The sequence below is a fragment of the Rhamphochromis longiceps genome, linkage group LG5 (assembly GCF_057381845.1).
Source record: "Rhamphochromis longiceps isolate RC_006_pf linkage group LG5, R_longiceps_female_GT1.1, whole genome shotgun sequence".
NCBI classification, from domain to species: domain Eukaryota; kingdom Metazoa; phylum Chordata; class Actinopteri; order Cichliformes; family Cichlidae; genus Rhamphochromis; species Rhamphochromis longiceps.
This window is the reverse complement of record NC_140561.1, coordinates 12,465,490-12,606,844: the sequence shown is the minus strand read 5'-3', so window position 1 is coordinate 12,606,844 and position 141,355 is coordinate 12,465,490. Positions and strand designations below refer to the sequence as shown.

Sequence of the window (141,355 nt, the reverse complement as noted above, 5' to 3'; positions counted from 1 at the left end):
TGTTCCACAACAGACTGACGGACCTTTTAGCCTTATCTTCCTGAGCTACTCTTACAGAAAACCAAGGAGAGGAGGGAAAAGAATGCCCTGCTCTTTCTCTCCCTCCCAATTCCCATTCTCTCATTTCTCCTGTCTGCCTCTCCCTTCCTTCTTCATTTCTTCTTCTTCTTTTGTCCATTGGTCTTTACCCAGTGTTTCTTAAAAAATCCTCTTAACCCCTGAACCTCCTCCCATTGTCCCCTCCCCTCCATATCTTACCTTGATGTTTTAATGTCTTGTTTCTCTCCTCACCCACAACAACCTTATCCCTCCTCAGCTCTTTGGAGAAGCCATTGCTCCTAGAGATTGTTAAAAGGTAGGTCTGTAAGCCACTTCTAAGCAGCGATTGGCTCTTGGAATAACAGTTTGAAAAACAGATCCCTCTCTCCATCTCAGGCTCACACTGTATGCGTGACAGCTTTTCAGGAGGGGTGCCGTACAAACACGGGCCCAGCCGCTTCTGCAAGAACATCTTATTTGCATTTGTTTACATGTGCCACTCTCTGCATGTTTGGATTTGCTGCATGTCACAGTGTTTTAGTGCAGCCCCTTGCCCGTATCTTGATACATGCAGACACACGCGCGCGCAACAGTATTTTGCTTGTGATGACACTGAGTCATCCCTCTCCTCCCTCTCTGACAGAATGAAACGGATGGATAATTAGATATCAAAGGAAGGCAGGCTGGGTGTGGCGAGGCGCGCAGGCCCCTACGATGGTAAAGCACTTATTAATGAGATAGGCCTTATCTGCTCTCCTCCCAGGAATTCTGCCTTTGATCGGCCCCGACTCCGGACTTAATACATTTTTGATTGATAGGCCCAGATGACAGAGAGAGGCGGTGAGGATAGGGTAGGTGGGTGAGGGGAGTGTGCATGTGCATGCAGAGGTGGTGGTGGTGGGGTACGACCCTCAGATGTAACTGTAACGATGCCCTTCACATGATTGAATAACTTGTGACAATAATGTTTTACCTCATAGAATAGAGGCATACACAACTTAGGGGTGTTTGCATGATGAATAAATCTTAGGATCACAGTGCACGCGTGCAGCTCCACATTCCTCTGCCCACACAGACATAAATTCACGGAGACAACCCAGAAAGACGGGCCCATTCAGTCACCTTAACCCCAACTATAACTCACACACCGGGGCACCAGAAAATCTTTTCCCCAAGACAGAGCAGGCGAGGGGCAGGCCTGCGGAGGGGGACTGAGATAAGGCCCTATCCCCATATGAGGATGAGTTATGGCCCACCCAGGAGGATGTGGCTAGCAACGACCCACCCAGACACATTGCTGAGCTCGCGGGGATTGGTGTGGCTGCTCTGCTCCCGTTAGTGAGGCAGCGGGCGACCTCATCGACAGAGATAACGGCTCCGCTCTCAATAACACCTTGACCAGAGGGAGGAGAGGCAGCGGCGTCGAATCAGCGAACGCCACACGAACCAAATCCACACAAATCATACACCTCCGCCCCCGCTCTCATCTCTCTGCCCGACAAGAGGTGACTGAGCGTAACCATTACTGCGCCGTGTCACCTTGTTATGAGTCTCTGTCAGTGTGAGGCGTCGGGTAAATTAAAGAAGCCATAACTGCTGCTCCGTCACCTGCCTGTCAGCCCCCATTTATTACCATGCCAACGGGTGGAGGGATAACTCCACCCTCCCTATGTGAAATGGACAGATCGATCAGGGTGACAGGCACATTTCAGGTCTTCAAATCAATCAGACTAACAAAGGCAGCTGAAAGGGGAGATGTTTGTAAAGGGCCACAGACGCCTTACATTTCCAGATGAGTCAGGAGAACAGGCGAGAGCCACAGACTCAAGCTTTACCTAATACCGTGGGTCAGTGCACGGGTCTCTGCTCTTTTCTCCTGTTTTTCAGGTGTTGTGTCTCCATCACACAATAGCTTCGGAGTTTCATTCACTTTTGTGCGATAATTCACTGTGGAAGGTGCTGCGTCAGTGGTCGAGAAATAACTGCAGGCAGGTTTTTAAGTCACACATCAAAGTTTTTATTTTATAGTCAGACGCGGCTTTAATGTTGGACTCAGCGTGAGAGAACAGCTCCCCGAGAACAACGATGAAACAGAGGCAGCGCTCAACGGAGATGGGGTGGGAAGCGAGACAGCACGGGGAGGGGGTTAGATGATAAGAGTGGGAAGAACTGATAGAGTGGAGGGAGGGGAAAAAACGTGTAGAGAAAGAAAATGATTAAAAACAGCAATCACCCGTTGGAGACTGATAAACCAAGCAGTTGTTAATTGGAAGCGTGCAACTCGTGGGGATGTGGTTGGATTAGATTCACTTCTTCCCTACGCTCTCTGTCTCTCTTTATTCTCTGCCCTCCTCCGTCGACTCAAACGTGTGAGAGACACAGTCCATAATCAAAAGTTAAAATGATCGTAATGAATGTAATATTTCTATTCCTCCCCCCGCATTTGCCAATCAAAGGAGAGAAATTGAATGGACTCTGTTATAGAGTCCGTCTTTTTCCTTCTGTACGTCTGAAACAAACTTCCTTTACGCCATTTGTCAGAGCATAAAATGAAAAAGGGTGACAGTTGGAGATGGAGAGACAAAAGGCAGTAGGTAGTAGCCTATTTTTGAATGATCTTAGTTTTTGGGGCATATTGGAGATGGGAGATGGGCCGTGGTCCATAAACAAAGGGCTGACAGCCCACCCATCACCTCAGCAAGTCTGCCTTGTGCTGCCTAGATAAAGCAGTGCTGCTGCCTTCTGTATCAACACCATCCATCATCCATCTTTGCCTGCCTGCCCTCCCTCGCATTCGCCCTCACATCATCCACTCTCACTCCCTACACCTGCCCCTCTGCCAGCTGTGTGTACCTTTTTACCCAATGGAGAAAACTTTCAATAGAGCAACTGCAACTATTTTTTTGTTTTCAGTTAAATCAAACCTTTGTTGAACATTTGTCCATACAAGCTAACGTTTTACATGATTTCAGGGGTCCTCTCTGCTGAATTATGCATTTGAAACCCAAGTTTGGAAGGATGGAGCATTAATCACTGATACGTCCACCATCCCACCATCCTCTGAGCGCTCTCACATGCTTTTCATATTTGTCTTCCAGCACTATCGTACGATTCTGTCACATAAAAAAAATGAAAGGCTTTGTTTTCTTTCTCTTTCTTTCTTGAATATTTGACGACTGTTCACCTTCAGAGTATTTTGCTCGTCGAATCAGACAAAGCCGAGGTATGATTGAGCTTTGGCAAAGTAGTGCCTTTCCAATATTAACCTGACAAAATATTAAACTTTGATTTAGAAAATTTTAGCCCCCCGCAAAATGACCCTTCAGGCCACCATTGTTCCCTCGTCAATTTGGGTTTTGTATGAGCATCTCCGTCCTTTCTTTGTGGCCCGTGGGGAATGGAAATTATGCAAATGGAGATGGGCACTCTGAAGGAAAAATGTTGACATCTCCCATCCACGCTGCCCCCTAAATACACACACATCATGCGCATACCATTCAGTTAGCTTTCTTTTGGCCCACTTTGGTGGGTCTGTCTCTTTTGGCTGTCTCTCAAGCGTACTTTAACAATTGCGGCCGTATTGCCTGCGCTTCAGCCTTTCTTCTATCCATCCATGGCCATTTTAGTCATGTGGACAGGTGCTGAGACAGGAAGACAGAACGCTGTCAGCAGCTGTAACAAACAATACTAGGTTATCTAACTTTGGAAGAAAGACAATAGAGGAATTAAAAGTTGTCTTGTGTTTGAGGAAAGGCGTGCATTGATTACCTGCCTTCATCACTGCCACCTCTCCACATGCTCAAATTTTTAACACAGTGTAGCCTTACACAATGAATGGCTTTTTTCCCTTTTTTCTTTCTTTTTTGGCTTTAAAGACACAGACAATTTAGTAATAGTTTGCAGCGGTAGAAACTTTGCAGATGCATTTTTTATTTCTTTGGTGCTTCATTCAGTTCCACCAATCACAGGGGAATTAAGAGATAGAGTAGAGACCTGGAGACTGAGCAGAGCAGCACGGTCGGGGAAATGGCTCAACTAGCGGATGAATTAAAACGAATAAAAGCCAAGAAATGAGAAAATGGGCTATCACTTGTGCAGCATAATGAACAAAGTGCAGATATCACTGTCTTTATATGCCAGGGGGCTAGAAGCTCTATGTTCTCACACTAGAAGAACAAATGAGAGTGAACAGGGCCAGAAAGCATAATGACTGTCCATTAGGCCATTGCTAAAGTCTACTTCCTGTTGTTGATGCAGAATTTCTAAATTGTGGGAGCGCATCACGTGACCTCAGTCCACCCTCAATACCTCTGATCTGCCCTAAGGGTTCAGACATGACTGCCTGTGTATGAGAACGCGGGGTTCACTGAGAACTTTAAAGGCTCTCTGTGAGTCTCAAACTAGAGTAAATGACAAAGTGGGCTATTTTATAGAATGAAATGTAGTATAATATGACATGTTTGCAATAAAATGAGAATGAAAAAAGTTTGATTTTAAGAATGAAGATGATTGTAAACATCTAACCTGCTGATACAAGGTTTATTATTAGTCTTTCACTAGTTTTCACGCATATGTACTGTTGTATGAATACAGAATATTTTTTAAACACTAGCAGCAACCTGCTCTCGATTTCAACATGGGAGCAAATTATGGTGCCTGTTAAGTTGCATACAGGCAAAGTATATTGAAAGTGACCTGTGAAAGAAACACAAACAGAGAACAGAACATTGCATTCACAGGGGGGATGATGGAATTAACATAGTATGTACAAAAATCAAAAAAGTTGGGATTTATAATCAACGTTTTTTTTAAGACACACAGATGTTAGAAATATGTTTCTTTTTGATGATTTTCGTGCAGTTTCATTTGGATATATATCTGTGCGTGTGTACGCTGTGATCATTATATTAAGAAGATTAACATCTTATACTTAGTTGTTGCTATTTTTTGGTTTATTAAATGTGAAATATAGCGTAAGTAGTCTTTTGTAATTTGGAAAGCCCTTCTGAACCACTGTTCAAAACCCAATGATATGAAGCAGATAACAAATCTGTAGTAGAAGTCACTATGACCAGGGGATGTTTGGAATTTCTGCTTGAAAATTAACTAAAAGATTGAATTTATTAGTAGCAGGGCTGAGTCATATCATATCAGCCATGATACTGTCATAAAACATGTGTAATGTCACAGTACTGATGATATAGAGTTGCCATGACTTTACATTCCCTAGCACACGAGACAAGCCCAGACACGTCTGACAGCGAGAGCCGTGTGTCAGCCTGATGATGATTTAGTAAAAAGAGCTACTTCAACAACTTCCAACAAACAACGATTTACAAAAATATGTGAGAAAACCGCTCCTGCTAAAGGTGTAAAGGTAAAAAAAAACTCATCCTAAGATAAAATATCCGAGTTGGAAAATATTTTTCATTTTCAGTGTAGAAGCCTACATGCAGTTTAATTTGAAATGTATGCTTTTATTTTGATAGTGCAGAAAAAACAGGAAGTTGGGCGAGAGGAGAGTGGAGCCACATGGTTTTTTGACCTCGCAATCTCTCTTCATCCATTTTGAATTGAGATTTATAAGTTTTCGTAATTTGGAATTCTGTTGCTGTGTACCTGTTTGGACTTTTGAAGTAAATATTGAGAAACTATCAAGGACTGTTGTTTTGGGGTTTTTTTGGATATTGAAAGAGGGACTAAGCGGAGCGTCAAGCTAAGGCTCCATTCGAAGGAAACCTACATTAGTTTTATTAAATAGCAATATTGTGCAGGCTCCTAAGAGTTACAAAGTTACATTAGTTTATGTCCTTATCAAGATGAAGTGCTGAGCATGTATGTGATATTTTTCGTTAAAATTTCCAGAGAAAACACTACTTAGTCTACTTTTATTCTGCAATTTAACTTATGCTGTGTTACTGTTGCACCATAATGCTGCTGCTAGCAGCCTGTGGCAGTAGAATCACACTTTAAATTAGCAAGTCTATCATCAGTAGCCCATTGGAAAAAAGGAGAGACGATGGCCTTTGTTTGTTTGAACCGACATGCAGCATTTATTGGTGCAAACAATAAAAGCAACACTCAACAATAACAAAACAAAAAAAAAAACACTCAGTAGCTGTTTCGATATTGTCAAAAATACAATTATCCAAAACTTGCTTGAAATTTTGTGATATAATTCTGTGGATATGTCACACACTCCTAATTATCAAAACGATTTCTAATTAGTTTTTTGTCAGCAGCTTGAAAAGACTAGACTTTTAAAAAGCAACCTAAATGCAAAAATAAAAAGTTGGCCGTGACAACAATGGTAGGAAAACATTACTTTTGTGTGGTGTTTAAACTGTTTTAAACATTCCAATTTAGAATTATGCATTTATTTTGTTACAGAAAATCGATTTCAGAGTGACTAAAAGTTACAAAGAAAAATGTCATCGGGTGCTGGTACTGAAGTCCAGCAACTCAAACCTGATGATGAAATATTTTGTTTTTGTTTGATTAACTGAATAAGCCAGTAGCAGATGTTTTCATCTGTTTCTCTTATATATGAACAGTATCTGGGTTTAATTTGCTTAAAATACCTCCTCATTTCAATTTCAACCTATTAAGGTTACTGTACTGTGTTGCATTACATTTTTTATAATTTTGTAATTTTTTTTACATTGTGTTTGTTAATGGAGTGGATAGATGCATCATCGTAACCACCACTTTAAAAATAAAAGCAGAATTTGGTTCATAGGGCGCGGTTTATAGGAGTGCATTCTATGCGCATCATGAAGTGGTCTGAGTGCATATCACTTGTAAAGCAAAGTAATGAGATTTATTAGTGTCAAAGCACGACACTTTCATTGAGTGAATGAGTTACACACCCCATAGACATGACAAATGAGCATGATTATTGCTTCATCATGAGTTCATAGCTGCATAACTCTCAGCTCTAATGATGATGATCTTCAGTCACGCGTGCCCAAAGAAAGATCCTTAGGCTCGCTATGATCTTCATTAACCCCAATGACCCATCTGCTAACACTGCCCGCCGCCGCCTCCCTTTCATAGCTTAAACTCCATACATCACACAGCCATGGCCGACATCTCAGTCAGTCTGTGTGGCTAGACTGACATGATCGGATGTGACAGAAGCAGACAGAGAGTGGACAAGTGCAATATGTGGGAGAGAGGAGAGAGAGGGAAAGCTTTTCATGATTTTAGTGCTGAGGAATGTTATGTGTTGGAGGTCATGTGAAACACTGCTGGCACTCTGAATAACCTTCAGGAGGGCGATTGCGACACGACCCGGAAGTAGTCGGGTCACGAGTCAGGGCAGAAGGCTCGACTTTGTTGACAGCACCTTTTCCAATCTATACACAACTCTCACTCCTCGGCTTCCTGGGAACCTTACTCCCTGGTTGTTCAGTTTAAAGGGCTCTGTCCACACAGGAAAAGACGTGTTGACACGACCGATAGAAGCATAGAGAGCCATTGTTGGCATCGGGGAGATCAGGGAGACATTTTCTAGAGGTGCGATCTGAGAGGAAAACTACCCCAGGAAGTTCCGTGGCTGACCAGTCGAAACCACATCTCGATATTTTGATACAACTCGCTGATCAAACCTCCTCTAGTTCACAGTTTCAACCCAAGGGGAAGGTGCCTCTGGCTTAAGCTACATGAAGCATTAATGGGTCATTTGTGGGTTTAAGGGAGCGGGATGGAGACAGAGAGGCAACCGGTGGAGGAAGGGCTGACGTAAAAAGTCGCAGAGTTCAAGTTGCATGTTAAACAAACAGCTGAGCTTTTTGAACGGCTGGAGCCTGACGTTTGCGCAAGTTAAGTAAATTAGTGTAAATTTGCAGAAGTAACCTAATTTTGAGGGAAAACAAATGGCGGAATTTTAATTGAGTGCAATAGGCGAGTGGCACACTGGGCAAAATATGGAAAATGAAGCAAGACTGATGGAAAGACTAATGGTTTGTGTAAGCTGCAGCCACAGCAATTATCACTGGCCTCTGCTTTATCAAAGAGAGCAGAATAAGCTAATATAATGATCATGTGAATGGATAATCCAATCTCATAAAAGACCTAACGATGGCATGAATTGCTGCTATCATCGTTAGTGAACAGCAGTTGCATTGTTATCTATGCTACGCATATATGTCTGTCTTTGTTTAAAAATGGCATTGCACATACAAATACTAAATTTACTTAATATATAGTAACCATTTCTGGGATTGATCATTTAGTGCTGAACCTGTTAGCTGATAAATTGAAAACCTTGTTGATAATTGATAAATCAATTAAGAGCCCAGATTTCCTTGTTAGTATTCAGCTGAGCTTGGTGTACTTGTACTACAAAACTGAGCTGATACGACATCATTAATGCATTCGGGTGAGAGTTTAGTAATTCAATGGCCTGCTGTTAAACATTTGTGCTCAGTGTAATTTTTGTTTTGTGTACCCCATAATATGTACGAAGAACAAATCCCTTCCATGTCAGCGGCACAGCTTTTAGCAAGCTCATAACAGCGCGACTCATCTGCGCGCAGCACTAGTTGTGTGTGTGGATGTGCTCTAGTGTGCGCTTTAATGTTTTAACATATGCAACCCCTTATAAACAGTGTTTTATGCAAACAGTGGCAGAGCTCCCATCAGATAAGACTCCAGGAAAGGGAGAAGGATACAGCCTTGTGAGACAGAGAGGGGGATGGAGGAGAGACAGAGCGAGTGAGGGGTGAAAGTGGAGGCGATGGGAGAACTGAGCACGAAACATTGTGACCGAGGGAAGTTTCTCTTCTGAGCACTTTGGTTTGGTACGTTTGGTTTGGTTGAGGAAGCCCTTTACTTTTTGACCTTTCAGCATTTTAGCATGCAGCTTCTTTGGCCTACTTTCAGCATTTTTTAGCGATAAGAACCTTTAAAAGCAACAAAAATATACAGCTTCGTGTGTCTGTATACACGTATAAAGTCACGTTGACACAATTTAGCCCCAGCATTTCACACCAGGTTTTTATTTTGGCAAAATCAGACGTGTATGCGATATCAGTTGTCCACCGCAGTCCAGGGTTTATCTCTGCACTGTTTTTTGGTGAAGTCTGTGGTTGTGTATATCTGATGGTAAGACACGGCATGGCGTTGGTCACTTTATCATTGCTAATGTAATCTCTCGCTCCCCTCTACTTCCTCTACCAACACTACATAAAAGAGCGCTGCCCGATAGAGAAAAATACAACGCCCGAGCCATCTTTCGTTCTATCTTCTATCTCTCCGTCTTTCGTTTGCTCTCTCCCGCTCTCTCTCTCGCTCGCTTTTTCTTGCTAGCAGCGGAGAGAAAAATGTCTCCCATCCTCTCTGACTTTTCATTTGCCTTCCATTTTAACTTTCTCAGCATTTCTTCTTCTCTGTATTATGATTTTCTTCTGTTTTTGAAGATTGGGGAAGCACTGTGGTGTTGACTGAACTACTACTCTGCCCTAGATCAGCTAAATCTCTCATTTTGAACACCCCCCGCCAATTTCTGTCACTCCAGGAGACAAATGTGCATCGCCGAGTTCATTCCCCCCTCTCCCCGTGCCCACTGGCTCCCTGAAACTCAGTTCCTTTCTCCTTTGAAGTGCTGCGTGCAGAATGGAGATTCTTTGCATGGTAAATTCGCCCAGTTGCCCGCAGCGTATCCATTACACAAGTTTAAAGAATGCTTCGGAGCCGTTTTGGAAGGGCCCTTTTTTCTCACTTCACAACCAATTTCTCTGTGTTTTGAACTTCGGTAGTCATGAGCCATGTAATCTGTAAATTGGGCCCTTTCTTCCGAGCTCGCGCTCCACCGTCGAGCAGCGTTTGATGTGCAATTATTTTGCTCATTACATGTTAATTTTATTGTTATAGTTTGCAAATGTTTCTCGGGGTCATGATGTTAAAAGTTTCTGAAGAAGTGAGAAAGAGGGAGAATTAGCGAGTCGCGCGTACGTCACGGCGGCGCAGAGAGAGCTCATTTGAGATGCCAGGGCTGGCTATCTCTCTGCTCACTTTCAAGCCTTTTTAGAAACAACCTGCTGGGTGGTTTGAATAGCTAAGGAGAAGTTGATCTGGGATTTAGTGTGGAAAAGGGATCCAAGGCCCTTTATCTGCTGTAAAAGGTTGGGAAAATGGAGATTTGTCTTGTTTGTTAAAACCGAACCATAATCTCCTGCACAGAGAAATCTTAGGAGTATGGGAATCATACGCCGTGTTTATTTAGCCCTTTGTCCCCATTCTCTCTTCATACACGTCTTGGCAACCTGGCGTGATTATCTACGATTGCTGGCATGTTGTTGATGTAAGAGCGAGGGATGATGAAGAAGAAAATCTGTCCCTTTTTTTTTTTTTTTTTCAAAAATAGCAGATTTGAGTGGCTTGCTAATTATATTATAGAAGAGGATCAGTGCATTAATTATGTCTGGGCCGTGAACAAAGCGTTATTTAGAGCTGGTAAATGTTACTGTAGGAGCTTGGCAGCGCAAATCCCAACATTACAATAGTAAGGAATAAAACCACGCCGCTGAATCATACGCTTTTCATTTTATTTCAATAGCTGCTAAATCCACCGATGGATACGATTGCGTTTTATTGTGAGAGTTTGCTTCTGTAATGTTTCGTTTTATCAGGACCAAATTAATTTGCTGAAACACTTTATTGTTTTGCCTCTCTCGTCTTAAATAAAGACAGCTGTTTTGGTTTTAATGCTGCTTTATGTTTGATCCAGTCACCCTAACTCAAACACGGTTAGAATTAGCCTTCAGCTGTGAGGCAGAGTAACTCACACACACGTGCCCAAATTGCTTGTAGACTCTCCTTTTCATCCGAGGACGCGATAGTGCTCTGCGCTCTTGCTTTTACCCCTCTTTCATTTCTTCCTGTCTAATGGCAAAGGCAAATTCTGTTGGACTGTGTTCTTTAATACCATCAGCGCTAAATAAACTTTGTTGACAACAATAGCTGCTGGCAAAGCGCCTCCACAAACAAAGGAGAGCCAACAGGTTCAAAGGCAATGCATCACTCTGCTTCTGACTCTTCATTATTCATCCTACTGTCTTTACCTCTCATTCCCCATTATCCTCTGTGTGTGTGTGTGTTTCTTTGTGGCTCTTTGTCTGTTAAACTGCTACATGGTCTGGATACTGAGGCTTATTAGCTGTTGAGTTTAATTAAAAAAGGCCATTCATATGAAAATGGGAGTCCGATAGCGATTGCTGTCCCCAGCAGCTTCCTCCTGTTACTTTTAATTAGACACCCACTTGATTGACATCAAGCCTACTGGCAGCTCAAGCTTAGTATGTGTGTGTGAGTGTGTGCGTGAGAGACCCTGTGTGTGTGTGTCCTCTTTTACAGCACCTATGTATGTGTGTGGAGCATGTGCATGCTTTTTCCACGCAAACACATACAGAGAAGTACAGAAATACCAGCTCTAAGGTCATTAAAGCATTACAGCAGGAGACTCTACATCAAAGTTCACTTTGTCGTCATGAGGTAATTATCCCCACAGTAGCACAGAGTCCGGCTGCCCACCTTGTCACTCATGTCCACTGGGTCGTGTGGAACAATGAACAGTAACCTTGTGATTATGAACAGGGTGTGCAGTGAAACTGTGTGTGCTCGTGCCAACACCACCCGCCATGCTGATAGAAAAGGTGATGAGCTACTTTTCTCTTTTTGTTTGTCCTCTCTTTCTTTATTCTCTCTCTCTCTCTCCATCTGTCTCTGGAGAGAAGTGGCTTTCTTTATCTGTTTTCAGTGCACGCTCCAGCTCTTGCTACCTTATTATTATACTGTCAGCAGCACGTGCCTGGCTGATAGATGTTCCTCTCAACTGTTTACTACAAGCAGATGATTTAACTAAGGCTTTCTGTTCAACTTGACCTCTCCTCTTTCCTTCGTCTAAAACAAGATGACTTCATTTATTGTTTACAATGACTCCATTTTATTGGAGGAGGTTGTGAAATAAGCTGCACAAGTGATAGTTGTGTTTTAGAATGAACTGTGTGTGTGTGTGTGTGTGTGTGTGTGTGTGTGTGTGTGTGTGTGTGTGTGTGTGTGTGTGTGTGTGTGTGTCGGACTGGAAATCGAGGAGGTCCATGTCCGCCTCACATCCCTGTTTCGCCAGGATAGATTGCATGCAGCAAGGACTCCCTTTGTGCAGCTTTTATTTCTAAACACAACAGCTCGTGTGCTGTAGTAACAGTGCACCGATGCCTTCAATGTTTCCAGCTCAGCATAGCCCAGAGTAAGCAGCCTGTTTCATGTTAAGGCCTTAGTGAAGAGGCCCACCTCCGCACAGACTTCAGTCTCCAGCAGAAATGGCCCATCAGAAGTCACTGCTCTGTAAAGTTGTGTTCCTTTCCCAGTGTTTTGTTTTGATTTGCCGGACGTTTGGGAATGATTTGGGAGACGGTCCCGATGGCGGCAGGGATATCAGAACAAAACGTGCACGATGGATCTGAAATGTTGTTCCAATTACCGCCTTCATTATGAGTTTGTCATCTGCTGCTTAGACGCACTGTGGCCTGCATTTCATGGTGTGTCAGTCGAGTCTGCTTGTTGTTTTTTTCATTTATGCTTCTATATGCCCGAGGCTAGTGCTGCTCAGCGTGGCGACATCTACCAACAGGGGGCACTTTAAGTAAAAACATGAATGAAAATAACTTTGGAGGGGCCGAATTTAACGGTTTAGATAGCGATGCCGGTTTTGGCCTGTCTTCGCTATTTGCAATCGTCTGCATCGTGTTTTGAATAAAAATGTAATATGCATCAAGTTATCCTTTGATACTCATTCATCTGTGAAATAAAAACAGCTAAAAGTTGTTTCTCTTTACTTCAGAAGGCTGCCATTTAAAGGCCCACAGGCCTTTAAATGGTTTTGTTACTCTGGTACCCAGAATTCCCTCCTTCCTCTCAGACAGATTAAATCACTTGTGTTACTCGGAAATGCTCCAAGCAATAAGGCAGGATGGAGCACGTACAAAAGAGCCTAACATGGTTTGAAAGAGCAAGACAGAGAGTGAGATGGAGGGGAGCGTGTTGATGTAACGTATCATTGTGGCGAGTCTCCTGAGTTAACACCATTAGCCAACCAGCGCAAGGGTCCAGCTGTCTCCCTGAGCCGTCGAGGTGAGTTACCTGGGCTGACTTACCTGGCCTCCCAATGCCCCCCAGGATACAGTGTTTCAGCCAGGCCCCATGTCCTCCCTTCTCCACAGCACTTAGCAGTGATTAACCCCGGATTCGGCCAGCCCACCTGCCATCTGACTACCATTACAGCCCTGCTTATCTGCCTCTCCATCTCCCTACAATAGGGCCTGGGCTATGCTGAGGGATTGAGCTGGGGAAGGCAGCCTGCCCTGTTTCATAATAAATCATTAGCTAAATACTTTTGTCCATTTGTGTCATGTTACATGTACTTCAATTTTCTGCTCTGTCTCTGTCCATCACGCCCCTCCCGCGTTTTTTTCCCTTTCTTTTCTTGTCACTGCCACCGTCTGCTGCCACCATTCATCCTCGATTGCTCCCAGTGTCTGCCCACCAGACTTCTTCCTTCCTGCCTTTCTCCCCCTTTTATTTCTCTCTTTTTCTCTCTTATAGAGTCGACTATTATCTTCAGGTCCTGACTGTGGATGTAAATGATTCTTATCAAAGCTCAGGCTGGTACTCCCCTTCATCACATATGCAGCCACGTAACCCTACATATCCTGTGACCTGGTAAAAAAAAAAAGTTTATGAAAAGTTCTGTGAAACACAAAATCAATTTTCCACTTTGGTTTTAATGATTTCATTGTGTCGAATGGTAATTCAAGCAGACATGCTGCGTCATGTGCTTGCGCTTGTTTCTTAGAGAAGGCTACATTTTGAATGGCACCATCTAAATTGGCCTGTTTTGGCTGCTACTGTGTCAAAACCATCCATTCAGACATATCACTAACATTTGTGCTCCACTGTGCTCCTTTCTTTTTTTTTTTTGGTCTGGATACCACAGAAGTTAACACTCACACATATACAGCGCAGGCAATCTGGACAGCGAGGAGGAGATAAGTCTTTTTTGTTCATCTAACTTGTATAAAGTGATTATGGACATACTGAGCCCTCCATATTTAGACTTCTTGACGCCCCCACCTCACTCACCCCCTAGTATGACCGTTGTAATCTAATTTTCCACTGACAGAGGCCGTGGAGATCCTTGGGTCACGGTGCGAGTCCTTCCAGCTCTCCCCTCCTCACCCTCACGCTCTAACTAAGAAGTCGCCATGCAGCAGACAGCACGCATTAGATCTGTCTACCACTACGTCAGCTAACCCACCCGATTCATAACCCTGCACCGCCTTGGTAATCAGAGAGAGTGAGAGATTAGGGGAAAAAGACGGCAGAAAGGAATTACATTTATCCTTGTATCCACTTTTTGTTGTTCCTATCATCGCTCACCACCTTACAATACCTGTCAGTGTGAAAGATGACGTGTGAACTGCATATAATTTTAAACTGTCAGAGATCATTTCCGAGGATTAAAAAAAGCAGGGGTTGGGCACAAAGAAAGCACGGAGTCTGCTTTGGCACTGAGGCGAGTGGCCACACCTGGAGAGGTCTTGCTCCTTGTTGACCTTTGGCGTGTCACTGGGGTGAGTCTCCCAAAGCTTCACCATACATCACTCTACCTGCCAACACTCTCATATGGCCTCCACTGCCGCTGTTATCGGAAACATCTCACACACTGCTGTTATAGTTTTGTCAATGGAGGGCATTTGAGCTCCTGAACTTCCTTTGTCCATTGAGGATTCGTTCCAATCGTTTGCCTGCTGCAGTAAAACATCCATGTCAATATCTGGCCCACGCAAAAAAAAAAAAAAAACCTGCCGGCTTTTAAAATGTCATGCTGGCGTATTTAAATGAGCACTATTTCAACCCAACTTCCAGACTGATGCTGGTTCTTTTTTTATACAGTGCATTTTGCTGTATCCACCCCTCTCTCTCTTTCTTTCTCGCTCTTTGTCTCTCTCTCCCTCTCTCTCACCCTCCCTCTCTCCTCGAGGCCGTAGCATAGCTAGAAGCTGATAGGCATCTCCTCTGGAGTCTGCTGCAGTCTGCCCCGGCTTCAGACAAAGTGCCTCCATCAGACCAGTGAGGCTCCCTGGGAACATAGTAGCAGACCCCGAGGCCCCATCACTACTCTGTGTGTGTGTGTGTGTATACAGTATATGTATGTGAGTGTGTGTGTGTGGATGAATAACAAGGGCTCAGAGTAGAACCTTTGTACTCCAATCCCAGCACTGTAAATGGGTTTTGCAAACTGGGATATGTGGAGAGTCATAGCATACGGGATATTTAGGCCAAAGCATGAATGCTCGGTTTATAGCGCGTTACTGACTTCTTCTAATATAGGTTTGTGTTCATCATGCGGTTGCGTTGTAATCCATTTGAAGGAGCCAAATCAAGATTGTCCCCATTTTTTTTTTTTTTTGTAAAGCCTCGAGACAGCAAAGCACATTTGCACACTCATGAAAAAAGCTCACACAAGCACATATGCACGGCACACTCTTCAAATCTCAACTTGGCATCAGGGAACTTGGGAACGCTTCGGTTTTTGACTTTCATCAGAACTAGAAAGAGAGCGACCAAATGGACAAAAACAAAAACCAAAAGAGGAAATCAGAATAAGTGCTTTTATCAGGGGCCCATTTTGAAGGGCCTGACACACACACACACACACATACTCTTCCTGTACCTGACCCCCATGTGACCTCCCTAACTTTTCAGCATTTAAAAATGCAGTCAAGAAGGCTATTCTCCCACTGGAATTTATCCGTGTGTGTGTGTGTGTGCGCATTCCTCTTAGGCTATCACCACCATCACTTGACAAGAATTATATAATTGCAGTCTGTGATCTCATTTTCCTCAAAGAACATTTTGAAGTTTCCTCTTTTGCTCTTTTTGTTTCCTTTCCCACTTTTTTTTTTAAAGTTAAAATGACTCACATTAAATCTCTCAGTGCTCCGTGTTATGCCATGCTGCAGCACATTAGCTCTCTTTCCAACGTTCGTGGAAAGTCACAGTTTTAAAGAGTACATTTAAATAACTGAATCCAAAGTATTTTCATGGTTTAGATGTGCACTTTTATATAAAACTTAAGTCAAAGCCATTGAGGGGGTTTTTTTTACCACGGAAAGTTCAGTTACACAAAATGTGATTGTTTTTAAGAGAAATTCAGGGGCAGCTCCATTTTTAATTTATCCAAGACTATTCAGGTACTGCACAGAGTACTTATTTGTTGTGATGAAAAAATGAAGTACTTTTGGGGCTTTTTTGGAGACCGCGTGAGTTAGAGTGTTACTGTAATTAATGTATAATAAATGGTGAAATTATTGTTCATTGTTTCTGATTCTGATGTTTATTATAATATTATTTAATTGTTTAAAATGTGTCCTCAGACTTCTCCTTCTTCAAGTTAATTTCCCAGATTAATTTGTGTGCTGCTTGTCTGTCTCGTAAAGATAGCATCATTTCCCAACAACAAATCTCAATGCTGTAATCTATGCTATAAATCATAGATTTATTGAGATATTTTAGTTTTCTCTTTTTTCTAGTATTTTTCCATGGTCCCAAAATCAGCCATTTATAGGGTTTTTTTTATAGGCTGACTTTTGGATATGGTAGCCACAGAAGTCTGTACCGTCTTTGTGCAGCTGCAGTTCTTTTTGCAGTCAATAGAGGGCAGAAGTGATCTGCAGAGGTATGTCTGCATATGTAAGGAAATGGAGACATACAGAGAGTTTGTGTGCACGCACTTGTGTGTGAGTTTATACCTTTGATGAGCATCTATGTAACAATGATCCAGCTGTTTGCACTGGACACTAAAGCGTGAGAAACCCTTAATAGGACACTAATAAGTCCTAAGTTATTGTAAGTGGAAATGTGTCTCAGTATTGTGCCACAATCTGAGATTTTCAAATATCTAAAGCATCACAAGATCCCCATGAATGTATAATGTTTTCATAAAAACATTAACTTTACGTCTTTAGTTTGTGGCAGCTGCTTGTAATACTTAATTAGCCCACGTATCCAGTACAGTGACTCTCAGCAACATTGCTTTAGTTATTTTTAACAGTTTAAAGAAGAAAAAAAAATGCCATCCTCCTCTTTGCTCTCATAAATCAAATAGCACCAAATGTATGGAAGACTTAAAAACCTGCACACACACGCCCCCTCCTCTCCTGGCTTTATTGTCACACAGGCCTTATCTCCGATTGACACCTCTGGAAATGTCCCAGGAGAGGGACAGATTTGCTGCAGGATTAAACTAATTTACCAGATGATTGAATGCGAGTCCAAAGCCACTCTTTTGGAAATAAATGCAAAAAAAGGGGCTCATGGCCACCACTCCAGTGGCCATGATACACAAATGACTTGGCAGTCATGTTTACATGTGTGTCTATATATGAGTGTGTGTAAAATATCAGGGCACAGTATGCTCTCTTTAATATTATCTTAAATTTCTGTGCACACAGAATTCATAGTTTATTTAGTGTAGAGTTAGGAGCAGGTTTTTGATCGCGCTGCAAAATGCTGTTTCACTCTTAAGGTTTTGGAGATGATCATTTAAAAGCAGGCAGCCTGACACCCAAGCCAGGCTCCATCTCTGGATTTACAGCATTAGCAGCAGACGTGAATCATCATCAGGATATAGAGCAGATGGGGACGGGGAGAGATGGCTTTGGGACTGACAGTCAGGGAGAAGGAGGCTTCTCTTTAACGCTCCGCAGGGACCGAACATCTTTCTCAACACTTTAGAGGCACGTAGCAAACTCTGTATTTTCTTCACATTCTTAACTGTCTCCCAAATATGTAAAAAATACGGTTTCAGTGCGTCCAAACCGATTTGCGCCTGAGGGATGTTTCTTAATTGGAACACATTCAAGAGAACACTTACATGCTCCCGAGTGGTATACAAAATATTACATTAATTAACATGCAAAACAGCCCTGCTTGGCACATGCGCGCGCGCGCACACACACACACACACACACACATACCCACGCGTACTACATGCACGCAAAAAAGACTGCAGCGACAGCACAAAACAGACATAGGCTAAGAGGAAATAAGGGCAAAGAATAGGAAGGAAATTTGCTTGAAAATTTAGCTGTAAGCCTGCTGAAGATCTTATTACACAGGCTGGAGATAGTGATCTCAGCTGGAATAATACTTAGCACATGCTGCCCTTTTAATTAAGCAGTAATATCTGCAGAGAGGGGTGGAGAGCAAAATCTCTCCGTTTCTGTCTTCAACATCCTTGCTCACTCACTTTCATATCGCAGTCCCCCATCTTTAGCCTCTGCTCCTCTCTCTCCCCAAATAATCTCCTGTGAAAAGGATGGGCCAAGGTGTGGGATGGGGTGGGGGGGCAAGGGACACACTCTGCTGTGAAGCAAGTGTCTTCTTGAAGGTCATACATGTGTTTCTGTGTTTCTTCCTCATCGGGCTGTCTTACATGCCCTGGGGCTCTCACTTTGTGGGTGAGGGCCATCTCGAAAGCTGGTGGGTGGTTGCGGGCACCTCTCTAGCACAGCGTTAGCACTGAGGCCCGGCCCCGGCGTGCCCTCAGGCTGCCAAACCTTGTAGGATAGGAACCACTTGTCTAAACAGGGTCGTCCAGTGCGGTTGGCTCTGAAAATGAGGATCTCTCACCATGGGGCAGCCGCCGGGGGCAGAGCCTCGGCGTCAGGACCACAGGCCTCATTAAGTTGAGTCGCCAACGTGTTTACAAGTCAAACTCAACAATATTGAGTTCTTTATTTAAGCTTTATTTAACCTCTGTTTAAGTTGGAAGTGAAATAATAATAATAATAACATATCTGTTAAACGCACTGGTAGCAGTTAGTGTAGGTGAGCACGCTCTTGAATGCCTGCTTGTTACACTCTTCTTGTTTCACTGTTCTTAGGTATAAAGCCTTTTAATCCTGCGAGGATGATTTTTAATCTAGTGGTTGGGCGACGCCTATGCGCACTTTCAATTGTGACACGTAGCGCATAAAGCCTTTATTCAGATGTGTTAACCATTGCGCTTTGCTCCATACAAGTGCAAATCGAGTTAACGCTCCGTGTTCGCCTGTGTTTGCACTCCCTGCGTCATTACTCCGCTCCTACTGCCGGTGCAGCTGATTCTCTGTGCCTGCACACACGCAGACACACACACACTGCACACACAGATCCTCTGAAAGGCCACATGTTAATCAGCTGTGAGTTAAACTTGCAGCAGAGAAAAGACAACAGATCAGCTCAATTAACACAAAAAAGAAAGTGCTCCCTGCGCACACAGTCACACACGCACCGCCTTAGCCATTGCACCTGCAGCTGAAGGGGCATTGTTCCAGCAACCCCCTCCTCTCTCTCTCTCTGTCTATCTGCCCCTTGCTCTCTCTTTCTCTGTCTCTCTGGAGGGAAAGTGTTTTGTGGCTGCTCTTTTCTCTCCTCTCTGGGCCTTGGCCTTTCCACAGAGCGCCCCCCCCCTCCCATTTCCCTGGGTCGCCACTCTCTTTCGAAGATGCAGGGCGCCCCTCGCCTGCCTTACTGCAAACACAGCTGACAGAGGGCTGCTCACGTGCCGCTCCACAGGGCCCCCAAATCCTTTCAAGTGTGAGCAAGTGCCGGCGTGAAACTTTGGGGGGTTTTTTTTTGGGGGGGGGTGTTGTGTATTTTAGGAAAATCAGCGCCATTTATCCCATTGCTCTTGATGCTGCGGATGTCTGTCCATCCTCAGTTGTCTAATTAAATTGTTTCCTTAAGCAATTCAAACATCTTACAGTGTCCATAAAAGTTGAAATAAAGTGCTCAGCTAAATGTGGTTTATTTAAAAAGCTAATTTGTGTTCACTGAAAAATGAAAACTTTCTTAGATTGTGGTCTGTGAAGCACCTGTGTTACCGTGTTTTTTCTCCTAAGTGACTCAAAGCTAAATAATATAAGAACGCGGAGAAAAAGACTGAATGACAGATATCAGGAGGTTATTGTTGACCCGCTCGCACTAAGACGGTGAAATGTTTTGTCTCCACTCCTCTTGGAACATCACTCCGTCCTTGGCTCTGACGCCGTTTTGCATCGCTCTCCTCTTTGGCTCCCTGTCCCATTTGTCACCGCAGCCCGTATTGCTCATTCCCACTGATCATCCTATCACAGTGCTATTTTTCATATTTCTCATATCCGCTCCCCTTATCTCTCCTCCAGTGCCTGGGCCAGACACGCAAAGCTAATACAGGCTCCCAGTACGTGCGCAGAATTCAGTGACCAAAGATTACAGCGGTGTGAAATACATATAGATTTCATATGTTATTCTGTGTTTGCTTGTAATAGGATCAGGCTTATCCCATTTCCAATAACTCAGGAGATAACATAAAAGTACACGCCGGTGATCAATGAGGAGGTGAAAGTCCTAACAGGTCCTCAACATTCCCAAATTATGACATCAGTTAATTATTTCCAATCTTATTTATTCATTGACCAGTGAGTCAATTTGTGTATTTATTGTCTAACACACTGAAAAAGATTTGCGATTTACACAGAGCTTATATTTTGTGTGTGTGTGTGTGTCCCAGCAGTTGTGCATATGCGAGTATCTGTGTCGAGGCTGTGACGGATGAGCTGCTGTAACTGTTTGAGGGCTGCTGCTGGTATTCTAACCATGCCGACTGTGTGTTTTATTGCCCTGCTTTCATATAGAGCCTGCATGGCTGCATCTATCTCCCCAGGTTAAAACAAACAGAAACAGCTTCCACCAGCATTCTGCCCAGCCTGCTTGGCCTGCCCTCCTCCTTCCTTGGCTCCAACAGCCCCGTCCAGGGGGCAATAAACTCGTTATCTCCCCTTCTCAGATCCTAATCTGACCGCCCGCCGCCCTGCGCGCTGTCAGGTGACCTGGGGTGGGGTAGGGTGGAGGGGAGGCAGAAGCTCCCTCTTCAGCTCCCCTCTGCTTGCCTTTTAAATCTCTTCAGCTTTCCCTGCCTGTCAGCACCATCTTAACCCCCACTTTCTGAAACCCTCCCTTGCCCGGGGCTCTGAAGACCTCCTCCTCCTTCTTCTCAGTCTCCTCCTCCCCACACCCTTTCAGCAATTAATCCAGCTATTGATCACAGTAAAAGTCTAAAGGCTGGGAGGCTGTGGAAAGACTAGTCGAGGCCCATTCAGGCCTGTGGCTACACAAGGCCACACTGAGAATGACGTTAGAGCTTCATGGCTTATCTCAATTGCTAACTTTAAATAAAAAAAAAAAAAGATGGTTAAAAGATTGAATTTCACACACTGGCTTCAGTTCTCCAGAGTGTAGGGACAAGCAAACTTTGTTTTTCACGTCTGAGCTCTATTACTTGTCAGCTCTGCCATATTGTAGCAGTTGATCTGTGTGTCTGAGAGGCTGCAGGGATTTTGACTGAGTGGACGATTTTGGCAGAATTCCAGTCATTCTTCACCTCTTTTTGAGGCGTGTTTTAAGATACTGCCCCACATTTAGATTATTATTCTTTGCATGCAGGGTCAAGAAAGGCCCTCCAACATTTTACAGTAAAGTAGAACCAGAGAGATGCTGTGACACTCCTTTGGCGCACTCTACTTTTAGATTTATTCATAATGTTGACATAACCTGACTATGTTTAGTGTGGCTCAGACAGCATCTAGGGGCTTGCTCATAAGCCAGACCACCACCTGTGATAGTTGCTCAGGAACTGCGCAGATGGACGTAAGCTCTGTGTGACTGCCCCAGTCATAGCATATGGAAAAGTCCCCAAGATATCTATTGATTAAACATCTGTCTGACGGTGTTGTTATGCAGGTTTATCTTTCAGTATGTATGCACAAGATTTTCTTCCATGTAGGCGAATGTGAGTTTAATTCTTGGAATCGCAGCAATCTTCTAACTGTATCGTCAGATGTGTTTGTGAAACATCTCACGGGGTTTTCCATGATGATCACAACTGCATTTTAAACCGCTGTGCTTCTCCCTGGTGACACAGTCACTCTCTGTGCTGGAGCTGAGGGTGCAGTTTGGGTCCAGGTCTTTGATGTAAGGGGTGAGGCGGGCTGTTTGGGTGTTTGGGCAGGAGCTGGGACAGACGAGGGCAGAATGTGATGGAGTGATTACTCTCCTTGCTGCTCTCCTGTCTGCCCTGGCATGAATGCCCCTCTTCATCCATCCTAAAAGGCACATTATTGGCCCGAGGAGAGTGGGATATCCTGGCCACTGACCCCAGTGTAGGGGTCAAGGGGAACAGGGGGGCAGATGAAAGGGAGCGTAATTATGGGCAAAAGACAAAAAGAAACCTTGTCTCCAAACAACTATTTTGGTGGGAAGTGGAGGGGGAGAGGGTCGGGAGGAAGGAGGGGTACAACTGAGATCAAGACTTTTTCCCTGGCAAGTTATGTCCTTATCGCGTCCCCTGTCCCGCCGTGTAAAGATGAGGACCAGCTCTGATTGGTAGAGATGTGGTTCTTATCTGATGGGGATTGGCTGAGGCCCGCGGGCACAGGAAGTGACAGCATGGTTCCCACAGTCCCACCTCTGTGAGAAAGATTCTGATTCACTGTGGGAGTGTACTGGTTTGTGTTTACATCTGTGTTTTGGTTATCCATGTCACCATATATTCAGTTTTTTATTTATATTCATTATCATCATCATTATTACTATTATTAGTAGTAGTAGTATTAAACTCTACACATATATGCATGCTGGCTTTCGCACTGTGTTCTACATGTTTAGTGTTTTGCGCGTTGGTGATTTTATGCATAGAAAAATATATTTGCAGAATATATATTTAGTCAGTGTGGGAGGGATTTCCTGCACTCCTGCTTTGCCCTCTGACATTGTGGCAGCCTCAGGGTCTGTGTTTATTTGACCTAGCATGCTCTAATTGGCCAAATGACCACCTGACTTTGAGTTTTTCAGGCGTATATTCCAGGAAAACATTTTTTTTTTACTGTAAGAAACCTGTCAGTCCCTGAGTTTGATGGGTTTCAGATGGCTGTTCATTGCATTTAAAAGCTCATCTAAGAAGCTACTATACTTCACTCATCACCAAAAAGGGCCACTGTGGGACATGGTGGTTTAGTGCGGTTTAGTAATGTGATGGCTGCCTTTTTGAATTAGGGGAGTTCCCAGTTTTTGAAGAATGACCCACCATATTGTCATGGGAGCCATTTACTGAGATATTTTCTGCTTTTGCGGTACATATTTTAATGTTCTGTTGTTGTTGTTGCTTTTTTTCTTTCTTTTTTAGTTTTTTATAAAAGCCCATCCTTGAAAAAGAATCACAATAAACACTGTGGCACTTGTCATTCCTGAGTACTCCCAAATAAGAAGTAAATTAATGATAATTTTTAGTAAGACTTGATTTGAAGGAGTGCACATCTTGGGTAATTTTAATCGACCATTTTTGATAAATTAAAATAGAGAAATCAGGAAAATAATCAGGACAGCATTATTGTATTGATCCTCACAACTCATGTTCTCTTTTAAGATATAAAGCATGCCGCCTTCATCTTCTGCTGGAGTGGGGTTTTCATTACTCTTTCTTACAGGTTTATTCAGAGAAGATGTGACACTTTAATGGGATCTGCCTCATTTCTCACGTGATATTTGGCACCTGATGCTTGAGTGAGATGAAAGGCTGTGTTCAGAGAACACAGAGCGTATCAGGGAATTCCCTGAAATATTTTTGTGTCGGTTGCATCATTTAACATTATTAAAGCAAATCGCACTTCCTGTTTTAAAATATTTGACAAGCTGAATATTTACTGGTCATTTGAATGATGTTTGAGCAGTTTTAAAACTTACTTTTCGCTACTCGTGAATGCTAAATGGGTTTTTTCGACTGCTTATGTATGAGGAGCATCTCCTTGCTTAAACTTAGATTCAAATGTACTCATTCAAACGGTTAGGGGAACAAATAGATGGATGGATGAATCTGTTTCTGTTCCTGTTTGTCTCTTTGCATTAGAAATGGAGAATAAGTTGAGATAATACATGTATAACATCTTTCTTAGAAGGGTGTTGCTACGGCCTTAAATTAAGTTATATGTTTTGTTCATTTGTGTCATATACATACTGTTATGATTTGGATACTCATGTTAAGAAGGTTAACATAAGTACAAGTAGAGCCTAACTACCAATATGTCGGGCATTATTAGCTATTGGTTAGTTGTTGTTTTGGATATATCAGTATCTGAAAATATAGCAGTCAATAAATAAAATAGAAAAAAGTGTGTGTAAGAGGCGACTCTACAACTTGCCTGCTGGCAATGAGGCCACAAAGAGAAAAACCAGCTGAACCAGCTGAAGGAGCTCGAGCAGGGCATAAAGAAATAATCCACAACTTTTTGTGACAATACTACAAGATTATTTTTTTTCATTGTGTTATTACCTTAGTAAGAAAAAAGTTTAAAGTCTTAGATAAATCATTTATGTTTTGAAAGAAGACGACATATGACCTATATATACAGGTCACCAAATATTGGTTTTAAAAATCTTCAATTAGTCAGTATTGGTTGGGTTATATGTAAAAGTAATGGTAATAAAGGCATTTATATAGCACATTTCCTTACAGATCATCTCAATGTGCTTATATAAAAGATGGAAACATAAAAACATGCGTAGGTTTGCCGTCCCTTCAAGTACCAAAACAAGAAAGCCAAGTTTACAGAGAAATTAATTCCAAGCTAAGGCACACAAAAAGAAAACACAGTAATTAAATGTACACCTTTGAGAATAAAAAAGGTTTTAAATTCATTTCCACCTTTTCTATGTCCAGTTCTAAAGATTTTCTAGACATCTAGCAGTTGATTTCATCTGTGCAGTTACTTATTTGTGAATGGAGGTTAGATCATCAGAGAAAAATGATGGGTATAACAACTCAGACTGAAACTCTGAGTCGCTGTTGATCTGTAGGTCATTGATGACTTTAGTAAGAGTCATCTGTCCTGTGATTGGTTCTGAAACCTGATTGTTGCTTATCATAAACTCTATGAGTTGAAAGTTCATTCAGTTATTTCACATTTCTTAAAAATATTTTGTTTAAGAAACAGTAAATATAATATGGCTCTATGCTATTTTTCTTAAGTTGTTGAAATACAGATTTGCACATTTTGATTACGATGACAGCAAGAAAAAAATTGCAAGACTTTATCTGATCTTCCAGTTTGTTTGAATTACAAGTGAAAATATAGACACCGAGTTTCGTGGCAGTCATTTAATAAGAATGTGAGACTAGAATATGTGCTAGATAAATGACTACAAGAGGCCTAGATATTACCTTGAATATCAGAAACTTTACTCAGGAAATTAACAAATTTGTTGCGTTTAACGTTGGAAAGAAATCAAGTTGGTATCGTTGTGACAGGATTAAATAGTTAAGAATGGATCAGAATAAAAAAGTAGAATTACACTAATTATTAGCCTATGGCTCAGGCTTCACACTGGTCTAAACGCTCAGTTTCCCAGTGGTTTCTCTGTTCTTGAATCTGTTTGATATCAACAACAGGACATGTCTCCAGGGTTATCACCTTCTGTTTAAACCTTCAATTTGGGTTGGGCAACCAACCAGAAGACAGTTGGTTTACGGATATTTTGCTCTTCCCTCATAAGAGACAGAGGATTAGGCTGCACCAAAGCCCAGTATAAGAAAAATAAGGATTATTGTGAACTGTGAATCATTTGAAACTACTCTAACGAAGTCCAAGAATAGAAATATAGACCTGGCAACTGTAATCTCACAGGCAATCATTTCAGATTAGTGTTGTGTTGAGGATGAAACCGGTTGGTCTAGTCAGACTTAAAGTCAGGACACGGTTCAGGCTTTCAGTTCTTATAGTTTAGAGGTGGTTTTTTTTTTGCTGGAATAGAGGAAAACTAATTTGAGAACATTTTGTGCAATGCTGAAAATGTTTAAAGTCACAGTAAGAAATGATACACCAACCTTAAAGTGCTATAAAACTGTGCATATAAGCAGACATATAAAAGCAGATTTCTGCCTCTGACGGGCCTCAAAAACAATCTAGTATGGATCGAGCGTTAAGCTAGGTTGGCCGCTCTTTCACTTTGAGACAAGTTTAATAATGCTTTACTTTGTCATAACAGAGATCACATTTCTGAACACAGTGAAATCAGTAGTTTTCTATGAATGACATGATTCAGTGATTTTGGGGACATATCTCAGTCCCCTAAGGCTCAGCTGTTGAAACATGCATGGATCCTCTTACCGTAGACCAAAAAGATAGTGTTGTAAGTGCAACGGCATCACGGAGCATCCTAGAATAGAAAATTACGGCACTTTTTATGAACTGTGTGTGAGCTGCACTTGCTTTTCTTAGGTGACAGTCTTGCTGCTATCGTAATCATCTTCAAGTATTAACATTAGTCTGCCCTTGCTGTTGATATAATTAAGGATTTGTAAGTGATGAGTGAGGAGTTGAATATCTGACCACTTGACAGCATTATCTAAAAGTTGACCGATTAAATAGTTGTGGGCTGTGTGCTTAAAGCGTGTTTTGACACCTGTGGGCTGCTGGAGTGGATGTGCTCAGTTTGCACGTGTCTGCATGAAGGGCAGATGGATTTAGGATAAGTAGAAGTGAGCACTCCCCATCACTCTGATGGATGGAGGTCAGGGAGGTGCGGGGTTCTCCTGCCCACCCAAGGAAGATTTTATTGGGGATAGGAGGAGTGCTGCCACGGACTGCTTTACCAGTTCAGGACTCAGATTCCTGGCCAAGATTCATGATTGCCCTTTACAGGAATGTGGTCAGGCAACAGGAACAGTGTGTGTGTGTATGTGTCTGTCTCTCTCTGCATGTGTGTGCATACATGTTGTTAGGGGTTTTTGTGAAGTGCCCAGCACACGAGCAAACTGAAGTGTGCGCTTACGATCTGCGCCGCTACACACGCGTATGTGTTTGATCTAGACTAGACCGATACTTTTAAACCAGGATTGAGAGCTGACACTTCAGGATGACTTAGTGGGAGCAATGAAAGACAGTCAGGGCTTGTCTTGTAAAAAGTACAAATTTGCGATTAGGGAGAGAAGAACCAGCATTAGGAAGGAACACTGGCCTGAGCAGCTTTATTACTGCCGGAGATTTACGCTCGACTTTATTCCCAACTGTCACTCGTAAAACTAAAGGAGAGGAGAGGCGCAGGGAGGGAGGGGATGATAAAGTAGCACGGCGCTATATGATAATCAAACCCAAACAGGAAGTTAGGCGGAGGACTTGGCAGGGGACGAGGATGTCATTGCGAAGCTTGATGCTCTGATGGCGAATGATATTTCTGTTATTACTCAATTCACCTTCAGTCAGTGTCCCCCCCCCCCCCGAACTGTCTTTCAAATGAAACCCTTTTTTTAGTATTTCAGAGAAAGAAATTCAATAAAGAAAGCTAATAATATTTTCACTTACATAATGGCTGACTGCCTTATGCAATAGGATAATTGCCATATCCTTATTAACTCCTTTCTAACATAAACATCCTCTGTCACACAGGCACCCACATGATAGTGTGATCGTGAATGTGTGTGGAGGGGCATATCCTCGGGTGATCTTTCTAAGAAAAAAACAGGGGAAAAAAATGCTTTGACAACTTGAGGAGGAATTTGAAAAACTGTCCTGAGGAGTGTTTCTGAGAAAATAGATAAGATAAACCGATGGAGGAGTTCAATGAGGCATTCGGAGAGATCAACCCCTTTGATAAACTGGGAGATAAAGAGGGGAAGAAGGGGGGGTTAGATAGTTCAGGTATGTGTGAGGTAGTCAGATTTAGGAGATGCAGTTGGCGGGTTTTGTGTACGAGATTGTTGTTAGATTGCGGTATCTTATTTGAGAAAGCTAGATACATAGAAGTGGTAAGAATCACTTTTGAGCGCAGTGCCTGAGCATGCGGGATGGGCCGCGTGCTGTTGTTCAGCCACGCTTGGCTCTACGAGCCCCTCACTCGGACTGCATTGTAAAATCACATTGATCTGGCCTGACAAGGCGTTGAGTCTTATCCCCGCAGCGCAAGCTTAGGGGTTGACGCCACCGGCTGAGGAGGATAGCAGCGGCGGATAAGATGAGGGAGAGGCGAAGATCCTCTGCCTCATCGGCCGCATTAAGAGATGGGAGGAATCTAAAGTGTAAAATCGGCCTCTTTTGCGATCAGTTGGGATTTAGCACTGGTTTATGGCAGTCGGCACTGGCGCTGAGTTCTCCTTCCTGACAGGGTAATCGCCCAGGGGCTTAGCGCAACAGGAAGAACAATACCTCCCACTTCCTCTCATCTCATCTCACGGATGATCTGGACAAAGTACACGTCCACATCGACCATATCTGCCGGAGCGAAGCAGCCGGGGAGAGACAGGAGGATGACAGGCCGAGGCCTGAGAGAGCGCTTAGAAGACCAGCATGCTGTCAGTGAGGGGCAGGCATGAAAGAATGTTTGTGTTTGTCTGAAGTGTGTATGTGTGTGTTGTGGTTGTTGTCTATGCACCCCTCCGTGTCTCTGAATACACTGTTTATGCATTTGTGCATCACTTTGTGAGTTTGTGGGTTTTTTCTCTCTCTGTGTGGTCTGTTTGTGTGCACACAGCTTTATTAGATTACGTGTTTGCACACCTTAATCATGTATGTGTGTTTACGATATTGTTGAACGTGTGTACCTGCACTCAAATAATATGCTTATAAATGTATGTGGGGAAAAAACACGGCAACCACGATCGGGGGGGTCAGTGCTAATCTGCCTCAGGTTTTAGAATCTCGAATCCTTCCTGTTCCCACTAATAAGCACCCTAAATAAAGCTGTATCTCTGACACATGCAAATGAAGCAACGCAGCAGTTTAAAAAAAAGATCAAAAGATGAGAAAGGCTGCTATTACAGTAATCTACCTCAGCGGAGATGAGAGGCTTTTATCTGGCCTAAATTAACTGTCTGATCCGCAGTCCATCATCAGCCACGGGATCAGGAAAGCGTCAGGTACCGCTGCGCTGCACAAATGTGTTTCCAACATAAAACACTAAAAAACAGCCAGCGGTCTCCTTTTATCAGTTATGCAGAGTAAACTCATTTTAAATCTTTTCATCTCCGCCGAGCTCTTTCGGTGTGGCTCCTAAAAAAAAAAAAATGCTGCATGAGGGGGTGAGTTTGGCAAAACTGCGGAACTGCTGAAGTTGTTGAATGCAAATGGGATACACTTACGATCTGAATCAGGAGGCAGACGCTACTCTGCCAGCTTTCTCTGTTTCATCTGTGCGGGCTGAGCCGGCTGCATTGTAACTCGAGATACAACTCTCTTCCCCGTAGTCCCTCTGTCCAGGTGCTGGGCTTCACTGCCCGTCTAAATCTGTTAAGTACAGTCTCACTCCTTTCTGTCTAGCACCGTGATAAGAAGCAGAGTTTTCCCGTCTCTACCTCACACGTGCATTCTCATATAACCCGGCCATTACTTTCCATCATTGGGGTTTATTTTACACGATAAGCGCACTGAGGGTCCATTCTCTCACAGCAGATCTTAAGGAGGACCCGGTGCCCTAAAAAAGGTTTTTGCTCTCTGAGGTATGACGGCCATTTTTATGGCGCTGGCCATTGCATTTAGCGGCTTGTTGCCAGGTTCTCATGTCAGGCTTTTACACAGCAGAAAAGTACACCACTGTGTAAATAAAAACAATCAGGGGTAATTATGTTACCATAAAAGCCCGCTGCTCAAAAGCCTGAGAGTCATTAGAGTGAGACGGAGTTGTTTTTACACGCATAAATCACTGATACACACACATCGGCAAACACAAACACATCTGTGCATGCACACACAGACACGTAATGTAGCCCGAAGGCATGACCTCTGCCCTGCAAGAGCTGCTAATATGCTTAAATGACTGCCTGACAACTTAAAAAACATCAAAAGGGTGACTGCTCAGCGTAAATGACATGTGCCTTTGACCATGCAATTAGCACCGCAAGTGGCCACAAGAGGTCCCGCCTGTATGTGTCAGTGTGATACAAACTGAAGTTCATATCCATGCTTGTTTGACAAGCGTATATTCCCGTCTTTGTTTAGTGTGTTTGTGTTTGTGTGTGTGTGTGTGTGTGTGTGTGTGTGTGTGTGTGTGTGTGTGTGTGTGTGTGTGTGTGTGTGTGTGTGTGTGTGTTCGTTTGTTGTGTGTTACCTGCTTCTTTTGGCTGGAAACTGTCACTGTCTCTTTCTAATCGGATTGAGAGAACACCAGCGGCTAATGCAGCCTGCTGCCATCAAGTCGTCCATTTAAAGCAGCGCTGATCTGATTGTCAGGGTTTATTGATAAATGGAGCAAGCAGGGGCAGGGCCGAGCTCCCCCGCGTTCCCTCTGCTGTAGCTCTTTTCACTGGGAAGTGCTTCAGCTTTTACCTAGTTAGCACCCTTATCAGTCACAGTGAGTTTGGGGTCACTTTGGACAGGGACCTAGAGGGAAATGTTAAATGTAATTTCATTGACAGGAAATGGGGCTTTGGATGCGATTAGATACTTGTGGGACAGGTAGGGGAGAAGAGAAGTGCTGTGTGGAGTTTGTTTAAAAGCTGAATGTGCGGCCTGCGGTCCTTGTATCGCTCAAAGGAATCAGCCGCACTGCAAAGTCATTCAGTCACTTCACTTCAACCTCTGGCTGGGATTAACCGGCTGCTACTATGCATCCATTTGGTTTTTATTTTTCTATTATTCTTACCGACTCGGGGGTCTGAGAGAGCCATAGGTGCCCTGCTGTCACCCAGTAAAAAATGTTTGTAACACACTCAGATTCAAGAAAGCAAACTGCGAGGGTGAGCAAGGCTGCCGCTCCGGTGCAGCGGAAAGACAAAGATTTTCAGATTGAAATGTTTGTGTGAATAAATAGCTCTCCCCAGTGACTTGCGTTCAAGTATGTGAGTGTGTGTGCAAACCCTTTACTAGTCGTCTCCCTCCTTTTCTATGACTTCCTGCGACTCCCCCACCCCTCGCACCCCCACCTCCCCCCTCACGCTTGTGGCCACCACTCTCCCAGTTTCTGTCGCTCTGCGATCTTATCACACCTCTTCTGATTTCATTTGACCGTCGACGGCTAATCAGAGGCCAACATCTGGATGGTTCCCATAGCAACCGGCAGGACCAAATATTCTGGGCCTTAAAAGGTGGGTTGAGGTCTCGGTGCGGGGGTGCTGGGGAGCAATGAGAATTTCCCCGAGATTGACAGCTTTGATGGAGAGATGAACAGAGGCCTGAATGGTGCTACACTGCCACTGTGTTTTGTTTAGGGGTTTTTTTTCATGCAGTGTGTCTTTGTGTGTGTGCGTGTGTTTGGGTGGGAGTATATGTGTTACCTCATTTCCCCTGAGTCCGCTGCCCATCCCATGGACCCAGTGGGAAAGGGTGGAGCGGAGGGCTGTTTGTTTGTAAGTCTGTGTGTATGTGTGAGTGAAAAAGAGTGCAGGTTTAGCAACGGAGCTATTTTCTAACTGTACCAAAGGGCTACAAGCAGCCACAACAGTGGCCACAGCTTATAAATACATTCATACGCACAATAGTGTTTTTTTTCCAATAGTGGGAGAGAGGAAGTGCCGCCTTCATGTTGAGTCACCGAGAGCTTTACAGCATTACCAAGGCTTTAGTTAAATCATCTACTGTCATAGCTGCCGGTAGACGTCAGTAATTCTGTTAGCTTTCTTGTCTTTAGGATGCAGCTTTGTCGCCACCAGCAAGACAGATAGGTTCACATTGGATTGATCAGTGGATTGAAGGATCACTTCACCTGTTAATTACTGTCACTCTCCTTCTTTCTCCTCTCATATGAGCATCCCTCGCTGCACTGGCCTGCCTCTCTTCTTCATGTATTCATTAACCAAGGTCCATTAAAGTTGGACTCCCCGGGGCAAGTAAAAACCTCATTTAGTGCAGTCGGCTCAGCCAAGACGGGAAACGCCAGACCCCCTTAGCTCTAACTGGATTAGGAACCAGCCAACGGATGGGCCGCAGGACAGAACTCTCTGGTCCAACCACTTAAGACCATGCTACACCAAATGAGAGGTGGATAGGATGTGAGTAAACCGCTAGGCAATTTGGGGATTTCCATAAAAGAACATTAGCATTTTACTATAGTCTGTCTTTGCTTATTTTTCTTATCTTTTTATAGTTTCATTTTGTTCCTTCTTTAATGTAAGGTGTGGAGAAACGCACAGAGGATCATAAATATTTACGGACTGATAAAGGAGAGTACTTAAAGCTCCAGGAGATGGGATCTCTAGTAGTATTTCTGTTTCATTAAACTGCCGTAACTAACGTCAAGGTTAACGCTGGAAAAAGTAAGAGTTTAACACTGAGCAGTTAGTGATAATGGCTATCGGGACCCCACTGATGTGGTTTGATAATAATATCATCAAACAGTCCCATGAATTAAATGATTCGCATCTTGCTGATTCACTATTGCTGCGTATTTGATACATTTTTAGCTGAGCCTACTTCAAACCAGTGAAGCAAAATTTAAATTTAAATGAAAAACACGCCACATTTGGAGGATCTATTGCTCTTTTTTTTAATTTAGGCAATAGATTTTTTTTTTTAATCTCTTTTTTTTGTGGTGTAAAAAAAAAACTCATGTCATTGCCAGTATTTCTTTTATTTTAATTTTAAAAAACTGTCAAAGGAAAAAGAACTATGACTATTAAATAAAATTATGTTAAAAAAAAACACTTGACATATGAGGTGTGTTTTAGCAAGTAAAAAAAAAATATTTGGAGATTTCAGGTCATTCAAGAGTTTGAACGATCACTGATAAACACAGCGGTATGTAAGCACTCCTCTCATCCTTCCAGCCCTCCCTCCCTGACTGGCTTATCTGGCTCTCTCTTGTGACACATTTTAAGACTATTCTTTGATGATTTACACGTCTTTTCTAAACAGGATCACAGATCCCCCCAGCTCAAACCGTGTGCTCCGTTCTCCCCCTTTCAGATATTACTCACACGGGACATTAATATGTTTTATTACAAGAATTTTGGTTTGTTTCTAACCACAATGATTCATTTCTTATTGTTGTTAGTCATGTGTAACCATTGGGTTTCATAAGAAGAGGAATTTCTAACTATGAGACTTTGCACCTGATGTGTTTTTCCTTTTTCTGGAAGGTAAAAAATCCCAGACTTTATTATATTTGAAGAAAAAGTTTTAAAGAGGTAAAGGTGGAGTTACGAGTCAGAGACAGGGTGGGACTTTCCTCAGAGAGCGCAGCATACCAAGAGAGGACGGGAGGGAAGGAGAGAGGAAGACACGTTTTAGACCTACACTAACACAAATGTTGTTTGATCTGTCGGGGAGCTGTAATTCACAACAATAAAATTAACTGCTGTTTCATCTCCCCTCCCCTCTCTTTCCTCTCGCTTTGACACCTAAATCAATCACCTCGTTTCCTTGCGGAGCTCCGATGTTCTTTTAGAGGTCAACAGGCGATAAATTTCTGCACAGTTTACATTAAGGTCTTCGAATGCCTTTATGATGTCTCATCATTTAATTTATGTTGCTGATTATTAAACCCCCACCCACCCACCGCCTTTTTTTTCTAGCTGCTTAAAGCTCAAGATTATGTGTGATGTGATCATAATCAGATACAGTGATATTATCCAGTGTTATTAGCTCATTACCAAGTAAAAGCACAAACAAAGCCCGCAGCAAGATGACGTCTCAGTTGACAGTTGTGGGCGTTTTCTCATTATTGCCATGCACTATTGGTCAGTGTGAATCATTGCACACCAAAATACATCAACCATGCCTGCACCAGACTGGCCTTATAAACCCTACCGTTAGGAGTAATACTCCAGGGAGCACAGAGAAGCTGTGGGTGTGTGCATGTGAGCATGTGTGCCTTTTTTTTGGGGGGGGGGGGGGTAGAAAATGAGGGAAATAGAAAGTAGAGAGAAAGCCACTGAGTGTCAGGGGGATTGTATGGATCCATTATGGTGCAGCTATAATTAAGAGGGACAAACAGAATGTGTAGGAAGAGCACTGCGGCGCTAACCACGGCCCACTGGGATCAATAAGTGTCTATTTACATCAGGCTGGACAGGAGCTGTCCAGCTCCAGAGTGCTGAGCCTCACTTTGTATGACTCAAACTGAAACATCAGGGGCTTCCATTGAAATGTGAAATATTATCTACTGAGATGTACAGTGTAACACGCCGTGCAGACAGCGCACTGAAAGGATCTCATGTCTAACACCTGTTGAAGGCGGCTAAGAGTACATGGGAGTAGAATAAGAGAGGGACCTGTCGGGGAAGATAATGAAATCAAAATGACAAGACAAGAGAGACGGATAACGGGAGCCCACGTTGAGAAGATGATGACAGGCAGAGGGAGGAGCGCTGATAACCTTGCTAGCTAAAAAGCTTCCTCTGGAGCTTAATCAGGCGTCCCCATTACAAAGACGAGCTCCCAATGGCTGCCCCCTCCCACTGCCTCCTCCCTCCACCCTTTCCAGCGCCTGATGCTCCCCTCGATAAACGGCATTATTAATTAAAAGGCTCCAATTGAATCTGTGTCTGATGGACGAGCCTTGGGACGATTAGCTACAGGACCTGACAGAGCTTATTTCTACATGACGGAATCTGTCGATAAAGGGAAGGAGACAGGTTCACGCACCAGCACAATGTCAGACGCACGGAGACGGGGACAGTCACACTGAAGGAGCCTTTTAAGTGAATATTTGTTTTCTGTTTGGGATTTGGCGCTGTAATATAAAAACTAGGGGATGATTGTAAAATTCTGGGATGCTGCCAATGACCGTTTCTAATATCAGAGTTTGGCTGATAGCTGATTTTTTTTTTCTTGTCTTTCAGCTGTTTATCTGATGGTTTTCAACAGTTTCATCTTGTCAGAGATGTCTAACTGTTAATATATCCTCAGCTTCATTTAAATATATTTTGTGACATCAATCATATATTAGGACCCGGGAAACCACCTATTAGGACACATTCTCACAGGTTGTACGTCTCTGATTGAAAGTTAGGCAATAACTGCTTATTGAGGTATGTAGACATGGCTTGGCTTGGCTGGGACGCCCCATCACCTCGGCTCCTCATCCTCAGGGGAGGCTTGAGGGATCAGATAAGACCAGGTTCCCAGATCCGGGTCAGATTGACAGCTGAATGCCTGAGGAAGAGTGATTGGCTTGGGACTCAGATTGGGAGGAGGATCCCTTATACTGGAGGGCCCCCAAAGGGACCTCCGGGGCCCAGAAAACATTTGGACCATATTGGTACTGATTGCTTGATTGGAGAGAAATCGCTCTGGTGACAATTCATTACAAATAATAAAATTGGTTATTATCCAGCTAATTTTATAGGGCTGTGTGTGGTATGTTTATCTGTTTGTTTGTTTGTGTGTATCCAGTTGGCTTGTGAATAGGCAATAAAACATTTATAGCTCATGCAGTTTGAAGAGAAAAAAACCCTTGATAATTAAAGTCTCCTGGGATGCTTCGTGTCTTCCTGCTGTTGCAGGGCAGAACAAGATAGTTTAATAATGATAGCTTTAGTTGTGGTTGATTCCCACATATGCATCAACCATGGCTGCAACCACATGTTGGAGTAAAGGTCAAAGGGTAAACTCAAGGATTTTATCTAGAGAAAACTATTCAGTATAAGCAGTGAGAGTCGCCCCTCAGTGTCCAAGCGTGGCTTTAATAAGACTGTAGTGTTAGATTTTTGTTCATCAACTAAATAGACAAAGTTAGCTCTTTTATAAGTTGTAATTAATTTTAACTACATTATATAACTTGTGGCCTTGTGATTAAGAAGTTGTGTTTTGTAAATTTTCTTTTTTGTTTGAACATGCTTATTTAACATAGTAAACTAAAGAACAGATGTAGCCTTCAGCAGCTTCTGGGAAAGGGATTGTACTCTGTGTTATTCTGTGTTAAAAGGAGAAAAAATGAAAGAATATGGAGGGTTGCTAGAAAAAGAGGCAACTTGCTCTCAAGGCCATCTAGGACTCCTCCGGGGCTTCTGACTTAACCAGAGAAATAATGTTGGTGCAGACACAGACGGCATTATTGTCCTTAGCCTGCAGACAACCTTTCACATATTTTCCCTTTTTGGTTGATGGAGCTTTGAGACTTTATGTCTCTGGTAGACACACATGCAGGCGCGGGCACACACACGTTTGATTATATACACATACACATGCCCTTTATAACCGTGAACTGACCTATTAACCTACTACAGAGCGCCATTTACATCCAGTCACACACACTCACATATGATTACGCACTCGCACGTCGCGCTGCGTACGCAAGCAGACTCGTGGACGCGGGCGCTCAGCAACCGTCTCCGTGTGGCACATACACGTGCTGAAACGCACACAGTGTTGGTCGGACAGACTAACTGGCTCTCGAGCTAATTGAGTAGAGTGTGTGGCCCCGTGTGGCCCCGGCCTGACCCCTCTGTAGCAGGGGACGCCGCTGAGCCTCGGCTTTGATACATTTGATACGGTTTAAGTGAGGAATGAAGACCTGAGCTTGTTTACATTTGACCTGGATTAGCGTTGGTGATGGTGCAGTAACGACAGAGAGAAAGTAACTGACAATGAGAGTCAGAAAAAGCAGAACTTTTGGAGGGCATGAAAAGAGGAATCAGTTGCGTGTTGTCATTGTTTCATGCGCATCTTTGTCATCTCCACTTTTTTTTGTTGTTGTTAATGCTAATTGTGTGGACACAAGATGAATATGTTGACATCGCTGAAGTCGGCTCGTGCTCAGTGTTCAGCTTGCCTCTTATGAAAATAGCTCACGCATTTGCAAGGCCTGCCGGAGCAAAGGGAGCAGCGTTCTCTCTTTGCTTTACTTTGTATTATGTCTATCATTCCATTGTATATTAGTAAAATCACTACCTGGGTATTATTTTAATTGACTGACTGAAAACAAGAGATATCTGATATCTCTGTGTCTGTTTCTGTATGTGTCTGTTGTTCGATCTCTTACTCCCTTTCTCTCTCACTCTCTCCTTTTTCCTCCAGTAATGATTTGCTTTTGCTAATGGCTTCCTAAATTTTGTAGAAAGGGCAGAACTAGCAACGTCTAGAGTTTCAGGCACTGGAGGTCTGCCAGACAAGAAGGGGAAAGCATGGAGGGAGGGGGGATTCAAGGGAGGCTAGGCTGGATTGGATAGTTTAGGTAAGGAGTAAGGATATTGATTATTGAGGACCGACAGCGTGTTATCCTCATAATGGCATGCTTTCAAGTAGGGGTGGGCGATATAAACGATATACGATAGAAACGATATAAATTTGGCCAACGATAGAGATTTTGACTGTATCGCTCTATCGCGATAGCGCATGTTGATGATGTCATCATGCTGCGCTTGTTTTGGTCTGAAGCATCGCAGCGGCTAAAACCATTATCATCTGCAAATTATGCTGGGCGACAGTCATAGCAAAGAGATGAAGCACTTTTGAAATATGGGGAAAGCCAAAAACTGTGCTTCCTCCACTTCCGTAACATTGATTCATTAATGTTGAATTCTCTCGCAGCTGCTCTATTCCCATGTTGTTGCAGTATATTAATGACTAACCTTGTATTGTGGATGGATTATCTCAGTTGTTCTCCTGACTGAAGTTTGGCCCGTGTATAGCATCCTGCTATGCGATTGCATTTGTCCCTAACCACCAGAATCCCTCACGTTAACTTTTATCGAGTGGAAAAAAGTTGGCATTCATCCTCCAGCTTCACTGTGCTAATGTTATGCTAACATAGCTGTGTTGCTAGCAATCACGTAGCACAACATTATATACCAGGTAGTCCAACTTCAGTAACCCTGCAAACGCCACTGCTGTTTAGTTTTCTGTCTTCATTTATGTTGGAAGTGATAGCAGAGCTATACGTTTTAATTCGTTTCAAAACTCTCTGAGTCAGAACATGGTATGAAATGTTTAGTTGTAAACTAGCGAGCTAACTTCCTGTTACCTTCTAACGCCGTTAAATTTAATAAATTCTGTTTTCATGGATGCATGGATGTAAAACTTAATTGTTACACCCGATAAAGCAGAAACACTGATGATTTAATTAAAGATGAAAGAATTTAGACCGTTTTTAACTCTCAGTGTTTGTTTGACTTTGGGACCTGAAGTGGACGGAGTTTTGGACCCAGATTACTCCACGAAGCTCCTCACTACGGCAGCCGTTATGCTCTGACAATCCATTAAGCAGTGCGGCTTACCAAAGTTGTACTAAAACATTTTTTAACAGATTTCTGCACACCCAAATTGGTTCGAGGTCAGTAAGCACAACCAGAATTCATACTCTCGATTTTTGAGAAAATTAAAGGATTGATTTTAAGTGTGCCTTATAGTGCGGAAAATACGTTATACAGAACAAAGGAATATATCGCGATCTATATCGTTACCGCACGTGCTTCAAATTATATCGCGATATGAAATTTAGGCCATATCGCCCAGCCCTACTTTCAAGATCTTCATATTTCATGTTGTTCCAACATTCATCCTTAACAAAACTGAGAAATCCCCCCCCCCCCCCCCCCCCCCCCCAAAGTAAATCAAAGTGCATGATTCTTTTTTCCAGGAAATATTAATAGCAGTGGTGTCGTCAAAAGACGGAGCATAAAATAGCGTGGAAACTCTGATTCATAAGTAGCATTAATTGACTTGTCACATAGAAAAACAAGTAGCAAATTCTGGATTGGGCAAGGCCATAAGTGCAGTGAGTAAGTGATAACATTTTGCCTCAAGGTGTGTCTGGCCACTGCTGGGACTAACACACACGGACACACAGCCTTGGTGCTGCCAGTAGAATGGATCCTATTGTTGAGAAGCTCCACTGCCCATTCAACTTAGCCCACATGAAAGCAGTCAACGGAAGGGAGAATGACGAATGAGTGTGTTGCTGCTTGTAGTTTACATGCTTCTACATCTGCTGATGTGTGCGCGTGCGTGCCTGTGTGTGTGTATGCGTGCGCACTGCGGCGGCATGTTTGTGTGTGTTTGCTTGTTTGTCACATGATGTCCTGTGGCGATCCCTAACTAACCGTACAGGCGCCAGTAGAAGGTGGGGGGGAGTGAGGGTGGGAGACGGGCATGAGCAGACACAGAACAGGGAAGAGGAGCTATGGAGCCGTGGAGGGGGGCGCTCTGGCTGACTACTGTCACATGATGGGCATATAATGAAGCCAAACTACATTCAAACTGTTGAATAACTGCACAAATGACTCATGACCTGACTTAGCATTGTGTAAACATGTGGCTTCAGTTCAGTCTTCTTAATAAACCACCATATGAGAGGATGCACTGCTGTCAGTGCTGGACGCAGACAGCTTCACACTCTTTTAAGAAGTCTAATGAACGCTAAGAACCTGTGCCGTAGAGCTGGGACCTGCTAATGTTCTCACTGTCCTTTGATAGTATATGTGTGTGTGTGCGCACGTGTGTGTCCTAGAAACTTGGATCTTGGATCTCCTGCCAGCTTTCAGTACACGGCCTGTGAAGTATAATGTCGGTATTAAAAATACTTCACCGAGGCAGAGCATTTCATCACTTTCAAATTAAAAACGAAAGATTATGCCAAGGTGCTGTTTCAGACCACTTTTCCTCACTGGCTTGACAAGAGTCCATAGTCAATAGACAATGTATGGACACAAGCGATGCTGAAAGGAACCACAGTGGCTTTCTGGAACTCTTTATCACAGAGGCTTACTAATCCTGTCATATCTAATGCTCACACTCCATTAATCAGCCAGGCTGTGTGTGTGAGTAGGATTGCGTGTTCCATGTGGCCGAGGTGGTGGTGTTTACCCAATGCGCAAGCCTCGGTTGGCCGCAGGCCTGGTAAGCCTGGCCATGATAGGCCACTGTGAAATGTAGCTGACAGAGGCAGCCCGTTGCCCTCTTCATTGTAATTGTGTTTGCGTTTGAGTGTGTGTGTGTGTGTGTGTGTGTGTGTGTGTGTGTGTGTGTGTGTGTGTGTGTGTGTGCATGAGCATCTGTGAATCTGTCTCAATCACTGTAGACTCTGCTGACTTTACTGTGTTGTGTACACATTGTTTCCAACTTCAGTGTGTACAAGTGTTTTGTGTCAGTGTATAGGGATTATTTTTAATACTGAAAGAACAAGAAGGCGTTTAGCTAATAGCTGAATAGTTGAGGAAGGGATAGAGAGAATGTTAATAGGGTGGGAAAGGGGAAGTGAATCAATGGAAGGCCCTGGCATTTTAGCTTGGTCAGCCCGGCCCCTCTCCACTAGTCTGTCGACTATATTTTCCCCTCTTTTCGTTCTCGGGCTTGCGATCAGTTCTCTTTCCCCTCTCCACTGCATTCCACACAGTTTTGTCATCCTGCCAAGGAAACAAATCAGAGAGCCCTCTCTCAGCCGCCACACTTTTCCTTTGTCTCGTTCTGACTTTCTCTGCTTCTGTGTGCTCCGCTTTCCTGTTCGGTCCCGCACCCAGCAGTCTCACCAACACTTCGCCGTGACCGGCCGCAGCCTATGATGTCACGCAAGGAGCAAAGGCTGTTGGGTAGTGACCCGAGGTCAAACGAGCTTGTGTCCAGCAAGCATTTCTGCTGCCTGAAAGCATGTTGTAAAATGCTCATTCTTCCTTTCCAGGAGAGTGCTTCCCTTGTTTGGAGAAAGTGTCTCCTGTTTCAAGAAGTCCGTCCTGCCCTTTTAAAGAGTTTCAAAGTGGCTCCCCGATTCCTTATTTTTCTTCCTCAGCTAATTTGATGTGTCTGTACTTGCCAGTTATCATACTACAGAGCTTGTTATTTGCGCCAATAATTAAATGAAGCCATTTACTGCGCTGACTTTTTAATTAATTTTCATGGGTTGTTTTCTTTTCCTTTTTTTCCCCGAGATGATCTCCAGTGAACCATGGCAGTTGTGAAATGTTTTAATCAGACGTGTAAATGAAATAATTCTATCAGTCAATTTGGTCTTGTTTTTATTTTTTACACGGGTGATTAACCATGTTACCAATTGGCTGGGTGGATTAGCTGGATTAGATGTTCCGTGTTTGTGTGTGTGTGTGAGAGCATGTGTGATGCCAATTAATGATGGTTTGGCAAGCTAGAAGTCAATCAGGGGCATAAACATAGCAATAGGGAAATGTACTCGACTTCACCAGAGCAAGAGAAGTGATATTATACCTGCCCACATGACCGCAGGCCTCTTTAAGTGCCCCACCCAGGTGGAGAAGAAGTAGAGGATGGGACGTCTGAGATGTTATGCAGGATCTGTTTGAGAGTTTCTTGCTGGATTTCTGCAGGTGTAGATGCACCAGGAACATGTATGAAGAAGCTCCCTGTGACAGTTAAACCTCTCACCATCGTCTTAGTACCGTGAGCAGCTCGGTGGTAAACGTGTTGCTCTGCTGTCTCCCGGCTCTTATCAGTTCATATAACCCTCACATAGACATTCATACCCGCACAGTCAGATCTTCTGCTAGCCACAGCAGTAGATGGAACTGATGCAAGGCTTCTATGACGACAAGAGGACAGGGCCTTATCTGAAGTTATGGTGATGACCATGATGGAATGATGACAATCTGCTTCTTGTGTGTTTTCTTATGGGTAGTACTGCGCAGATGTACACCTGTGCAGGCCTACAAGCACAAGCACGGTCCGCGATCAGGTGCTTTACAGTGTACGAATGCAAATAGCGACGTTTAACGTGGTGCATCCGTTGCATTCGAGACGAACATCCACTCGGCCAAGGAGTCCATGCAAACAAGCAAATGATCATGGTCATGCAGAAACCACAGGGAAGTGAGTTTATGTCACTGGCCCGTTTTTTTTGACTCATCGTGCTTTCACCGCTGTGTCTTTCTTTCCGACAAATATGACAGATGCATATCAAGCTGTGCAGTCTGCTCAGGGGAGATAAGGACCAGTTAGGTGCTGGGGTTGCAACATCCCACTGAGCCAATGAGTGAGCACAACACCTTTCTCATACCGATCGTCAACAGATAGGCCTGCAGTGCATGTGTGAGTGTGCGCACATATGATGCCTCTGATAATTCCTGTCTCCACTGAATTCTGGCATCGGCAGTGTTATGGTTCCAGGTCTGCGCACATCTCCTGTTCTGAAACTTGTTTGAAGTGAAACAGAAGTTGTGTAAGCAGATTTGTCTGTCCAGTACACAAAAGTTAAGGTTTCTTGTTGTAAAGAAGTTCAAGGCTGTAGTCTTACTGACCTTACTTATTTGCTGCTTTTGTTTTGGTTTTATTTTTTGTTTTCTTAGTGCCAATTCACAATGACAGTCTTCTCAATGTGCTTTATAAAGTAAGGTAGATTCCCTTGAATATTAAAGAGAGAACTGCTGCTTGGTGACGTGGCAGTGGTGAAGAGAAAGAACTCCAGCAGACACCAGGTTCAACGAGGGCAGCCATCTCTCACAGCTACATAGAAGATGAAGGGAAAGCAAAAAGAAAAGTGCAAAGCATAGAGTAAAAACATGCTATGGAAGAGACAAGACAAGAGTAAGTCATGGATAAATATAGTGACTGCAAAAACGGGTTTGTGATATCTAAATGTTCAAATCTGTCTAGAAACCAAAAGGTTTTCTTCTTTTATCTCTGGTTTGGATCTAAGAGCAGTCGTCATGCAGTTTTTCCTATTAAAAATAACACTCTGACCTCTCTCATTGATCACATTGTGCCTTTTTTAAAAATTAGTTTTTGCTGAATAAAAATGTCCTGTATATGTTACCGTGTCTTCTTATCTGTATTAACAAAGTCAGAGACACAACAAGATCTTTTCCTGGAGATAAACAGATAAATGTTGTCTAGGAATGCGCACACCCGATGTAGTGTTTTCCGCATGAGCGACTGGACTCGCAAGACCGAAATGAGATCTGGATCCTGTGAAATTTAGCAGCAAGGTTTCTCTGGTGTACCAGCGCATTTATGCAAACTTGATTCGTGCTTTCAGTGGAAGCAGGTAATCTGGGAGAACCTGAATACCTCAGTGCATTAGGGGTAGCCATGCTTTGTTGCAAGGACAAGTTGGTCCATGAGAATTAAGGAGGCTTGAAATTAAATTCAGGGCAGCCACAGAGCAGCTCTGTCACTTAATCCACCTCACAAGCAACTATCGTTGGTCTACAATAGCGACTTGAACAGCTTGGGAGTCTGAGCTTGGCACATCAGGTCTCTGTGGGCTTCTACTGTCCTCCTGTTCTCTGTCTGGTCATCATTTTCCAGTGGGAGTGTCCAGAGGATCCATCCAGGGGTAGGCACCTGGGTCCTATCCGTTCACTCCTGGCTTTGTTCCAGGATGCCCTCAACTCCCCCACTCGAAGCTTTCTCCAGTTACCTGTGAATGAAAGCGAGAGGAGCGGGACCGGGGCTGGGAATGGTGTGGGACATTATATGGGTGCGGAAGAGGATGGCAGGTCCAGACGCCCACTCCCCTGAGCCCTCCGAGGTATTTGTACTGTACTTGCCCACCAGTTTGTCAATGGGAGCCTGCAGATGAATGGGCTCATTTGTCCTCAGACAGTGGGGATGAATTTTGCCTGTTGGAGCAGGTGAGCAGGAGGGCCTTAGTGCAGCATAACACAGCATGAATGAGAACGTGAACACTACCTGTCCCAGGTGAACATCCTGAATGCTCCCTGTCCCAGGTGTGAGGAGGCTGACCTCGTTTTTCAGGGTGAGCTGAGGGAAGGGTGCTCTGCATGTCCACACCCTGCTTCCGACATGGACTTCTCAGCAGGTTACAGACAAATTACAAACAAAGGATGAACGCATCGGTGCAAAAGAGTTCAGCAGTTGGATGACTGATGCTAATTTATTAAGGTCTCAGGCTGAATCGCAACAAACTTCCTGTGGTTAGGAGAGCTGGAAGGTGTAGGAATTTTGTATCCGCTGTGTTTTAGCATGGAAGCGACTCCCCCAGAGTAGGACAAATAATCATTGTGGAGTACGATGTGGGAAGCGGAAAAGAACTATAACTGAATGCATAATTCAGAAACGTCTTTCAGTATTAGAGCACCACTCCCAGAAACCTTTTCGTTAACCACAAACTATGACAGTAAGGTGGGTTTTATTTCCCTCTTTCACTTTTCAAGTTTCATATTAACAAGCTATCCAAATTTACTGATGCTGACCAAATAAATCACGAAATAGTCTCCTGGGGTTAAAACATTTTACCTTTTTATTTACACACTTGTTTTTTCTTTAACTCTTATACTGTAAGGCCTATTTGAGGTGATTCAAATGATGTAACATGATCTTGGGTAATCAAGAAATATATATTACATATAGAAGAGTTGTGTGGTTGGCTCTCATGCCCTGATATAGTTTGTGGGACAAAATCGTCCCGACCTCAAAAAATTCAGCAAATAGTGAACATTTTTCTAAAGTCAGTGGCAGAGTGATTTTTAGCATTAGGTACTCATACCACAAACGCTGCCCTGAAGCATGAAACTTTGCACAGAATTACTCTTAAATACTGTACAACCACGCATCCCTTGTAATCAATCTCTTTTTTCGCTGTCTCTGTCAGACCTCTGTGGTCTTAATTGGTCTTAATAGTACAACAGAAGTATTTCCTGTTTGAACTTCTCACTTCCTGTTTTTCTTTTTTTTCAGTGCTTTGAAAAAGCTGTGTCCTCAGTCAAGCTTGGTATGCAGCTGTCACTAGCTGGTGGCCTTTCAGTGCTCAGCGCGAAGGGGAAGAAAATAAAGTGTCAAGGGCCGTGAAGGTCATAAAAAAGTGAAAGATTACCCAAGATCAAAACACTTCTTCTGAATAATTTTCGACACGTGGAGAGATCATTGGTGAGATTTGGTGTTCTAGCGGGTCAGGATGCGGTAGTTTCCTGTCAGCAGAGGTCATCGCAGATAATCTCCTGTCAGCTCTGGATCGCTCTCTGAGTGACAGCTATGACTGTCAGAGCCCCGCTCATCACATCATTGCTACGTGCTATACTTGATTAATCTTAGAAGAGTTGCTCGAGTGACAAATGGTGTGTATCAGTAGAGGTTTCCATGAATAGTGTTCACCAGGTGCTTTACTGAACATACACACCTTTTTCCTGTCAGGCTCAGTCAGACGGGTATTTCTATGAATTTCTCTTGATCCGTGAAAAGAGGAAGTTCACGTGTCGGCCTCTTTATATAGCTCAAACGCTAACTTGGTAACCATTACAGTTCAAACAGCTAAAAGCTCAGTTAATGCTTCATCATAGCATGACTTAAGTTCTGTTTTTGACTCCACAAATGAACTACTTGGGGAACTTTATAGCGACCCAAGGCATGAATAAATGCCCTGTGTTTGTATTATCTAAATACTGTCCTGACTAGCAGTCTTAATATCCTTATAGGGGTCTGAGGAAGGAGGGATGCTTTTTTAGCTAGGCCCAGGCAAAGGTCAACCCCCATTGCAACACACACACATTGGGAGACCTGCATTTGAACTGCACTGCACTTCCTTTCATCTTCTACGTCTCTCTCTCCCTAACTCAACTTTGCGAGGGGATGGTCAGGATACCTTTTGATTCCGCTAATTCAATTTGATGGAAAAACAAATACGCTGGAGGAGTGGGAGACAAGAAGAAAGTGGGAGTAGTAGGGGGATGGAGTGGGGGGAAAATGAAGAGATGGTTAGTTATATGCGAGCGCAGGGGGGGAATGAGTGGTGGTGGGGATGGTGGCGAGGGAGGTTGAGTACAAGCGGAAGAGCGGAGGGGAGAAGGAGAAGGAGGCAGGGAGTCGAGATGAGTTGAAACATCCAGTTCCAGGTTGAAGTCGTAAACCTCTCGGTGCTCTGATCTAGGTGGCCACCATGTTCAACCCCGCCAACGCATCTGAGATCTCTCCTCTTCATCTCCTCTATGGAATGCCACTCTGATAGGGAAGATAAGTAACATCCTATTTTACAGCTTTTTTTTTTTCTTTTTTGTGTCACATAACTCAGGATGTGAGTTAGAAGGAGATGTCTTCTTCAATGTAGCTGTTGGTTTGGTGAGACCTAGTGAGTAAAAAGGATACAAAACCCTCTTGTTGCAGAAACTGAATCAATTTAATGGGGTAGAAAACTGAGCAGGAGTGGCACACGCAGACACCGAAATACTTCACCCACTACCTAATGCTACCTAACCCTTGTGAGGCATGTGAGTTAAAATGTAGGCCTGCTTCCTACAAATATGCACACCAGGTTTATGATGCTTGGTCACACACCACACCAACCTTGTATGCATGTGCACTTGCATGTTCATGTCTGCATATGTGCTTGCGAGCTGCTGGCCTGGCAGACTCTGGTATTATTTTTGGGAGAGCTTCTCCTTCCCTCTGGAGGGCCTCATTGAGGAGAGCTGGCTCTCTCCGTCTCCCTCTCTCAGTCCGGGAGTCTGGCCAAGCCCGGCCGAGCAGGCTCGCTGACTATAGCGGTGCACAACTCGCTGGACTCGTGGCCCGTGCGAGGCCCAGCTCCAAAAACACTGTGCTACACACAGATGCTAGGCTGCTTGCTGGCAGTGGAGCGTTACGTTTTCACTTACGTTCAGCAAGTGGATCAAGATGATCCCACCCCCTCAGTGAAAACAGACATTCACATGCAGTCCTTCAGTGCTGTGTTCATGCATGTCGAGCCAGTCAGTGTTGGGAGTTTGCTACAATGTAGCATAAGCTAACCACAGAGCCTTCCAGCTTCACTGGATAGCAACATGCCCTCTATATGTAAAGCCTGGATAAATATTATTTTCAATGTGAACGGATCAAGACTCTGGGAAACCCCAGCAGATCAACCTCTGCAGCAGTCCAGCAGATGTGAGGAGGGTGGAGGGTTCAGGGAGGGGTAGTTGTCTGATTTCACCGTAGACCGTTTAATCGGATGGTTTGTGCTGTGGGTGTGTGAGGGCATGCTGAACTCAGCGATGATGACCTCAAATTGGCCCTAATCGAGCAGACTCATTAGCGGCTGGCTCTGTTCAAAGTTTCTCCAGCCCCGTTATTTTACTGTAATCGTCCAAATGGGAGGGAAGAAGCAGAACGACAAGCGCGGAGGGAAGAATAGAAGACAAACAGAAAATAATGAGAGAGCACGAAGAGGGAGAGTGAAAAAAAGATAAACAAAAGAGAAAGAAAAAGAGGAGGAGATGAGGGAGAAACAGAGCTGACGCCTGCTTCCTGGCAGCCTCAGCTGCGAGCACATCTGTGTGCGAAGGGTTCAAGCAGACCCCCATGTGTTTGCTCAGGTCGCCTGATTGCCTTTCCTTCCTCTTCTCTCTCCCACTAAAGACCCACTGTCCTTCCTCTCACTCCAATCACCCTGGCCGAGGCAGAGAGAGAGAGGGCTACTCCGACAGACGCGGGGAGCAAGAGCAGCTCCTGCTGAACTGAACTCATGACTCAGTATTTTTCACATGCAAATTCATCAAGAATTTGGCTGTTAGAGATTTTTTTTTAAAAGTAAAGAAGAAGGAGACCTTGCATGTATTACTTGGTTAAATTAGGTGTGAATTAGGGTTTGCATTTGTGTGAGAGCATGTGGGTCTGTGCATATGTATGACTGTATGACTTGGGAGCCCTTGGTTGGAGCCTGCTGTCTGGGTACAATGGTCCAGCCCGGGGCTTTAACTCCACAAAGAGGCCTTTTCTTAACAACGAGCCATCACAGATAGAGGAGGAGCCTGACCAAAGCATTACCACGCTTAAGGGATCACAGAGCTTCCCTTGATACATCTGATATCACTTATGATATATAAGTAGTCTTCATTAAAAGGACCGTTCAGGCCATAATGTCTGTCTGTGTGCACATTACTGTGAAAACACTTCAGACACATGATGTGTTCTATCAAAGAGGTACATTATCAAACCTTAAACAAACAGAATCACAATGAGAAATCCACCAACATAGCAGGAGTAGTTTAAAAACAAACTGGGCTCAGGTATAGAAGTTGGGTTTTTTTAAAGGCAAGGAGTGGTCACGCTGTTTTTCTTCTCTTTACTGCCCTTTGTCAGTTGGAATGTGTGCAGCGTATAAGGATAGAGACAGATCTTACCTCAGTATTAAACTTTATTTCCTTTTCTGTGTGAGATGGAAAAATGATAAAAACGTACAGCTCAGGGACTTTTTCATCTAAGACAGGTCAGTGTTTTCTTTACATAATAACCACAAAATTAAAATCAGACGTTTTCCTTGTGTTGGACAAAAGCTTAAAGAGTGAAAATAAATTATCGTAGCAATAATTATAACAATATAACAACAATAATAGCAATTAAGCATTTATAAACACTCTATTTACTGCGTTTTTTTTGTTTGTTTGTTTGCTTTGTTTTCATAAAACTCTGTTATCAAAAACAGGTGGTGTGTACAATCCAGCATGTTAGAGGGGCACTGGTTTTGGGGTGTACTGTTGGTTGGATCTGACTGGTCAGGAACAGGGGCGCATGACTTCTGCGGCAGTCTGTTTAGCCAGTCTGAAGACTTCCAGCACTGAGGAGCAGTCGTGAACGACAGCCTGGGGATGGACAGGGCGCGTGTGTCTCAGTATATAATGAGATGGTCGTGAGGTGAAAACAGCGGTTCTTTTTAAGCCCTCTCATGAGTTTCCTGTTGCAGGATCAAGGAGAGGTGGGTACCAAAGTGACTTAGTAAAAAATAAGCAAAAAAAGAATGACAAACATCTCCAATCCTGCTATCCCCTGTCACCCAAGGACTAACGAACCCCTCCTCACATTAGCTCTTTACAGAGTCCACTTAAGTCTCGCTCTCCGCAGCGGCTCATCAGTGAAGTCAGCCGTGACGCAGCCATAAGTCATCAAGTCCGACTGAAAGTCTTTTCCCTACAACCACTGTACACGAAACAAGGCTGCTCAGCTGTCGTGACTCGGGAGGCCATTTAGTGTTTATGGCGATGTGATGACTCCTACAGGCGAGGGGGGCTCTGGGTCTGAAAAGGCCTCAGTGAGGCTCAGCCCAGACCGGCGAGCGATTGGAGTGGTGGGGGTGACCGAATGAAGGGTGAATGGGCGTGGGCGTTGGCAGCATGTGTCCCGAGTGGCTGAAGGGGGGCAGGTGACCCATGTGGGTCATGTGACTGGCGAGGCCAGGCGCACCACCAAAGGGAGAGGCCTTGTCCTGCATGCATTTGGAGAGCTCGTCAAAGCCGTCCCCTGATCGTTTGTTCCTCTTGGACTTGCTGGACATCTTGCGGTTGCGTGTCTGGATGCCTTCTTTCTTCATGGTCAGAGGTCTGTTGACCTGTGAAGAGCAGAAGAGCAGCACATTAGCTCAGGCGTGGCGAACAAAAGCACCACTGACAGTGTGAATACAGCATTGTAGACATTTAGGTTTAGGTTACTGTCACAGCTCCTTTACAGCCTCTTTATTTTAAATCTTAGCAGAAATATGTCACATGTTGCATGTTTACTGTTTTTTTACTATCCCAATAGCCTTTTATGAATAACCTCAGCGTTATTCATAAAAGGCTATAAATAATGAGCAGCTGTTTTGCATATATAGCTCCATTATAAAGCGAGTCAGGGGCGTGTGGGTTTTTTTAAATCTTTTGTTTAATTGTCCAAACCAAACAGAACCACAGTGCTCATTAATGAATACACCGGGATGAGGACCAGGCTGGGCTCTGAAAGGAGCAGCCAGCAGACAAATCCTCATCAGTGTAACCGACGCCGTTACACTGAATGACAGTCCCACCCGGCAGCCTCTCTGGGGAGTAACGCCCCCCATTGAAACAACGATGGTTTAATAAAAAAGCCGCCCGGTGGGTTCTGCTCGACAGTGTGAGCAGGCTTTGCCTCCCCACTCTCACTTTCTGTGCTCCTAAATCGATACGAGCTGTCCGCCCACTTAACCAGTTAAGGACCAGCAGCCCTCCCCTCCTCCTTCCATTCCAAACCCCACACTCATTTTTCTCCCCCCCCTCCCGAAGCTACTTACATTGTGCAGTTTAAAGTAAAGGCCGCAGGCGTTGCACACCGGATCTCCGTTCCCGTTGCGCCTCCAAAGGGTGGTGGTGGTGGTCTGGCAGTTTGCACAGCAGGTGCCTGCACGTCTAGCAGCGGACTGAAGGAAGCAGGAAAAATGCATCATAAATACTAAACTCGGTCACTTGTGGAAGGGAGGTCAGCGCAGGCGCATCACAGTAGATTTCGTCTGAACCATTAGCAGCAGCAGAAGCATCATTTAGATTAAAATAAAGCCGTAACACTGATACCTTATCCCAGAAAATGTGCGACACGACGGGAAAGTTAACGGGAGGTTTTTCTTAAACTTCTTAAACGGCGGCACGTGAGGTCCCATCTCTGACCGCACAAATATGTGCAGACAAACATCAAAAGAAGCGACACACAGACTGGAGAAATTACTTAACTTCTCTATTGAATCAATTACATGTATGTCGCCCGCTACAACTATGATCAAATTTTGTAATTTGTGCAATAAGACATGGAGCCATTTTTTTCTTTCTCCCCCCCCTGCAGACGTCTCTCACGCTACTCTACAGACCCGCTAGTAATTTTATTTAATGATAAGTATCCTATTAATGGAGGTCCTGCGTAAACTCTGCATTTTATTACGATCCAAGAAAAAAAATGGGCTGCGAGTCGTGTGAGACACGGTGTCCTGTCTGACAATATGCCGCCGTGCCCATTACGGATCGATTTTCCACACATAATGAAAAGCATTAGCTTCACATGCAAGGAGCCTCCGGTTCCGTGCCGTGCGTGCAGCATCCAGGTTAGTCTTTTAATTCATTTCAGGTGCAGTCGTTGCTGTTTACCTGGCGAGTAGCAGCAGCAACAACAACCCAGGTCATTTTCATATGAGGTAAAATATAAATGCATCATAATTTAAATTTAAAAAATGCAAAGCGACTGTGCGTTAAGCCTAGCACTGCCCACCGATAATGACAAACGAGAGAACAACATAAATCCATTTATTTTCCAGTCCCCGCCCCTCGCGGTCTGTCTCTTCACACATAAGCGGCTCCTCCAGTGTTGTGATAATCTCTTTATAGTATATGTCAGTCTAGCCATAGAGAATGCAGAGCGCTGGTTGAAGGCGGAAACAGCCGGGAGCCTGACTTCCTTATCTGGGCCGGCCAGATATCCGGATAGGAAACAACTGGATGCCCCTTTGAACACAACTCTGAAAAACACTTGAGCTGAAAATGCAAAAGCTACAGCCACATGGGCCGACCCAGTGGAAAATGTAATGGACTTTTTTTCTCTTTTACGAATAGGAACGACGTGGAAATCGTCAAGAAACAACACGAAAAACGATCATTTCAAAAACGAGTTTTAGTATTTCAGGAAAAAAAAATGCGGTGTAATTTTTCGAATTTAGCAGAAAGTGTTAATGAAGACCATCAGAGCCATCATAATGAGGTTGTGTGAACGAAGTCAAAGGTTACGCAGCTCAAAACAATTTATTAGTTTAGACCTTATTTTTTTAATACCTTAATTAATATAAATCGGCACATTATTATTATTATTATTAGTATTATTATTATTAGTATTATTATTATTATTATTATTATGCAATTTGATTACAAATTATATCTATAAAATATTTTAACAAAATATATATAAAGCATACTAGATAGATAGATAGATAGATAGATAGATAGATAGATAGATAGATAGATAGATAGATAGATAGCCCCGTTTTTAGCAGGTTTATTGTGAATAAAGACTGAGCAGCTCTGCAACATGGCACAGCCACCACAGGATTCCTCTCTGTCATTGCTGCCTTTCATTTACTCAAGCATGGTGTTAACTAAAGCAGCATGGGCATTGGTATCAGTAACAGTATCAGAAGTACCAGCAATAATGATAGCAGGAACAATGGCAATAGTAGCAGTATTGTAACAGGCCATGAAGGCGGATCATCGGGGGGTGAGAGGGACAAACAATTCCAGGAAGATCATAGGGAAAATATAACTTTCCTGGAATTGTGCTGCCGGCATCTGCTTTGTGCTCATATTTGGGTGCCTTCTCTCAGAGTGAGGGGATGGAGCGAGATGTAGGACTCACCAGTCTCCGTTTGGGCTTGATAAGTGGTCGGTTCTGGCCGTTCATCTTGTGGTACAGTCCGCAGGCGTTGCACAGGTAGTGGCCGGTACCGTCCCGCCGCCACAGCGGGGTGGACGTAGCACCACAGTTTACACATTCACGGCCCTCTGCATATAGTTCAAGAGGAGGAGACAAAAGGAAATTTTATATAATTAAAAAGTTCCCCCCTCTTTGTGGAGCAGCATATAGCAGCTGTGTAGCACAACCTGGTCAGGTAGTTATAGTAGAGTGGTGCATGACCTCAGATGGCCTTGTAATATGAAGTCAAAAATTGGGGTAGTGACAAACATCCATATCAGTGTGCAGGTGTACCAAGTGTGCACGGCTGCCCAGGACACAGACACCTCTATGTAAATTGATCTGGAGTGGGGAGGCCACAGACAGCCAGAACATGTCCAGAGGTGTCCAACAAGAAGAGTAAGACACACCATCAAATTAAGCCTACATTATTGATCAGCTTAGTGGGCACCCACGAGAGGAAAGTAAGTGTGTGTAGGTGGTATTAAATGTGTCGGAAAGTGTTTGATGAGAAGCTTGCGTGCTGGTTGGTGTCAGAAACAGCAGTGAGACAGCATTGTATCAGCACAAGTTGTAATATAGTTTCTATCATTCTTGGTGACTGGATCAATAGTCAGTGTCCTGTGTGTGCGCATTCTCTTCTGTACAAGCTGCTTAAAGAAAAACTATTCCCACAAGTTTTTCTTCCCCCGTTCAGGTTTGACTTCAAACAGCCTGTTGCTGAACCAAAGCTCATTTAATTCAGGTGTTCCCCTCTCCCTAGAGCATCACCTCATTATTTCTGTTATAATGCCAGCGACACCCAAAGTCCCACCCTTGCACCACAATAGGACCTGACCTGAGCAAAAAGGAAAAAAAAAAGGCTAGGTTCCTTTTGAAATGCATTTCTTGTGTTTTCGTACCTCCCTTCTCTTCCCCTTAAAGAATTTCACAAGTCAAGCGACCACACACAAGCAGTCTCATTAATATGTTTTACATATTCGCCCACAATGACTTACAACTTTTTGCCTTGCACAATGCTCAGTGTTGAAATACGAAAAACAAATGGGAAGGCGAAACAGCTCCGTGCATAAGGTGAGCTGCACGAGGGGAAGGAGCTGTGGGTTTGAGGGCCAGTTCAACAGGAAGCCGTACCGTGAGGTATTCGTGCTGACAGAGAAAATGTCATTGTGGCATTTTGTCCAACAATCAATCACAATTACTGGCACTGGACATTGACTTTGATAGATAAGAGCCTTTTTTTTCTTTTTCTAACGTCGTGGCAGATATGTTTGTGTTGCTGATTCAGGCACAGTCTGGTCAGGCTCTTTTAAATGTCACAGTATAACATTTCTCCACCACAACAGCTCATATTCGCTCAGTATTATCAGGCACCGAGCATTCCCCAGGTGTGTTAAAAAGCACGGCGACAAAGGATGACAATGCAGATAATTGCAAAGCTACATTTGGAACAATTTGTTAATACACTGCATTTTTTGTTATTTCACGTCCATTCTTTCTTTTGTCCAGTAACTCAGTGCACCACAGCTGGAACAATGTAGGGAAATTACACACTCATTAAGCAGGCTGAGTTGTTTTTTCAAATGTCTGCCCATTAGTGTCAGGCATAAAGTCTAAGTATCCCCCCTTAAATTTGACTCCCAGCACATGCAGCATATTGAATCAAAATCCTGTCCAGACAGTCAGAAAATATGCTGCTTTATTATGAACATTTTAATGTCTTTAAAATTAAGGGGAAATGGGAAACTGCTTGAGTCCTTTTTTAAAAATCCATGGTTGCTCATTGCACCAGAATGCACTCTCATCTTCACGGAGAATCAGATCTGCTGTGAACTTGCTCGCCCCTCCACTTCATGTCAGCACAGCGGGCCAAGGCCGTGCTTAAAAACACAAACAGCAGGGCTCTGTCGCCTGTGCTTTGTTAGTGCTGGGGAGAGCGGTGGGCGGGGTGGAGGTCGTGATTTGTTCACTTGGAGGTATACAGGATATGGCAGGAGCCAGGGCGTCGTGACTCCCTCGTTTTTTAAGCGCAATAAAGGCCACGTTTAAAAGAAAACAAGCCTGTGGCACGAACATGTACCTGCCTGAGCACCGTTGATGGTGTGGCGTCTGAATGTAAAGTTAGTGTGTAAAAAAAATGTCAGTGTTGGACTTTTTTCTCTCTGCTCAAAAAGCGGCTAAATTATTTCACTTATTTTTAAAAACATATACTTAACCAGTTTATATGCATCGTTTAGTTGTTATTTATATATAAAAACATATACATATGAATAACCAGTCAGTCCCAAAATTTATATAATCCCACTTTCGTTCTCTATTTTTTGCCTATTCGCCTCGATTACACTGAGATTTTAAGAGAATGAATCACACAAGTATGAAAAAAAGTGTAATGGGTGAAATAAGACTTGACAGTGTCCGATGTGGAAATTATCGCTCTTTTTTCCGTATAAGCAACTCACTGGAGCAACAAGTCTGAGCCACGAAGTTTACATAATACAAGCATTAAGAAATTGATAAATGTAATTACACCTGTGAATAAATGAAAGAGAAAATAAAAGAATAAAATGATGCTCGCACCATAGTGGAAATACTAATATCACCTTTACGTGGAGACCAATGAAATATTCATCAACCGATGATTGGTTGTGTAAACTAACCTATATTGCGCAACGCTTCACCGCTCAGCTGAATAAACCATAACCATTTAATTAGGCCTTATCGATTTGATCTGCCATCTGATGAGAAAAAGGGGGGAGGGGGGCTCAAAACACACGTGAGACTCACCTGAGCTCGATCTGGCTTTGCTTTTGCATTTGGGCGTAAAGCTGGACGAGGACCCGCCGAGCAGGCTGCCGGGATGGAAGAGACTGCCGCCGTATTCGTGGGGTGTAGAGAGAGAGTAGGCCGGGTAGGTTGGGATAGGGTGATGCGTGGCTGGGGCCTGGCTGTTCATCGAGGCCAGGCCGCTGCGGAGCGGACTGCAGCTCTCCATTTTCATGCCGTCCGTCAGCGGCACTTGGTACTTTATCGACTCTTTCTCATCCATCCTGGTTGAGGTGGAGGTCGGAGAGGTAGGGCCGGGGTCCGGGGACACGTCTTTTGGAGGGGTAGGGGGGAAACTGTACAAGTGCGGGCTGGAATGCGACGCTGGAGTGAGCGAAGACACCGGAGCGGTGCCGGTGCTGCTACTACAGGGGTAGCCGGAGCCGGCGGGGTGAAGGCCGGGTTTGCTGAAGTGGCTGACCGCCCATGCGTTGTGGTGGTGTGCAGCAGACAGAGCTGCTTTACCGGGGTCCAGCCAGGGAATACCGGGGCTGTGGATGAGGTGTGGCCGGCAGACCTGGTTCCCAGTGAGGCGAGCTGAAAACCATAACAGTCTATTTAATATGGCTGTATTCTGCTTTAATTTCTCAGTAATTCACAAGTCTTATCATTAGTTTACAACTCAGTTAAAAAAAATCTTACCTGTTAAATTCCCTGAATTTCTCAAATCCGACATTTAGCTCCAGATGTAGATAAAATATTCGTAGTTGATTTTAAATAATAGATTTATTTTTTTTAAATCGAAATTAAGTAACCTCTCTACAAATAGTTTCCATTAAATGAAAGCAGCCGATATAGCATTATGAAAGCCTACAAAAGTGTTAAATAAACAGCGCTCCTTGTCTGGGCATTATCTTTTCGTCCGCAGCAGCTCTCGGACTAAAGGTTGTTATTAGTAAATTTGCGCTTTTTATTTTATATCCGGGAAGTGCCTCTCTCCCTCCAGAAACTCCTGCCCCAACAGAGAGGGGTTAAGTGACATACTTCCCTTTCCTCTTGCTGTCATTTGTTAGAAATTCCTTTTATGTTGGTGAATTGACCCAGGAAAGTCAAGAAGGACTTTTTCTAACTAATTGCTGCAGAGGCTTTTGTTGTTAGGCTGGCAATAAGCTTTTTTACACACAAAAATCATTAGCCTTTAATATCACACACACACATTAAAATTATGGTATTATACGACTCTTTTAAAACATGGATCTATAAATGGATTTTTTTAAATACAATTGTATTTATATTGTATTTTCAGACATCTTATCTTATCTGGCCTCACACTTGGTGATCGTAAACTTGAGCGCATCTTACCGTGTGCTTGGCTGTAGGTGACCCTTGCTCGGGAGTTGGTGTAGTAGGGGTTCCCTTGAGAGTCCAAGTGGTTCAGAAACATATCAACCTCGTCCTGCGGCAGTAAAGGCGCCATGGGCTCCATGTAGTTGTGGCTCAGGCTGTGGTGGTGAGAGTCCGGGTGCTGACCGTTCAGCACAGCATGATGGTGCGCCATCCACCGAGACTGATCTGCCGCTGCGACCTCCATGTCTGAGCTGACAGTCTCTATTTTTTCCCCTCTCCCCTTGAATGCCTCTCTGTTTAGGCTTTATTTGCCTCCAAGTGGAAGTCGATTCCTCCTTAAAATATAGTTCCTGAACTGTGATTTACAGCAGAAATAGAATCCTTAAATAACTCGCTCTCCCTTCTTCTCCTCTGGGATACCTGCAAAGAGACGAAAGCAACATATTAGTTTAACGACACGTCTCTCCTTCCATGCAAAATCGAAGCACCCTTCGTTTTTTTATCTAATTATAGCGGGTGACACGTAAAGTAAACTTTGCACAATTTAGGGTTCCTGCCATTACAAGTCGGAAAAAACAAGACATCGCTGTCTCCAAGTCGAAGCAACGCATCCTGTATCCGCATAAAGAAAACACTTAAATGTCTCCTCTGGATACCTGTTGCAGTTGTGATCAGCTGATGGTATACAGAGCCCTGGATGTGTAAACCTCTTGATCCTTGCAGTGCTCAGGCGCATTAATGAGATGTGGGGCAGACTGATGCGGCTGGCGCCAGTAAATTCCCATATCAAGCCATGGGGGGCGGGGCGTCGGTCTGGACCAATCATAGCGGGCACTGCCGCAATTGGCTAAATGCGTCCCTGCTCTCCTTCTTTCAATTTTCATTTTCCTGCACCGAAAAACTAAAAGACTTATCAATCAGCAGTGTAATTTCTCGGGGATCTTTTTTTTCGCTCATGAAGCTCAAACGAAATGAGCAATCGACCTCTGATAATCTGCCTTTTTAGCGACGGGCTGAAGACAGAGCCTAACAATGTGTGAAATTTACGCCCAGTGTTAGCTTTTTACAACGTACCCATGCAGGCGTAGCTCCCCTTGGTCTCTATAAACCCATTTACAAAATATTGTTAAACCTTTCGTTTTTTTTAATACTCGTGGGTGATATTTAAAATTCGCACCCACTTGCGAATGTCTTTTGGTTTTATGCCACAGTTGACCGGTTAAAGCTGCATATCAATCCTTATTACTAGCAATAAGCGTAAGTATTTTGATTGTTGTCTTCCCCATGTAAATACAAAAAGCAATTTCAGCACCTCTTAAACCAACAGAGGAGGAGTCGATTTATGACCCCGAATTGCCCCCCTCCCATTGTTGGGAGCGCCTAATTGTCTTTAATTAGTAGCACGACATTCCTTTTGTGAAAACAGTGGTTTTTGTCTCGGGGGCAGAGCAATCAAAACATAGTTTGCATTTCTAATGACGCCCGTTGATAATTTGGCCAGACAAAAGGGGATAGGCGCAAGGCCTCACGTTGCACGTAGGGTACGAAAAGTCAGTGGGTGACAGTCAGAGCGTCTCCCGATGCGCTCATTCACAAACTGCCCACAAAAATGAAACCTGGCGGGGTATTTAATCTTTAGACAAAAAGGGAAAAAATGCGTTTCTGTCCAATTATATTTTTTCTTGTATTTATTTCTTTGTTTATTGAAAGCGTGCGTAAAATGAGCAGCACATGCGCTGTTATTTGTGCGCAAGTAGATCTACGTGCACTGCCGCTGCGTTTGTGTGATTGACAAGAAGTAATTGGAAGGTGCCCTGAACAGACTGGCCGCCACGCCGACGCCGGGATCCAACGTCACAAAATCTAACTAGGAGCTGAGCAGTGTGGGTGGGGGCCTGCGGGGGGTTGCCGTGATGACACGGCACAGGTCATTTAGGCGATAATCACGTTTGATGTCATACCTGCGGTATAACTGCGCGCCTGTGTGTGTGTGTCAGTCATCAGTCATTAAATCTCGGGCATGTTGCCAGAGGCAGCGAGTTGATGAGCTCAGCCCTTTGAGCTTGTCAACTCCTAAAATCAACAAATTACAACATGTGTGGCAGCAGAGGGCCAGCGACTCCAATAACTGACATTCCAGTGGAAAAGAAGCCACAGTTGGCAGGTGGAGTGAAGTCTACCTTAATATGCTTATTAATTGTCAGTGACAAATATTGTGTTGTAATTTACACTGCATCAATCAACAATACTGCACCAATTACCCACAATTTAATGCCGCACAGTAATTGCTGTCACATGCTTGAACCCTAAGCAACAAGGACTCCCTCTGTTTGAGCGTCAGTGAGTATGCAGCAATGCTCTTGATCCTGTAGCCATCAGTGAAAGGACACTGCACACTGTGGCTCAGACTTGCCGGTCTGTGTTGCATTCTGGCTGTGTTAACCACTGGGAGAGTGAGTCAGGCTCAGGATAGCTGCTGTAGTATTCCCATTGTTGTTTGCATGTTTGCCAAATGGATTACTCAGCAGGATTTACCCCCTCTGTAATTTATACCTTCATTAATCCCATTTGTATCTTTGCTGGAACAAAAAGATGGGAGAGGGTGATGGAGGGTTAGTGGGAGAGGACGGGGGGTGGGGGAGTTGCTGTTGCCTTTTTCCCTCTGTCTTTCTCAAGGACACAGCAGTATTGTTTCACCCGGCGATGCCATCCAAAGAGCGGAGAACGCGTCCCCTCGCACAACGCCTCCTGAGCTGGGCGAGAACTGTGTGCAACAACTGTATCACCGTGCAGCCACAGTGGCTAATGAACAACAAGATTATCATTCCGATCCATGCTGTTATTAAATGGGATTGGCTTTATCTACCTGTTTGTTCCCATTGGGCACGGTCATCCATCATTATCCAGTGTAGGTGTGTGACTGTGTGCCCAACTGTGTGTGTGTGTGTGTGTGTGTGTGTGTGTGTGTGTGTGTGTGTGTGTGTGTGTGTGTGTGTGTTTTGGGGGGATGGGGGTGTGAAGAGCCACTGTGGGGCTTGTGAAGATAAGCAGAGCCAGAGAGAAGAGAATGACAGAAACCAGCTGAAGCATTATTGTCCCCTTTACTCACGGCTAATTAGATCGAGCCAGGGCACTGGGTGGGTGGGGGGCTTTATAGACACAAGCACCCACCATATAACTGCTGAGAGAGGGAGCCTAAGAGCAGCACAGTCTCCCATTTAAGTCATTTTTGAATCAAAAATAATGACATTTCAGAAAAAACGGGTAGGACATTAACATGGACTGCACACACTCAACAAAAAGTGATTACGGACCGCAAGGTGAACCTAGTTTTACAGTCAAAACCACTTATTGGAGCTATAAATACAAAAACAAAAAAAACACATTTGGACCTCTTACCATGTTTACTCACAACTCCATCTTCATGCCACTGTTCTTTGCTGTAATCATTTCAATTCAATTCACAGCTTTATTTAGACAGCCCCAAATCTTAACAACAGTTGCCTTTATATTGTAAGGGAGAGACCCCGTGGTAACGCAGAGCCTCCATGAGCAAACACTTGGTGACAGTGGGAAGGAAAAAAACCCTTTGTATAGTCACACACAATCACGCCATGCCTCTTAAATCATGCACACATAAAGCAGACCCAGCAGCACAGGTAAGAGAGGGTGGAAGAAAAAGAAAGGCACTCCTGCGTGCCTGCGGAGACGCACCAGCCCTCCCCCTGTCTCAGCTCCACCAGTGTAGTGATGTGATTGTTCCTTCTACTGATCAAAGAGGGTTACTCGAGTCATTATGCGTTTTAAAGCGTGACAATTGAATACCTTTGTCGTCACTAATATCTCGCTGATGATACACTAAACAATTTAGTTTCTTTTTTCTTTTCCTTTTTCGGGGCCAGAACACCCTTCCCACGGCAACACGAAAAGTGAGCCACGTTAAAAAGGATTTATTTATTTATTTTAAGAAGCTATGGCACACATACATCCGTTTTGTTAACCCGGACTTAATCTTGAACTTTTTTGGTCGATCATTCGGGAAAAACAAGCGGTGCTGTAGAAATTAAAAGAAAAACAGCGCGCTTGCAGTGAATATGAATAATAATGACGAATAATAATATGAGTAATGAATGATAAAATACATTACAACGTATGACTGCATCAAACATATAATATCACTGTACCGCTTTAGAGATGTTGCGGAGGGTTATATTTGGCCTAATATCCAAATATCTGTGACAGTGGGGATGTATAATTATAAATAAAGAGTTCATAAAGAGTGCACGTGCGATCAGTGTACTTTATTCCTCGGTAGCCATGAAAATAATGCACAAGCAACCGTTTTTCTTTTTTTATGCTGAGCCTGTAGCAATTATTATTACCAGTACCTTACTTTGAATAGCCTCATATATAATTACAAAATATCAAATAAAAATAAAATAAAATCATAAATAATATTTTAAAGTTCAGATAGTTTAAAAACGCAGTAATTGGCTTACCTCCACCAGTCTTGAACAGCAGACAAAGTCAAACCGGAGAAAGTGGAACCATCTGATTCACTGCGCAGCTTCGCGTCTTCTCTGCCCTCCCCTCCTTCTCCTCCTCCTCCAAAAATAAATGATAACAATAATAATAACGGTGCAAAATGAACGACCAAACCGAAGAGGTGTCCAGATCTGCCCCGTTTTTATGATGCTGTCGAGACTAAATGGAAAACCCGGTGGCCTGATGGTCGCTGCTCTGTGTGCTGTGTCGTCACGGAGCGGAGAGCGGTGAGTGTCTGCAGTATCCCCCCTCTATTCTCGCTCTGTCCAAACCTCTGTGAATATGAGCATTAAAAAAAAATGAAGAAGAAAAAAAAAACTTGTGTGCCTGTGTGAGAGGCTGCGGGCACACAGCAGCGTAATGGCACGTCAGCCAGCAGCCTGTCTTCCGGGTCCTGGTTAAATACAAAAAACTGGCAGCGGTACCTGTCCCCGAGAGGTTCTCAACATACTTTAGGATAGCTTGTGTCTCACGTGCTTTTCAGCATTTCATCCTTTTGTTTTTAAAATGTATATCAACGTTCCTCGAGGTCACTGTGAGCTCTGCCCTGACAGACTGATGTGCTGCTTACCTGAGCCTGTGGATTTAATATATGGTCTACATACATGCAGGGAAATAAAGAACTTCGCTAGATGTTGGAGCCACCAAGGGAGCGAGCAGAGTCCCCGAACCCAACTTGTCCCAGCTGCATAATGCGCAGTCATTATGATTAATTTGGGGCTGAACCTGAGGCTTGTGACCGGGGGAGTGAACTTAGAAATTGCATAGCTGGGAAATGCACGGTGCTCTTTCTAAAGCTTTCCTTGCTCAATAATTAAAGTCTAAAAGCTACTTTTTAGTGATAATAAATGCTCTATCTTCTTTTCTTGTTGTTTTCTTTTCGCTTTTTGTAACAACTCGGATAGACCGAGAGCCTCGGTCCTAATTGACTTACTGAGATATTTGATTTGAGAGAACCCCCCCCCCCCCCCCCCCCCACCTCCCGCCCAAAACACTGAGTTAAACATGTTTAAAAAAGAAAGAAAAATACCCATCCCTCCCCCTCCACCCCGTTTTTTTTTTTATGTCTGTGTGTGTTTGGGGGGGCTTTATATCCCACACAGCAACAACAACTTTGTAAAACATGCAAAGCCTCTAAAATCTCTTGCACGCGACCTGGGCTCGTGCGTTGCGCCGAAGCCAGGCAGGTGCAAGGGGCGCGAGGACCTCTGCAACTCGGGGCCCGTGCTCCCCAGAGTGCGCGCACACACACATACACACATGGAACAAAAAGGGAAGAGAAAAGAAAAGAAAATGTGAAGTCTGACTGAATTGCTGAATTGGTAAACATTTGTTTTAATGTTTGGACTCGTCAGAGCAAAAAGCTTGGAGGCACGAATAATAGACGCCAATAGGCTAACATAAGCACTTTTTATACTTTCTCAGTATTATTTGGACTCTTAACAGTCTAAAAGTATAAGGTTTTGCGGTTTTGAAATAAAGCATTCTTTTTTGTTTTATTTGTTTTTAATATTTTAAATCTGAAAACTGTTGGCTTATTTTAGGTTATTTTAGCGAGTTGTTGTGGACTAAACAACGTTGTGTATTTTTATTAAGTTGATAATGCAAACCCAATAAATGTGAGTTCACATATGTGTCTTTTAACAACAGTTACAATTTATTCGGTAGTTGTTTTTTTATGTCTCTCAAATACATCATTATTATTACTTTTCCAATAAGTTGAATGTTTCAAATTCACTAAAACTTAATATTATAATAAATATTTAGCAATATTTAATAAATAGTATTTGTTTTGTTAATGCGTTTTCTGTGCGTTCTGCACATACTCCGTGTGTATGTGTGGGTGCGCGAGTGTGTGTGTGTGTGTGTGTGTGTGTGTGCACGGCTTTCGTCAGGGAGATATTATATGCACACTGCATTAGATGCCAGGGTCCTTCTCCTTCTGATTATTACCAGGGGTAATATTTCATCGGCACCGCGCAATCTTTGTTCTCTGTGAAGATAATAAATGGCCTAATCGTTATCAGCAAACTGCTGGGGGTGTCAGCACCGACCGAGGCTGGAAGCGGGGTCCAAAGTGCTGCTGAATAAATTGGTGTTCCTTATCTCTCACTCCCAGATTATCGCCGCCTTTTCAAACTTGCACAACAAATACATTCAATGCATCTAATGCATCATTTGTGGGGGGGGGATCCCGCAGGTTGATAGAGACAGAGCGCAGGGAATGAGACGTATTTACACGTTTTCCGCTGCAACTAATATAAGCTCTATTTGACATTAGAAGGAGTTTATTGGCCGGACCACTGGTGCACGCACTTTACATATCACCGCACGCCGTGATGCTATCTCTCTGATTAGCCTCATCCTTTTCTATGTGTTAGATTAATCTGTCTCTCCTCTTTCTTCTTCTTCTTCTTTTTTAAAATGCATCCCATCTTTTGGGAATTTATGATACAGCTTATTTTGGGATTTTACTAAATGAGGCAATATTGTCACACATTTCCAAACTAAATTTCAGTAGTTTTTTTTTTAGTAGGTTGGGAATCAGGCTATCTACAGTAGCCTACAGATAAGGTGATAAAGCTCAATTTCCAGCTATAATTGCACTTGTGAAAATGATTCCGTCCTAATAAACACATCGGAACACGATAGCATTATCTTCATTTCCACAATGGGATAAGCCGCTTAACATGCACCGTTAGTTTTCTCTGATTTGTCCGGTCAGCAGGCCTGCTCCTCCACAACAGGGCCTCGCTTTAAAGGCCCGTGTTATCACTTAAACAAACTGCTGTGGCATTTGGTTGAATGAATGCGCCTCGTCCGCCACAATTCAGTTCAGCTTCGTCTAAATTTTACAATTGATGTCACTAAAGTGCATTTTAATCTGTCCAATCCACTGTTCTGGGGACTGACCTTTCTCTAAAATGGAACTTGTAACTTCACCACTAAAAAACAGGCTTCGTTGTAAATGTGGTAAGAAAATAGTTGTGTGTTCTTAATCGAGCACGAGATGCAGCATTCAAGAATGACACTTATAGAAAAAACAGAAAAAAAGAAAACAGTCTCCAGTTGACACACACACACTAGCACGCACCCCCCCCCCCCTTTTAATACCACGGCATCTCCACCGGCCCGGTGCTCTGATGGTCTCCTAGACAACCGAGATAACGGTGCAGCAGTTTTCCATATCGGTCCCGGAGTCTATTATGGCTCGGGATTAGCTCTCTTTCCGAAAAGGTCATATACAAAGTCACCAATCCTGCTCTTTTCGCTGCCATATGGCCCCACGCGTGAGGGCACATTCATAAACATGCGTGTGTCATTTGATTTATTGCCATTAGACTAATGGCACTGTCCCGTTTTACTGCGCTTCAAAAACTAGTCATGTAAACTGGAGCCTTGTGAGGAGACAGCGAGACCACGGTTATCCCCAGGACTGAGACTGCGAGTTTCTGCAGGAGAGACAGCTGGCCAGGAGACCATGTGCTGTTATATAGCGACCCCTGGCGAGAAAGGGATGTACTGTAGGACAAACGTACAGTACTTGGATTCAGAAAGCAAATCTCCCTCACTTTAACACTTCTGTTGCAGTCCTGCTCTACAATCAGCAGTTCAAAACGTCATATGGATTTAGTTTTTAAATTAAAAGTGTTCCATCATGTTTTCAGCAGCAGATCATTGGGTCATAGAATCTGCAGGCCTGGATTAGTGCACTTTATCACACTGCTCTTGGCTATCGTCTCTCTCTCTCCAAGTGATAGCGAATGTACCCACATCCACCCACCTGAAATAACATTTTTTTGCTAATATTTATCCCCTCTCTACACTGCACTCATAACTCATTCACATTTATGGTTTCACACTCTTCCACACCTCTACCACAGCTAATTTGAAGTTCGCTTTTGCTGCAGTTGCTGGAGCTACACGGTGCACCCAGATTCAAATAAATACACACTTTGACACTGCTTTGTGGTCTTCAGTGATGGCGAGGACGTGCGGCTAACATTGCTCTGTCATTGCATTAATATGTTTGTTTTTTGTTTCCCACCTTTTGAATTGCCTGTCTGCTGCACCAGACGTTGTGGGTGGAGCTGGTTCAAATACTGAGGTCTAACAAGCTGACTAAACCATCTGCAGTGAAAGCATAGGCTCCATTTTTATCCCTGTAGTTTCCCCACTTTGTTTCCATAATCATTTGCTCTGCTAGTATATAGAATTATTCATCTTTATATATATTTGTATACTCCTCATTGATCAGCCTGTTTTGTGCGCTCTTACTTTCATTGGCCTTACTCTTACTTTCATATTTTTTAAAACCTTTGGGTAAAACATTCCAAGGCTACACCTGTGTGTATTTGTCCTTGGACTCTATCAGGCGGGATAGGAAGCTGTGCTATGAAAGCTGAACTGTCGCACCAGTCTCTGATCACCTTTTCAGGGTCTTCGGTGTAATTGGCTGCATTCATTCTTCACTCAGTTCAGTCCAGTCTCCCTTTTCCTGCTGCTGAGAAGTTCCCCTCTAGTCGCGATGCGTCACCGTCCTTCTCTGTAGGTGGCTTTAGTAGTCAAAGTGATGAACACGGGGTGTGCCAGACGCTGTGCTTCGAGCTATACCCAGATAGTTCAGCTTTTATCTCATCAGACCAGGGAATGTCCTTTAATGTTGTATTTTACTAAATATGTGGATGTGGCAACATTATATAGTTACGGTGGCTGTTCTAAGGGTAAATGTCTGACTTGATGGAGGGCAGCTGAGAAGGATCAGTCTCTCTGTTACTATTTCACTGTTGTTGTTTAACAGGCTTCTTGAGAATATCCAAGACTTTTTAAATTATTTCATACCTGTGAAATGTGCTTTTCCAAATTTCCAACAGAAGTCTACAGAGAGTTCCCTTGAGTTTGTGGTTTAAAGTGAATTGTGAGCTTTACATATAACGGGTACATTACTCTCGTACCTTACTCTGTTCAGTTTGGCAAATGTCTCTGTCTTTTTCTTTAAAACATTAAAAATAAATAAATTAACTTATAAAATGTTTTCTCTCTGTCATTATGACACTTACGTTGATATACAAAACAAATGTGTTCGCGTTCCCATGTATCACATAAAGCAGGCTAAATTGTGCAAAGAAAGTGAAAGGCTGCAAATACTTTCCGAGTCTCTGAAGACTGGGTAACAAAGAAACGGTGATATTCAAGCAGTACAGCAAGGGAGGGAGACTAGTGCACAGCTGGAATGTTCCAGCTGGGATTCCCGGTGGCTGGACAGGAAGTTTGAGGAGTTCTGACAGGAAGTGTGTTCTCAGAGAGGGTGGAGAGAGAGAGAGAAGGGGGAGATGTTTCCTGTTGGTTCTCCCCACATGTTTTGACGCCTTGCTCATTCTGGGTCCTCTTCACACCCACCATGCACACGTACCAGTATGCAAATGCTGCTGGTCACATCCACCCGTGCTAATAGCAGACTGCTATTAGAGGATAGTGGTAAGCTGAGAGAGTAAATCATGTACGTAGGGCAGGATTGTGTCACAGGATGCAGATGTCACCACATGAAGTGAAACTTCCTGCCCATCAAAGCAGTCAGTACCAGTTTAATGGACTCACAATGTGGAGCCCGTGTAAATTAGGCTTCCAAAATTCAGGAGGGAGAAATGATGGAGGAAAGGAGGAGAGAAGGAAAAAAATAAAGTGTGTGTTTGCAGGGGGGTGGGGGCGGGGGGCTGTATTGTAGGAAGAGATCTGATGGAGTGATATGTGGATTGCGAGAGGAAAACTCTCTTTGTCTCTTCTGAGCTCAGTGGACAATCAAAGTTTCCTATCAGCTCTGGAGTAGGGGAAATTGGCTGCCCTGGGAAGGAGAGGGCCACTCTCACAGCCAATGGGAAGTGCCCCTGTCACTCTAATCAGGTCTGATAGAGAAAGTAGGAAACGTGTGTGTGCCCGTGCACATGCTCCGACGAGAGTGGCTTTTAACAGAGAGCAGCTTTGTTTCACTTGTCTTCGTATGATCCAAGATGATACAAAGTAGCGTCAGGCCTTCATCTGCAGCTTATCCCCTGCACTGAGGGACAGACATGAGCTGCACGGGCACGTTTTTTTTGCCAAAAACTTGCCCTGAGAGGCATGACCATCGGTGCTTTGATGGAGCGCCATGTGGCAGAGATCAGTGGGTCTTAGTGGGAGCTGTGGACAGTTGCACATAAGGACGGCAAGGGAAGAGGATTACTGTCTCATCAATACAAATCCATACAGGGAAGGAGGCTGACATCAATATGCACAGAGATATAGGCAGGGGCTTTGAGTGAGCGTGCACGGTGTAAACATCTGCACAAGAGGACCACAATGGTGAACTCTGGATTCATGGGGGGAGGGGGGGTTGTTGTTGTTTTTTGTGCCATCCATCGTTCTCACTGCCCCTCCATCCCCACCTTCTCCATACCAGACAAGAATGCCCCCCCACCCAACCCCCAATCCTCTGTTTGAAGTCCCATCTCCATCTCTGCGCTCCTACACTGTCCTTCCCTTCCTCTGCCTGTCTGAATGTCATATCTGTCAGCCTCGCTCCTCCCCGCCTCCTGCAGCTGCAACCGGGGCTACAGACGCCTTCATTGTCCTCCTCTTCCTCACTCTGACGCTTCTGCACCCGGCCACATCACACCTGCCACCTGCACAGGAGGCAGAGCCCTGGGACCTGAGCCGCGGGGGCTTTCATCCACTCCTCACCTCGCCCTTCAAGAGCCTCTCATCCCCTCATCCCGGCGCCCTGTCACTGAGGAATGGCCGGTGCAGAGGGCCGTGGCAGAGTGGGACACAGAGCTCCTGTTGTAAAAAAAAAAAATGTTTTAAGCGGAGCCAGAGGGAATCAGTGCAGGTGAGGCGTGTGTTTGAGGGCGAGTTTTGCGGTTAGATTTGACTCATATTTCTTCTTTTTGATGATATTCCTTTATGGCTGAGTATGAGGAGTGGATGAACTGAATGAATGTATGTCATGAGGAGCGTGGACCTGAGAGTGTGCGCATAATAACATGCTGACAGTGAGGGTGGTGGCTCTGTCTCAGTGATTTATGAGAGTGTGCTGTGAAGGGTCCTCTGAGCAGGATATTGTTCCCTGACTGGTGACTTCTGCCTCTCTCTCTCTTTGTGTGTGTGTGTAGTTGTGTGTGTGTGTGTGTGTGTGTGTGTATTTGAGAGCAAGAAAGATTAAGAGGGAGAGTACTGCAGGTGAGCCCTCAATGTAATCAATCACCACCACGTCACCAAGCCTAGGGACTTGTGGATTACCTCTTCAACTGATATCTAGTTTGACTCCAAATCTTTTTTTCCCCTTCTTTTTTTTTGCATATTCATTATTTCTGGCAGATAAAGAATGAACACACTCTGCATCATTACTATACTTCAGGAAAGGAAGATAATAATCGACTCCATGCCTGAGGGGGGACCGTGACAGCTCAACCGCATGGCCCAACCAGTCCAACACCCTGCACAAACCCCACCATCCACCTCAAACACACACACACACACACACACGGTTTGCCACATCAGGATACAGTGCTGCACACGAATTCCGGTTCAAACAGTATTTTGCTCGGTTTACACCAACAGATAAACCGCAGCTCTTCTGTGACCGGTAATCATATCCTGGCCCAGAACTGAAAAGACTGAAAGGCCTCCAATGAGCCACAACAAGACAAACAGCCGTGTAGGGAAGCGAATGCATCAACAGACTCATGTTTGACACGAGCATTAAGGTGCAGCCACGTTCGATGGCATCTCCGTCGGAGTAAAATACCAGAGACAATACAAGTAGAGTTTACGTACAACTGTAAGAGCGTTCCAATTTCTAGCTTTGATACCTTCTGGTCCTTTTGTAGGTTATTCTGGGGGAAAAAGACACAGCCTGCAGTAGTGTGCAAAAGTCTGGAGCCACTCTTTATTTCTTAATATCTTCTGTAGGCCAGACTTTCTTTTCATTTTTAAAGTGAAGGTCTGCTGAAGGTCTTTTTAAGTTTTTATTTGGACATTGACTTTTGAATAATTTTAAATTGCATCTTTAGGCTGTTCCCATTTCTTTATTTGAATCTATAGAAATGCCAAAGAAAACCGTTTGGTGGGTATAAACTTGTATTGGAACAACAAAATGATTCCCAAAGAGCTATAAACTGGTAATTTGGCCTATTTCAGTGAACATTTTGTTCAGTATGTGTTTGCTGATATACGATACACAACTTCGTCCCTGTCATGATTGCAGGCATTAAGGCAGAAACTTGCTTCAATTTAAAATAAACATTTAAAGTTTCGTAACTCCACGAAAGATTAACTAAATAAGTTCATGTTTAACTTGCAACTTGATAAATTATGTTGGTGTCATTCATTTTAAAAGATGTGTTGCATATATATTAGTCTCCATCACAAGGTTACCTCTGTATGATGAAGTGCTGCTCTGAAGTTAGAGAGAAAGTAAGCTCACTGGCCACTTCATTAGTTACACCTCTCTAGCAGATCCAGTAAGGTGTTCAGAAAATTTTGTGTCGTCCAGCAGATTTGCCCAATTTCCTGTTCACCCGCGTCCCAAAGGTGCTCCATTAGATTCATGTCACGTTCAAGGAATCAGTTTGAGAAGATTTGAGCCCTCTGACAAGGCATTTTCACCCAGAGAACCGCCGCTCCCAGTAGATCAGCAGTTTCAGCCCACCTGGCACTAACATCCATGTCACTTAAATCACCTTTCTTCCCCATTCTGATGCTCGGTTTGAACTTCAGTAAGTTTTCTTCACTACATGTTGCTAGATTGGCTCATGAGGCATCTGCTATAACGAGCAGTTGAACAGGAATACCTAATTAAGTGGCTGATCGATGTATTTGTCAGTGTTCTGTCTTTAAGGTCTCAATGTCATTTAACACTTGCGCATAAAAAAACCCGTCTCTGGTGCTGAGGTGGACGTGAGCCCGCTGCTGTGAGAATGAGTCTGTGTGGCTCTCTGGACTCGCGCCGCTCCAAATCTCCACTCGAGTAAAAACATACAAACAAAATCACCATTGTGTGGTCTTTCACCAGCAACCAAGCATCAGTGCTAACAGACATTGTCTTTGCTCTCTCCCTGCTGCGTATTTACTGAATGATTATTGTATGGCACATACAATATGCGCACACTGTCATTGTGAGGGGAACTGGGCTGTTATTATGGAGCAGGAAATGACCTGCCAGGACCCCTGGTGACCTCTGAGGGAAAGTGATGACCTCAGACTGACCCTTCTGTTTGTCCTGAGCTCATACTGTGCTTGAGGCAGGTCAGCTCCTCTGCTGACTGGGTAGGAGAAGGCCATAGGTGGGGTTACTTTCAAGCAAGGAATGCAACAATGAGCAGGAAATTCCCTTTGAAGTGCCAGTTTTAAATGAACTAGTCAGTGTGGAAAAGTCGCTTTTTCTTGTTTTGATGATGTCAGGATGGCACAGCGTAAATTTTAGTTATCTCGGTATTCGAAGGTACAAGTGGGATCAAAATGCAGTTTAATACGGTTTGACTTTTTTTCTTCAGCATGGTAACACGTTAGTTATTGACACAAGCACACCCCCTTATGATGAACCAGGGGTACTGCATGCCAAAATCACAACTTCCAACAAGAATGAGTGTCTCAAAACTTTATTTCAAATTTGACAGTTTTCCACATTACTGCCCATTTCACAAACGTGTTTTCCAGCTTCAATGTCTTTTCTCACATACAAGATAATCTCTTTTATTGTTTAATCTCACAGTCAAAAAAACATTTATACCAAGAAAAATGTAGAACATAAGACTGAGGGACATCTAAAACAAGCATTTTGGGATGGCAGAATCAGAGCTTTGGATTTTTTCAAATACACACGTCGGGCAGGGGAGAGCAAAAACAAAATGCAAGTGCAAAAAAGATAAACAGATGGCAAAAAAAAAAAGCAAGTCATCTTCGAACTTAAAAGTTAGAGATGATTCAGTTTTAAAGTACAGCATACGAGTAAAGACAGGAGACTGAAAACACTCGGGCCGTTCAGCTATTCGTTTCAAAAAACAGTCCCTTAACCCTTAACTTCAGAGTGGAAAAAAAAGAGAGATTTGAACATGGAACGGAAGAACAAATCTGTGACAAAGTTTTAGCTCCACTGAAAAACCAACAAGAAGAAAAACAAACAAAAAAAGCCAAACAGTTGTGATGAAGCTGCTCTAGAGCTTAGTGACTTCAAGTTTATCGCAAGGCACGAGTGTTTGGATAAACCCGTCACTACCGTAAGAGCCGGTGTTCATAGTCCATGTCTGGATAGTAAAATACTAAAACAAGAAAAGTGTGAGCATGAGTCACTTCATCAGATTCTCATACAAACAGTTGGTTTATGTTACGGCAAGGGTGCCTGTCAGCGTGTCGCAGTTTAAAGGGCATCCAGCAGACTGTCGATGCGGCCGACGAGCTCTTGCCTCTTGCTGGTCAGATTCTTCTCGCTCTCGATGTAGGCCTCCTTCTTGACTTTCCCCGCCACCAGCCTCTCCGCTTCCTGGCAGGAGCGGCACACCAGCTCCTTCACCTGGCCGTCCAGCTTCTGCACCTCTCCGACCTGATGGGACAGAGAGGTAAGGCACTACTGCTGCGCGTCCCATTAATAAAAATCTAATTTTCCTCACAATCTCCCAAAATCACTCACCTTGTCGGCCAGGTCAGAGCCCTCTGCCTTGAGGCGGGCCTGCAGCGAGCTGATTTCATTGGTGAGAGTGCGGTGGTCAGCCTCCAGAGTCTTCCGGCCGCTGTTGAGCCCCCCCGTGTCGCGGGACTGCTTGTAGCGGTTGACCACCTCGTCCATGTGGCGGTACAGGCCCAGACGTTTGTTGACCAGAGTGAGCACCTGCTCTGTGATGGATGCGACCTTCATGCGAACCTCAGCAGCTGGATCCTGAGTAAAGACAAGAAAACAAAGTGAAATGAACAGAATGAACACCATAAATCTACTTTTGTGCAGGGTAGCTGCTTAATGAGGGGAGATCAGGTAAAATGCGGTCAACATCAACTAGAAAGGTGTTTTCATACCTTTGTGATGGCGAAGTCCAGACGTACATAGATGATGACGGTGAAGAAGAGTATGTAGAAGGCACCTACAACCAAGAGAGGCTCCTGCAGCATCAGGATCTTATTGAAGTTATAGTGAACCTGGTGATCAGGAGAGAGGGGGCACAAAGAATCACATGGAAACAGTTTAAATGTCAGCGCTGTCATCATTATATAGCCAATGTGTTGTGCAATCAATAATTACATCATGATGATTAATTGCGGGAACCCCCCCCCCCCCGATTACTGCCATTTTTATACAGCTCTCAATTTTACTGCTCAGCACATTCACACAACTCTTCTGCCAGTCTAATCAGGCTGCAGTATTTCCCCCAACACTATCGAGCATGAAGCTTTTTTTTTTCTTTCCCTTTCTTTTTTTCCATTTTGTTGCAAAAATAACATAAAATGTGTGGAGAAAAGCAGTAAGGATCTCTGGCTGTACTTGAGCCAAAGCCACTGTGATCCAGTCAGTGTGTCAGCCTATAAGTTACAATTTTTCCCTAAACTCAAAATAATTAACAAGTACTCAGGAAAGTTAACAAAAAGATTTGCCAAGAAAGTTTCTTCAGCGTGAAGTGTTAACCCCCTTTTTTAGACAGACAGAAAGAGATTACAATTGTAAAAAAGAAATGCTATGACTCGATATAACCTCTATGCAGATGATATTAAATACCAAGCTCACTGACCTAATGCTACGGCAAGAAGAAAGATGATCAAATTATCAAATAATTAAATCAGTGTGTAAAATGTTGCTGTTGTGAAGTATTCAGTGCAGACAGGTGTCTGCCAAGATCTGTTGAAGCCAAGAAAAAACAAACTGTACAGCTTCAACATACTTGGACACGTGGTTCATAAACTTGTGGTAACAACTCAAAAACCTGCTTCTAAATATTAAGTGTTCGTGTATACGCATAAAACACGTCTCTACCATGTTAGCATCAGCACAGATGGTCGTTAGTGGAGACCTATTTTTGAACTATGAGCTCAAAGATGATGCAGCTAAGAGCCTCCAAGCCTAATTTTACTGTGGCATTATACCCTCACCCTGATGATACTCCATATTGATAAAGAGTGACAGGTTCTAACAGCTTCCTTAGTTACAAAGAGAAAACCACTTCTGATCTGAATAACCTCAAACCTGAGACACCATGAATGGATTTTTGGCTTCTTCTACGGTGCATCTTACCACGAAATCCTGAATGTGCTGCTCCACCAGGTTGTTCTTGGTGGCCACCAGCACTGGCCGCCCAAAAGTGTCCAGGTATGTATAGTGCAGCTGGTTCGGCATGCGGCTGATTTTGTAAGGTGTATCCACATGAATGTTTCTGAGAAGACAAGACAAAGATATAGAAGGGAAAATAAATACCAAGCCCTGTAAACACTCCTCAAAGGAGATACTTTAGGTGTGTTTGCACTGACCTGGCTCCCTCTGGCAGGATGATTTTCACAGTCATTTCATCAATCACCTGGTCATCATACACATGGTCAACAAGTCTCATCTTCAATGCATACTGATCACCTGGGATATACAATGGCATGACATATAAGCTAAGGCATCCAGAGATTAATTAACAAAACTGGTGATCAGAAATCGACTCACCCAGCATGTAAAGGTACTCATAACTAGGCAGATTGTAGCCAATTATGTAGTGAGTCTTCCAGCCTCCAAACAAAGGAAAACGAGGCCTGACCTCTACCTCCACTGAGTCATCCAGAACCTGCAAGTGGGAGGTGGAGATGTTTCCAATCTCATCCCGATAGTAAACGTCTTGGGCCGAGGCAGGGAGGATAGTCTGGTGAGGAGAATCTATATAATTATCAGAGAAACTGTGAAAGCTCAAATGACACTGGTTGGGTGTCTAGAAGAAACAAACCTTGAAGGACTTGATAGATGAGATGCCGCTGTCTGACTGACGCTGGTAATCATAACGTGAAAAGGGGCCCTTCAGAATGGCTCCGGTGTGCCTCAGGTCGATGGTTTCTTCCACTGCAATGTTGCCCCAGTGAGACACCTCAATGGTACGAGTGATGCTGCTGATGGTGAGGAAGGGTGTGTTGTTTTCATAATGGATCTTCATTGCGTCCTGGACAGAGGAGAACACAAGCAAACAGCAGATCAGTTTAGCAGCTGTTTTGTAGCTTCGCTATAAGCTAATCAAACCTGGTCAGAGCTGTACCTTGCTAAACGGAGCAATGTCGCGGAAGGGTCCATACTCAATAATCTCATCGGTTTTGCTTGGGTTGCCCAGCTTTGTGTAGCTCTCCGCGGTCTTGGACGCAAGGCGGACGCGTGTGGTCTGGGTGCGGGTTGGATACGGGGAGTAGAAGTAGTGGTCCCCCTGGAAAATCACCAGCTGACGCTCAGCCTGGGTGATGTGTGTGGGGAAGGGCTTCAGGACGTGGCTGAACGTCATCTCCACCTTGGTCTTCAGCTGAGCACCTGCAGCCAAGCTGGAGGGCAGCTGCACTTTATAAAACTCCCCACTGTTGCAGAAGAGATGACAGAGAGGAGCACAGGTAAGACATATTTGATGGATCACATCAGATTCTCGGGACATGCACGTCTTGGACGTGCACGTCCAAGTTAAGAAATCCTGTTTTGGATATTGATCAAAAATAATCATGACTGTGATTTTCGCCAGAAACCAGCAACCCTACCATCTTCCAGAAAATAAAATGGTGCTTCAAATGCACCAGTTCTGCAGTCTGTTTTCATCATGTAAGGTCTTTATAATCTGCTTAGTAGACAGTGTCTGATCTCTCACCTTTGACCCTGAATTGTTGTCTGCTGTAGTTCAAGTGTGCCATCCTCCTCTTCATCACCCTTCACCTGTGAAAGCAGGCAGTCGGAGAATATTTGTGTAATGTATGCAGTTACTTGCACGATAAGTCTCTTCTTGAATAAATGGTAAGCGTTTCAAGTAATTTCTTCATTACTTTATGAAATGTAACAAATATTTTATAGAGTTAGGTTTGCTGTTAGCCAATTTAGGTTAGTGTCGTTGGTTTGCTAGTGACAGCTTTTTTTTAATAGCATTAGCTAACTTCTTGGCTAATGCTAACTTCATTGGTCAGTAGCAATGTTGTTACTCGACTAACATTGTTATGATGATGCAGGAGTGCCACAAACACAGGCATATAGGATCGTGCTTCAACACTATAGGACTTTGAGGGAATCGTTTGTAACGTATCTGTTATTGTGTCATTATTCTGTCAAACAGGAGCATTGTTACGGTTTCATTCATAGTGGAAGGGGGCAGGCCTGTGCGCAGTCACACACGGAAGTAAGCTGCCCAGCGCATACGTGTCATTCAGCCACTGACAGAGCGTGGAGCCCTGCGGAAGTCATTGTCTTGTTACCCACATCCATAGCACTTTAAAATAAATATGGCTCTTCTGGGCATAAATAACTACATTTCCCGAACTGGGGTGAATGCACTGCACATACCGAGCTCGTAATACTTGCTACTGTTAGCTAACTGTGTCTATGTGACTCCCCACTTGCAGAGCTCACTGCCAACAGAATCACACTGTTGAATCACACATAGCCAGTAGCTTTGCTTCCATGCATTCAATGAACAAGCCGTGACCTTTTACTACGGGAGGGCACTGACTTCTGCAGGTTTGCTGTTGGCACCTCACAAAAATAAAAAACTGCAAGCTGTAAAGACAGTGCACAGCACTGCATGTGTAGTTTGCAACAGAACAGCTAACAAGCTAAAGCTAGCTAGCCGGCTACAGGCGGAGGTGTTAGCGCAGTTTCATTCACTGATGTTTAGCTCACCGAAGCTCCGATGTATGCCAGATGCGGAGCCAGGCCCTCCTCCACTGCGAGTATGAAACTGTGCACGGCCGAGTTCCCCTGGTTGGACAGCACGATTTCGGCAGTGATCTTGGCCAGATGCGTGCTCAGGTCCACTGTCCTCTTCACATCCTCGTTTACCAAACCGTCCGCTGAAACCTGCGGACCCAGAGCAGCCAGGAGCAGCAGGTAGGCGGTGAAAAGCGGGGAGGTTTGGGTCATGGTTAAAATAAGATAGGAGCTGAAATGCTGTAGTTACTGGGTTAAGAGAGGAAGAATTGTAGAGCAGCAAAGAAAGGCCGCCGTGCCGCTCTACATCGAAAAGGATGACGCCTCATTCAGTACGACGTGATGACGTCACTACGCGCACTTTTTCAACGTGCAGTACGTCGGAACCGGTTGCGAAACAGAAAAGCCGTCAATTAACGTGGCTTTCAAAAACTGTTTTGCAAAATAAAGGAATCATACAGTTTGTCGTTTTTTTCTACAGCGCAAAAGTCAAACATAATGATGGTGGTCGTCTCAATTTATCACTGGAATAACAACAAGCTTATTGTGTTACTACCATTTCTGGCTGTGATGACGTAGATCAGCATGTTTGTACACGGTACAGCGAGCCGAAATAGCTCAGTTGGGAGAGCGTTAGACTGAAGATCTAAAGGTCCCTGGTTCGATCCCGGGTTTCGGCAGCATTGGGGAAACATTTTAAAGATACACCTCGCCGTTTTTCCGCCGTTAAGTTTTTCTCTTACCACATTGGTTTTTGGTTTTACAGCACACTGAGCGTACTATCACAGTATGTACATCATATCTGGTATTACATTTGGTAAACGATTTTAAAAATGTTAAAAGATGAAGGGGGGAATCAACTACAAAAATAATTACAACACTCAACTAGCTTTTCTTCTTTTTTTTGCTTTTTCATATATTTGTGTTGCTACTACAGACTGTTGAATGGTTGCATAGTGCTTTGTTTGTCCGAGATTCTGAGATAAGCTTTTAATACAGAAAAAGGTAGTATACGTCTACTCCATTGACTGTTTTTCAGTTTAAAATGAGTAGTCTTGAAAGTACAGTCATTAACTCTTTGGGTTCTTTAATAGAAAAAACAAACAATGATTACTCATGAATCTGCATTGATTATTGTGTAATGCATCTTCCGACAAACTGATGCATTCTCATACACTTAGAATACATTAAATCAACAATCAATTAATTCAGTAAATATACAGAGCTGTGGATGTTTTTTTGGAAGCCACCATGTTTTCGCACCATCATCAATATACCATTCTGTCTTAATCCCATTACAAAAGGCAGAAGAGAAGAGAATTGGTACACACTCATGTACGTGGACTGGTCATGCAACATAGAGCACCTGTATAAAAAAAGCCCAAAGCCGACTGTACTTCCTTAGGAGGCTGAGGTCTTTTAACATCTGCAGGAAGCTCCTGAGGATGTTTTACCAGTCGGTGGTTGCTGGAGTACTCTTCTATGCTGTGGTGTGCTGGGGGAGCAGCACAGCAAAGAAGGACTCATCCAGGCTGGATAAACTGATCAGGAAGGCTGGCTCTGTGGTCGGCATGAAGCTGGACACTCTGGTGACAATGCAGAAAAAAAGACACTAAAGAAACTGCTGGACATTATGGACAGTGCTGGGCATCCTCTGCACACGGCCATAAACAACCAGAGGAGTCTGTTCAGTGACAGGTTGCTTCTCCCAAAGTCAAGAACCAACAGACTTAAAAACTCCTTTGTCCCACACACCATCAAACTGTTTAACTCCTCTCTGTAGGGGAGAGGGAGGGGAAACAGGAGGGGGACAACTAAGCTGTAGTGCCTCTTCACTGTGCAATACTTTTCGTTAATATCCAACAGTGCAATAGACTTCAATATGTGAAATGTGCAATTCCCTTGTATGCTTATTCCTATTTATTCTATTTATCCCTTTTGTATACTCTGTATTTATATATGTGTATATATGGTATATTTCTGCTCACATTCTGTAACTTCTATCGGTGCTGTGCTAGTGGAAACAGAATTTCCCGGAGGAACCCACCCGAAGGATTAATAAAGTTTTATCTAATTTAATCTAATCTAATCTATGTTCCTTGGAGGCAATTTTAAATTAATGTGTGAACCTTCAAGGATCATACCTATATTTTATCATCTGAGAAGGAGCCACCTTCACAAAGAAGTGAAACATGAAGGAAAGAAACAACATGACCAGCTTCTGGTAAAAGGTCCTCATCTTTCTCCTGACCCCAAGCCGCATCTTCTGAATTATATAATACACATTGGACTAAACATACTCCTTTCTTCCAGATATTGACACAATTACTTATTGTGTTTAGCTAGCTCTTGTCAGACAGCTGATGAGAGCTAGCTAAACAGCTCGTTATAAGCTGATATTATGCCAGGTAACATCCGGCTCAAGTGACCTAAACATTTTGATTACATTTTCACATCGTTTTCATTAACGCTGGCAACCGACAGAAAACAGCAGCATTTATCATTTAATTTATCTTGAATGACTTTACAATTACTGTGATTACTTTCACAAACTTTTACAGCCTCTAGAATAAATAGATGTGGACATATATTGACAGCTGAGGTAAGCAGCAGACTAACAGCTTACACTCACAAGAGAGACACAGTGGCCACCGTAGAAAGAATTGTGCAGGGATTAATTTATAAAGAGATATAATTTATAAAGCTGGGGTCAATGACTGATTCTCAGTGTCAAGCAATCTTAAACGTTTTAGTTATATTATAGGCTAGCGAGCTATATGTTTGTCTTTTTATGTGACTCAAGAGGCCGAAATAGCTCAGTTGGGATAGCGTTAGACTGAAGATCTGAAGGTCCCTGGTTCGATCCCGGGTTTCGGCAGAATTTGGGATGGCTTTTAGACTGTATTTAGTTTGTGTCACAGTAATTGCAGAAGTACGGAGGTATGCGGCCTTGAACCTGTAATTCATATTGTATGAGATCAAAATGCTAACCATTGTGTGCATCACTTGATCAACTCACATTTCTGCATCAAGGCAGTATCGCTTAAATCATCCTTCACCTCTATGATCTTTTTTCTTCATGTGCTTCATGTGCATATGATCAGTCCTGTGCTGTTTTACCATTTCATTCTTTGAGGTTCTCCCATCATCCCTCAAAGACCAGCAGATTTTTGTCTTTCTGGGGAACCCACAGTCACAATTCTCAGGACAGGGTTATGGTCATTCTCGAATTTTGTTACTACTGTGCTATATACGAAAAAAGCACCCTTGTTCAATCCTGGGTTTTGGCAGCTAATACAGCAAATTCTAAACATGGGTCAGATAAATAATGTATCAAATCCCTCAGGAGAAAAGAGGAAGAATCAGAAAATAGCAGCAAGCGAGTTGTAGAAACACAAACTAATGAGTGATTTAAACTTCGCGGTAGGTAAGTGGCTAATGTCGTTGGTGTATTTATGCTTGTGCTGGTGCATAACATACTAAATACCCTGTGGTCATGGCCTGGTGTTTTATATGCAGTACAAGCCAATAGAAACTAACACAATACTTATTTCTTTCCCGTGTCCCATTATTTGTTGTGGTGAGGGGTTTTTTGTACCCCAAGTTTTTTCACAAGCTTTGTACATTGTCTAACACTCACGCATACACTGCAATGGATGCATCAGAGCAGTGGCGGTCCTAGCCTGTTTGGCGCCCTGGGCGAGCACTCCCTCTGACGCCTTCCCCCCCCCCACAAACTGGGATTTCACACAACCCAGGATTCAAATCATGAATACATAATGGGCTTGGATTTACATCATTATGAATGAAATGTGCTCTATTTGGAAGCAGCCGGCCTCCCCTTTCGACGGGTTGTGTGTGAGACTTTAAATCATCAAACTGTAAATTATAAATTTCAAATTGTTATTGATCCCTTTACCCCGAGTCCTAAAGTGTATATTTATTTTCTTACTCTTCTTATATTTATTGTTTGTTTACTTGCACTGCTGTAACTGGAGCCTCGTCTCTCTACTGTACTGTATGTAGTGGAGATGACAATAAAGTTTACTTTGACTTCAGCGCGTATAGAATTTCGGAAAAACATCGGTGCATTATAAGTCCCCCACCGCCCCACCCTGGCATGACGTCGGGGCAGCATGAGTACGAGATTTTTTTATTTATTTTTGCCGATGCCCGTGATGCCGCCCCGGGCAACCGCCCGTGTGGCCCGTATCAAAAACCGCTACTGCATCAGAGGCAGCTCTGTGTTCAATATCTTACCTCAGGACACTTTGAAATACAGATTACAAGAGCCAGGAATTGGGGAACCAACCTACCAATTGGTAGATAAAGTATGTTTAATTCTGCCCCAGCTAGGGTCAATGACTGATCCTGAATTTCAAATAAACAATCTGAAATGCTACAGTTCTACCATTTGGCCAGTCGCCAGTGTGTATTTCTTTTCCCAGCCCATATATATCGCCGAAATAGCTCAGTTGGGAGAGCGTTAGACTGAAGATCTAAAGGTCCCTGGTTCGATCCCGGGTTTCGGCAGCAGATCAGGAGTGACTTTTGACTTATTGCGAATGGAGTATCACCTCAAGTTAAAACCTTCCTGCCAAGTTTCCCTATTTGTCAAGTACGTTGGATAAACTGACAATGGTTATGAAGTTTCAGCTTTTAACAAAAAATCTTAAGTAAAAAACAAACAAACAATAATCATAACAATAATAATCTGATGAACTGATGGAAGATCTTTAAAAATGAGGTGACATTGGACAAAAACAACTTCAATTCTTATAAGTTATAGATTTCAACAAAATATACGACATGGTTGGATGGGTAATTTTAACTTCATAGTTATAGAAACTCCGTAACGAAATAAAATAGTGGAATTTCATAATAAGAATAAGTTTCCTTACTTTCATCATTGAAGGGTAGTCAAGGTTGTTTATTTTACTCCATATAGCTCTGTTCTAGGATGCCCTCTGGACCCAGTGGAGGTGGTGAGTGACAGGAGAACGGCGGCTAAGCTGTCATCCCTGATGGACAACATCTCCCACCCCATGCAGCAGACTGTGACAGCACTGAGCAGCTCCTTCAGTGGGAGACTGCGGCACCCACGGTGTGGGACGGAGAGATTTCGCAGGTCTTTCCTCCCCACTGCTGTCAGACTCCATAATAAAGACTTTAACTGATCAAGCACACACATCCATACATATGCAATAATACTAAGTGCAATAATCCTTTCTGTCATCGTTGTATTTTTACTCAGTTGTATATAGTATTTGTATTTGTATTCTATTTTTATCTTATTGTATATTTATTTTATTTTATTCTACTGTATATAGTATTTTATTCTATTCTGTACAGTTGTGTACTGTATTTATTCTTATTGTATTCTAATTTTTGCCTCATAACTTTTGCACTGTCCACTTCCTGCTGTGACAAAACAAATTTCCCACGTGTGGGACTAATAAAGGTTATCTTATCTTATCTTATCTTATATAAAGGTCAAAGTCCTTCCATAATGTTATATATACAGTATGGGCAAACATTAGCAGCTGTGTGTCACGGTAGCGCGTGACGTCAGCGCTCATGACGGTTCTTGTTTTGGAGGAAGTGAACATAGCTCCGCTGAAAGCTAGCACGCTAGCTCGACTGGAAAAGCGAGCGTCAACGGGAACTGGACAAGAGCATTTTACCAAATCGTTAGACGAAGGGAGTTAAACTTCGGCACTGGCAGTATTGATTTCGATAAAAAGGGTCATTTGAGGGGCTCGTTGTGAGAAATAAATTAGCTGTCGACGCTGTGTACGTGTTGTTTTGTTACGCCAGACATTTGGAGGAGCCGTTAGCTTGCTCGCTAGCCTGTGCGTTAGCCTTCCAGACGAAGCAAAGGAAAAGTCCACTTTTGACATCTGTTTGTTGAAGGACCACTGCCCAGGTTGGTTTGTGGTGACTTTGATTGTTTATTTTAGTGATAGCATATGATAAGAGTATAGATGTCGTTATCTAAGTTTTAAATTGGTCAATCAGGCTTGCGTAGCTAACGAAACGTTAGCAAAAAATCAGAAGTGTCACAGATGTGGTAGCTAGTTGACACTGTCCAAAAAAGAAAAGGAAAAACGCCCCAACCCCCATTGTTTTGAAATTATGTTGTATTTATTAATGACAGTGTTTTCAAGCTTCACCCTTTTGTTGGATTTACTCAATTAACTATGTAGCATTTAGTGTTTTAAATGTAATTTTTTTTCTGACTAGCTAGCCCCTTGCAAATACGTTCAAAGTCTTCACGACAGTTTGCTTCAATGCAAGTGCAACATTGTTTTACAATGTATAAAGTGAAAATAACTATAGTTAGCCGGATTTACAGTTGAGTCCTTATCGATGGATCCTACCCCTTGGTGCACCGAGGCCAGCTAAAGTACTTATTATGCTCAACATGCTTGCCAAGTCATGGTTCCGTTGGTCCTGTGTTTTAACCATGTGATCAGTCGCTGACACAGTGTCATGGGGCACAGATTATGAGAGCCGCATAGCGCTATGCTAGTTTTGCCTCGAGCCGTGGTTACTTGTTCTCATAATGGGGTGATCTGTGAAACACAGCATAATCTGTGATTAGGCTCTGTACCTTCTTTCAGTAATGTTGTCTCCAAGATAAAAAAAAAAAAAAAAAAAAAATCCCGATTGGACTGATAAAGCCTTTCTGTAATTGAGTTTGGACTTTGGTCACTACAGCAGTGAAAGGTAGTTATTAGTACGTAGCACACTCGGTCCAAGTCGGAAATGCTCAGTGATGTCTTGAGCAGGCACAAAGGATGAGGATATTTGACATCTGGATTTTAGTTATACACATACAAACAAACGAACTAGACTTGTGATCAGCAGGGTCTGGGATGTTTATTGCAGCTCTTGGATTTTGTGTCACCCCTTAACAGAGATTAAACAATGAGAGGAGTATGTACTACATTTGAGGGGGGTGGGGGTGGGGGGGAGAATAGAAAATGGCTGACAACTATAATACATTGTCCCATTTCCTCAAATTTAACAAACGGGAACTGTTTATTAAGACTTATGAATTAAATTGTGAAGCTAAACGGTGTGCAATACCTGCCTTGTATTTGGATAAATGCATATTTCAGAGAAGACATCATCAAAATGAATTCATACCCATTTTGGAGTAACTGGGCATGCTTCCATTTCTTTTGACGTTTGTTTTTATAAACCTCCAAGAATGGTTGCTTCAAAATGAAACAATGTAGTTTATTCCATTGAATGGTGTATATGAAATATATAAATAGAACAAAATGAATACTTTACAGCATAACAAAAAGAACCAAATGTCAGCTCAGATCAACGGCCTCAACATTGCATTGTTATATTTTGAGCCTCGTGGTACAGTGTAGCCGTTTTCTTTGTTACCAAAGTGAAGAAAAGACAAGTACAGGAGCAGTTGGTGCACTTAGTCTTAGTCTCGTTTGTCTCATTTAAGCTTTTCTAGTGCTTACTTCTCTTCTCTTCTAATAAAGTTTGTTGTCTTCGCGGCTGTGGCACAATGACGTCGAGGAAGAAAGTATTACTCAAAGTCATCATCCTTGGAGACTCAGGGTAAGTGATGCTGAGCAGCTGCTTCAATGCTAAAGGGGTCTGAATAATGGCTCACTTCAAATTAGACACCAGTAGGAATAAGTAGGATTTATAAGCTTTACAAATGAGTTCATTGTGGTGATTTTGTTTCGTTTGTTTCTTCCCTTCATGTGTGTTAAATATTGTTCTGCAATTTTTGTTCTAGAGTTGGGAAGACCTCGTTGATGAATCAATATGTGAATAAGAAGTTCAGCAACCAGTACAAAGCCACAATAGGCGCTGATTTCCTGACAAAAGAAGTAATGGTGGATGACAGACTTGTCACAATGCAGGTACTGCCAAAATATGCTCACAAGAATACTGAAAAACTGAATGGAAATGTTAAGTCTTATGTACCATGGCAACTTTGTTGATAAAGCACTTTATAAACAGCTGCAGCGGACACAAAGCGCTATACACAAAAATGAATAAGTACATTGAAAACAATAAAAAAGAAGTAAAAATAGGCAACTATAAATCAGTTAAAACAACTAAGATCAATGTCTCATGCTGGGTCAAAAGCCAGGAAGTATAAATGCGTTTTAAGATGAGTTTTGAAACTGGACAATGTAGGTGACCGTCTGACCTGCAAAGGCTATTAAACTAGTTATACTTTTTTCTCATTTTTATTTCTTAAAAACTACAAAAAAAAGTGAGAAACTCAAATTAGGGGTAAAAGTTAGATGTGGTTAATTTCAACCATACAAACCAGTGTTGTTGGGTTTTTTTTTTTGTTTGTTTTTTTAAATTTCTGTTTATTTGGGGCCTGTAAGCATAAAGATTCTTGTCTCTTAGATTTGGGACACAGCAGGTCAGGAGAGGTTCCAGTCTTTAGGTGTGGCATTCTACCGTGGAGCAGACTGCTGCGTCCTGGTGTTTGACGTCACTGCACCCAACACCTTCAAGACCCTAGACAGCTGGAGGGACGAGTTCTTGATTCAGGCCAGCCCACGAGACCCTGAAAACTTCCCCTTTGTGGTGCTGGGCAACAAGATCGACTTGGAAAACAGACAGGTGTGTTCAAATGTAACTGTGTCAGACGTGTTACATCATGTAAGTGATGCATCATCTTTTATCGAAAATGTGTGACAGGTGTTGGTAATTTGTCATACGAATGGCTTAATGAAACAAGAATAACTTGTGTTTTGCCAGATGTTTTTAACCTCACCATCTTCTTTGTGTTTCAGGTAACAACCAAGCGAGCACAAGCTTGGTGCCAGAGCAAGAACAACATCCCATATTTTGAAACCAGCGCCAAGGAAGCAATCAATGTGGAGCAGGCCTTCCAAACTATTGCACGCAATGCTCTTAAACAGGTAAGGTGATGTCAGCAGGAAAGCTGTTGGGCAGTTTTAGACACACAACTTCATGGAGACTGAGCTGTAGAGCTGCACACAGACTCTGTTACCTTGTTTGATTTCAGGAGACCGAGGTGGAGTTGTACAACGAGTTCCCTGAGCCAATTAAACTGGACAGAAACGAGCGAGCCAAGCCGTCAGCAGAGACCTGCAGCTGCTGAGGACTCTGAAGATCTTCAGAGGGTTGTCATGCCCTCACTACCCTGTCTTGCCTTGTCTATATATCCTCTTTCCCATGGCTCACTGTGTTATTCCCTATTGCCCAACATACAAGCAGCATCCCACTTATTGAGAATACTAGTATACACAAACATGCTGCACTCACCTCCTTATGTATACAAAGTACACATTTTCTATAAAAATCTAAATTTCCTAGCCCAAAGAACACCTCGAGGGAACAATACAACATTTATTTGTATTAAGCCTATGACTTCCCAGTGTTTTCTCATACTTTTTCATGGCAGTGGTGGTATGGGCTGATCTCACTTGGAGTTCTATGTTTATCAATGCTTTCAGTCCCAGTTTTGGTTGTAACAGTTTTTATTTGAATATGTCCAAGTGGGAAATCAAAGCATTACTTCTTTAGTTATTTGTATTTCTAATTTAATTTAAACTTTTTTTTTTTTTTAGTGGTTTTCTTACTTTCACAGCCCACTGCTGCTGCATGAATAGTAGAAACACTGCTCCCCCTTCTTACTCATTTGTGTTGTGGCTTATGTTAGTTTCACTCTGAAACACTTGTTAATGTGGTTTCACTTGACCTCATAAAAATCTTTAAAAAACATAATTCTGACACTTAAACAGGGATACTGTGTAAAAGTGTAGATGATATCATCATACTGCCTGCTGATTCTTAGTAATTGGTATAGAATTGGAAATGCAGATTGATAACAAGTCCATTAGACAAGTGTGTACAGATTCTTTTTTGCTTTCATCTTCGGTAACTGAAAACTTACTGAAACATCTCATTTTGGAGCCACAATAAACACAATTGTAGCTCAGGTTGAGAACATTGTGTGAATACAGACTCAGTTCCTGCGTCCAAGTGCTGTTCCTCTGCTGGGGAAATGAAGGTTGTAAAATTCCAGATAGAACATTTGACATGAACCAAATCAAGACAGCATGTCAGTCTACCAGATAGTCCTAGAGGAGAGATTTTTCTCGAGTACAAATTGTCATTCATAACCCAGTACTATTAGCTAGTACATTTCTTTTTATTGTCAACTGTTGCAACTTTGTATATTTGCAGACCTCTCAATCATTGTGTGGGGAAAACATAAAGTTGTGTTGTAAATCTCCATATCTGACTCTGCCAGATGCTCGTGTTGGCATACGATTCAAGTGCTTGACATTTCTTTTAACTGATCAGATCTTTAACTGTCTGTTCGTATTATTTTAAAACTTTGAAACAAGATGACATACATACTGTAACTCTGAAGGACAAATGTGGGGGGGGAGTGTTGGCATTCATCATTATTATATTATTAATATGATAATGCATAGCATTTACATTGTTTCAAGTAATAAGGGTAATAAAAAAAAAACCTTGAATAAAGCATTATTGTGTCTGACATTTATTGATGAACTCTTAAATTGTTGTAGAACAATGAATTACATTTAAAGTATTCATAAGTACAAGTTAAATTTTCTTAAAAGTTTAAACTTTTTCTTATACAATTGTACAGCAGCAGAGTACAACAAGTAAGGCATGAATGGTCTTTCAAACACTGTCGAGTTTTCAGTTCATGTATTTACTTTGTTCTTGGTTTCTTGTTGGTTCCCTGAAGCCACTGCTGAAGTCCTCCTGCAGACTTGCGCTGATTCTGTGGCTTGCTTGCTTGCTCTTCTTTACTTTCACTTGTGTGGGACTCCTTCCTCTTTGAAGGTGAACTGCTCGACAGCCAGCTTGCCATCATCTTACTGCTTGCTGTGGACTTGGGTTCCTACGAGTGAAAGAGTCAAATTTCTCAGCTGTAACCGCTCTTGTTAGTACAAAATGGCTAAAATTCCCAACCACATCATTATATCTGATACCTTTTTGCTGTTGAGATCCACTGGTTGGAGGCATTCTGGAGAGTTGTTGCGCGTGTTGTTGACAAACGAAGAGACGGGGTGAAAAGTCAAAATATTTTTTGACTGGAGCAGTTTGAGAGCTTCTAGAGACTTCACCTCCCCAAAATCCAGCCATTGCCTAACCTCTTCCTCCCCATCAAGGATCGCTGGCATCCTAAAAAGCAGTCACAATGATTTATGATTTTACACAGCACGAATTAAGAGCATGTTTCCTGGTCTGGGATTCTTACCTATCATGGATGCTTTGCAGATTTGGGGAAGCATTCACAGTTATTACACTATATGAGTAAAGGGGTTCTCCACCTCCAGGTGGTGTCCAGCAGTCAAACACTCCTGCCATAGTTAGCAACCTCCATCCTGTCCACTCACCTGCAGCTTCTCCTCCCTGTTAAATACAGAGTATAATGGGGATTTCAACAATGCAACAGAAACACCTGGTGGACACATGCACATTTTTATCTTGGCTCATCTCCCACACAGGAAACTTAATATCCGCCTAAGCTGCATTCTCTCTACTTTTGAAGTAGATGAAAAAAATGTTTGTGGAGCTTATATTGCAACAGAAAACCCAAAGCAAACCTTCATCAAACCAGAGGAGGCTTTGGCTGGAGGGCGCACTGACTCAGAGTCTGAGTTCTTTCTTTTCTCCTGGCTGGGTCCTGACTGAGTCTGAGGGAAGTAGATGAAGAAAGGCTGCTTGCCTTTTTCAACCTTTTGCCACTCATAGAAACCATCAGCTAGAATGACACAGCGCTGTCCTTTCAACATAGGGTCCTACAGGGAGATGGTAAAATGGTTAAGACACTCCTATGTAACAAAAACCGACAAGTAAAGCAACACGTGATGCACAGGAAATGTAACATCGCTTGCTACTAGGTAAAGCACCTTGTAGGACTTCTTCTGCAATATATTCTCACTGCGGCAATTGCTGGTACTGTATTGCATCTTGCTGGGGTCACTCTCCTTAAACCATGAGGGTACCAGACCCCACCGCATTGAGGCCAACACACACTTATCCACAGGAGCATCCTGAAGACAAAAGACGGACACAATATTCAATGAAAAAAACCCAGAAGGACAGAATATGTTTTTGAAGCCTGTAATATTTAATACATAGTCGGTCAACAGACACAAGAAATACATTAGCAAATGTTAACATCACGTTTTTAAGTTCTATAACTGTAATAAAATATATAAGGTTTTATTACGAGGTTAGACAGTGACTGACTTCACCTGGGGTCCTCTACCAAAAGCCCCACTTCACTTAAAAACGTCACATCTTCCACCTTCCTCGGGCGCTTCCCCAATATAAGTTAAGCTATAACAAACAGTTGACATGTTAGCTTCTGTATACGTTATAATTACCTTGTCAAAATGCCTCTGTGACAGCAGGACGGGACTCATGGACTGCGGGTTCTTATTGTAGGAGGGTCGATAGTTGTCCGCGTCTCCATCCCTCCAGCGGGGCTGTCTCCTCTGCCCCCTTCGGTTTCTGTAAGAGCAGGCTCGTTTCAGCTCGTCAGGAGCAAGGGTGCATGCTGTTCTTCCACACATATTAAATGAGACGAAGCAGAACTTTTCCAACACCTGAGAACGACATTAAAGGTATCGTGTTAGCATGTTAGCCTGACTTTTTATCGACCAAAACATAGCTCTAGAGCCGCTGACACTATTTAGGACTACTTGCCCCACCACTTTCCCAATGTTGTGGTATATTTGACGTGCATGAAAAAGCTGTACTTACTGTATCTGAGCCACTCTTAACCTCTGAGTTTGTGTCCGAGGTGAGGTTTAGAGTTCGGTGTATTTTTGAATATAGGGCGGGTATTTTCCTGGGCAAGAGCCGTGACGGGGGCGCGGATGTACACGCCGTGACGTACACCGGCTCTGCTTCCATCTAGCCAGAGCCAAGATGGCGGCCGTACGGAGAATAATAATAAATAAATAAAATAATAAAATAATTATTCAAATATTATATTATATTATATGATAGCTACAATGTTTAATTATAAATAAGTACCTAGCTCTTCTTTGTGCCACCAAAAAAGTACCAATGCAACTGTGCAATTAAGACCACTGAAAATATTTATGACAGTGCAACAGGTAAAATGTAAAAATTAATAATAACAAAGAATGAAAATGAAGAATTAAACATATATTGCATTCCATAAAATAATATTTGGCATAAACGTAAAATGTTAAGCGATTTCCATCAACACACTAACCAAGCGGAGTAGCTAATGTTAACGCCTAAATATTGCTCACATCGCAAATAGATAAAGACGGAAATGTTAGCGGCTTTCCACGAGTTGCCAAGGCAACAGTAAACAGGTAACGGTTCAGGCTCAGCATGCGCTCCTGACACCTGTGGGTCTCAGCAGGTGAGAGGAGAAACGCGATGGTGACATGTTTTATTGGAGCAGCTTGTGAGTTTACTGTGGTTAGCTACGCTGCAATGACAAGACAATCTTGTTAGTGTCTAGACTGATATGTGTAAATCTATGGCTCCACTTCTGGCCTTCCGTTCAAAAGGTAACTGAAGGACATATCACACCCTGCAGGGGCATTAGACACAAACCTGACAGGTGTATCAGGTGTATCAAATTAATTGCCCACCCCTGCATTAAACCGTGTCCCCGTTTTGTGTGTAACTATGAAGCAGAGCACAATGATCCTCCTGAGGAATGAGAGCTGATGTCAGTATGGAGTCTCATCGGTCTGTCCACATGGACCAAGAGGGACACCAGACCACAGCTGGACACTGTGCTCCATGCCCAGAGAGCGGTGAGAGATACAAAACTATAAAAGCAAATGCTGCCTCTGTCTGAACTTTCCAAGGAGCAGGCAAATGCAACTGGAAATCACTGGGTTGTATTTTCTTTCTGGCTCCATCAATATCAACTAATGCTCCCCAGTTGATTCCCAGGTTTTGTGCCAGTAATCCTTACATTTATTTAAATTTTATTACCCCATTTTATTGTTAAATGTACAGATTATAACTTTAATAGAGGAAATTCTTTCAGAGGAAGCCATTATTGTTGAACTGAAACATGAACAGTATGTTTTCACACCTCAAGACAACTTGGCCTCTTTCTTCACAGACATGGCTTGTAGATCACAAATGCAGAATTAATCATGAGGTCACACTCAGGACAGGTGGCTAAGTGTTTGAATGCCAAAACTATGCATTAAAGTTTCATGAGCTTGTTCCTTGGTCTTCACTTAAGATACTAAGCCTTTAGCCTCTGGTATTACTACCCTAGTCTTTGTTATGCTGTACCTATCATGTGCCAACAACACTTGTGTTTAGTGTCCTTTATGCATTGGGGTCCCCCCCCCCACCCCACCCTCCCCTCCCCCAGCTTGCATGATAGTTTAATAGTTGATATGATAGTTGCATGGGATACTCTTTGTGTTACACGGGGGAATCAGAGGCTTGTTCGAGATGGAGAATGCTGGGATACAGAAAGACGACCAAGAGGAAGCCAAAAGCAACCTGCAAACAAGTAGATTCACTCTGCATCTCAGAAATCAGCTTAGTGAATCATTTTCCCAAAGTTGGGAAAATCAATGCTACATCAGTTAAAATGAAGATTTAAAACAAAAAATTAACAAATAGCTTAAATAAGTAAATGGCATGTAGCTCAGTAAAATGCAATGTGCCCAAACAAATATCTTGATATGGTAAAACCTAGGCTAAAATAAAAACAAAGAAAAAGAAGTACATGTTTACATAACTGAGCAATATGAGCAGCACGTTGGTGTGAAGGTCCTGGGGGGATTTCTACATGTAAGGTACATGTTCTCCCTGTGTCTGCATGGCTTCTCCAACTTTCTCAGGCAACCATTAGGTCAGCTGGAGATTCTAAATTGGCTCTTAGTGTTGTAATTTTTTAAAACATTTATTCATATATATTTTATGTTACATATTTTGCATAGTGTTATTGTTTTTAGGTTGTGGTGCATCTATTTAGCCCTCCGGTCGACTCTGCTGCTGTAACAATAGTAATTCCCCACCTCTGGGACTAATAAAGGTTATCTTATATTAGGATTATTGTCCAGCCAATAAATGCAGTCAATATATTCTTTTCAATGACTGGAATGTGATTGTTTATATGGTTGTGCATGCCAGCTACCCATCCTGAGGTCTGCCGCAATTTTGTCAGCCTGCCTGCTCTTGACCTGGATAGACTGAGAGAAGCCAGGGTTGTCGTAGACAAAGCTGTCAAGGTAATCCTGCACTCCTGAATGTGTTCAAAGCGTTCATGTGTTTTCAGGATTGCGAAGCCACTGTTTGTTTGTCTGCTCTCTGTCCTCTCAGATGCATAAGGTGTTCTCGATCCAGGGCAGGTATCCTGTTATCAGGGAAGGGCTGAGGGCTAGAGGCTGGGTTGAGCGGTGTATGGTCTACTCTAAGCGCCGAGTGCGTCGCCATCAGAGCAGTAGGAACAGAACCGACTCGAATTATGCTGTGTGTAGTGATAGAGATGATGGTGAGCTAGAAGCGTGGCTGACTCAGAAGACTAATCGTGGGTATCTCTGCACACACCATCATTTTATCAACATTTGGTTCTTCTTTTCAGACAACTCAAATGATGCTGAAAAAGAAAAAGATGCTGACAGACTTCACAATGTCATGGTAAGACCAGCTTTTCATGTTGAGGAAGTATACATTGTTAACCTTGGTTAAACTGATTAAAATTACAGCCAATCCCAGATTCAGATCTCATCTCTTTCCTCTGCTCATTTCTGTAGTCTCGCCTGGTGTGGAATGAAATGGTTTACTTCTACTGGACAAACCGCAGAAAGGCCATCAACACAAAAAACCTGCATAAGGAACAGATAACTAATCATTTTTCAAAGGCAGGCAACTTGACCACCAAGGTACATTTATTTGCAGTTGTTATTTCAGACAGCCTTAGGATCCAACTCTGTGCCCCCCATCATTACTTCTCTTTCCCGTTACAGACAGGCTTGTGTTTGAATCTGAGGAAACTACATTGGTTTGATTCGGCTGACCCAGACACATTCTTCCCCCGCTGTTACAGACTAGCAGCACTAGATGAGAGGTATGCCTTCATTGGTTAGATCTCCTTTTATGTCTTTTCAAGCTTGACCTCTTGTACTGTACCTCTTTGTAATGTTTTTTTTATTTTTTCAGTTTTTATTTCTGCTTTACTCATCTCTTGTCATGGTGCTGGGTCGGTGACCCACCGTTTTGTGTTTATTAATATTATCATTATTATTATTGATTATATATTCTAGCTGAGAGGTTTTCTTCCCATGCCTCCTTGTGTGTCTGGTTATGTGTCGGTGTGCTCTCTCTATGCTCTCTTTCATGTCCCTGAGTCGGTGTCTGCAGTTCTTTCGATGGTTCCAGTTTTACTTTGAAGGTCTGTGTCTCGTCTTGTTAATTAGGATCAGCTGTGCCTCCCTTCGGTTTGCCATTTTGTGTTCCTCTGTGTGTATATTTATAGTGTGGGGTTGCCTTTGCTGGTTGCCGGTCCGTCCGTTAGTTGGTGTTCTCTGCATCTCTCTCTGCTTCTCATCCCATGTTTCTCCCTGCATGTTATCGTTTCAGGTTTGTTTATTAGTTGCCCCAGTTTAGGTTATGTCTTAGTTCTGTCCTCGCTTTTGTTTGCTTTCACCTTCTGTAAATAAAGCTCACTCGCATCTCAGCCAGTGCCTGCATCTTGGGTCCTTTTCTCACAACACCACACGGCTTGCCCCGCACACCATGACATCTCTGATCTCTGTGCAGATGACTACAGGAGGACTGCGTGCCCCAGTCTTCTGAAGTACATTGTGGAGAAGGACCAATATGTTCAGGGAGAGAGAATAAGTCACACCATACAAGCTGTTAAGGGTATGACCTTTTCTCACATAAGTGTATATTACTCTGTTCAAAGAAAAAAAGAGAGAGCGATCTGTGTTTTTCGTTCTTTCCTTCAGGTAAGAAGAAACAAAGCAAACGGCAGTCTAGCCCAGTGAATATTTCCCAAACGATCAACAAGGCACTCAAAGTTTGCGAGGACTTTCTGCAGAGTCTGGAGCACAGTGACATAGACACTAACTTGGAAACACAGCAAACACCCGCACAGGAGTGGGCAGAGTTTTTAGACAGTTACTATCTAGTTGTGCAGTGAGTATGCATCACCATGTGCGTGTTAGAGAATTATCCAGAGGCTTTAGCAGACCAACATGCTCTTCTCAGTCAAGTACAACTCTGTTGTGTGCTTCCTTGCTCAGTGGTGGAGCAGAGATTGATAGCAGTGATTATTTAGTGATCCACTGCAAGGCTATGCTGCAGAGGATGAAGATAGTCAATCCCCAGCTGGAGATAGAAGGCATCCATAACATCTGGATCATCAAACCCGGAGCAAAGTCCAGAGGCAGAGGTGAAAGGCCACGCACAATCAGGCCTTTCCCAGATTGTCTGACAAAGTCATGGTTGATCTGTTTTACTTTCTTTCTAGGGATCAAATGTGCTAATCGTCTTGACCAGATCCTCAACCTGGTGAAGGGTGATCCAAAACTTATCAAGGAAAACAAATGGGTGGTACAGAAGTACCTGGAGCGCCCCTTCCTTATCCATGACACCAAGTTTGATGTGCGCCAGTGGTTTCTGGTCACCGACTGGAATCCTCTGACCGTGTGGTTCTACAAAAAGTGCTACTTACGCTTTTCCACACAGCCTTTACACGCTAGATTCAATGGACAGGTCAGATGAATAACATAAGAGGTGAAAATGAGAGGAAGGGGAAGACATGAAACCAGTTTGACATTAAAATAGAAAAACAGGAAGTGAAAGGCCGCACAGGGGCAACATTATTTTGCATGCCATTTTTGGCGGGAAATTTGATTTTCCATCTGTGCATCATTTGAATAGTTGTTAACTTTCTCCTCTGGGTATAGTCAAATTCTAACATCTGCCTCCGCATACTTCAAACAAATAGAAAGCCACAGTGCACAGTCTGTAAGTGCTTCCATTGAGCTGAGGGGGAGGAAATGTGGGAATCCTCGGAATTTGTGTATTAGAAATATATGAAGAAATTATATGAGTTTTGTCAGGAGGGATTAAGCTGTTGCAAACTTCAAATAGTTCCAACTAGGTTGCAACTCATGTGGGATTTGGTTAACTATATTTACCGGCCAATTTGTTAGGTCCACTTGTTTGACTTCTCATTAATGCAAATATGCAATCAGTCAATCACATGGCAGCAACTCAGTGTACTTAGACATGTAGACATAGTCAAAATGACCTGCTGATATACAAGCATGTCCTGAGTTTGTGTCTCCTGTAACACTCTTCTATATCCTAGCCTAACAAACTCTACCTCTGTCCAATAACAATTTTGTCTTTTATTTTTTAAGCTCCATGCACTTGTGTAATAACTCCATTCAGAAGAGCTTGAGGCCCTTGCTACAGCGGCACGGAAGCATTCCAGTAGACAATATGTGGTCGGTTGACCAGTTCAAGACATTTCTGTGCACCAAGGACCGGGAAGCTCAGTGGGATACTGTAGTCGTCCCATGAATGAAGAGAGCTCTCATCTATGCGTTACAGACAGCACAGGATCTGATAGAGTCACGCAAAAACACATTTGAGCTCTATGGTGCTGATTTCATGCTAGGTACAATGGGCCCGCCATACATGACACACTGTATTTCACATTACACTCTCTGCATTCATTTCATTTAAATAACATTTAAATATTTTTACTGTTATAAGAACAGAATAATTATCAACAGCTAACATGTTATAACATGTTCATTTTTCAGATCGTGACTTGCATCCGTGGTTGTTAGAAATCAATTCTAGTCCCACCATGGCTCCATCAACCCCTGTGACAGCCCATCTCTGTGCTGCAGTGCAGGAGGACACTTTACGAGTTGTTCTGGATCGGAGAGTTAAGCGCACAGCAAACACAGGAGACTTCCAGCTCATATATAAAAAGGTCAGGAACAGCTTTCCCTTCGTTATGCTTTATGTATATTTAAATGGAGACAATGATGGAGTACTTCAGATGTCATTTTTCATCTTTAGGCAGCTGTGAAAGTTCCTCAGTATGTGTACAACAGTACGTGTTGAGGGATTCAGAGTTAAATGCCCCTACTCGCTTCCTCCCCTGAAGTCCTCCAGCTGTGCAGTGCCAAAACACCGTTCCCCATCAAAGACAAGAGTCCCTCAGCAGAAAAAGTAAAGTCTCTTCCTAAGCTACCATTAAAGGATGTAGCTCAAAAACACCAACTGTGGGTTTCTGCCACCTCCTCGTCTTCTTTCTCTCACCCTATGATGGTAACTCAACAATGTCTGACAACAGAAGAGATGTGTAACATCTAATAAGATAACATTGTGGAAACTAAATAAACGATTTCATTTTAGTGGTGATTTTGCATTAATTACAGTTTTATATATAGAAAGCCCAAAATAATCATGAAAAGGTCAGAAAAGAAGTATGAGGGGTTAAAATATACCAACAGCGATCAGGAGGAGATAGACTGAAAGAACTGGGATTGCTTTTGTGAAAAACGGAGATCACTACACTCTCACCGGAAATCTCTTTCTAACAGAGATGGAGTAAAATGCAAAAAGCTAATGAGGCTTAGTATTATTTAATATCGCTGACATTGAGACTCGCTAATGAATTCCTCAAACAGAAGATACCGTAAACAGAATGGAGAAGCTGTCAGTAACGACAGTGAACAGGTGGCGGCGATCATGCACAGCTCAACGGTACTGTAAGGGAAGTCCACGCGAAGAAGACACATGAGCGCGCCTAGGTTGTACTAGATTGGATCAGCGGGGAACTCTATTGTGTTGTGATTGGCTGCTTTCCTTCGGCTAACGAAGTCTAAACCAATAATAGCAGAGGTGCTGGCGCCTGCATCACACTGTAAGAACCAATCACGGCGTCGTCCCTTCGACAGATCCAATCTAGCACCAACCGAACAGCCGAGACTGCCTTCTGTAACCGTACGAAGAAATGGCTGCGTCCGTATGCCGAGTGGGGAGCACTGTGGGTCGAGCCCTTGCCAAAACCCACAGAGTAAGTATCTCTTTAAAGGTCGTACAGAATACTTTGTTAAAAAATGTGGAATATATTGGCGGAATGTTCCGCAACACTAAAAGTGTTCTGGTACGTGCTAGCCAGGAAGCTAGCTAGCTGTGCTATTCGCTGTACAGCTATGGAGAGTCTGTAACCGGTTAGCATTAGTTAGCTATCACTGAATGCAAGGTCAATCGGCTTATGAATCAATGCATATTGTAACAGCTACCTAAAGCACTTTGTCCACTTCATTAAAGATCTTTCAAGCAGTCTTATTGTCGTTTTACTTAAATTTGGTCATTGACGAGGTAACATTTGCTATTTGTCCTCACTTGCCCTCAAAGACAAGTGAGGCTAGCACCGATAGTGTAGCGACTTTGGAAAGACACATGACTACTGTTGTTGATGTGGCTGAAGAGCCGGATAAGAACGAATACGTCAACTCGAAAATAACATGAAAACGTCGTAATAACACCCAGGTTGGATTATACTTGTAGCATAAATTCAAGATTTTACCAGATTTTGTAATAACAGTACAGTTCTGTTTACTAGTGACAGCCCCTGACATGTCATTACAGCTGTACCGTCTTAAAAAGACACTGCTCTAGAGGGATTTGGGGTTAGCCTTTCTTTTTTTGATCACTCATTCTGCAGGTGATAAAGATTGTGCTAATGAACTGATATTTATTACCTATTAGCGCATACAAAGTCAGAAAAAACATGCTTTCCTCCCAGGTAATCAGTTGTAAACACAGAACAAAATGGATCATTTTAATTAAAAGCCACCGCTAGCAGGAGAGTCCTTTTGAACTTGCAGATAGATCATTGGGATGGTACACCAAATGTTCTTATATTGGGATGTTATGTAGTATAATAAAATATAAAAGTGGTTCTCCAGAGTCCTATTTTAAAATTTATTGTTTTAATGTTTTGCATCTGTAACTTCTCCAGCCCATCCTGCTGTCCTTGAGGCGTGGACAGGCCTCAGTAAGCTATGCCCAGAGTCTGTCAGGAGCCCCTGAAACCCGTCTTACTACACTGGACAATGGTTTGAGGGTTGCGTCTGAGGAGACTGGACATGCTACATGCACTGTAAGAACACGTCATAAATAATGCTATAAGTTGGAGTTGTTTAAGCACACGATAGACACTTTTACTCATGTAAACCTCAGCATATTTATTCAGCACATGCCATCTCTTCTTTGTCACAGGTTGGACTGTGGATCGGTGCAGGCAGTCGCTACGAGAGTGAGAAGAATAATGGAGCAGGCTTTTTCCTGGAGCACATGGCTTTCAAGGTAAACTTCATGACCTTTGCTATCCTACAGGGCTATTTGTTAAAGTAGAATTTATATATCCAAAATGACAGAGGTTGCAATTACATCCCCCCCTTCAGTAAATGTGTTTTGTCTTCTTTGCAGGGAACCAAGAAGCACCCACAAACAGCCCTTGAGCAGCAGGTGGAGTCTATGGGTGCTCACTTGAGCGCCTACACCTCCCGGGAGCACACTGCATACTATATGAAGACCCTGACCAAAGACCTGCCTAAAGGTGAGAGGCAAAAAAAAAAAAAAACACAGATTCTTCTCTAGTTTTAATAATACAGTGATCGCCAAGACATCACAGTGAGATAAACTATTTAATGAGAATATAACAATAAATCAGTCATTTATACTTGGTTCTCTACTATGAAGGGAAGAAATTCCAACTTTCATTGTTTCTTAGCACCTAGTATGTGCATTTCTCCTCTTAGTTGTGAACAACATCTGTGTTTTCCAGCTGTTGAGCTGCTGTCAGAAGTCGTGCAGAGCTGCTCCCTTAACGAGGCTGAAATCGAGCAGCAGCGGAGCGTGGTCCTGCGTGAGTTGGAGGAAGTTGAGAGCAACCTGCAGGAAGTTTGCCTGGACCTGCTGCATGCCACAGCCTTCCAGGGGACTGCTCTGGGACACAGTGTGCTGGGCCCCTCCAGCAGTGCCAGGTGGGAGGAGCTGCCTGCTCATGAATATCTCTAGATTATTATTATTATGTCTTAGAACAGCTGTCAGGGGAAAGACTACTCGGGCTATTCGAGTTGGCTCAGTATAGCTTGACTTAGTTTTTAGGGTTTTCCATTTAGGTGGTACTACCTGATACCAGGTACTATTTTTACTACCTACTTGGCTGATGTTCCAAGTGATCTTAGGCGAGCTGAAAATGTGACATCAGACTGTTTGCCACCGACTTGCTAGTCAGTGGTGTCACTCGATGATTCCCGAAACCTTCACGAAAATCAAAATTGCCATTTTTGAAAAATCCAGCAATGAGGGAAATATGCTTATATTGTACTTTTTTTTTTCTTTTCTTTCTTTTTTTTTGGAGCTAATAAATTGTCACCTGTTTGCTATCGCAATAATTTTTATACTGCATATAAATTTATACTGGTATTATTGCAGACAATATGATATGGCACAGCTCTAATGATAGTTGTTATAATTCTTTAACTAACACAGCAAAAAAATCACACAATTTACACCTTTATGTAAAAAAATGACTAATCTTTTATACAATGCTCACAGGAATCTGACCCGCCAGGATTTAGTGGATTACATCAACAGCCACTATAAAGCTCCTCGCATGGTGCTCGCTGCTGCTGGAGGTAGGTGTTCTTCCTCTTACGCTGTTAGGACGCATTATGGTGCATTGCAATGCTCTACAACCTTGAAAGCCTTGATGCTTATCTGGTGTGTTTCCTCTACAGGTGTGAGCCACGACGAGCTGGTTGGTTTGGCCAAGTCTCACTTCAGTGGAGTGTCTTTTGAGTACGAGGGAGATGCTGTCCCTGTGTTATCACCCTGCCGGTTTACTGGCAGTGAGGTGAGATGTGTTAATTAAAAAAACAAATAAAAACTGCATCTTCATTTTTTTTTTCTTCAGTATTTGTGTTTATAAAGATTTCAAAAACCTGGTTCTTGTTTAGAATGAGACGTGGGGACATTCAAAATTATGGTAAATGGTCTTCTTCCTCTCCTCAGGTCCGTATGCGTGACGATGCTTTTCCCTTGGCACACATTGCCATCGCCGTGGAGGGTGCTAGTGCTGCTAGTCCAGACATCGTGCCTCTTATGGTGGCCAACGCCATCATCGGCAGCTATGACCTTACCTACGGTGGTGGAAAGGTTGGAAATGTTATTTATTTTTTAAAATGTACAGTGTAGAACAGACGGCAACGATGAAAGTGTAACTGTAGTATTGAAATGTCCACAAACATGACATCATCATGCTGGTTCTTTATCTTTTAAGCTTTATTTGTTCTCAGGTAAAAGTGTTGCTGCCACAGTGTATAGTATATCAGATTTGAGATTTAAACTCAGAAAGGAGGATCTTGCTGAGATGAACAAGTCTTTGTTATGTCTGACAAGAAAGTGATTAAAATGTAAACAAAAAAGAGTACTTTTTTTTAGTAATACTGTAATTATATTGTGAGTGTCAGCTATTGAATACACGAATCAGTTCAACTGGAAAAACTTGACTCTTGGTTTCTTCTTTAGTTATGAAGAAATATAATAACATATTCCTTTTTCTTCTCTTTTTCAGCACCTGAGCAGCCGCCTGGCTCGCCTGGCGGTGGAGGATAACCTCTGTCACAGCTTCCAGGCCTTCCACTCCTCTTACAGCGACACTGGCCTGCTGGGCATTTACTTTGTGGCCGATAAGAACAACATCGACGACATGATGCACTGGTCCCAGAATGCCTGGTCAGTAATGGTTCACGGACAGAGAGATGCAACGGGAACATTAGAGTCTGTGGTTTGTTGCTAAAGGTTTAATTCCTTCATATTTTGCTCCCTGCAGGATGAATCTGTGCACCACAGTGACAGAGAGTGATGTCGCCAGAGGCAGGAATGCTCTGAAGGCTAGCCTGGTTGGACAGCTCAATGGTACGTAATATCTGTAATGGATTATACATGTGCATATAGTTTTTGCACACCGTTGAAAACCTGGAATTTTTAGATCTTTTTCATAAGCTCCTTTTCAAAAAAGTAAAGTCCTAAAACGTTTTTGAGCTGAACATGTGCAGCAGAATGAATTTGAGAGCAATGACACTACCTGATGATACTGTGTGCACTGCATCCCTGAAAGTCTCACACAGTACAGTATGTTTTAATCACAGAAAAAAAGAATGAAAACGTTCTCTTTTTATGAACTCGGACACACCACTCTCATGAATTATAAGTTGACACTCCTGTTTACCTTCTAGGAACAACACCAATCTGTGATGACATTGGCAGACACATTTTGAACTACGGCCGGCGTATTCCTATAGCAGAGTGGGATGCTCGGATTGATGTAAGTTTACTCTAAAGGACAAAAAGATCACAATGTTCTGTGTCTTCACAGCATCATACAGTACCTTCTCAGATTTGGCTTAGTCCTGTAGTCTCTCCCGGATGAGCGTTTTAACTCTAAATCTTTCCTTTCAGGCTGTGACCCCCAAGATGGTGCGTGACATCTGCTGCAAATACATTTACGATAAGTGTCCTGCTGTGGCTGCTGTCGGTGAGTTCTGCTGTACTTTTAGTCTCTTCACAGCAAGGATGCAGCTCATGCTGCAACTATTTTCTGTAACCTGTCCCTCCTTCTCTCCACCAGGCCCCATTGAGCAGTTACCGGACTACAACAGAATGCGCAGTGCCATGTACTGGCTGAGGTTCTAAGATGATTAGTTATGTGTCTCTTCTTCCTCACCCTTACTTCACCTTCCTCCCCTTATCTCTGCGAGAGTAAACAGTGGATTCTCCACATGTTGGTGTGTCAGCAAAGGCAGCCATCCAACCTCTGCTTCCCGTTTTTGTCCAACCAGCTCATTAACAGTAGCCATCAGGGGGCAGCCAATCTGCATATTTTGTCTTTAAATTGCGTTCTGGTTACATATTGATTGTACTGCACAGGTACTGCTCACCTTATACTGATTTATAAAGGGAACAGAGGGCTGACTTGAACATTGAATAATTATCAGTGTGACATAATATGGTCAGTACTGAATATCACCAGATGGAGCAAGAGTATATTTATAATTTCTGTAACATTTGTTTCTGTCCACTATTGTACATAACAGAAGCTCTCATTCCAACAAAAATTAAAAAAAAAACTGTAAAATATTTGTCTTGTGTCCCTTTGTTAGTCATACAAAAGGATTTCTTAATGATTAAATTATGTAAATACAGAAATGTTGAATATGAATGTAAACAGTACGCGTGTGCACAATATAAGCAAAGAGCTAACCTGGTCTTACTGTGAGTCGCATTCACACCTCACAATGTTTTTAAAACATAGGTTTGTAATATCAGACCACTAAGGAAAAAGTACTTTTTAAACACAGCAAGGGCTTTTCAACATAACATTTCTAAACACAGTAGTTTCCTTTAGAAAGCATCAATTGTGTTTCCGCATAAGATTTTTCAGCAGAAGGAAAAACTTTAATTGAGCCAAAGCACAAACCACTGCTGTGCAATGATGCACTTTAACTTTGCGATACTTGAAACTTATAAAATCAGGTTAAAGCTGAGGGTTATCTTCCAATTTACACACAGTATAAAAACAAAGAGTGCGCCACAGAACAAGACTAGGACTGCACAGGAATGGATTGTGAGGTTAGCAAGAGAAAACTATTCGTGCAGAAGAGACACCTTGAAGTCAGACTGAAGCATACTAAGGACAAGAACAGATGAGATGAAGCTACAGCTTTTTGACCATAAAGATGCTGCTCATGTTTGGAGAAAAAAGGAGCGGCTACAACCCAAAGAACACCGTCCCCACAGTGAAACACAGGAGTTGGGAGTATTATGCTGTGGATGTGGAGAAAGAAGAATATGTGAAGATTTTGAAGAAAATATCAAGCTGTAAGCAACAAAACTAGTCTGGTCAGTGCTTTGTTTTCCAACACAATAACGACCCAAAACATGCTCCTGAAGAAGACCAAAGTGAAAGTTATTGACTGACCTCATTTGAATCCCATTGAAAATCTGTGAGGTGAACAGAAGAGCAAAGTCCGAGAAGACCATCAAATCTAGAGCAGCTTGACAGATTGGCTAAAGAAGAATGAGCTGAGATTACTCAGGAGGCATGTTTGAGACTTGTTGAAATTCACAACAAATGACTGCAAGCTTTAATCCATCAAAAAGGATTCACAATTATCAATTAGCATTGGGTGGCCCAATAATTTTGCCCCTGGCAGATTTTGTAAAGTAAAATAATGTAAGCATTCAAAATAAAACTAGTTTGTTTGGAAGAGCTGTGTGGGGGCTAATATTTCTGTCTGGAGGTTCTTGGACTTTTAAAGCACTGATGATGTGGTTACTAGACTACCTTCACTTTTAAATCTAAAGTTTTTGCTGGAACTTAAATTGTCACAGTTTTTGTAGTGTTGTAAACATCGCACTTTTTACTTTTCTGAAAAAATTGTATACATTAATGAACACATTATCATTCATGTTGTTGTCCTAAACCAGACGTGCCATTTCTATTATCTGTGCTCAGACTTCAGATGATATGTTGGGTTAATCTGTGATCTTTGTCTTGACGTTTAAATTGTGGCTGTGGCCAAAGCGCAGTTTGCCTACTTCAGTTTTGCCACAGTGAATAAGTATTTGCAATTGTCTTCTAATAGCCTGTCCTTACTGCTGCCAATTGCTGCGTTTTATTAACAACGTCTTTAGAACTGAAACATTTCATGAATATTAAGCGGGGCGAACAGTCGGAGAATAAAGTGCTCTCTGATACGCATCAGGCTCATTGTAAACAGCCTACGTCATTAGTCAGTTGAATGGGCAAGTAGGACCTGCTATGACGTATGTTTTATCTTGAATCACACAGATGACATCGTCTGAGGTTCATGTGCTGCTCCGTGTCATGTTGAATAATGCTGCTGGTACAACTCAGTACATCTGTTTGTTGCTGTGTGACATTACTGTGACCTGTGGGTAACTGAAACGGCTCGTAAGCCTGAGGCCCTCAAGGACCTAGCAATCGTAATCTGGCTGCACTCGTAATATATCATTAGTCGGATGAGAGTAAGTTCTTTGATGGGCCCGAATGGAGGTGACTCAGGAAACGAGATAGGCTTCGTCTTGTTGAGTTGCCCTCCTGGCCCTGTAAGACTTTTCCTCCACGGGGCTTTATCTGCAGTCACTTCTCCTTCTAACCTCTTTATACTCACCTCTTCTCCTCTGTGCTCTGTAGAAAGGAAGAAAGATGTGTTCTCACAGCATGTTCCTCTAAGAGTCAATGTTTTTTTTCCTGGGGCATAGGCGTAAAAACACGTCAAGGAGGGGCTGTCATGCAGAGGGTCAGATCGAAAAGACTGACATTAGTCAAAGAACAAGTTTCAAAACTGGCAGCCAGTGAAAAACTTTTATTCTGTGTTGTTAATTGGTATTAACAAACACACACAAAAAAAAATTCACCTCACTCACCTCATGTCTTATTTAGTTGCTGTGATTTCCAGCTAATGCATGTTACAGAACAGACTCACTCACACTGTTGTCAGTAAATCTAAACCAGCTCCCAACCACCTTAATGTTTCAAACTCCTTAAATACATTCAGTTAAATCAGACCAAAATGGGCATGTCTCCCACAGTGTTCTTATCACTGTCATGTTTGATGTTCACTCAGTCTGCACGGATGATTTCCAAAACATAAACTAACAAGCATGATGAAAAGATGAACAATTTATGGGACATTTCAACACCCAACAATTACTGTTTTCTCGCAGCGTCTCCATGCTTAACTTCTGAATGGACGTGGAGGTGGGCTGTGCTTTGACTCCAAATTGGGGCAACTTTTCAAGTCACTCCAAGCAAGCTATTGTGATTACTATTGTGTTATTTTTAGAAAGAATAAGATAGCACTGAGTGCAAAGGAAATGAGATGAAATGAGGGGAGGGCGATGGGGTGTAGAGATGTAAACGATAAACAGAGAGGGGAAGGGGCAGTGTCACGGCGAGGATTAAAGTGGTTGAAGACGAAGCAAAGGACGAGCGGCTCATCGTCAAGTCCAGTTCAACATCCGACCGTGTTTGGTGCACATTGCTCCTCCGGTGAAGAAGCAGAAGCTGTGAGACAGAAAATACAAGATTACAGGACATCTGAGCATAAAAAGAGCTGCTGTCTTTAACACAGAGGAGGGAGAAGTGCCTTTTTGTCAAGTTACCAACTTTTGATATTGGTGACTGAGTAAGTATTGATTTTGGCTGGCTCTTGACGAGGTTTGCAAAGATTTATCTATGCATGAATCAGAGAATACTGCAGACTATAACAGGAGGATCAAATGGATGGATGATTGAAAGGTTAAGAAACTAAATATTCAGATGATCTAAAATGATTTGCAAAGAACTGTATTAAAGAATTTTGTGTTTCATCATCTTTTTATTGCTGAAGAAATAAAAAGCTATTTTTATTTTTGTACATCAGTTGGATATGTTGTTGTCTTTCCATGCGATCACTCACTGAAGTCTTGCACTGTCACAGTTGTGTAATATGGAGCTGATTCTCTGCTTGCAGACAGTCCTGACCATGAGAAGTGTGCGTGCGTGCTTCTGTTTGGCTCTGCTGCTTCCTTTGTGTGTTCAGAGCCGGAGGAGCAGTCTGGCTGTTGCCAAACTCGATGAAGACACAGAGAGGGACATGCTGGCTGTCGACATCTTAAACCGCAACGGTGCGTTGAGCTCACTGCTCCGATCACAGCATCATCTCGTGCTCAGGCGAGCCCCGCGCCCTGCCTCCCAGGTGCCAAAGAGAGCCCAGCAGGCGTCCCGTTTTGCTCTGTCCCTTGATGTTCCCACCAGCATCCTCAGTGTACTCATAGACCTGGCCAAGAATCAGGACATGAGGACCAAGGCAGCAGCCAATGCAGAGCTGATGGCACGAATAGGCAAGAGGAAATGAAAGCCCCCCCGGAGAAGTTTGAAGGCTTGATGGAGGAAATCTCACTTCACAACAGAGCTAACACATTGTGGCACTGACACCTGGTTAGAAACAATGTTAGTTCATGTGAAAGTAGTCATTGCGGTCAGTATCTGTCCTTTAGAGCTTAGATCTGCTTTACTTTTATACTTATATTTAATCCATTCCACACACAAACCACACCATGGACTGATTAATCACTACAGTGATGTGAAAAAACAAAACAAAAAACCAACAACAACAATCACAACAAGGACACTGCAAACAATGTAAGATGATGCTGGTGTTTAGTCTCAGATACTCACCATTGGCTCCCAAACTGTGACTCGGAGAAGTGTTTTATTGTATTTGCATGCAATCCGTAGAAAACATACAATTAAATCCAATATCATAATCCATTTTTTCTCAAGTCTAATTCATTTCTGCACTGATATCAGGCACGCTTGCCATAATTACAAGCATCAGCAGCCCATAAAGCACAAATGAATGGGTCTCAGCCAAATGAGCCTGCGTCACCCACAGCAGGCGCCGATGGGTGATAACAGGACAAAGACACGCGCAGGATATTGACCTCTGAAAAGAAGAAGAGACCCTTTCTAAAAACCTTTGTTCACTACTGATACATTTGGCAAACAAGTCACAGCTATTCTTAGTCTGAAGCCCTATCTGCTCTGGAGTAGACTAACATCTATGGCATAATTAATCTGTGCTCTTACACCGAGCAAGAAATGTGAAGCAACAGAGTGAAATAAACTGCTCATCTGATTTACACTGTGAGGCTTTTTTCTTCTTCTCTGTTTTATGCTGACCATGACTTTGGCTTGATTTAAATATCATCTTCACACTTTTGGACCTCAAAACGTGCGGATATAACAGAAACTAAATGAAACAAATCACTTCAATTACTGTGATTATAATACAATAAATATAAGTAAAGAAGCCACTAATACCCTGCTGAGCAGCAGACAAACTATCTGGAATTAAGATAAATGCTCTGACGGTTATTTACACAATAGTATTAGATTGTTGCCTTAGCTGGCATTAATTAGCTTGGGGTTGTTTACACTGCCATGAGAATATTATAACAGTATTATCTCTGTTTTTTTCAAACCTTTAGCCTAAAAGCATCTCTTGTAGCAGTTACCACGGGCGGTAAACCACAAATAAAACAAGTGTTTCTGCTTTTAAACAGTAATTTTACTCTGTGTTTAAGCTGGAGCTTTGTTTCCCATGACACAGCTCTATAGTCTGACGTATCTGTCTGGTGAAGCATACTTAAAATATGAACTTATTATGAAGTTCAAATAAATACAACTCACATCATCATCATCATCATCACAAGGCAGTTATCACCATAAACCGCAACTGGAGTGTACTCTGATTTATGTAATGAGTGCTCTCATCTGTGACACCGCAGTCTTTATTTGTCCCTTTCAGTTTGGCTTCCAAGTTGTTGCACGCATTGGCCGAGACAGCTGCTAAGAGTACAGGAAATACACTCGGACTGAACATTTCAGTCAGTAAGTAACCATTTTCCCTCCTAACAAAGCCTACAGCGTTTGCCTGTCTGAGCATTTTTTGAGTATTCCAAATTTTCACTATTCCACTGATGATGAGATGAGAAATGCTTTGTTTATCCCATATCTTTTGAATTGGACACTTTTATAGTTGTGATGGAGAGGAGGCTTGTGAGAGGAGGCATATTTGGGAAATTCTTTTGAATTTACCAAATAACCTGTTGAAAAAAATCTGGCAGATGGTTCTTTGTCAGACAGATATATTGTGTTATGGAGGATGATAATGTGCGGTATGAAAGATTTCCCGTGTGTTTCTTTGTGACAGCAGAGCTGAATCAGTCTGTTAGAGAAGGAGCTCTGCTGCCTGTCCAGTAAGTCATGCAGAGGTTTCTCAGGATTATCCATGATGGATGATGGTTTTTCAGATGCCTCGTCTTCATCACAGCTATAAAAGTGTCCAGTTTGCAGCCAGTCAGAGGGCCAGCCTTCCTAATCAGTTTATTCAGACTGTTGGTGTCACCAGCTTTGATGTTGCTCCCTGAGCAGACCACAGCAAAGGATGCTGAGTGATAGAAAACCTCCATCACTCTGTTGCACATTGAAGGAGCTCAGCTTTTGCAGGAAGCAGAGCCTGCTCGTGCCCTGTTTATACAGCCTGTGCTGGTCTTCCAGTTGTACTCCTCCACCATATCCAGATCCTGTCCCGTAAACGATAAACAGAGAGGGGAATGGATTGTTCAGCCAACCTCTTCCTTCTGAAGTCCATCACCATCCAGGTGGTGTCACTGCTTTACAGATGATTCCTCACAGACCACCCCACAAACAGTTTAGTCCTCCTCTCCATCACTAATACATCCAACCACCGCAGAATCATCAGAGTATTACTGTAGGTAGCATGACCAGGAGGTATAAGGGAAGTCTGAGGTGTACCAGGAGAACGGGAATGGAGAGAGCACAGATTCCTGTGGAGCTACTGTACTGCACATCAACCAAATCACACAGAGCTCTGTTCAGCATACTGCACCCTCTTTGTGAGATAGTCAGCAATCCATGAGATGGTCGAAGTTTACTGACATTTCCTGTAGCTTTTCTCACAGCAGCAGCCGATTCATTCAAAATGCACTAGAGAAATCAACGAAAGTGAGCTTCACTGTTCAGTCATTACTGTACAGATGCACCAGCATGCAGATGCTCTCATCATCTTATCATGATGTGGTCTGTATGTGGTGGTCACATTTGAAGATTAAAGATTTCTGTATATTTAAATGTTTTGTAATAAAATAGATTATGTATAAATTGCCCAGTAAAGTTACATTATGTAACAGCAGAAAGTTCCTACCTGCAGTTCCTTGCTCATCCACAAGATGTCCTTTGCTTTCTTTTTTACTTCCGTAATTAATTGAAATCTTCATCCACTATCCTTTGAGGTGCAATTTTAACATTTTGGATGAATAGGTGTTTTCACAAGTAATGAGTATGCCCACTGGATAGCATGTTGTTTAAAAAAAAAGAACGACACTAACCCTAAAATAAAGACAGGTACATTCAAAATGGCGCAGGCTTCAATTACAGCCGTTAGCAGGTGTTATTAATTAGCGGTTCAGCAAGCTAGCGGGAAGGCGCTTCACGGGAGGAACACTACAAACGTAAGGGTTCATCTAAGGATTTTGCTTCGCTATGATTTGTTTTAATTACCACGAACAGATTTAATATAAACCGTGAACTTTAACGAGCATTTTCTTTATTTTTCTTGTTTTTGTGGAGCCATTGTCTTTGTTTGTGACGGTGTACACTTTGTTCACGGGCGAGAAAGCCTAGTTTAGAAATGGCTAAATCCCCCATGTTTAATAGGTGAACTCCAGTGTCCTTTAATTCATGTATTTTAAATTGTTAGCGGCTTTCATTTGTCTAAACATCCGTTTTAGCTGGATTGAGAGATAAACGAGTATACAGAAATGTATCTGCTGCTTTTTCCTACAGTAACTTCTTGACTTTTAGGATTTTCCTTCGGCGCTCACAGGTGATGTCAGACAATGACGTGTAGCCCAGTGTGATAACACCTGACAGTGCGCACACACCTCGTCAGCGTGAGCCAATCCTCCAGTGTGATGTGCTGAGCAATGAACTATGACCTAATTTGTGAAAAGTACATGTTCTCATGTCCTCCAGCATTATACAATAATGCTGTAATTAAAGCGTACATTCCCCTAAATAACATCTTTCCTCAGATCACCTCAACCGCTTTGGAGCCTCACAGATTCAATTCAGTTTTGAAGCCACTAAGCAGTGGAGTTAGTTAGAATTAGGTTAGTGCTGCTCTGCTGAACACACTGCCTGATTCTTCATGCAGCTGTGTATTTTTAATTTTAGCTGAACTTTCTTTAAGATACTGGGTTATTATAACAAATTAAAATCCAGGGCCAGTGGGAGTGTTTATGCAGGATTTCTCAATAAAGCTGACGAGTTGCAACCAGATCAACAGTCATCAGCACAAAGTTCAGTGACCAAGTGTTGCAAGAAACAGCAACAAGAGAGGAGCGTGTACTTTATCTCAGAGGCTTTTGTGGTCCACACTGCTGGGAGCAGCGCTTCGGGAACAAAAACGATCAACATAAGGATTATATTCAGACAGGGTTGGGAGAAGTCTTGAGTTTCCTAAACTGTAAGAGTTATTATTCTTGATTGTTTCTTTTCTTTTTATTGGGACATAATCATGAAATTGAAGGAATGTTTATCTTACAAGTTATATTTATAAATGAGTAAGACTGACTGCCAAAAGTGGCCTCCAGTTCCAGAATTTGCTGAAATCGTTTTCCTAATTTTATTACTGGTATTTTCAGTTTTAAACTGCAAAGCTGCCACTGTCTCCTTCTGTCTCCTCATTTTTCACATGAAGCCTAGCTGCCACACTGATCATACTTATAATTGCAGGTCGAGTTGTTCTCATATGGATTATGCGATGAGGTCACTCAGCCTTTTCACGCCATCTAACCTCTCCAAGTAAGTGCTTTGTGATGGTTGTCACCCTTAGCTCTTTTGCTATTTAAAAAATTTTTTTTTCTTTTAAATATATGAGCTGATGACCTGACGTCTTACACCTTTTTCTCAGGTGTGTAACAGCGAGCGTGTCAGCTAGTGCCTCCATGACCCAGCAGCTCCTGTCGGGTCGAGTTCCTCGACCGAAGCCTTTCAGGGTCACGAATGCTGACCGCAGTGTGAAAAAGGGTATAATGGCAGACACGCTAGAAGACCTGACAAATAAGGTGAGAGAAAGATGTGAGGTGTAAAAATGCTGTGTGTGTCGGGGGGGGGACTTGGTTAGCAGCTAATAATCATGGTAAGGTGGTCACAAAGCATTTGGACTAAAAACGGAGGAATCAGGGGGATTCTGTGGTGTGTATTGACCATTGAAATTAGATAAAGGTTTGCCACTTGTTGCTGCACCATCTGAAGTGATTGAGTGTGTTTCGAGCTCATGTAAGTGAAATGTAACAAGAAAAAGGGCTGGTGTCAGACTATAATAATGTTAATTTATAAAGAAGCCAAATTTAATCAAGCCTAAAGTGTCTTAGCAAGATCTGAATGGCTTCAGTATGCCTTGGCATTAATTCAGTGCTCCTTGTAACTTTTGGTAAAGGGATGAAAAACAGGCTCCCTGAATCAGCTTCTTAATGATGGCTGTGGAGAGTGCCGTCTGACAGAATGGTGTAAAGGGTCCGATGGGTGTTGAAGGTTATCATATGTGATTCATAGCGTTTTCATTACTCATCAAGCCGTCTGGCTGTTGCCTTAACAATGGAGTCATCACAGAAGAGACCACTCCCAAAATAAATGTTTCAGAACAGCTGTGTAATAACTGCTTTATGGTTTACGGCATATTTTCTTGTGATGAGGTCACTGTACGTATTTATTTTATTTTTTCCTCATCTCTACTCTCGCTCAGGCCAGTGACTCGTTGGGTATACTGTGCGTCAGTGCGTTGGTGTTGGATGAAGATGGCACTGGTGTGGACACAGAGGAATTCTTTCAAACGCTCCCAGAAAATGCTGTTCTGATGGCTCTGCAGAAGGGACAGAAGTGGAGCCCACATCCTGTATGTAGTTTTGATTAGCCACTAGATGGCACTCTTGGCCAGCAACTTTACTTCATTGTGGCCGTGCAAATATTAACATATTGATAGCCAGTGATTCTTTGATGTAGACTGATAGAAAGGCATAATGCAGAAGCCATGAATATGGACCAGTCTGTGTTGTGATACATTGGCTATCCAGTTAAATATTTTATCCATCAAATTAAATGGAAGGGCAACATGCCATTTGTTGTGCAAAGGCAGAACGCGGAGTGAACCTCACATTAGTTTCTCCCCGCTCAATATTTTTGAGAAAAATGGAAGGCAGGGGTCTGATACTAATTGGACATGAGGGATTTGTGAGATTGCAGTAACATTCACCCAAAAGCAATGAACTTTCTCAGTAAGTGATACATGCATTAATTTGGACCCCTTCCCAAATGTTTTCTGCAACGACCCCTCATTGACCTTTTCTCATTGTCATTTGCTACTCACATCATCGCTGGCAGGAGCGCCATCAGTGTGTAGTTCAAGTGTGTGGCGGTGGAGTTGAGCGCTGATTTGTGCCCATTTGTCCTGACTCATATCCCTCATCCTGTCGCCCCCCCAGTACAACCTCTCCAGAGATTGCCTTATTGACTGCAGGCAGCAACAGCAGCGGAGAGATGTGGCCAAGCTGACCTTTGACCTCTACAAGAACAACCCCAAAGATTTCATTGGCTGCCTGAATGTGAAGGCAACGCTGTATGGTGTTTATACTGTGTCCTATGACCTGCGCTGTTACGCTGCCAAAAAGATGCTAAAGTGAGTGATGGAGGCTGCCAAAATATTCTGATATTTTTGTATTTTGTGTTGAACTATTATGTAACTGATTGTTTTTTCAGAGCATCTCTGTGGCATCTTTACTGAAACATATTGTTTGTAGTAATAGCTTAATCCACTTAGAGCTGAAAACTGATCAGTGTGAATGAATTTCTAATGCATAAATTAGCACGATTATCTTTTGAGACTTTTTAGTATTTTTTTCCCTCCCGTGCTTCTCTTATAAAAGTATTAAAAGCAGACCCTTGTGTATAAATGATGCACTCGGGTTTGAGCGTGTACACCTGTGTGGGTGGTGAAATGCGCAGACCCTAGAAGACCAAAGGCTAGATTTTACTGAGATTAATTTTGTTATGTCATCGCTGCCGAGATCTGCTGGTTTTCAGCTTTGGCTCGGAGCTTCAGTTGAGAGGATTACATTTTGCAGACTTGTCAAATGCGATGCTCCTATTGCAGGATGTGTGGTTTAAAAGGTCGTGGATATCAGTTTTATGAAATGCAGTTGATGTCAAAATTGAGCATCTGAGGTCGTGACTATCAAGACTATCTGGCTTCCTTGTGTTGTGACTTGTCTGAATTATACCAGACTGATACTCGTATCTCGTTACATGCAGGCTGTTTGTGTGGGCCTATTGGTTTCCACTCATGTCGCTGTAAATGGGAACTGGCTATTTATGACCATCCTCCCTCTTGTTCTCATGCGTGTGATTCCAGGGAGGCTCTGCGATGGACCATCTTCTCCATGCAGGCCACAGGCCACATCCTGCTGGGCTCCTCCTGCTACATCGAGCAGCTGCTGGAAGAGGAGGTGCGAGTGGAGAAGAGCCTGGCGCTGCCACAGGAAAGCAGGATCAGACAGCTGCAGAACATGCTGCTGGGAAAGATTTCTTACTTATGATAGACTGACAGTGGTGAGGTTGAGCTCTTATCCACTCTTAGATGTACATCAGTGTAGTTGTCACAGATGAAGCATGCAGTTCGTTTCATCATCTCATAGTTTCCAGTGCAGTTTGGCAACGTCATGAATTCGGCAGTCTCTTTTCAATGTCACTTTTTTTTTTTTTTTGCTGTTACATTTGTTTACCTCTTATGTATGTATAAACCAATGCCACAATTTATTCCTCTAAAATCACTTTTACTCACTATTGTGCAACTTTTTCCTATGATGATATAATAAATAAAAGCAACTGTTTTTATTTTGCCATTCCTGAAAGTTCATTTAAATGTGAATGCAGCAAACCCACAAGACACTTTAGTGTGTGCGTGCGTGCGTGCGCGCGCGCGCGTGTGTTAGCAACAGGTCCAGCTGTCTCTCCCACGCTTCCCTAATTGTCCCCTGGGCTGCAGTGTCCTGTCAGCTGCAGCCTGCCTCTGTCTCAGAAAACCAGAGCAAAAGATTGAAGGAACGGGAAACAGCTAGCAGCTGCATGGGGTGAGGGGACGGAAGCAAACCATTACAGAGAAAGATGTTTTCAGCTGGCAGCAGAAGTGCCACTTGTGCCATCTTGCTGAGGAAAGGCGGTGGCAAAAGCAGGACCGATTTTAGCCTAAGTGGCTGTCTTGCATAACCTGATGAACTGAGTGCGACTGTGGTCTTGTCGCGCAGCGTTATCTAGAAGATTCCTTTTTGCTTTGACATTATCTACAGAAAATAACTTGGGTTGGTCACTTGATATTCAGTCCATGTCTCTAAATTCATGAACTACTTGCACACATTTGTGTATATACTGCGCGAGTATGAACAATGGCCATTTCTTCCAAATTCTTTGCGGTGAAATGAGGCAAGAGGTACATTCTGTGTCCTGCTGTTCCACAATCATTGTGTCTGGAAACAAGGAGGCACCACTCAAGAGTGTGTGTGTGTTTAAAGTAGCAAAGATTCAATCAATGTTGATGTCTTTGGCTTGTGTTAGCTCTTTCAGGCTGTGGGGCTTGTCTGCAATTTTAGGGGTTTTATGCACAGTAAAAATAACTGGCCATGTGTTGCTTTAATATTAATTGACCTTGACCAGGTTTGATTGTAAAATTATAGCTGTATTGTAAAATCTGATTCAAGAAAAAAATTGGATCGCCATGCTACCAACGTAAAAAGTGATTCAAACTTTTTTTTTTTTTTTTTTTTTTTTTTTTAAAGCAGCTTCTTGCACAAAAACAGGCTCTTATAATCATCTAGATCAGGCTTCAAAGCTGTTCCTCAAATACCACTACAACTATATTTTCAAATATTAGTCATTTAACTTTGTAAGTGGTGTACAGTGTTTGGTCGTGATGATCCCGCCTCCTTCACCCAGTCAGCTGAAGTCCTACAGACGGCAGAGTCCTCTGTGGATCCAGCAGGGGATGAGCTGCAGCCGTCTGTCTGTCCCACTAGGCTGTGTTGCTGTTAGCACTCCCTCCTGGAGCTGCTACCGCTGAGCATGCGCTCGGCTCGTACACACCTCTGGACAGAAGGGACGCTTCTCATCAGCACTCTCATGGTGAAGGAATGGATCGTTGAGCCCAAGGTTCTGAAAGGTAAGAGTGCTAATTGGCAATAAATAAATAATGGATTAAAAAACGAAAAAAACCCGACATTTCAGTATATAATGCGCAGCGCTTGGCAAGTATTTGGCATGCACGTCACCACTGTCCATTATTAAAAGTTACTAATTAAAGGTCTGATTAGTATGGATGGATTTCACATATTAAACCACCTGCTTAAGTTTTGAAAATGCTTAAGTTTAACTTTTACGCAGCGTATGTTAAACGCAAATTTAGAACCTGATGTTTATGAACTATTATGACTGCACGTAGCGCCGATTGCATCTAACTTAATGTGTTGATTGGGCTATATGCAGCTTTGTATGCAGGGTTCGTGTGATTAAAGATGTTGTTGCGCATCGCTCCGCGCGCTTTTTGGCACAAAGTGCTTCACGAAATATCGATTTAGCAGAGGAATCTGGGTTTTATTAGAACCTCCGGCTGTGTGTGGGAGTGGGTGCTTGACACAGTTACGGTCTCCGAAGCTCTGTGTTTTCTCCCACGCTCCTGAGGGAGTCATCAACGCGGTCCGCTGGAAACATTTCACCGCGCGCATCAAAGTGAGGCTGTCTGTTTGGATTGTGTGTATGCCTGCGATGCTTAACAGTTTGTATTTTGCTGTGCGCTCCAACGGCCTTGGGGACATGCACAAGTCGTAATCTCACAGCCCGCCAGCCTACAGTTATTACTGACCATACCTACTTCACCTTTTTTATTCATGAGGGTAAGTTACCACAAAATCCATATTTTGGCCTCATATGCACCACTTTAAAACTTAAAGTTAAGATAGACTTCTCCCTGCACTTTATTTTGGTTAAGTATCAGCAATTTAAAACATTTTAGGGAAAGAAATGTCTTCTTTTCCCCTGTGATTAAACGTCTGAAAAAGATGTGATTGCAAGTCTGCATTTCAAAAATACTTTTAGATTGAATGAACAGTCAAGAAAACAATCTGAAAATTGATGATGGAAAAAGGAAAAAACTATTAGCTGCAGTTAGTGGTCCAGATGTATTTATTTTCAGAGGCACAGAAGACAAACAATTTAAATTTGCTCTGGGCGGAGTCAGACTTGCGGTCTGCCATTATAAAGTCAAATAAATAACTTGATACTCGTGCAATCTGCGGGCTGCGTCATGCAGCTTCTGTCTCAGCGGTTAATCGTGAGCAACACTTTGTCAAAGAACAAAAACAAGAAAAAAAAAGATGTGCAGAGGACAAAGGACGACTTTGAAAATGAAACTAGACGCAGCAGGCGAGATGAGGAGTAACAGAGAAAGGAGGGCGGCTGGTGACAACAGTGTGGAGGTGGAGGAAAGTAAAGAGAGAAAAAGGGAGAAGTCTGATGAAAGTGTTTGGTCCGAGCTGTGTCTCCACCATACGGTCCCCGTGTTCTGCTGTGAACGGCTTTGATTGTGAACATGAAGGAGAGAAAGCAAAATCCCGCCGGACACATGAAGGCAGAAAGTGTGTGTGTGCGTGTGTGCCTGTCTGTCTATGTTGCCATCTCACTAAACGGATAAACTGTCTTCTAACTGGCTCTTTTGCCAAGTTAAATAACCTTATGAGCGTTCACCAAGAAGCTATTTCTCTCATATCTCTCATTCACAACACACATCTTCTCTCCTCACCTGTTCTGCCTCTTCCCTCAGCTTAGGTTTTCTATGGCTGGCTATTTCAGGTCCATATTTTGGCACTGCAATGAATTATTCAGGTAACAGGACAACATAAAGGCTCTCAGTAGGATGCTTTGCTCAAACCTGAATTACCCCTCTGCCATCTGGGAAGTCTGCCTGAATAATGGATTTGTTTCCCCAATACCAAGTTGTTTGATGGTCTGTAACTGAAATGGCAATAGGTGCACTCACAGTGTGTGTGCAAGTTAACTCCTCCAATCTTCCCAGCCATCATTTAAAGACATGAATGCATTAAAGATTACTCTTAGAAAAAAAAAAAGTCTGGAATTGCTTGATTATACTCCCCATATCTCTTTTGAAGCATTCTCTGGAGTCTACATATTTCATGCCTTCCTGATTGCTTTTTTTTTCTATTTTTTTTTTTCAGCTTCATTATGAAATGAATGGAAATATTTATGACATCAGGAAAGCTATAATCTACCATAGAAAAAAATGGATGCAACTTAAACAGCAGTCATAAATTAAAGATTGTAAAAAGCCCAGACAATCGATCAATAAAGCAATCAAACGGACGCAGACCATTTACTTTGCCCCTCGGTGCTTGAAAACTGTGGTGAGACACTACAGTACTTACAATATTATGTTGTAAAGGGTTTCTTTATGCACAGTGTAAATTGTTTGGTTCCCTTTTGTTTGTTTTGTATCCTGTTCAAGTGCACGCAAGTATAAATCAGCTAGTTTTGATTCCTACAGTTTAAATTAATTTTGACACCAACTTGAATTTTCATGTCATTTCATTTTTAAGTCACCAGGAAAAAGAAATGCCACATTTATCAAAGTCTGACGGGTCTCTAACGAACACAAGCGGATGCTCAGATAGTGACCCCCAAGATTAGCAGTTAATTTGTAGGCGGAGTCATGGTCAAATATCATTCAGTGGAATGGCGATTAGCTGTGTTTTTAATCAAAATAATAGGGATCTGTCAAAAGTCAGATCTCCACAACTCACGAGGAAGTGAATAACGGTACGAACAAATGCAAGATGCTGATGATCGTCGGGCTGGAGACACATCTCTGAAGCTTCTGGACTCCATCAATCCACCGACAGACAAATGAAGGAAACTGAAGACCTTGTTACCCTCCACAGGAGTGATCAGCCAACAGAGATCACTTCAGGAGCGGGACATTTAATAGTTGCGGAGATCTAATCAATGAAAGGTCTCTCTCACATTGACTAACGTTCAGGTTTATGAGTCCACCATGAGTCCACCACTGCCTGCAACTGTGGAGCTTTGCTCCACAGTTGCAGGCAGAAAAGCCGAAAGGATCAACGTTCCAGCTGAACATGATCCAATCTGTGAAACATGGTGGTGATGGTATCATGGTTTGGTCATACTTCGATGGCTCTGCACGAGGCTCACAGGCACTATTAGAGCAATGAGTTTTGAACCGTGCTCTCGAATTCTAAAATACACAAACGACATGAACTGAAATATTTAAGAGAGAGTACGCGTGCAGCAAGACAGCGATGCAAAACATACAGGTTGCTGTGCAAAGAACGGACAAAGAAGAATAAAGATGATGTTTTGTGGTGGCTAAGAAAAAGTCCTGATCTTAATCCTGAAGAAATGTTGTGGAAAGACAAAAACATCAGAGGACGTTTTAGGTCATATTAGTAAAGGTGTATTGATGATTCCTCGCAAAGCATTTTTCTTGCTGATGCTTCCTCCCATTCCACTGTAACCATTGTTGTGATGTATGTGATGCAGAAAAAGTGGATCTAGAGTAGGAATGGTTTTGTAAAATGAACTCGTAGAATTTGTATTGTGCAGTGTCCATGCTGTCATATCTACACGTGAGGGATGATGGAGATGTACAGAACAACTCAAACTTAACTAAAAACTAAAACATTTTAGTGACCAACATAAAATAAAAACTAGACTTTTGAAAATCAGCCGTGGTAGGGCGGTGTTTAATTGTGTTTTTCACGTCACAACCATATCAAACTAGCATTTGCATTGAAGCTTATTGTTTACCTTTAGAAAATTCCTGTGCACTTGATAATAATATGCATGATCTTTGCATGAAGTTGGAACATGGAAACCGTAATTTAATCTAAGTTTAAGGACAGATTCACTCAAGGATCTAGACTTCAGTCTGGATTTATTATCGTTTCATCTGCTGGCACACAAATAATGCCAAACATTTGCAGCACTGTGAGACAGTCTGAACTTTCATCTTCAATTCTTTCACCTTTTTCTCCAAGACCACTTACTGTCAGCTCAGCAGGCATCCTGTTGTAAAAGTGTGTTTGTGTGTGTGTGTGTGTGTGTGTGTGTGTGTGTGTGTTACTCCGGCAATGTGTTGTGCTCCTATGTGTCATTTTGTCTCTGTCTTCGCGTGGTGACTAGAGAGAGAGCTTGATGTCTCAACAGGAGTCTACATGGTACACTCTCTCTCTCTCACTCACTCACTCACTCACACACTCACACACACACACACACACACACACACACACACACACACACACTGTGCTGGTGGGTGTTTATTACACCGACTGAACGTATATGTTCTGTGTTCTCATGCTAGCTTCAGCCTTTTTGTGTTGTTCTTCACCCCCTCACTGCAGACTTCAGTGCTGTCATCCCTGCTCTTCTTCTTCTGCGCTGCTTTGTCCTTTGTAATGTCTTGTGAGAATCAGAGCTCCTTCAGCTTGTTGGTGGCATTCTCGTGATTAAGCTGCCTTTTTATCTTTTTTTTTTTTTTTTTTGTACAAAATTTTGAATGATCAGATTCCCAGAAACTAGATTTTATGATTTTTCCCAATGCAGTGATTGCAAAACATAAATGTAACATGATTACATTCATGCTGCACATACTGATCACATTATCTTTTTATTTTAATGCGACTTTTTCTGTCCTGCTGCCACACTGACTCACTCAACAGCAGCACAGGCAGAAACTTTATTCTCTCCTCGTGCCTTTCTTTGTTGGAATTTCTAATCTGATTAGATTTTCAGGTATCTTGCATAACTTTATATTTTAGTGGAGGAAAAACACTTTTTTTTTTGAGCTAGAAGCTGAGTAAAAGTTTTTAAGATGTAGAGCAGCGAACACATCAACCCCTAATGTTGGAGATTGTGTACAACATTGTGTATGTTGAGATTCTCCTTAATTTTAGTGTGTGGTTTTAACCACCAATTAGGAACACATGCATCGGGTAGCATGCGCTTTGGTTAGTGTTTAAACTAAAGAAATAGCTTGCACCTGAGGACAGCAGCTACAGTCTTCATCCTAAGGAGCATGTGCATGAGCCCAATCTCGCAGAAACATGTGAAACACGTGAGCTCTTAGAAACACATTACATTGTGAAATGTCATCTCTGAGCCCGGCTGTGGTGCATGCATAAATACCTCAGAGGGGACGTTGCATGAACCTCAGGGTAGCACAAATCAAACCAAGCAATGTCAACCAGTGTCCTCGGGTTTAACTCTCGTTTAACTTGATGGACTGTTTACAGGAAACGATCATGGTTGCAATTGCATAAAATAGCACATGTAAATTCTCTAACCCTTCATGGCAGGGCTCATCATGCTGTCACAATAAGAGCTGACTTCCTGTGGCTCCACATACGTGTGAAAGGAATGAAGAAAAATCCAAGATCTAATTTTAATTTCTTCTAACCTCCCCTTCAAGGCCATCTTTCTGTGTGTCTCTAGGCTGCTTTCAGTTCTGCTATTTTTAGATTTTTCCCTTTGAGTTTTTCTCTTTCAGTACATCCATGCTTATCATCCAGTGGTGTTTACGTCTGCTTAGGCTGCCACTGGGGCCATAAGAGTAGTGTATTCAGTGCCACTAACCTTCTTATGTATTCATAAAAACATCATTTTCCACAGCATTCCCCCCCCCCCCCCCCTTTTTTTTAAAGCATAAAGTTCCAGTGCATTTCCCATTCATGTATGTTTCTTCCTCCGTTCTCACTAGCCGTGTCACTTTGAAAACCTGTTACATCAGCTTGTCTCAGAGGAAAAGCAAGATTAACTTTCATCTTTTTAATCTTTGTCCTGCTGCTTCTGGGAATTGCTGATGTGCCTAGCTGTTTAATTATACATGCCATATAGTGTCTTTCACACACTGTCTGGTTTCCCCACACCAGAGGGGAAGAGGTTGCAAGGCATCGCTTAGATCTGTGTGGAAAGCATTAGCTCTGAACGTGCTGCATGGCTTTGCAAATTCACCTGCCCGCTGAGGCTTTGATGCACTGTTAGAAATATATTCATTATACTGACAGATTATTGTCTGATGATTAGAGGATTTGTGCTTAAAATCTGTCCATTTCCTACATTTCTCAAAATGACTTCACACAAACAGAAAAAACACAGCAATCTCTCTTTTTTTTTTTTAAATTGCATTTTGGAAAAACTATTTATTTTCAAAATAAAACAATAATGACAAAATCAGAAAAAAGATATATCAGTCAGATTGCTATCCCCCCTGTGTTTGGAGCTTTTGTCTATTGTTTGTATGGTTATGTTGAAGGCTTCTGTTAAAATAACATAAAGAAAATATTAAACAAAGTTAATATCTCTAACAAACCTAATAAATCAGCTATTTAGTTTCTAAATAAGCACAAAAGTTGTGAATTCCAAAGCTGGGCCATAAACAACATCACAAAGGACACAATCAGCACCACAAACCAGTCACATAAAAAAAACAAATAAAAAAAACAAACTATTTTAATATAAATGACATCAAACACAAGAGATGCTCCTTCAAATTAAATAAATAATTATATAAATATAATATTTTATGCTTCAAGACCCAAATGTGATATAAAGTATTGTGAAGAGTCAAATGAAAATATTTATATTGTATGTGGTCATGACCTGAAATAAGGACTACAATATTCAGTTGGACTAAGGCTTTTATTGTGAAAGTTTTGAAAAATATGTTTATTTTGAGTTTAAAAAAAAACCAACAAAACAAAAAAGTTGGCTGTGTTGCATCACTTTCTCCTTGGGAGCCAAACCACTCATTCTTATCTGATATCTACCTGGTCAGCTATTTAGCAGTTAGATTTTTGATTTCATGTAGTAAATGTTTTCATTGGGTGAGAAGTCTGGGGTGTGGGTTGGCCTGATGAGATGCTTTTATTGTGGAGCAGAGCTGCTGTAATATGTACAGAATGTTAATTTTACTGTAAGTCTGCAGATTCTGAGGTTTGTAACATTTTAATTTCTTTCGTAATTTGGCACCGTTTAGAGAAACTGCAATCTGACCTTGCTGGGACACCTGGATCCTCCAGACCAGCAAATTGCCCAAACATCTGCTTTTATAAAGGTGCTCACACTTACTGATGATCAGTTAATTGAGTACATCTGATTAGTTACCCTTTTAGGTCCTATGAAAGCAGTTCTGACGTCCAGGATTTTGGAAACTGAATCTAACACCATGTATTTTAGGGCATCATTTTTTACAAATACTTAGGAATATTTAAGTAGCCTTCATTTGAATTTTTGCCAAGAGTTTGACAGGAAGATAACCGCGCCCAGGTAACCAATCAGTACCCAGGAAAAAACTGCTTTCCAGGCTCTAACTGCAGGAAGTAAAATTCAGCTCACCACATTATAGTCTTTTTTTATTTTACCTGTACAGAACCAAAGTGTTAGGACATAGTAGCTTACTTAACAAACTTTCAACATTCCCTGAGGAAGAATGGGAAGTTACTGTGCCTCTTCTGGCCAAAAAATTGCTAACTCTGAAACTGCCGTCCTTGCCTTGGGTTTTCCGTGCCTGCACATGGGGTGATGGAAATGTCCCATAACATGACATCATTTTAAAAATATAAACTACAACAGATTGAAATACCAGTCATCTTTTCACTGGAATAGCCTTGGCTCAATTTACAACTTCAGAGAACACACAGAGCACAATGTCACAGTTCTCAGCACTACCTGTAGAGCTCAGCTGAAAATGTGTCACTGCGATCAAGCTGAACCTCATTACCCTGTCCCAGGTTTGAAGGGAAAAGGTGTTGCCGAGGTAGCCCAGCCACTTATCAAATCTAGCACCTCGATGTGGGCTTTTCCTGGCTCTCAGCGCACCGGGGCCTGAGTGAGAATACTGCCTTATTATTATATTGTTGCAGAGCCAGAAAATGGACACACACACACATTCACAGTTACCTGGAGAACTCCCTGGTGTGCAAGTTAATTAGCAAAGCATCTTAAGAAATGCACCTGGTTTCACACTTGCTTTCCTCTAACAACGGGACAGTGACAAAGCGGCAGTGCTGGTTTCTGAATTCAAGCAACGAACGCCAAATTTGACTCGCTCATTCTCATTCTGATTGGCATTTTTCAAAGAGGAAGCAAATTATTAATAAGCAGCTTGTGAATGCAGACCAGTGTGAAACCGCGCGTTGTTCTCCAGGGTAAGACATGAGTCACTTTGGTTCAAGCAGGAGGGGCACACTGATTGATTTTTCACCTGTCTGCATCACACAAATGCCCTTTGAAACTGAGCCTTTTAACATATAGATGATGAATCATATTTAACTATAAAACATACCTTTACAAAAAGAAAAAAGAGCAAAGTTTGAAAAGAAAAAAACAACAGAGCCACAGTTCTCTTAAAGCAGAACACTATGAAGCCTGTGATAACAGTCCCCACAGAAAAGCCTTTCAAGCAGGTTGATTTTCTGCTGTAATTTTACGCTCTGTAATATCTACACCTTTCCTGTGCTGAGCGTCTAACCCGTGCAGTCATCACGCAGCTTTTCACTCAGGCAATCATGAGTGGAGTCTTTGGGGACTGAAGCAGTCTTTTGGGGACTGGATGCAACCAGGAAACCAGCCGCAGTTAGAGGAAGGCTGATGTAAGACTGCCACCTCTGCTCCCTGGGACATCTTGTTTACCGCTGTGTCTGGTTCACCCTTCTTTTCTACTTCCTTCCCTCACTCAGGCGATTGCTGTAATCTGTCTCTCAGTGCACGCACATTTTAAAGGTATGAATTCATTTAAATGGATTCATACCTTCTCCATCCAATCCCTTGCTACAATCAGACAGTCTGTGGACGATCAGGCCAGCTGGAAACCTCCAATCCGAGTCTGCGCTCTTGCACACCATCAGCTCTTCACTCAGTTTTTGTTGTTTATTTTTTTCCCCACCAAACCCATGTTTTGTTTTTTTTCCCCAGTGGCCCCTCTTTAATTTCTCCTTAAATCCCCACGAAGAACAGACAAGAGACAAATCAAAGGAAAAACCCGAACCCTTGACCCCAACAGTTTCATCCTTTTTATCTGTCGCTGCGTCCTCGAGGGAAACTTTTACAGTTGAAAGTTGATGCAGGAATCTGCATCCTTTCTGGCTTAGTCAGTGCTGCCATAACTTAGATTTCGTAGAATTTGCTTATATGAATTAAAATAGTTTAATCACAATCTCGAAATCTCGTGGGACTTTGATTTCCTTCCACACTGAGTTGTTTGTATTGCCAAGGGAAAAAAGGGGACGCACGAAAGTCAGCAGAGTCATTGTGACATGGATTATAAGACACGTTATTCAAAACATCTGTAGCACAAGGCTTTTACCGCTGCTGGCACTGTTGGCTCAAAGCTGAGCAGGAAGCCCCATCACGACACTTATTCGGTCTCCTCTGTCTGTTCCGCAGGAATGCGGCGCGTTTCAAGCTCTCCGATTTGTAGCTGAGAGCTGTTCTAACTACTACTACTCTACTGCTCAGTGTCCCGCACTTCAGCGTACCTGTGCCCTCATTAATGTAGTTCCTTGTAGCGAGGTTTCCGTGGTAACGGAGGTGAGGAGAAAATGAGTCTATCACTCAGCTGAATGCCTTGTTACCAGAGCGGAGGTTGATATTTCAGGCTCGACTTGTTGTGCTGGAGTCAGTTTCCTGTGCTCTCGACTCGGAGGCCAGTCACGAAATGTTTTGAGCACCTGATGCCAAGATATTCATTCAGATAGCAATTTAGAGACATATGAAGCCGTGATTTCACTTGTTCGGTTGATTTCCCGCAGGTGCAATTAGTTTCCGCCCCCCCTCCACAATCAATGATGAGCGGCTGCGTTTTACACACTGACTTTAATCTTGTAGCTGTCGATGTAACAATGACATACTGCTGGTGTTTATCAGTAAGGATAGGCTGTGTCTGTGGGCTGAGGTTAGTTAACTCTTTAATATGGTGCGCTGGAAAACTCATTTTTAGTTAGGTGAAGTAAAAACTGTTCTTTAGAAAAAAGGGAAACACAAATAGTTTCTTTAGTTTTAGTCCTTATCAGTATGATCAAAATCATTCCAGAAGAAATTCTTACTCCTTGTCTAACATTTTTGCAATGCATCAGGGCAATTATTTGAGCTGTCATTTTAGCGTTTATCCACATCGATAGGATCACCTGTCAAATCTCATATAACAGGCTTAAAAAGTCCCAAGAACAAGGTTTTAAAAGCGTTATATAAGTCGATTTCCTTGTCATCGTTCGGACTCACGTTGTTCTATCACTACAGTCATGAACATTAGGCACATAATAAATTTAGGGTATTTAGGAAAGGCAGCTCTACCCGCCTTTGCCCTGGCCCTAAAATGAGCAGTATCTGTTTTAAAAAGTGATCACATTAAAGGTCTGACTTATGATTGGTTATGTCTGGAGTATTTTACAGTCATTCCTTTGGTTTTTTTTTTTTACAGTACTTTAAGGGAAGTAGTGTAACTCTTCAAATTACACTCTGATGTTGGCATCAATGCTATGTGCATGTCTGTATGTATGCTTGTCAGCTGGCAAAGGCTTACCAACACTTTCCAATAAATATGCCCCTTCGGTGCCGGAGCTATTTTAAATGCATTATGCGGTCTGTTACAGCTGGCAGAGAAAAGATCATAACCAATTTTGTGTAACCTGCTGAGTGTGTTGTATTTACTGATCCACTGAGAGTAGTTGATTTCTTGCAGGTCTGATTATTTAGCTCCATTCAATTTGGGTCATTCCCCAGAGCTCCAGTACACATTAGTGATGGCCTATTGCGACGGCCTGCTGTTCTGGCAGCTTGTGTTCACGTCTCAAGCTGTGGCTGAGTCAGAATGGTAATACTGATAGGAGACAGAATGAAGGATGGATTGATGCATAATGCAGCACCTGCTCAATCTGCAGATGCTGGAGTTAATGCGTGCAAATGTGTTAGACAGACAGACAGAATTCTTTTGGCAAACATGGATAAGTTATGATCTCTGTTTTTATCCAAAGTTATGTTGGGATCTCTGTCATGCTGTGAGAGAGAATAATGTGTTTTGATTTTCTCCTGCACAGTTCATCTCTCATCTGTCTGCGTTGTGTTCCCTTCTCCGCAGCGCTGTCACAGAGCTGTTATTCATCCCTGCATCATGGAGGATCGGCCAGGTGCGTCATGGGAGCTCATCAGCAGTGTGACAGATACAATATATGAAGACTGAGAGGTCGTCATGGAGACCGGCAGCTACACGTCAGGCCCGGCCACTACTGATGGGGTTCGGACAGCCGCTGGGCTGGAGGGACTCGGAGTCCTTCAGGAGCGAGGAGGAGGCGGCTCTTTCAGCACCCCTGCGTCCTGGTACCCTCCGTACTCGCTGGGCTTCCAGGTGTCACTCACCGCCTTCCTCATGCTGGAGCTGGTGTTGGGATTCAGCAGCAACCTGACTGTGCTGGTGCTCTATTGCTCCCAATCCAATTTAGTGGACTCTGTGAGCAACATGGTGACCGTCAACCTCCACGTGCTGGATGTGGCGGTGTGCGTGCTGTGTGTGCCCCTCACTCTGGTTGTTGTTCTTCTGCCTCCGGGACCCAACCTGGCCTTGGTGTGCTGCTTCCACGAGGCCTGTGTCACCTTTGCCAGCATCGCCACAGCCATCAACATCCTGGTTATCAGCTTGGACCGATACGACATCTCGGTACGACCGGCCAACAGGCTGCTGACGACACACAGGGCGGCGTTGCTGCTGATCGCCGTCTGGATCACCTCGGTCGCTGTGTTTTTTATCCCATTCTTGGAGTTGCAGTGGTCCACTGAAGAAGAAGCAGGGGAGACGGAGAAATCCTTGCCTTTGTCCTCGTATGACATTAGTTCCACTGTGGCGCTAGCATGGCGTAACCGGACCGTCCTATGTGTTGGTGGTCAGGGCTTTCACACCGGCCCCGGTAGGTATTACCATCTTATCCTCCAAGTGCCCATCTTCTTCACCACGGTGGCAGTCATGTTGTTTACCTACTCCAGAATATTGAGGGCTTTAAACATCCGCATTGGTTCCCACATGAAAAAGGGCCAGCGGTTCAGGGGCCCCTCCTGCAGAGGGCGCCACAAGAGGCAAAAAAAGGAGAAGCCGGGGCTAACGACTGATGGTGGGGAGTTAGGAGGAGAACAATGCACGACAGATAATACCAAACAGCTCAGCCACCCTCCCCTCATCCCATCCCCAACCCCGACAGCTACCTCTCCCCATGCCGTGTCATCCTCTGCTCCGCTCGTCAGCTCTGACATGGGCGCTGCCACCCCCATGCCAGCCACAGTGGGCGTTCAGGCTTCCGTGTCGGCCATCATCGCCCTGCGGCGGGCAGTGAGACGACATCGAGATCGCCGAGAGCGTCAGAGACGTGTCTTTAAGATGTCCCTCATCATCATTTCAACCTTTCTGGGCTGCTGGGCTCCCCTCTCAGTGACCAACGTCCTAATCCTGGGCATCGGCCCCAGCGACGTCCTCGTCAGCCTACGCCTCTGGTTCCTCGCTCTGGCTTACGGAACCACCGTCTCCCACCCGCTGCTGTACGCTTTCACCCGACAGAAACTGCGCCGTGCCCTTCGTGCCAAGGTTAAAAAGAGGGTGGTGTCCCTGCTCCAGGTAGACCCTTCACCAGGTGGGACTGTCATACACAACTCCTGGGTGGACAACCGAAAGACCAGCAGGCAGGTGCGTCTAGAAGCGAGCGAAGGTACCGAACGCTGCCTGGGAGAAGCCCTGTGAGACTGAAACATGCAGGTCAGGCTCCATAATGAAGCTCGTCGGTGCGAGAAGCCGGTGTGAGAAATGTACAAATCACATTTACACCTTGGGGAGACCTTTAAATGTAACCACCAGCAGCAAGCTCCTGCTACACTCTCCCCTCAGCGCAGGCTGCAGTGGAAGCAGGGTGTCACAATCACTGTGGCACTCACAGCCTCTGCAGAGAATCATTCAACACACACTGTACATAGTTTGCACTCTGTGAATCACTGAAGTCTATTTACATATGGAGCTGAATAATAGAGCATCCTCATAGTGGTGCTTACATAACCACTCCAAAGAATGTGTTTAGCCAGCAGAAGATATGATCTGCCTTCTCCCACTTAAAGCCTCCAAGGCACTTCAAACACATAAATTCTTTGAATGTATTTAATATTATCTCTGCCTTAAACGTTCCGCTAAATGGTATACTGTGCATTCGGAACAAAAAAAGGGAGCATGTCAGATATTTAAATGAAAGGCTCAGTGACAGCTGATAAACTTTTAACTTTTCAGGGTCTGCCTGGGGAGAGACGATAAAGAACAAGTCAGAGGACAGTTAAAAGTGTAAATTAGTAAATCAAGTTTTGCTTTAGTGTGAGTTTATCGTGTGCTAAGATATTAAAGCGCTTGCATAAGATTTCGCAACACTTCTTTTGCCCCCAGTTTATAGCAAATGGTGTAATATATTATTTGGTATTGCAGTCTAGCTGTCTCCCCCTGTTTCCACTTGTTATGCTAAACTAAGTTAACTGGCCGCTGGCTGTAGATTCGCGTTCACTGTTAGCATGAGAAATCTTCTCATGTGACTCGTGATGGGAAAGAAAAGACACAATCATCATTCACAGATACTGTGTTTATTCCAGGTCTATAGTCTTAGACTGCATTTTAGATGTAAAGCTGCTTAGAAGAAAATTCATGTAAATGATGTAAATACTGCCCACATGATGAAACGGAAGTGTGTGGTTATAAAACGACTTTCCTAGAGCAGAGCAGTGATCCAGCTGCCTCGTCCCTGTGTCGTTGCACCCAGACATGCGGTCCCACAGGTCAGCTCCTCCCAGAGGAGTGTAACGGTCACCACAGCTGGGCCCTGACAGCTTCCTGGCGTTATAAAGAGTAGTGTTGACTTTACCTGCTTGTGTTCACTGCTCTAACATTGTACTCACGCTATTGTTCATTGCAGCGGCCGTGTGATTTATCACACTAATAATGCATTAGTGAATGTTAACAAGTGAAAATATATGATATATGTACACCAAGAATATCTTTAGAAGTTTTCTCCACAGTGTTTTGATGTGAATGTGTCACAAAACAGTGAATTAAAAGAATGAATTGAGTTTTTCTTTCGCGTGTGTGCTGTGTTGCAAGTTTGTTTAAATTTCCAGCTGGGGGTCAGAGCTACTCAGACTTCGTCCAAGATAAAAAAACAAAAAAAACAACAGGTTTTACATTTCTTCACTAGGTTTTTTTTAAGCCTCCTACAAGAGGAATAACACGAGGACAACGTGCAGCTCCGTACATATAGCCTATATAATCACTCAGGGCTATGCTGCAAAAGAACATAATGTCCCTACAGACTCTCGCTCACACATCAAGGAATCTCTGTATGTCCATCTGGTGAAATCGCACATAAGAGCATACAGCGACGTCTGAACAGAACATAACTGCATCCAACCGCTCTCGAACTCCTCAAATGAACTTCATCAGCAAGTATGATCAACACAAAGATGTGATGCGCACAGAGACTCCTCCATTTGTTGGTGAGACCAATAGTCGCTTTAACATTTGCTTTGTGTGGTCTCTGTGTTGAACAAACGGTACATTGTGTTTGTGGATGTGTTCATTTATCACCATCAGATGCAGCCAATAATGAGTGGGTAGTGCCATTTACATGTGATAATTTTAGTATTGTCTTTCCACTGGTTGGCGTGCTAAACTCAAACCTCGGCGCTGTAGGCTTTTTTATGTGAAGATGTGCTATTTCAGTCTGTGCATTCATGTTCAGTAAAAGTGCCCTCTGTAGGAATGCAGGCACCTATACCTGGCAGTAATCATCACATGCCCCTCCCACTGAGCTCTCCTGTGGCTCATGGCGGCGTAGCGGCTCAAAAGCTGCCTGCATGTTTGAAAACGTGGCGTGGGCTTCGTGTTGCGTGGGAGGGAGGCGCTACAGACCTCAGCAATATAGGGGAAAAAAAGAAGGTCATCCATGTGGGATGAAGCCTGCAAGGTAAAGTAGGCTAATTCAGCAGCACTTAAACCTCGAAAGAACAATTAGGCCACTGCAAATACCAGTGACATAATTTTGGTTAAAATTAAATGACATATAAATAAATCATTTTTAATTTATTTTTTTGTAAATGGAAAAAACCTTTTTACACTAATGGGGAGTGTAACATTTACACTGAAACTCAAGGGTTATTATCTAACATTGCACAGCGGAGTATGGATATGATAAAGTGCCCTTTTCTATCCTAGGTGCTGTTTTGGGGTTAAAGGTTAAAGCTAATTTAGTTGGACAGACATCAGGAATAAATGGTCAGGAGTGGCTACCCTAAAAGGTACCTTGTTTTTTTACTTTTTAAATTAACCATCCATTTCTCTTGGCCCACAGCGTGGCAACCAATTTCTATAAATCATGTGAGGACTAAGAAATGTAGAGGACGGAGTGTTGAGTTGTAAGGATATCTGTGCAGATACACTTTTATGGAAAAAGCCAGCATTCTTTCTGGCACACAGTGAGGTGATCACAAGCTACAGTGAAGGAGTGCATGTAATGTGAACCAGTAGAAACTGGTTTTATGTGGAATTTTTGGAGCTGATGGCTCTAAGCATCTAAAGTCCACGTCTCACTTCAGCAGAGGCATGTTTCAGCTCAGTGTTTGCAGCTTTTATGTCTAAAGCTAGTTCTCATTAGAGAATAACAAACATATGGGAATACAGGAAAATGGTTCAGGCGGTGTGTAACCTAAAAAAACTGAAAAATGTAGTAGGTTTGTGTAAAGAGGAAGACGCATGATATTGTAAAACTGGGATCAATTTAAGCTTATATTATATTGTATTGTGTATTGGCCTATATACTACTAGCCATCCACTGAATGACACACTGTATGTGACTGCATGCCATTATACGCTAATTTAGGCTGATCTTTCAGTGTATCGTAAATAAGATGTTATTGGTAATAGCTAATGGATGCAGGAAAAGGAAAGAATAGCGTTCAAATCTTGTCCAGAGGGCTTGTGGCACTTAATGTCCTGTGATAGAGCGCCCTCTGGTGGGGAAGTTGAAAATTGCAGACGTAGATATTTCATGACCGAGTTTGTGGAGCCTCAAACTATACATTTGAAAGCACAGGCTACGTGAGATATGAAAGTGGAATATGCAGTCCTCTAATGAAATTAGATTTATTATTGTTTTTTAATCGACATAAACTGAAATGCTCATATTACTCAGTTAATTCATTTATGTGGTTTTAAACGGACATGTGCAAACTACTATTAAATGAAACGCGCTCTATATGTATACATTACAGTTTGCAGCTTGTAGTCATCACTACAACCGAAATATAGCGAAACATGTCCATTTTGTTATAACCGGTAGATGGCGGCGTATATTCACGCCAGCCGAAATAGCTCAGTTGGGAGAGCGTTAGACTGAAGATCTAAAGGTCCCTGGTTCGATCCCGGGTTTCGGCAAGCGGGCAATGGGCAAATTTTTTAAGTGTTCCAACTCTCTTTATGCATCATTTTTAAGTGCTACTACTTTAATTGTGATTTTAAACTGCATCTGCATTTAAGGAATTGATAAAGAAGTATGTCTAATGTACTGCCAACTACTAGGCCACAAAGGAGTAGCATTTGGTTCAATAGGTTTCTGAAATGTCTGGCTAAAACACTTGAAAAATTATGTAACTATGCAATGTAATGTGCTTGTGTTAAATACCAGTCGCAGCAGACCGCAGAACGCACCAGAGGAGCCTCAATGGGACTGCGGTAGGTATATGGGACCCCCTATGGTACATTTGGATTCTTTGACTGGGTCTCAGCTGTTCTGATCTGAGTGCCAGCCGGGGTGTGTACAAGCAAGTAGGCCTCAGTCCAAGAGAGCAGGCCTGGGACCACAGGGCACCAAATGGGTCACGAATTTGCGTCATTCCTTTTGAAACTGGAATGAACAGCCAACTGGCTCTCTGTGGTGATGTGTTAATCAGCAGCGCAATGATAATGAAAAGACAGAAAGCGGTTCAGGGATCTAACAAGGTGCAAAGTGTTCAGATGGTTTGTGTTTGCATACATAATGTCTGCAGACTCAGAAAGACACTGAAGAGGACTGGTAACAGGAAGGCAGTTGAAGTAGAACAGGTCTGCAGCATTTAGGACTTAGAAGCTGCAGTAATATTCGAACTTTCTCTGAAGAAATGTGACAGTGCTCAGCTGAATGTACTGCAGTTACCAAATATGATATCAGAATACTGAACACTTAAATTATCCTGTAAATAAGACAGTTTTTAAGACACTGGGCGACCAATGTTACTCTGCATTTTTAATATGGATTGTTATATTTAACAGTGACAATGCCGAGAAAACAATGTACACCTTTTCAGCTTAACCACACTTATTTAAAACCCAAACTTTGGCAGATCATTCAAATTAATTGTATGCATTTTCATTGTCTCTCCTCCCTCATTTGTTGCCATGTAATTTGTCACCACATAATATCCTGTGCTGTTGGTTATGCAAGGTTCCCTCTCTCTTCCTCTTCATTGTTGTTCACACTTTCCACTGCTGTCATCTGGTTTCCTGCTGGCTGTTTTCCCAGTGGTCTTGGAGAGCAACAAAGAATGCCTGGAGAAGCCAATCAAGCCCAGTTCACCAATTCAGTTTGGTGGTTGAATAAAAACCTCACAGGTGGAGAGCGGTCCAGCCAGCCGGGCGGATGGACAGGCACAAGGAAAGGATGTTTTTGCTCTAATTAATCAAAAAAAAAATCTATTCAGTAGTGTTCCATTTTCAAGCAGCTCCCACAGACGTCTCGACTAATTTGGAATGGCTTCAAGGCTTGCATAACTGGAGCAAAGTGACTTCTAACCGGCAAACTTTCTGTGCCATTTGCCAAACAGATTGAACAGGTTGAACTAGAAGCAGAGTGGTTCATGACATACGACTCGGCAGGTTTTAGAAATATGCTTTCATAAAGTAAAAAGAATAAACGATCATTGTTATTAGGTTGAGAGTGTGACATCACGCTAAATTCCTATGATGCACTGCAATCTATTATTGCATTTATTATTTATGGGAAAAATACAGAAGAAGCTGCAACTGCAAAACTGCAAAATTGAATTGGTATCTGTACAATTTACAGAAATGTTTAACAGTGCTGAGAGACTGTTACTATTATGCTTTTTTTTTTTAAAGACTGGTACTGGTTTAACTGTGTCTGTCTATCTCCAAAAGTTGATTCTGTTCATCTGGACGTAGCGTTTTGTGGGAGAAACGTTTTGGTCCTGCAGCTGACCTGCAGTCAGCTGAGACTGAAGAAGTCACTTGGATGAGTGACGAAACATTTCTCCCACAAAACGCTGCGTCCAGATGAACAGAATCAACTTTTGGAGATTTACTTCCCTGGATGATTGAGCGTGCATCAAGATGTGTCTGTCTAAATCTCGCAGATTTCTTTGATTATTTTTCTAGCTATATATAAAGCAGCAGTAACTTTTCCAGGTTTTATATTCCTGTACTATTCAGTGTCCTACTCAGGTGTAGTAGAACAAGCTGTAAACGCCAAACATGACACGAAACATGACCTGCTAAAGTTTATATGCTGATGGCGTTATCAAATGTCTATTTACACATTTAGCATTTACAGAGCATCATTACTGTTCTCTGGGAGTCATGTTTTTGGTCACCGGATTAAATTAAATCCTGTGTTTACACTCTCTCTGCCTTTGTTTATAACTTCAATGGATAATTGGAAAAATCTGTCTCTTCAGCTGCTGAATGTTCTTCTATGTCACCGACTATAAACAGTGATTAAAGGGGGAAAAAAGAGAGTCAACAGCTGTCATCCCTGTATGTGAGCCGGATTTTAAAACGCACCATGGGTACGACCTACGACTATCATGTGTACCCACATGTTCAGCTTGTGTTCAGATTTTAATTTTATTACTATCCAGTACCACTCTGTGCACATTTGCTTGTCTGTCTCTATTCATCAAGAAAGAAAACTGGAAGCCAGGTCTTGTTAAAAAAAAAGAAAGATTGACATTGGCTTCTGTTGTTAATGCTGATAAGACAAGAGACAGCAAAAGAGGACATGACAGAGCGAAAAAGTTAACGACACAGTCACTGTAAAATTAAAGAATAACCTCTTTTATTCCTAAAGGCTTTATGTGTCAGGAAATAATATTAAAACATTTAAATAATCTGGTCCTTACCAAGTCTTAAAGTTAGGAAAACCTACAGAGGAACTACAAAAACCCAAAAGCTACATCTGCAGATGTTTAGGTAAGTTTAGGTAGGTGGTTCTTAAAAGCTACTGACTCATGGAGTTCACACAGCTTCTGCATTTTGGTTTAGTTTTTATTAAACAAATAATGACATGATGTAATATGTCAAATGTTGTTGTTCACCTCAGGTTGTATTTAAATCATTTTACAACCTGGCAAGGACCAGATCATTATACATATATAAAACCCTAAAATTTACTTTCTTTTACCCTGACTGCAGGTGCATTTTAACCTGACTGCACACTTTCCTGCTATGTCCTTGTTAAGAATACACAAAAAACGATAGTTGGTCAAAATGAATACATGACCACTTTAGCAAGTGATCTGAGTGATTGATCACACTGGATCTTGGCAGTTATTTTTAGTGCTATCCAAATGTGATCACTTGGATTACACAAACGTACACATGCATAAACGTACACGGTCGGCCTTTATTATCATTACAAACTTCCTTTTTTGACAAGTAAAACATATTACGTGACGAGGACCTGATCAACTTCTCAGCCTTTGTTTACAGTTTCCCCAAAAGTTGTCTTTCGTGTTTGATGGTATGAACAGTCAGATACCTTAAACCACAGTCAGCATCATCCAAACTGTCAGATGCAAGACAAGTATTTTTCTAAGGAGGTCTTGTTGTAAAGCTCTTGTGACATAACCCACCATGATCCATACAGTCATGGTGTGACAAGGGCTTGTTATCTGAGGGAACAGTGACTGACCCCCGCTTTTGTCCTTTGAGACAATAAGTAGGCATTGTCTCCTCAGACTGACTGAGTTCAAAGTAACAAACCCACTCAATGTTCCTTGAACGAGCTCCAAGGACATTAGGAAAGCTTGATTCTCTGTGTTAATCTGTGCAGATGTCATCTCATAGAGTTGTGTTGTTCTTTCACAGCACTGCCCTGACCTTTGTAATTGCTTGGGCGCTGATCTACGTCATTATATCAAAGCCGCAATTGAGTAAAGTCTGCTGTCCTTGCTCTTTTGTTCTCTGCTGAACAATGCAGCTGGACCGGCAGCTGGACTTTTGTAATAAAATAAAAAAGATGCTTCAAATGAAGGTATCTGAGGTAGTTATGCATTACTGGAAAAAAATCTCTAAGAAATTTGTTTTTTGTTAACTTATGGAAAATAATCTACATTTATCTTGTCTGACTAGACCTTTGCTTTCCTCAGTGTATATGTGGCTGGACCACAGGGAAGGTTTGAAGGTTTGTGTAGTTTATTAGCAGGTTTTCATAAGGCAGATGAAGATCATTGACATCATCCACCGGAGACTGACACCACCAGGTGCCCCGGTCACGGTGCTCTGTCTGTGAACCTCCATGTTCGAAAAATTTCGAACACATCACATTCAGTCGTCCCCGTGCTTCTACATTTCACATCCTTTCCCTTTGACTCACACAGGTCAGGTTAATGACCACAGTCGCGGCTGTTACCCAATGCGCTGTGTCACCATGTGCTCTCCAAAAAAGTATTGTCGTCTTAGCCAATCTATCCCTTCCTTCTTCTCTGATGTAAATGTGTGTATGTTTTAGCACGTGTGTTTCACATGGGGTGGTGCCTCTGAGGTTTTTCTACCATCTGCCAAAGGCTTAATAAATGGCCAAATTTAAAATAGAAACTGAGTAATGCATTTAGGAGAGGCCCTGAGATTACAAGAGACAGAGTGGGCTCCAGAAAGCAAACACTTTAAAAAGGTGTGCCCATTCTCTCTCTTTGTCACTGTTCATAAGTGATCTCGCTCTCTCTCTCTCTCTCTCTCTCTCTCTCTCTCTCTCTCTCTCTCTCTCTCTCACACACACACACACACAAGGAGAGAGAACATGGGTGGATGTGTCTCTGGAAAGGATTTGTCTATTGATATCTGTCTGGGGCCTGGCTGCCTGCCACCCCTCACCCCCACACTGCAAACTCAAGTTCATGACCTGTTATGCAACTCTGCTCATTGGCCATTGTAACAGATTTAAAACACATCTGCATCTAAAACAGATGTAGTTTCCATTCGTCACTTAAAAGTAAGTAAGTAAGAAATCACTCATTTGACACCATGCAATAATACTTATGCTCCAGTATTGTAAATATATACAGTGCTGTGAAATGCATTAACAATTTTGTTAATGCATAATTTTTTTTTTTACATATTTGTCACATTTAAGTGATTCATATCAAGTTAATTTGAATTTTAGACAAAGATAATATGACTAAATACAAAATACAATTTTTAAGTGATGATTTCATTGATTAAGAGATAAAAGCTTCAAAACCTACCTGGCGCTATGCAGAAAACTAACTGCCACCTAAACTTAATAACTGGATGTGCCACGACCTGCAATCAAGCATGTGTGATAACTGGCAACGAGTCTTTCACATTACTGTAGAGGAATTTTGTCGCACTATTCTTTGTAGAATTACTTTAATTCAGCCACACTGGTATGGAGGACCAGCACATTATTATTATTATTATTATTATTATTATTATTATTGGGGGGATGTGTGTGAGTCTTCTGGTTCTCCACAGTTTACAGTCAAAGCATCTCAATCTGATTTCAGTCCAGACTTTAACTAGACCACTTCAAAAACTTACATTTGTTATATTTCCGAGGTGGACTTGCTGGTGTGTTTCAGATCACTGTCCTGCTGTTCACTCAAGCTTCTGGTTATGAACAGATGGCCGCACATTCTCCTTCAGGATTTTCTGGCAGAGAGCAGAATTCATGGTTCCATCAGTTACTCATCCTGGATGAGTCATCGGGCAGCAGCAAATTTCTGACTATATTTTTGTTTGATGATCTGAAACATTTAAGTAGGACAAATGTACACAAACGGTAAGAAATCAGGAAGGGGTGAAATACTTTTTTGCAGCACTGTGAATTGTTTTGTAGTGAATAAAACAGCCCACACAAGTACAAACACCACAGTGACATAGCCAAAGCAGTGAAAAAGCACTTTATTGTTGTTTTTTCAGCTAAGATTTAAAGTGTGTTTTTGGCTGGTAAACAAAATGTCTATTGACTGTTATTTAAAAATTACATTTTAATATTAAGTTTGCAAAATATTTTGACTTAGAGTCAGGTATTGCATTCGGTTTCTTCTGGCCTTAAGTGTGTTATCCTATCTTAAATCTGAATATATCTTAAACATATAAAACAGGAAATATAGCAAGTAAAATAGCAACCTAGCATTCCTCATGTGCCAGCTGTATAAAATTACAGAAGAGGATTAGGGCCACTGGAATAAAAAAGTGGGCACGTCTTTTTTTTCCTTCTTTACCAGAATTCTGAGAAAAAAGTCAGAATTCTGAGATTAAATCAGAATCAGAATACTTTATTGATCCCTAGGGGAAATTATTTTGGTTACAGTGCTCCAGTATAAACAGTAACAAAGACAGACAATACACTAAGTAAGAAATAGACACAATATATACAATATATACATGCATATCTATCTATACACATATAAGTCACTTATTGATAAATAGCTGAATAAGAAAGAAGAGCATGTGCAAAAAGGGTGTAGCTATTGCAGTATACAGCGTGTTAAGTGGATGAGTTGTACAGAGAGATGGCCACAGGCAGGAATGATTTCCTGTGTCGTTCAGTGGTGCTTTTTGGTAATCTCAGTCTCTTGCTGAACGTGCTCCTGTGACTGACCAGCATGTCATGGAGTGGGTAAAGTCACAATTCTGACTTTTTTCTCAGAATGGAAAAGAAGAAAAAAAAATTTGTGCCCACTTTTTTTTCTTTCGGTGGCCCTAATCCTCTTCCATATAAAATAGGGCTGCAAATAATGATTAATTAAAAAAAAATTGTGCAGTTTTACACTTTAGATACATTTACTGTTTCTCTGTTATAGTCCAATAAATCAGTCACACATTGAAAGTTTCACTACTTTCCAGTGTTGGGAAGGTTACTTTTAAAATGTATTCCATTACAGAATACAGATTACATGCCCCAAAATGTATTCTGTAACGTATTCCGTTACGTTACTCAATGACAGTAACGTATTCTGAATACTTTGGATTACTTAATATATTATCATGCTTTTTACAACAACGTGAATGTACTATTGCTGTGTGATTTATTACTGTTACTGAAGGTCAGCGACTTCGAACTGTAGTAAAGGGACCTCTGACTAATACGGCGGGGTCCCTGTCGGCTGGTAGCCGAAAAATAGCTTTACTTTGTTGTGTGGGTCAACTTTTCTTGCGAGAGACAGAGAGAGGCGTTGAAAGGCTGCTCCAACGGAACTTATTGTTTCGGAGGAAAACACGAACACGGTGTACAGTCGAGTCTTAATAGCTTACTTACAACTGGGCTCGTCAGGCTCTCTTCTTGGCTGCAGTGGTTATTATTATATTTACATGCTTCCAGCTGCCGTTTTTCCTCGATGACAACTCGTACCTTTCCACTCCCCTTTTTCTCCCTCCTCGCCCTCACAGACCCATAACGTGTATGGCAGTCCATTCTCCCTGCAACACGGACTACACTGCCCATGAGGCTACATTCTTTAGAGCTATGCTTGTAGCATTCTGCCTGTTAGCTTAGCACAACAACAACAACAACAACAACAAAAAGGCGCTCTCTCACCCAGGAAACACACAGTCGCAGAGAGAGAGAGAGCGTCGCCCTGTAACCATGGCAACCGTAACGCTGCCGCCTGGAACAACAGAACGTAGCTGTCAAACAAAACCCAAACAGTCCTGACCCGCGACAAAATGAAACAGGAAAGTACCGCAGTGTAATCCATTTATTTCAACAAAGTAACTGTATTCTGAATACCACCTTTTTAAACGGTAACTGTAACGGAATACAGTTACTCATATTTTGTATTTTAAATACGTAACGGCGGTACATGTATTCCGTTACTCCCCAACACTGCTACTTTCTAACGAGTATTTCTATTATGCTTGCCTTTTGTTTGCTTTTAACAACTAATTCTTCAGGTCTGCTTAGACTATATATTTTCTTCTTCTTCTGTTTTTGGTATCCTCCCATTCACGTTATGCCTATGAGCATGGACTTCTTTACATCACCTTACATTACCTCTGGAAACCTCTGAGGACTCACTAAAAGCTTAGGTATCGTTGTAAGCCGCATCTAAAACATGATACAGGGATTCCCCTGCCTGAGTGGGGACATTGGCTGGGATGGCTGGCCTCCCCTGAGCTGGATAGTGCCTCTGGAAACTGCAGTCAGGTGGTTGCATGGATGATGACAAGCTGTCATCGGACTGAAAATAAATTTCGGAGCCATACATTTCACAGAGACTTCTCGTTTTCATCTCCCACAGTGCTTGCGTGCACGCTTGACCCAGACATGTTTAAACTTTCTTTTTTCTTTCCCCCCAGTCAGATTTACTGCACAATAATTAATCATTTAATCTGTATTTAGTTTCTACTCTTACATCTTTGTCCCATGTCTTCAGGGTTCCACTGCTATGGGTTTGTAGTCTGTACTATGTGTTTCAGGACCATTGCTTGTATTATGTGCTTGAAATGCACATTACACTTGGCTGCTGTGTTCTACTTTCTGTCCACAGAAAGCCGAAAATGTGAAAAGTCTCTGCAAAATGACTAGGACCTGAGTGAGATCATGTGCAGAGGCTGTTTATGCAAAGTAACAGGTCAAGTAAAAATATATTTTTTTAAAATGGTAAGTTGAATGATTCTGGTATATCCTGCCAGACAACTTGTGACATGCTACTTTTTTGGAACTAGCTTTGCTTGAACTATTATTTGTTTGGAACTATATTCAAACAGCTTTAGTAACCCTTTAAAAGTCATTTATAGCTTTTGCATAAAAACCACAGTGCGTAACCTTTCTATTCCAGTTTTTGATTACATCAGAGGCATTTCTCACAAGCCTTACCCTTGTGATGCTCATTCGGTTTGCCTGACGTCTCATACAGAGATTCCTTAAACGCATGCGGTTTTTCGAAGTTAATCTCACTGTCACTCAGCTCCTGTTAATTTGGCAAACCTCTGATCTGGAGGATCTTGTTACACACATATCCGATGGAGTGTTTCCTGCGGTAGAGCTAGCTGTGAGCTTTAAAAAATGGGATCTATATTTATGACCTGATTTAACTTGTTTGGGCAGTTTTCATCATTTGTATGCACACTGTAGAAATTTACACATTTGCCTAATAATCAAAAGCTTACTGGTTCAGTCTTTGGAGGAGACACTAATCTCTTTTGGGGTTGCATCAGGAAGGGCATCCGGCATTAAAAAATTGCCAAATAAGGTATGTGGCACTACCTGCTGTGGCAGTGAATAAAGGAGCAGCCAAAATTAGCTTTACATGCATAAGGCTTTACACTTTGAGTTGTTATGGAGACATCCCACATACCTTACTTCTATTAGGCTGTTGTCACCACAGTGAGGCTACCTGCCCAGCAAGCATTTGTAGGATTGTTTTAATGAGAGTCACAGAGTATTAGTATTACACTGTGTCAGAAAACCTTTGAAACGCTGCCCTATTGCCTCAAGGTGTAAAGCATAGCGTAGTCCACAGCTTTTCACCAGCACAGGGTGAAATAGACGCTTGACACTAAATGGTGTCGTTATAGAGAGAAAGCGACACTGCGCTGCTGCTAGGCCCACATATCTAAGAATGGCTGAGTCCTAGAACCACCAGTGCTTCTTTGACCTTCTTGAATAATTTAGGCGCTTACTCGTTTCAAGCTGGGCTATCGTTCCTGTTTATGGCTGCCACTTAGCAGTCGGTCATCATCTCTCAGTCATGGAAGGTGTGACGAGTTTTAATCCCGAGATTGGCGATAATCTCCCCACCATCTTAATTTTTTTCTGCTTAGTTGCTGTGAGCCCAGTTTGAAAATGGCAAGCGTGTTCCTGGGAGGTTCAGCGTGAGGACAGATCCCTGGCCCATGCCAGGGAAACCAGTTGGACAGAGAAATAGAGCGAGATATTTGTCATTGAGAGGACGAAAGCGGTTCTGTTCAGTGCGCGACCGACCCGCTCCGAGTAGTTGTGGTATAATGTTGAACAAATGCCAGCTGCATTCCTGTTTCCACCTCACTCTCTGTAGCTCCCACCCTGCCATTCAGGCAGACTCATTAAGTGCCCTTTTGTTGGGGGGATTACAGAGTTTATATTTAACCTGTGTTCTCACTGTCAGTGGACTGCCGAAGCAGTGGCTGGCAATGCCAGCTGTGGTCATCTGGTGTCTCACTCCCACAAGTATCTCCACACATTGTCAGCCCCTCTGCCTCTCATCTCTCTGTTCCCGGGACTTTTCTCCCTCTCAACAAATCAGAGCTCCCCATCTATTCCAGTTATTGTTTTATCTATATTTGCCAATACAGGTTCAAGTTTCTTCGCGTGAGGGTCCAACTTGGCACACGCAAGACCTGAGCACCATGAAAACTGCCTCTGTTTTTAAGCCATTGTCTTGCACCTGATTAGTTAGGCATCCCACGTTTTCTGAAATCTTCCCAACTGCACTGAGTGCATTTGTGTGCATGTACATATAAAGTGCCTTGAGGCAACTGTTGTTGTGATTTGGTGCTATATAAATAAATTGAATTGAATGTACGTGTACACAAACATGCATTCACGCAATGCACTTTTCCTTGTCTGCCTCTATGAGTGTGCACTGTGGCTTCAGGGACATAGTGTGCTCATCATGCTGAGCAGAATGACTCGTTTGACTTCTAATTTGTCACTGACTCATACAGAATGCAGTTTTATGGCTTTAACAAGTCCTTAATAGCAGAAACATTGTAATAGTAGATGAGGTTTAAGACATGGAAGCAGCAGATTCTATTTTTGGGGATTTGTTTTGCGTCTCTTTGTGGCTGAGTTTTATTTTGACCCAGGTGACTTTTTTAGTAGCATATGCAGAGTGTGTGATAATTCTGAAGTGGTGCTCGTGTCGTTTTTTGCTATTGCACGTAGACCAGCAGGCACTGTTCTTGAAGCACACTAAAGCAGGCAAAAGGTGTTTTTGCTTCAGCTGAGCAACGACTCTCATTGGTGTGCAACAAACACTAGACTCTCTCTCTCTGGACTTTCTGCCTCGTGTTTCCTCTTCTGCTTCCTCAGGCTAAGTTTCTATCTCTCTCTGTCTGACTAAATCTTAGGTTTTGTATTAACTAGTCAAGGCATGATAGAGTTTTGGATGTATGTTTTGGACTGGCAGATACAGATCAGGCATTTTGCCTCCTGTGTTCAGTACATAGGTATGGATCTAAATGTTCTTGCCAAGTGATAGGAATCGCTATGTATCTAGGCTCCCCCCTGGCGCCCACCGCGCAGCCACAATTGAAAATAGATGTGCATAATTTGGCTGAGCTCTTACAGGTCTCTTTCAAAGGCTACATGCTGAGCAAATATCTGGAGGCTACTTCGTACCTCGGACTATAGATGGGTGACAAATGGAAAGAAACCCCTTCTTGAGGTCTTTTTTGTGTGAACCTACAGAAATGGTGCCATTTTCAAATAAACCCTTCAGAACCTTTAAACCCTTCAAACCACCTTCAGTGCACTTCACATTTAGAAAAATCAGATGGAGTAATGGAACACCTTTCTTCCAAAAGTACCTCATTTGGTACTTCTAATGATGATTGTG

General features: G+C 42.7%; 8 protein-coding genes, 1 long non-coding RNA gene, 4 other non-coding genes and 1 pseudogene across 16 annotated transcripts; 10 read left to right on the top strand and 4 right to left on the bottom strand.

The window, feature by feature from the left end:
• Positions 1-48,054: 48,054 nt before the first annotated feature.
• Positions 48,055-61,414, bottom strand: gata2a (GATA binding protein 2a). 3 transcript variants are annotated; one of them, XM_085405897.1, is made up of 6 exons: positions 60,719-61,414; positions 56,235-56,639; positions 54,895-55,469; positions 52,053-52,211; positions 49,957-50,082; positions 48,055-49,260 (listed from the first exon to the last, which is right to left on the bottom strand). In XM_085405897.1, the coding sequence occupies exons 2-6, from the start codon at positions 56,461-56,463 to the stop codon at positions 48,961-48,963; spliced, it is 1,389 nt and encodes a 462-aa protein (XP_085262023.1). In that variant the 5' UTR covers positions 56,464-56,639; positions 60,719-61,414; the 3' UTR covers positions 48,055-48,960. The 3 variants fall into 3 exon arrangements, with proteins under 3 accessions (XP_085262023.1, XP_085262021.1, XP_085262024.1); XM_085405895.1 differs by lacking the exon at positions 60,719-61,414 and adding an exon at positions 56,876-57,287; XM_085405898.1 differs by lacking the exon at positions 60,719-61,414 and adding an exon at positions 56,876-57,271 and having other exon boundaries at positions 52,053-52,198; positions 54,894-55,469.
• An 8,969-nt stretch (positions 61,415-70,383) lies between these two features.
• On the bottom strand, positions 70,384-75,977 carry rpn1 (ribophorin I). Its single transcript, XM_085405894.1, has 10 exons — positions 75,613-75,977; positions 74,594-74,658; positions 74,006-74,312; positions 73,703-73,912; positions 73,429-73,621; positions 73,248-73,347; positions 73,015-73,153; positions 71,808-71,927; positions 71,428-71,673; positions 70,384-71,340 (listed from the first exon to the last, which is right to left on the bottom strand). The coding sequence occupies exons 1-10, from the start codon at positions 75,850-75,852 to the stop codon at positions 71,158-71,160; spliced, it is 1,803 nt and encodes a 600-aa protein (XP_085262020.1). The 5' UTR covers positions 75,853-75,977; the 3' UTR covers positions 70,384-71,157.
• A 269-nt stretch (positions 75,978-76,246) lies between these two features.
• trnaf-gaa (transfer RNA phenylalanine (anticodon GAA)) lies at positions 76,247-76,319 on the top strand. Its single transcript has one exon. It is a non-coding gene; the product is annotated as a tRNA-Phe (tRNA).
• A 2,125-nt stretch (positions 76,320-78,444) lies between these two features.
• On the top strand, positions 78,445-78,517 carry trnaf-gaa (transfer RNA phenylalanine (anticodon GAA)). The gene has a single exon. It is a non-coding gene; the product is annotated as a tRNA-Phe (tRNA).
• Positions 78,518-80,099: 1,582 nt separating this feature from the next.
• trnaf-gaa (transfer RNA phenylalanine (anticodon GAA)) lies at positions 80,100-80,172 on the top strand. The gene has a single exon. It is a non-coding gene; the product is annotated as a tRNA-Phe (tRNA).
• A 1,088-nt stretch (positions 80,173-81,260) lies between these two features.
• On the top strand, positions 81,261-86,163 carry rab7a (RAB7a, member RAS oncogene family). Its single transcript, XM_085405893.1, has 6 exons — positions 81,261-81,565; positions 83,151-83,229; positions 83,414-83,540; positions 84,043-84,261; positions 84,435-84,563; positions 84,671-86,163. Exons 2-6 carry the CDS (start codon positions 83,177-83,179, stop codon positions 84,764-84,766), a joined length of 624 nt encoding a protein of 207 aa, XP_085262019.1. The 5' UTR covers positions 81,261-81,565; positions 83,151-83,176; the 3' UTR covers positions 84,767-86,163.
• hmces (5-hydroxymethylcytosine binding, ES cell specific) lies at positions 86,164-88,575 on the bottom strand. Its single transcript, XM_085405892.1, has 7 exons — positions 88,423-88,575; positions 88,044-88,265; positions 87,564-87,707; positions 87,258-87,452; positions 86,909-87,063; positions 86,640-86,832; positions 86,164-86,548 (listed from the first exon to the last, which is right to left on the bottom strand). The coding sequence occupies exons 1-7, from the start codon at positions 88,573-88,575 to the stop codon at positions 86,357-86,359; spliced, it is 1,254 nt and encodes a 417-aa protein (XP_085262018.1). The 3' UTR covers positions 86,164-86,356.
• LOC146669328 (tubulin monoglycylase TTLL3-like) lies at positions 88,145-94,975 on the top strand (annotated as a pseudogene). The gene is made up of 14 exons (XR_014911839.1): positions 88,145-88,283; positions 89,338-89,462; positions 90,811-90,908; positions 91,000-91,171; positions 91,262-91,317; positions 91,434-91,562; positions 91,647-91,761; positions 92,440-92,544; positions 92,631-92,820; positions 92,928-93,076; positions 93,155-93,399; positions 94,053-94,312; positions 94,461-94,636; positions 94,726-94,975. The product of XR_014911839.1 is annotated as a tubulin monoglycylase TTLL3-like (transcript).
• Positions 94,976-95,499: 524 nt separating this feature from the next.
• On the top strand, positions 95,500-100,866 carry uqcrc1 (ubiquinol-cytochrome c reductase core protein 1). The gene is made up of 13 exons (XM_085405891.1): positions 95,500-95,728; positions 96,680-96,820; positions 96,940-97,026; positions 97,150-97,279; positions 97,508-97,706; positions 98,284-98,363; positions 98,466-98,581; positions 98,740-98,883; positions 99,302-99,462; positions 99,560-99,645; positions 99,966-100,054; positions 100,189-100,264; positions 100,358-100,866. The coding sequence occupies exons 1-13, from the start codon at positions 95,666-95,668 to the stop codon at positions 100,420-100,422; spliced, it is 1,437 nt and encodes a 478-aa protein (XP_085262017.1). The 5' UTR covers positions 95,500-95,665; the 3' UTR covers positions 100,423-100,866.
• Positions 100,867-103,867: 3,001 nt separating this feature from the next.
• LOC146669326 (uncharacterized) lies at positions 103,868-104,981 on the top strand. Its single transcript, XM_085407870.1, has 2 exons — positions 103,868-103,940; positions 104,268-104,981. Exon 2 carries the CDS (start codon positions 104,280-104,282, stop codon positions 104,649-104,651), a length of 372 nt encoding a protein of 123 aa, XP_085263996.1. The 5' UTR covers positions 103,868-103,940; positions 104,268-104,279; the 3' UTR covers positions 104,652-104,981.
• A 3,721-nt stretch (positions 104,982-108,702) lies between these two features.
• cidec (cell death inducing DFFA like effector c) lies at positions 108,703-112,255 on the top strand. The gene is made up of 6 exons (XM_085407869.1): positions 108,703-108,848; positions 109,118-109,186; positions 109,296-109,449; positions 110,130-110,279; positions 110,866-111,059; positions 111,792-112,255. The coding sequence occupies exons 2-6, from the start codon at positions 109,134-109,136 to the stop codon at positions 111,973-111,975; spliced, it is 735 nt and encodes a 244-aa protein (XP_085263995.1). The 5' UTR covers positions 108,703-108,848; positions 109,118-109,133; the 3' UTR covers positions 111,976-112,255.
• Positions 112,256-124,703: 12,448 nt separating this feature from the next.
• Positions 124,704-127,588, top strand: LOC146669324 (G protein-coupled receptor 22-like). Its single transcript, XM_085407868.1, has one exon. It carries the CDS (start codon positions 124,704-124,706, stop codon positions 126,234-126,236), a length of 1,533 nt encoding a protein of 510 aa, XP_085263994.1. The 3' UTR covers positions 126,237-127,588.
• Positions 127,589-129,880: 2,292 nt separating this feature from the next.
• trnaf-gaa (transfer RNA phenylalanine (anticodon GAA)) lies at positions 129,881-129,953 on the top strand. The gene has a single exon. It is a non-coding gene; the product is annotated as a tRNA-Phe (tRNA).
• Positions 129,954-131,031: 1,078 nt separating this feature from the next.
• Positions 131,032-137,211, bottom strand: LOC146669322 (uncharacterized). The gene is made up of 3 exons (XR_014911854.1): positions 137,074-137,211; positions 135,351-135,461; positions 131,032-131,225 (listed from the first exon to the last, which is right to left on the bottom strand). It is a non-coding gene; the product is annotated as an uncharacterized LOC146669322 (long non-coding RNA).
• Between the last annotated feature and the right edge of the window lie 4,144 nt (positions 137,212-141,355).

Excerpts from the sequence above, each read along its gene's own strand:
- rpn1 (XM_085405894.1), bottom strand. The coding sequence starts at position 75,852 with ATGACCCAAACCTCCCCGCTTTTCACCGCCTACCTGCTGCTCCTGGCT. Across the intron at positions 73,622-73,702 it reads CATCTATCAAGTCCTTCAAG|ACTATCCTCCCTGCCTCGGC; the intron begins GTTTGTTTCTTC and ends TCTCCTCACCAG. Across the intron at positions 73,348-73,428 it reads TGAGTACCTTTACATGCTGG|GTGATCAGTATGCATTGAAG; the intron begins GTGAGTCGATTT and ends TGTATATCCCAG.
- rab7a (XM_085405893.1), top strand. The coding sequence starts at position 83,177 with ATGACGTCGAGGAAGAAAGTATTACTCAAAGTCATCATCCTTGGAGAC. Across the intron at positions 83,541-84,042 it reads ACAGACTTGTCACAATGCAG|ATTTGGGACACAGCAGGTCA; the intron begins GTACTGCCAAAA and ends CTTGTCTCTTAG. Across the intron at positions 84,262-84,434 it reads TCGACTTGGAAAACAGACAG|GTAACAACCAAGCGAGCACA; the intron begins GTGTGTTCAAAT and ends TTTGTGTTTCAG.
- LOC146669324 (XM_085407868.1), top strand. The coding sequence starts at position 124,704 with ATGGAGACCGGCAGCTACACGTCAGGCCCGGCCACTACTGATGGGGTT.
- gata2a (XM_085405897.1), bottom strand. The coding sequence starts at position 56,463 with ATGGAGGTCGCAGCGGCAGATCAGTCTCGGTGGATGGCGCACCATCAT. Across the intron at positions 52,212-54,894 it reads GCAAAGCCAGATCGAGCTCA|GAACTATATGCAGAGGGCCG; the intron begins GGTGAGTCTCAC and ends TCTCCTCCTCTT. Across the intron at positions 49,261-49,956 it reads TTTACTTTAAACTGCACAAT|GTCAACAGACCTCTGACCAT; the intron begins GTAAGTAGCTTC and ends TGCTCTTCACAG.
- LOC146669326 (XM_085407870.1), top strand. The coding sequence starts at position 104,280 with ATGAGAAGTGTGCGTGCGTGCTTCTGTTTGGCTCTGCTGCTTCCTTTG.
- uqcrc1 (XM_085405891.1), top strand. The coding sequence starts at position 95,666 with ATGGCTGCGTCCGTATGCCGAGTGGGGAGCACTGTGGGTCGAGCCCTT. Across the intron at positions 97,027-97,149 it reads TGGAGCACATGGCTTTCAAG|GGAACCAAGAAGCACCCACA; the intron begins GTAAACTTCATG and ends TCTTCTTTGCAG. Across the intron at positions 98,884-99,301 it reads TTACCTACGGTGGTGGAAAG|CACCTGAGCAGCCGCCTGGC; the intron begins GTTGGAAATGTT and ends TCTCTTTTTCAG.
- hmces (XM_085405892.1), bottom strand. The coding sequence starts at position 88,575 with ATGGAAGCAGAGCCGGTGTACGTCACGGCGTGTACATCCGCGCCCCCG. Across the intron at positions 87,064-87,257 it reads CCTCCTCTGGTTTGATGAAG|GGAGGAGAAGCTGCAGGTGA; the intron begins GTTTGCTTTGGG and ends TGTATTTAACAG. Across the intron at positions 86,549-86,639 it reads TGGATCTCAACAGCAAAAAG|GAACCCAAGTCCACAGCAAG; the intron begins GTATCAGATATA and ends TTTCACTCGTAG.
- cidec (XM_085407869.1), top strand. The coding sequence starts at position 109,134 with ATGGATTATGCGATGAGGTCACTCAGCCTTTTCACGCCATCTAACCTC. Across the intron at positions 109,187-109,295 it reads ACGCCATCTAACCTCTCCAA|GTGTGTAACAGCGAGCGTGT; the intron begins GTAAGTGCTTTG and ends CCTTTTTCTCAG. Across the intron at positions 109,450-110,129 it reads TAGAAGACCTGACAAATAAG|GCCAGTGACTCGTTGGGTAT; the intron begins GTGAGAGAAAGA and ends ACTCTCGCTCAG.